Source organism: Gadus chalcogrammus, chromosome 22, assembly GCF_026213295.1.
Source record: "Gadus chalcogrammus isolate NIFS_2021 chromosome 22, NIFS_Gcha_1.0, whole genome shotgun sequence".
In the NCBI taxonomy this organism is placed as follows: Eukaryota; Metazoa; Chordata; class Actinopteri; order Gadiformes; family Gadidae; genus Gadus; species Gadus chalcogrammus.
The window spans coordinates 5,681,326-5,804,666 of NC_079433.1; the positions used below are offsets into that span (position 1 = coordinate 5,681,326).

A 123,341-nucleotide genomic window follows, 5' to 3' on the forward strand; every position below is an offset into this window, starting at 1 on the left:
GAGTGAGTGAGTGAGTGAGTGAGTGAGTGAGAGTGAGAGAGAGAGAGAGAGAGAGAGAGAGAGAGAGAGAGAGAGAGGGACAGAAAGAGAGAGAGACAGAGAGAGAGAGAGAGAGAGGGACAGAAAGAGAGAGAGAGAGAGAGAGAGAGAGAGAGGGACAGAAAGAGAGAGAGACAGAGAGAGAGAGAGGGACAGAAAGAGAGAGAGACAGAGAGAGAGAGAGAGAGAGAGAGAGAGAGTGTTTGAGTGAATGTGTTTTTTTTTTTTCTGCACTTGGGGACCATTTCAAATGTCATCTCCATTTTTTCATCTTCATTTTTTCTTCAAACTAATATCTTTTCCACTGATCAAAATGATTTACTGGAACAAGAAGAAATTACACACTGGGTTGAGTGTACGTTACGCTGTTATTTTTTCCAGTCTTTATTTTTGTTCACTAGGTCTTCAAGGATGCATTGCTAAAGTTCGAAATGATGGCTCAGGGCGGGAACGATAGACAGTGCCGGGTTAAGACTTTTTTATTTGGGATTGACCATTATGTTAACAAACATGTCCGGCAACTTTATGGGCACTTTGTCGTCCACAAAGTCAAGTCGTCTTGGCATTTGTATGGATGAGCATCTTCTGGTGTTATTTAGCCGATTTTGTATCTCTCTTTTAATAATTACATAAAATGTCATGCTGGGAATAAACCATGCGGTTCGTTTGGTAAATAATTCTCCTCTCGGTACACCACTTAGGGAGGCAGTGAGTGACGGCAGGGATATGATGAGTACACAGTGTTCTCTGACATGCTTTGTTTAGTATTAGTTCTAATATTAAGTGCTTTTAATTGGTCTCGCGTGGGGAATGTCTCACATGGTTGGTTCCAGATGGGCTTGCAATACAAACAAGGACATTAACAAAAACGCTTAAGAATAAAAGCATTTCTTTTTACAAAATTTGACTATTTAGTTTTTTCAACCGAAAATGTATTTTATGAGATCATTGATAATATTGACACTGAATTTAAACTTAAAATTTTTGACCTGAGGCAGACTTTGCTTTCGTCTTTGAAATGATACAAACCATGCATTTTATATAGTAAAATTACAGACCAATAAGACCTGGTTAATGATTGTAGCTGTATGCACGGTTTTAATCACGAGCGAATTGTCAACATCTGTTTTGACATGACATGCAATTACAGTTATTAATAGTTGCTCTGTTAATGTATGCTTGGCTGCACAAGTGAGCCATCTTTATTTACCACAGGCGATGATGGTCATCCATCTCCTCAATGTAGGCCTATAAATAAGCACGTTCATGTTGTGAATGCATAATAAAAAAAGATAAACACCAGCAGTCACGCAGATATGTAGACCTTTAATCAAAGATTTTGTAAATTATAGGAAAAAGCTACTTTAAATCATCACTTTACTTTAAAGATAATTCAAAATAAAAAAAGACAAACAATCCAATTATCAACAGAGATAATTGCTCTCTTTCTCCTTCACCTTTGTGGCTGCGTGTGTAATTACCGCGATAAGATGATTGCGGCGTACCCTGCCGCTGATCAGGCACGGTGCGCGACGCAGAGGCGCGGAGCTTATTGCTTGGCACGAGACCGCCGGTGCCGCCAGCCTGCTGGCCTCATCACGGTAATGATCAGAGGGGCATCAGGGGGGGACTACGTTGCGTGAGGCGGTAATGATGGATGAGTTAAGCGATATTGAGACATATGGTAGCGCTCTAGCGCACTGGGAGGAAGGGAATGACTGGCAGTGTGCAAAGAGAGCGGCTGCGTTTGAAGTGCGAGGGAAACAATGCGCGTGTGTTCCATGGAGTTCCTGCACGCAGCGCGCGACTAGACAGGGAGATAAGAAGGGAAGGGTTTCCATAGCGGACAGCAGGGGCCGAATGGAGGTTGGGGTGTGTGTGTGTGTGTGTGTGTGTGTGGGGGGGGGGGGGGGAGGAATCGGCCCCCACAGCAACTCGCCTGGCTGTGGCTAGCTGCCCATCTCTTCGCTAATGATCTGCCCCTTTGAGGTTTTGGATGAGGGTTACTTCAAGACTTTGGAATGTAAATTAACTCACAGCCGGGTTTTGTTAAGACAGTATATTGTCGATTATATAGCAAATAAAAAATATGTTCATTTATGGAGATTATTCTTTCAACCACAAAACAGCTTCAGAAAGTAGCAAAAATTGTCATGCACATTGAGGGCACCTCCCTTAACATGTGTAAACAGTTTGGTGTCAATATCTCAATCGATGACGTCACAGTATCAATTAAAGTTAATTGCTCTTACGCGAAATGCACCACTTCGCCAGCAGGCGGCAGAGAATCACACACGAACGGCATCTACTATTAAACCGGTATGTGTGTGTCTCTGTCTCTGTCTGTGTTTGTGTGTGTTTGTGTGTCTGTCTGTGTGTCTATCGGTAAGTCTGAGTGTGCGTGCAACATTGTTGAACAACAAAGACAGAAGCATAGTTGCGTCCAGGAGTAATTACTACACCCGTGATTCGCTTGAAAAGGGTGGCTGCTGGGATGGGCTGTGTCTGTGGGCTTTGAAGACCTTGTGGGACTGCTTGCAGTCCTAGTACCATTTATTCCTCCTTACTTTGACATGACATTCTAATGCACTGCTACTTTATAAATACTTGGGCTCTGTGTGGCGATCCCTTCCCAGGAAGCCATGGCTCCTACCAGACAGTGAAAGTATTTCCTTTGGCTTGTTCGTCCAGACTGTGTACAGAGAGGAGGCCAACTATTTGGCCTGTTTCCCCCAAAAACATTTGTAATTATTTTGTTATTCTCTCATTATGCCAGAGACTAGTGACTTCCGTGGGATGTGATTCCAGATGAATCGCATGAATTTGGTATTTTGGGATTTGATATAACTGTATTTTTGGTAAATATATAGTGTGGCGGTGAAAACCACAATCACAGATGATATGAATGTGTGACTGTCCACTTCCATGTTTCTTGGCTCAGAAAGGCTAGACTACTATTTGAATCCATATATTAATCTATATTGTATCTCATCTCATCTCGTCTTCATATCGCTTTGAAATGCCAGGAGAACACAACTCGACACAACCAGAAAATACCCTCATATAACCCTCACAGCATGTGACAATATCAACACTGTTATATTTCCCAGCATTCTGACACACACAGACCCATCAAGAAAGAGCGGGAAATTGTGAGAGAGACAAAAAGCAGAGGAGGACCCACTTTGAGAAAAGGGGTCGAAGTTCACATTGTCACATTTGTGACAAGAGAGGTTATTTTTCTTCTGTGGCGCCTCCCAGCGTGTTTGTATAATGGCTGCGGCAAGTGGGCATGTCTGAAGACAGTTACATAACAAGGAGCCTGGCTGTGATGGGAAATCCTGGCAAAGGACAAACATCCCAGTCACTATAGCCAGATGGGACGTGACCTCATGGAAATGTACTGAATAACGCCAGATAGACAGTGACAGTGACAGAGTTCTCTTTGGCCTCAGATCCAATCTTCAATGACATTGAGGACAAACGCCGTCATGCATAGAGAACTCATCATGGGATCTTTTTGTTGGCAACACTTGAGTCATCTTGGGATGAGTCGAGAGTAGTAGTAAGGTCGAATCCTAAATAAACTTCAATATTACATTATCCTAGGCTAATTAAACTGCTATTTACCAAAGTCTCGCATGAAAAAACGCTGTGGCAGTTTGAAACCCTACAATGCCATCCCATAATGACCATATTTCCATGATTAATTACCAATGACCAAAACACCATTACTACTTTTAACATATCTACGCTCATGTACCTCAGAAATGGAGGCCGTTGTTCCGGTGATGTCACGATGGACAAGCCCTATACCCTTACTTTATAACTTACGAAAGCATCATTAACATTTGAACAAACATACCCTCTTTTAAATCAGTCCAACACGATTGTGTCTTCTAAATGGCAGAAAACATAGTTTGTTGAATACAATGAACGGACAATCGTGTCATGTAATGGCTATAGTGAAACAGTTCACTCATCAACGCATGCACATCCCCAATGCCCGAATGACACACACCGGCTCATACGCACAAGCACACGCACACAGACACAGACACAGACACACACACAGAGACACACACACAGACACACACACACACACACACACACACACACACACACACACACACACACACACACACACACACACACAGGTACACGTGCAACATCCTCAGGTTGTATATTTGTGTTCTTTGCTTATTATCTGTCTGTGTGTGTTTGTGCTTGTGTGTACGTGTGTGTCTCAGGTAAAAATAACTAATATTTGAGGAAATCGAGCCATAATCATTGCCGTACAGTCATACTGTACACCTATAGTTGATGCTGCAACATTGTTCCGACAATACACCAATGCTACCTATTTTGGTAAATTACATTACAGTAATTGCACTAATAAGTCAAATGAAAAATACTTCACTCAATCAGGTGTCTGATTGAGCGGTTATTCCCCTGTGGTCTGTAAGGCCCCATGTTAGAGTCTACCATCGAAACACAAGATCTGTATGAAAGCGGCCTGCCCTAATGCAACATCGCCCATCCCAAAGCAATTTCCTTTCCACTCATTCCTCTCTTCATTGGAGAGGATAAGGGTTTGAAAGCCACTTAGAGGGAGCAAGAAAAGCCACCGGTCATCGCCTTCAAAACCCACAAGATTTGGGCTCCGCTGTGATTTTCTGGTCGGGGTGTTTAAAAACAGACAAACCCGAACAGAAATCTTTATCTCTAATGGAGCAAGTGGTGGGTGTTCAGAAGAGGTCAATTGGTTATTTTGTGATGGAGGCGAACCCGGGTGAACCCAGATGGTTAGCCATTAGTGGAATATTCAGGAGCGGCTCAGGTCAAAGCCAGAGTGGGGGAGGGATGTGGAGAAACTGGACTTGGGCGACATCATTGGTGAGATATATAAAGATAGTGTCTATCACTATGCTGTATGTGTGTGTGTGAGAGAGAGGGAAAGAGATAGTGTCTAACACTATGCTGTATGTGTGTGTGAGAGGGAGAAAGAGAGAGATGAAGAGGGAGGGAGAGATAAAAAATATTGAGTCAAACACTATTGTATGTGAGTGAGAGAGAGAGGGAGAGATAAAGACATAGAGTGCCTAACGCTATTCTGTGTGTGTGTGTGTGTGTGTGTGTGTGTGTGTGTGTGTGTGTGTGTGTGTGTGTGTGTGTGTGTGTGTGTGTGTGTGTGTGTGTGTGTGTGTGTGTGTGTGTGTGTGTGAAAGAGAGAGACAACAACTAATTACCAATAAGTCTAACTCACTTCTCACCTGTTCAAACTCAATTGGCAAAACACTTCAATCATGTGTCAGAGCATAAAAGAGGGCTCGTGAGCTCTACTGTGTTGTAGATATGGTCCTTTGGCCTGATTCGGATTGGAGATGGGATACATACTGATTTACATGTGGATCTGTTTCACCTCATTTATATTCTTATTTTTTGTTGGCCAACGAAAAGCTTTTTATGCAGTCAGTTTAGCTGAACATTTTACTGTACTACAGAAAGAAAAAAAATATTTGCTGTGTTACCTTTTTGTACTTGTACTTACACTGACTTCATCATTACATCCCCCGAAAGACAGTCAAAACATATTCTTGCCGTAGTGTTTGTCATTTTACTTATCAGTGCAATTACTGAAATGTGGAGTGCGGTAAATGACGAGACAAGAGACGGAGACGAGTCGAGTCTAACTCCACTCCACTTCAATTAAACAAGTGTTACTCCAGCATGAGTTCAAAACGTAACTGCCGTAAACCGGAACTGTTATCCCAAAACCCTTTCCTTAAAAGGTACAGTCCCTTGGTGAATGTCTCATCATTGTAGTTGTGGGTCACCACAGTACTGTCATTTACCAAAATAGGTAACGTTGGTGTATTGTCAGAACAATGTTGCAGCATCAACTATAGGTGTACAGTGTGACTCTGGGAAGCTTGGATTGTGAGTTTAGCCCATTGGAGCTCATTGGATAGACAAATATGAATAGTATCCTGTTCTGATACGATTGTGTCAATCAGTGGCGGACTCAGTGGCGGACTCAGGGGGGGGGCAGGACCGCCCCCCCTCGTGGCTCAATGGTTGAAAAAGCGAGCTAAAGTGCCCTTCAAGAGTGTCGAAAACGAAAGAACATGCCATATTGGCTGCCCTTTTCAAGTGCAAAACATGATTAGGTGCCCTCTAGGGTGCTCCTTCATACAATCAATTATGATGATGTGCCCTCTAGAACAAGAAAATTCAATGACGTGCCTTAATGATAATCCCCTTCTGCCCGTCTGGTGCCCTTTTAGTGCCCCCTTTAGTACCGTGATAGTGACCTTCTGCCCGTCTTGAGCCCTTCTAGTGCCCTGATAGTGCCATTCTGCCCGTCTGGTCCTTCTAGTGCCATTCCAGTGCCCTTCTAGTGCCCTTCTAGTGCCCTTCTAGTGCCCTGATAGTGCCCTTCTGCTCGTCTGGTCCTTATAGTGCCCTTCTAGTGCTCTTCTGCCCGTCTGGTGCCCTTCTAGTGCCCTTCTGCCCGTCTGGTGCCCCCATGGTTGAAAAAGTGTGCTAAAGTGCCCTCTATGGTGGTGAAAATGAGAGAAAGTGCCTTATTGGCTGCCCTTTACACGTGAACAAAAATGAATGAGTGCCCTGGGTTGCCCCTGATGATGATGATGTGCCCTCTGGAGCAAGAATATGGGAAACTGAAAAAAACATGTTGTGGTTAGCTATTGAGGTGCAGACGTTCCTCTCTTTGGTAGCTGACGAACGGGGAATGCGAGGCGTTGCTCTCATGTGGCGTCGCCACGACAAACAGGTACATCGAGTGGTACTTAAATCTCCACTGGATAACGAAGCAAAAAGCGGATTAAGAGTATGTCAGTACCCATAGTGGAAAAGCGCAATTAGATGCCAAGTTAGAAAAACTTAATATTTTCAGTTTGTATAATCCGTTTAAAATGTATATACATTTTTTGAGCGTTCAAGATCATTCAAGTGTAGGTCATTTCATGCAAGAGAGACGATAATGGTCAGCTATCACCTCAACATGAAGGAAAACTTCCTTAAATGTTTCCGTAGCTGGCTGTCAGCGGTCAAAGACTGTATGGTAGCGGCACATTGAATTTTCTCCAGTCTAATTCTTACTTAAATGTTAGTAAAGATGAAAGCAGTAAGGCATCCTCCTTTCTTTGGCTAAAATATGAAAGTGCACAATGATGTGAACAACTCATTTTGGTGTTTATAAAGTCTCTAGAATAAGGGGAAACAGTGTCTTTGAAGCAGATTTTTTTCTGGGGGAGGACCCCCAGACCCCCCCTTTAAATTATGAGCACAACTATTCTTTTAAGTCCTACATGGAGATGTAACAAGTGCCCCGAATGGGACCTTCAAGGCAGCGCTTGCTAAGGTTAGGGGATAGGACCTTCCAGTAGCGCTGCTTTTAAGGCTCCGTTGGGGGAACAAAACACCATCGCTGGTGGGGCCCCATGTTGTCCAGAATGTGCCCTTTTTATTTTTTCGCCCCTGCCCTTCAAACAGTCTGAATGCGCCACTGGTGTCAATGCAATATTTTGATGATATATTCACAGTATTGTATTACAATATGGCAACAGTATCTATACTATATGTACCTAGCTACCACCTAATTGCAACTTTAAAAAATAAAGCTATTTCTAAACAATTTTATACATTGGAATATTCAACATGGCCTCATAAAGCCAAAGCATGTGTAAATAGTATATTGATGGAAGTGTTTTGAATTGATCACACCAGTGTTTAATTGATGCTCTCTAAGAGATATTCATTTGATAGCTGTGTTCACTGTTTGTTGGAAAAAAACAGTTTTGAGTAGAATTGTTGTAGTTGTGACAAAATGATTAACTCTTATCAGGTTTGTGTTTAGAGTTTTGAGAAATTGAGCTATAGTTTCAGAAAACGTGTTTAAATGATTGAGAAAAACAATATTTTTGAATGTGACCAAAAAATATTGCACTTGTACACAGGTGCAGAACTGGTTCCCGAACAATGTAACAATGTGTCTCGATGCTAGTTAAGCCACGCCCACACCTTAGCCTCTGTCAAGTCATATATGCCCATAGGGTCTTCCTTGCAAGGTGTGTCTCGTCCCCCTATCAGATGCACTCTGCCACTCCGGTGTGATCCCCTGTGCCCCAAATCCCAAGACTGTGCATTATGTAATGCTTTTACATAGCATTAACTTGCTTTTATCTCTACAGCTCAAGATTACAAAAAAGCACCCGCTCCTCTGAATTATGTATACTAACAGAACGCTTTTTTCCCAAGCTGCAAAGCTGCCTGTTTTACCAAAGAATATTTTGATAGATACATTGTTGAAAAAAAGAGCAGCTTACATTGCAAACACAAACAACGGCCAGAATTGTAATGCACACAGCAGCACCTTGACGATGACAAAGCACGAGAGACAGGAGACGGCATTACGGGAACATGTCCTGACAAGCCCCGGGGAAGGCCCGCTACAAACTGCAGGCAGGAGGAGCGGGGCGGCGGGAGTCTTGACAGGACAAGAAGGGGCAGAATCTTGCAGGTTTCAACAAGCTCTTTTAAGTGAGCAATGGGAGTCGGCTTTTTCTTTTTTTTTCTCCTTATATTAAGTTTGCCTAGGCAGAATGATATGAAGATCTCCAAGCTACGGGTGCTCCGTGCATGTTATGCGTGTGTGGAGTGACTGACTGTCACGTGCATGCATGCAACCAATAAAGTGTGGATGGACAAGGATCATACCATAAAGCGAGCAGCAAGGGGCAGGGAAGCGCGTTGGGCTCATATGCAATAAAAACAATCAGCAATTTATTGATAATGTAGTTTTTACTTTTGAATCCTAATAGGAAGTATTCAATAATTTAAGTGATATGTAGGCCTACAAATACGGATCATAAGTTAAAACGGGCTGCATTCGGCTGAATTATAAAAGGTATAAATGGTCATTTGAAGAGCCGTTTGGAAGCCGAAAGAGCCGACGAGTGAGCTGATCCGAATGATCCGGCTCCCTAAAAAGAGCCAAAATCCCCATCACTAGCCTATATGGTACGCTCCACCCAGTGAGCCACCAGGACGCCCCGATGTGCAGTTTTTGACATCCTGAATGTCATCACATCACATTGACATGTGACACGTGTCACGTGATCACCTAGATGACCTGAACACTGGAGCAGGTGTTCAAGATACAGGGACAGGGGGCAGAATGAGGGACTCAAAGATGATGCGGACACACAGGGAGCCAGCGGAGTGAGATGTGGATGGGAGTGGGACCTGCTCACTGAGCAAATCAAGACTTTCATCCAGTGCCTTTTTTTGTCAGCAGCGACCGCTGACAACACAGCCAGTATAGTCACCAGCATCCAAGGAGGAAAGTTCCTCCCAGACAGAGGTGTGCTGGCCCCCCGGCATACTGGGACAGATTCCGGTGGTGCCGTTCAAGCATCCGTCAAGACGTGGCCGGTTCTGCTCTGCCTCCTTTACCGGCCCCCTTTGTGTGCCGAGCATTCGGGGTGTGCGCAGGAGATTGTGCTGCACGCGTCCGTGTTCCGGCACTGGGCTCACTGGACAGCCACAACCCAATCAGTTAGTGCGCAAACACATTAAAGTATAAGTAGCGCGCAGCAGTGAGAGGACGGAAGCCATGTACCCAAAGGGAAAGTGGGGCAGAAAAACTGGAGGAATCATGCAGTAGAGCCGGCACAGGCCCCAAACCATAACCATTTTTACTGACTGTCGCATATACTGAAGAGCAGTCCGTCCTCGGGTGATTTGATTTGGACCCCCCCCCCCGATGCCCTTGCCAGCCCTGTTCAACATAAGCCACTTATAATAATAATTTGCACTTTGTGGAACCAAAAGCCGTTTAGCATTAGTATTCGACTCTGAATATTAATTTTGATGATACCATTAGTAATATCCCGTCCCTGCTTAGATAATGGGAATATGTTGTGTATTAGAATGTCGAGTCTGACTTTTGTGTTTTTGTGTGAATATGAAACATGAGGCTGTTCTGCATCGAATCGTAAAATGTAGAGCATAAATGTGTCGTGCTGCTGTTTGACAAGGACTATAATGCATCACTACAAGAAAATCACCTTTCTGTTTCGGTTCCATCCACACACTTCCTGTTCCTTGGACCTCAACTGTTTGGGCTGTGAATCAGTGAGCCTTAAGTTGCAGTAGTTATCTAACCCCAAAGGTAAACACGAGTAAAAACACATTGCATATGCGAAGGACGCACGTTCCTTGTGATAGCTTGCGTTGACATATCTTGTGTTGACTTTTTTTTAACTGTGAGACTTGTTTCTGTAGGTCATGAAGAGCAGTATAAAGAAGCGTGCACCCTTTTGCTATGGCCTGTTCATCCTATGAATTGCCCAAATTACATAACTACTTGTCTTCGATCAAAGAGGCTTGAACATTATTCAGTTAAATTCATTTATGTGCCTTTATCTATGTTTCTTTAGTACAATAGCTGCCAAATAGCACTCCACTTGTCACCTTGGGTGTACTGTGTTCATTGTTTGTCTATGGCATGGCGGTTGAGAGTTGTTTATCAACGCCTGATCTCGTGCTGTACGGTCAAACGGTAAACAATGCAGGACCGAAGAACAGGTTGAACGGTTGGAATGTGACAACACCAACAGAACATGTTGGTCAATGGCCCGGAGACATGAAAATATCTCAGAAATCTCTCTCTCTCTGGACTCTAGGTCATTCATACAATACGTGTTGCTGAAGCACAACAATAAAATAATGTATTACAGTTTTTCTAAATCGTTTAAACACGTTTTCTGAAACTATAGCTCAATTTCTCAAAACTCTAAACACAAACCTGAGAAGAGTTAATCAGTTTGTCAAACTACACAAATTCTTCTCAAAACAGATTTCTTCCACCAAACTGTAAACACAGCAATCAAATGAATATCTCTTAGGGAGCATCAATTTAACACTGGTGTGTTCAATTCAAAATACAGGTATCAATACTGTTGCCATATTGTAATACAATACTGTGAATATATCATATAAATATTGCATTGATACAATCGTATCAGAAGACGGTACAATGCATATTTGTCTATCCAATGAGCTCCAATGGGCTAAACTAACAATCCCAGCTTCCCAGAGTCATACAGCTATAGTTGATGCTGCAACATTGTTCTGACAATACACAAATGTTACCTATTTTGGTAAATTACAGTACAGTAATTGCACTGATAAGTAAAATGAAAAACACTACAGCAAGAAAATGTTTAGACTGTCTTTCGGGGGATGTAATGATGAAATCAGTGCAAGTACAAGTACAAAAAGGTAACAAAGCAATTTATTTTGCTGTAGTACAGTAAAATGTTCAGCTCAACTGACTAAAAGCTTTTCGAAGGCCAACTAAAATTAAAATAAGAATATAAATGAGGTGAAACAGATCTACATGTAAATCAGTATGTATCGAACCTCCAATCCTGATCAGACCAAAGGACCATATCAACAAAACAGTGGAGCTCACCGAGTCCTCTTTTATGCTCTGACATATGATTGAAGTGTTTTGCCAGGTGAGAAGTGAGTTAGATTTATTGGTAATTAGTTGTTGCGTTTTGAAGGCCAGTGTGATGCAGGTGAACCAAGTGTGCTAAATGTTGAGATTTTTTGTTAGAGTTTAGCGAAAATGTGTTTTTGCTAAAAAACACATTTAAAGTTTTCAGAATTGTGTGCATATTTCATAGTTCAATTTTTCGTGTGTATACAATCGAGAAAAACAGTAGAGTAAAGTAGGTAAGTAAGTGGTGGGTACAAAGTGTATGATACGTTTTGTGCCCACAAGACACATTGTGATATCTAACTGGAATGGTGTACACACACACACACACACACACACACACACACACACACACACACACACACACACACACACACACACACACACACAATGCTGAACCAGGGGTTAAGGTTACTGTAGCAGGTTCAATGAGCGAATGGGAGGTTTGCTTGGAAGCACACTCAAGTCTTTTATTGGCTTCAATTACGATAGTCAAGAAATTATAAATCTGCTACCGTGGTCACAGGGAACGTTTACAGAGCCTTTCTCATAAGTAGTTCAGGGCTCCAGTCCTCTGTCTCTCGATCCCTTCCTACTACAAGATAAAGCAGGCACGTAAATTCACACTCCCTGATTGGTCAGATTGCGAGCAGGTGTGCGCAATAAGACCCAATCCACCCAGCCGCTCCGGTGTGCTCCCAACCTGCCCATACTCCCCCCTGCAGGCCAGACGCCGTATGTTCCCCCCACAGTTACCTCATCTGTCCAAACGTGTGAAACGTTTCCTCTTAACTAACGCTAAGAAAATAACAGGAAGATGGGCCCATACCAGAGCACCATCACAATAACGGGACATCCCTGGGCTGTGGTCGAATATACTGTCAACCAAGCAACAGGGAACCCATTAGGTAGGCAGATCAATACAGGTAATTGGCCTTCCATATCCACGCACACACACGCACACGGACACACACGGATCTGGAATCGCCTCAGGTAAGGTAATTGGCAAGTTTGCATTATTATTTTGCTTTCTGCTCCAGCGTCTGGGTCGCGAGTGCTATATAAATAAAGTTGCCTTGCCCTGCAATGGAAGGTCCGGGGTGAAGTCTGACAATATAAAGTCATGAAATGAACATGCAAGCAAAAGTTCGTTTTTTTCTGCTGACTTAAAAAAGGCGGCGTGACACTTAAGACGAAACTGAGAGCGAAGTATAGAATGTCGTAGAGTGATAGCGCGCAGTGTGGTTTATCTGTAAAGTCTGCCCTGAAGCCAGTGAGCGACGAAGGCTGTGGTTCGAAATCAATCATCCGTGTGTGTGTGTGTGTGTGTGTGTGTGTGTGTGTGTGTTTGGCTGCGTTCAAGTGCTTGTGTGAGCATGTGAGTTTTTAAGTGAGTGTGTCTAGTGTTCTGTATAGTGTGTTAGGGTCACTTTCTCAGCCTTCTATCTTCTTCCCTCACTCTCTGCTTCCATCATAGTCATTATGTCTCCGGTTAATTGCTAATCTTCCCCCTGGGAGCTGAGTAGGCATGTCGTTTAGAAACCGGAAACGGTTGTTCTTTAAGGCTTGGTGAACTATATCTACATATACATATATATATATAAAATGTAAAATGGACATATATATATATAAAGATTAGATACGACTTTATTAATCTCCTGTAGGAGAAATGTGTCAAATATTGTTATCTATACTGTATATATCTATATATGTATCTTTTTAAAATAATGCTTCATTTCATTAGTTCATTATTAACCCTAGTTCATCATTATTTACTACTATACATATATAAGTTTAGGAAGTCTGATGAAGACTTCATCAGTAGGAGATTAGCCCGAGAGAGTCCTAAAGGGATTCTGGTGAGATTTGGGGGCGAAAGGTCTCTTGGCTGAGATTCAAACGCGTGGGCCAACGCATCTGTCCTGCCCCTCATATTCATGCTCAAGTTCACCGAACCCGATGATAATGCTCTGGCATGAAGAACTTCGTACTACAGTACGACTTGGCGGGCAATACGAGGTCATGAAACACTATGCTGGCCTTTGGAACCAGACACACACACACACACACACACACACACACACACACACACACACACACACACACACACACACACACACACACACACACACACACACACACACACACACACACACACACACACACACACACACACACACACACACTCCAGCGGCCCAAAATCAATTCTGCACGGTAGTCTTTCGTTCACATTTGCTCACCCCTTGTGCTTTCATGCGATCTAATAAATTGTGCAAGATAATAAAGGTGATTTTAGTGTCTGATATAAAGTTGGGTATACACATATATATATATATATATACTGGGTTATCGTGATCAGCATTTGCCATTGTGATTTGTCCTGATGTATATTACTGTATATATATATATATATATATATATATATATATACAGTAATATACATCAGGCAAAATCACAATCGTGATCAGCATTTGCCATTGTGATTTTGCCTGATGTATATTACTGTATATATATTACTGTATATATATATATATATATATACAGTAATATACATCAGGACAAATCACAATGGCAAATGCTGATCACGATAACCCAGTGTGATACGGGTTTACATAACTATTTGGACAATCTTTGGAGGAAACAGCTTATCTCTGGCTCACATCCACGTACAGTCAATTCAAAATAGATTAGCAGGAATAACCACGTTGTCCATTATACCACTGAATTACGCAAGGGATTATGGGATGTGGAACCTCTAGCCCCCGTTTGGGCCGGGGCAGGAAACGAGGTAGGAGGCTAGTTCCGAAGTAAAAAAAAATCTCAGCAGCATTTTGTATGTGTGCCCCTAGTTTTGATGGGATTAGTTTAGCACTTTCTCGCTAATTGTTTGAGAAAAATGGAAATAGTCTCTATTTCGTCGAATATCCAAAGCCCTCTATTAACATGCCGCCCCGTTTTGGTGCTTGTCCGTTTTGCGTCAGCATTATCGAGTTCCGGCCGCAGACGAAATTCAAAAAATCTTTTTAAACTCCTTTTCAAAAGAGGTTTATTCATAAACAAAAAGCCTTTGAAGTACATCAGCCAAAGCAGGGCTAAATGACGCCAAGTGTGGATTACTTGAATTGTATTACTGCTGTTCAGCTGCCAAAAACAGCTTTGTGTTTGTATTGCAAATTTAATTCACAGTGTGAGAGAATCCTCTTGTTCTATTATTATACTGACAGCCCTTAACACCAGCCCAGGCTGCTAGCATCATCCAGTGATGAAAACTAGAAATACATTTTAGAAACTGACCTCTTGGCATTGTGGAAAACAAACACTGCAGAAACCTGAAGTTAATAACAAGGGTTTGGAAAACCACTACGTGGGGGTAGTGGTTTTCCAAACCCTTGTTAGTAACTTCAGGTTTCTGCAGTGTTTGTCACGTTGTTACAAATGACAATTAATTTAGATGTTTAAATAAGTGTCATTCTTAGTGTGGCCTCCAATTAGCAAACCGTTTGAGGGCTTAAGTTGCTAACGTTTAAAATTGAATTGATTGACCAGATAAGCAGGATAACCTCATTGACAGAGGAAGGGGAGAAAAAGATTATTTGACAACGGCAGCCTTTGCACTGCTATGTAGACAGAAGGATCTCACACGGAACCTTTACCCCCGCAGTCTCATGATCGATGCATGTTAGCTCACTTTCACTTTATCACCTCTTTCTTGCTCTAATCTCTCCCTCCCTCTATATCGCTCTACCTCCATCTCTTCCTCTAATTCTCTCTCTCTCACTCCAAGTCTTTCTCTCTCTCTCTCTCTCACTCCAAGTTTCTCTCTCCCTCAAAGTCTCTCTCTCTCTCTCCCTACAAGTCTCTCTATCTCTCACCAAGGCTCTCTCTCTCTCTCCAAGACTCTCTCTCCTTCCAAGTCTCTCTCTCTCTAAGTCTGTCTCTCTCTCTAAGTGTCTCTCTATGATCGAAGCATGCCTGCTAGGTCCCTTTCACTTCAGTCTCTCCCTCCCTCTATCGCTTTACCTCTGTCTCTCTGCCTCCCTCTAGGAAAGGAGAAATCGAGATGAGGTGTTGTCTCTTCTACACTAGAAGGGACAAGGGCTGAACGTTAACTACAACCTTGATCCTCCGAAACCCCAAAATCCCAGAATGAACGGTCAACTGAACGAGCTGCACTTTATATAACTGTTTAATTTTATAAATGTAATCTAAATCCATTCATCACAAAGCAACCTTTTCATTTTAAAACAAATATTTTTTTAGATAGCTAGAAATTAATGTATTGTATTGCCTCTGTATTAAATCACTCAAACTCTTACTATTTCAATAAGCAGCCTTATAAAGGGTCACGCCGCGTCCTGCTACGCGGTCCAATACCTCCATCTAGTGGCTACCTGACGCCAGTGGTTCTCTCCTGACACACCAGTCTACAATCACCAATCACCATTCCCTACTTCAGCCGGGGATCTCCTATCAGCCGGCGCCAGTTCGTCGTTACGTCTACCCAGTTAGTATCGGTCCTACCAGCATTCTTGAACATCTGTTTCGTAGCCTGTCCCCTTGGTAACCATCTCTCCTGTTCTCTAGTTCTCCCCCTGCCACCGAACCCCTGCCTGCCTGACTAGCCGCCTGTCATCGAGCCCTTGCCTGTCTGACTGCCTGCCTGTTCCGGATCCCTGCCTGCCTGATTACCCGCCTGCCTACCAATAAATCACGTTCCCTTTACCCCGTCTCTGCCTCCCTGTGTTCAGCACTTCGGTCCCCACGTCCTGTTCCATAACATAAAGAAGGCAGTACGGAACCATGTAATAGTATTGTATCAAAAATCAATTATAAAATATGCGAAAGAATGACTAACGCTTTGCCTTCTATAAAAAGGTAGATAATTCTAAAGAAAATAACAGGAGTGATGTTGCTAACAGTAATCATAACCGTGCTGCCATGAACCTAGTTTGCTGGCACCATGGGTCGGGGTACATGTATCCCGCTCACTCCTGCCTTAATGGCTGCCTGCTGATGCCATCCCTCTTCCTCTACCCACCGGTCTTCCTCTTGCTGCACCGCTGGCTCTTCCTTTCCTTTTTCCTGTGGCCGTCCCTCTTTTGTTTTCCTGTGATGGGTCTTGCCCGCCAAGAGCCAAGGGGACTCCGGGCATCATCGACAGCTGAAATTGATACCCCCAAATGACGAGCTATCATAAGCTGTCTTCTTGGAACATACAGTATTCACATGTCAACAGAAGCACTTACAAAAATCTTATGATACAGAAAGGACATGATCAGCAACAAAGAATATCGATGAAGCTATATTGAAAGAGTGGTCATGTGTTTCAGAAAACGTTAGTACTTTTACTTATTAATGTTAAGTGTGTAAATAATTTAGCAATACATTTGTATTTATACATTTTATTCATCAGAACTTTAATATATTTTGATGTTTTTTTCTGTTGTGACTATAAAACAATAAAATAGTTCATTTTTAAACTCTATTACCTTATAATTTTAGTGAGGACTCATAAATAACTACAAATAACCAATGTTAGGGGAATCTGTTCATGTTTTGTTACGCGTTTCTGCAGTCGGTTGCACCAGCAGAACGTAAACCCGATCATAAGTTTGGGTGTAAAGTCCGCCTTAACCCTACGCTCGACGTAGCTAGTGTCAAACTAAAAATTTTCTAAATTTTGGTTGCACCACCATAACTTAAGTTGTAACGTTACTAGTTGTGCATAAATTGTACCAGTGTCGCTTTTAATGACGTTTAGATAATTTCAAGCCAATCATTGACAGCTAACAATGTAAACAGGAAATACCGGCAAGTTTCCACCTTATCCGAGTGAAGACGCGTTAGCAAATGAGAGGGCAAACAAAACAGTTTCAGTCAAATTTGCTTGGACGGTATAGGCGTGAGGTTAAGCTATTTGATGGCGGATTTTATAAATAAATAAATTAAATATTCCGCCCGGCAAAACCGAAATCGCGCATATAATTCAACATCATCATAATAAAGAAATGGATCGATACGGTCACGGACAATCCGTTCCCGGCGCAAACCGCGTTGAAACTCCTCTTCCCATTGCTCAAAACGAATAGCCATCTTTACCCTGCCTAAGGCCACGTTCAGCGTTTTTTGTAATAGGGAAAAGTTGAGCCTACCGTTTTTTCACCAAAAAGAAAAGCTGGCAGCGTTTTTGGCCCTAAAAGCGCCAAGAGCGTTTTTTTTCTATCGCCTAGCAACGAATCCATTCTAGACCCGACGTTACTCGCCTACTACCTATCCAGGCTAGCTAGAGCTCATTAGACATGTTGTAGATCTCGACACACATGTTCTGTAATTAAAACTATTAATCGCTCCACCGGCACTTTCCCGAGTGATTTGTCTGCCATTGTTTCTTGTTTTGACAGTTGAGAGTTTCCTTTGTGACGAAGTGGCAATGTTCCGCTTGTGATTGGTCAGTTGCCCAAAAGACGCCTGACGTCGGCCGCTTTCTTCCTGAAAGTTGATTTTTTTTCAACGTATGGCAGAAAAAAACGCTGGGAGAGGCGTTTAAAAAAGCGGCCGTGACTTTTTCCAGAAACGCTCTGCTCCATAGGAATATAATGTAAAACAAGCGCTGGCAGATTTAAAAAAACGCTAGATGTGAACGCGGCCTTAGTGTTGAAATCTTTTTACGTTTTTTTCTTTTAACGGTTCTTTATCGTTAGTATGGAACTTACACCAGCTAGAGGGGAGGTGTAAAAGATAAGTTATAACTTAGTGTTACGTTGAAACCATCTGCTTGGTGGAACTGCTATTTTTTTTTAGTAGAGTGTAAAGTCGAACGTTTGGGTGATTCAACGTAGCCTAAGTGGGACCTTACGTTCTGCTGGTGCAACCAGCTGCTGGAATTTATTTTTAAACTATATATCGGCCTGTATATCGGAATATCCGATTTTTAAATCACCAAATATTAGTATCGTATCGGCCTTAAAAATCCTTTATTGGTCAGGCTCTACTGTATATATAATATGGTTCATTACATGGCTTTTTTATTTATGCAATTGCAACAAAGTGGTTTAAGACCTTGAATGGAATGACTTCCAATGCAGGAGATATAATTAGCAACAAGTCAACCTTTTGCACCAGCTGTGCGTCATTTCAAATGCTTACAACACAGTGATAACTGTTACAGAAGGCATACCATATTAAGTGATGTGACATTTTAATATGATTCTAGCCTTAAGTAGTGGTATTAACCCTAGTTAGTTAGATTTTTTGGACCACGGTTAACAGTGCTGGGCTAAAATGGCCCACCATGCTATTATCAATGTAACTTTATCTAATTCTTATTTCCCTAATCCATCTAAATTTAGCAGGTTAACGTAACTTTGACCGACGTAAATTGCCGCTATCTCGTTGCAAATTATTTAAATAACATTAAGTGATTAAACGTAATGTATAAAGCTTTCATACATTACCTCGTCCGTGAATCACTCCCCCCCCCCCCCCCCACCCCCATCTTGCGTGGACTTGGCGTGATCCAAGGAGCTGAACAATGTGGTTCCGTTAGTGAAAATCCCATTAATATTCTGCATCGAGGTTATGATTGAAAACATGCTCTTGTGGAAGCCACAAGTTAAAGTAAAGTTTTCAGAATAACTTTTTTGATTCGCGATGTCATTTAAAAGTAGTACACTACCCAGTACCCACAATCCTAAAGTGTAACACGAACTTGTTTAGTTGGTGGAGCTCGCTGATACCGTGGAAACGTTTACCGCCGGCGCTAAAGTCAAACCGTTGATTACTGCAACCTGAAATCGTTTACCGCAGATGTGATTTCCCTTTCTGACATGATGCGGTTTTTTAGAGGTGAGGACAAGAGAGTCCAAATCCGGGTTGTGGTGAGTTTTGCTGGCTGGCTAGTTAGTAGGTAGCTCACATGAGTTGTACTATATGGAATATCTACGCGTGTGGAATAATATAATACGCCCGAATGCATCTTTTATCACATTAGTGAATTATGGCACTAATTTGTCGCCATACCTCCTCGTTCCAACTAATCTACGCAATGTTCTACCCAGGGCCGGCGATCGGCATAGGTAACCTAGGCGCACGCCTAGGGCTGCAAATGTGTTGGGGGCGCCCTCTCGTGACGCCCTCAATTAATTAATTAAATTATATGAAACAAGCTAAATAAAACATGTTCACCAAACATGTTCCTAAATGGAACGGACAAGGGAGGGGAAGGGCGATTAACTGTTAGTGCGTATTGTAGTACGCAGTAGTACCCTTCCTTCCCCACCCTTGCCTTTTCCTCTAAATCAAATGTTTGATGGTCACGAATAATATAATTGGCTTGGTTCCAGGCATAAAACTCTTTATAGAATGATTTTCTGGAAAGTCAATGGAGAAAATGACTTGGAAATTTACTGACGGAACCAAAGCCGTTCAAAAAGGGAAGGGACAACACACATGATTAAAAGGGTTAAAAGTAATATTAATTAATATAAAACACATAAGAATGTACAGACATGAAATCTGCATAGTCAGTGGTGTGTATATGTGTATGGTTGAGTGGAACATGTGTTGTGCTGTGTTGTGCGGTGTGAACACAAGACCAAACATTGAGCCAAACCAAAAAGACCCAAAACCTTAAGTGACAAAACTAACAAATCAAACCTAAAGCCAATCAGCCAAGGCGCGAGAAAGAGAGGGACAGACTCTCAGCCTAGCTCTTCTTCTTGTCAGGGCAAACGTGAGACAGGATGAGATCCACCATGTTCTTGATGATGGGCGGGGGCGGGTGGATGTTGTGGGGGCTACGATGGGCTAAGGTCATCTCCCAGGCATCCACAAACACAACACCCAGGCCCTTGAACATGGTCCTGAGAACCTTGTCGATCTGCAGTGAGAACCAGTCGCTGCTGTGCTTGCTCGTCGTCTGGTCCATGGCCACAAAGTTAGCCGAGCGAATTATCACGAGGGTTCCGGGGCCCCGGTCCAGGAGCCGTACCAGCGCCTGGCGGATGTGCCGCATGCGCCGGATGTAGACCTCAATGGGGAAGGATGTGAAGTGGGCCCAGATGCTGAAGACCACCACGGTGTCGGGGCCTCCGGCCAGGCCGTCCAGCTCATTGGCGACGTAGCGTAGCTCGCTGGTGCTGACAGGGAAGATTCTGATGGGCGGACCGTGACAGCGGTAGTTCATCAGGATGTTGTGTTTAAAGTCCACCGCCATCAAGGGGCCAACTTTCTTTGAACGGTGCAGGTTGAAATCTGATTTGAAGGAATGACCGAAAGAATGTGCACATTGGAAATGAACAATGGGACATGAATAAGGGTCAGAGCTTCGTGCGAGCAGAGATAATGTGCCGGTGCTCACCTGGTATGAATGCGCTGAGGTACTCAAACCACTGCCTCATCGTGGAGTCTCCGTACATATGGATCACCTTGCCAGTAAGGCACTGCGTGATGGACGAGGAGTCGTTAAACTTGCGAACAGAAGTTCCACCGAGGGGCCTCCAAGTGCCTTGGTAGTAATAGCCAGAAGGGGTGTACTTGTCCGGCTCTGCTTTGATGGTGCTGTTTTCTAACTCTTGTCCATCTGGAATATGAATATGACACAAATGCCAAAGATGAAATACATACAACTGGCCACCACCACCACATAAGCAACCCCCTCCATAAACTGGAGCAATGACTGTGTACCTATCTTCTGAGGAAGCACGTTGATCCGATCAGGTCCTGACGCATGGATGACAATTTTGAGGTTGATACGGCTGCGAGGAATTAAACAAATAGGTATAAAACACATTTCCAAAGTTATAAATGAAATGAGCGAGAAAAGCATCGTGCAGCGCCAGACCTCTGAAATAGCAGCGCTTCTTGGTTGGTGTAGAGGGGCTTCTCGTAGCCACCCATGGCGTGGTTGATCCTGGTGTCACAGCTCAGCAGCTTAGGCTTCAAGCAGTACCAGGGCTCCCCTGTGTGGAGGTTGGTGTAGTTGCACAGTGGCTGCTGCGCGGAATCAGGCGGCAGGCACGGGATGCACGTGGTGGTCTCGGACAGATTGCCCGAGCGGAACAGACTCTTGAAGAAGACCCGGTTGGGCCGCTCCTCGCGGAGCCGCTGCAGCACGGCCACAGCCTCACTGGAGTGCACCATGGTGATCTGCACCTGGGCCGAGCCCCCCCACAGCAGGGGGAACAGCGCCGAGTAGGAGCCGTTGAGGTGATCCACTACCTTACCTGCCACCCCAGCCTGCAGCTCCGGGGAATGGAGCCGGGCCACCAGGAAGTCTCCGCCGTAGCGCTTGGGACTGCCCTGGAAGTCGTGCATCTGGACCAGGGCCTCCAGCTGGTCCCCAACACGCCACTCCTTCTGGCCCTTTGAGGGCAGGATGGTGAACAGGCTGTGCACAGGGTCGCTGGTCTGGTTGAGAGGCACAGGGGCGGGGCGGGCGGGGAGCTTGGGCCAGGCGATGGCTTTGAGGAGGTAGCGGTCCTCCAGGGCTTCGTCTTGTGTGGGCTTCAGGCCCAGGTGGCTGCAGAAGGTGTGGGTTTGGTATGAAGGGAGGGGCCGCTTCTGGGGGAAGGCTGCGTGGCTGCTGGTCTGGTCCTGCAAAAATATTGACGAGAAGAGAGGTTTGGTTTAATGTGAGGCTGACCGCGGCATTGAGTAGTAGTCTTGAAAACTTAGACAGACTTTATATAATCGCCAAATTTCATAGGTGCGGACACGCGACAAATCTGTGTATCTGCCGTGCGTAAGGGCCGGGATTATATCATTGTAGTTGGTGCCTGCTCGCAAAGTTTACACACGGCGGAAAAAATATATATGCTGATCATCCCCGTCATTCCTAATCTCTCCACTGTGGTAGCTTGTGATTGGTGAGATTGATGGCGGGTACTTCTGGCGGTGTGGGGGTGTGATATACCCCCCAAAACTCTATATGAGAGTTAGTGAGTTCCTTCAATAGTGCAATATAAATGTATAGACGTACTATCATTAAGGTATAATTCAAGTTTCTTCAGGAAAACTGAGCAGAAAGTAGTAACAAACAATATTATTAAGGATAATAAATACTAAAATTTCACCTATGCTCACTAGGGAATTTTACAATTTTTTATTAAACGAAATGTTCCTTTATCACAAACACACAATGACCGATGCAAGACTAACCTCCAGAGTGAGAATGTTGCGCAGCAGGAAGATGAGACCAGAGAGTGCGAGGATGAGGAAGATGAGGGCGCATTTGAACCGACAAAAGATGATCCCCTTCAGCCTGCCATGGTTAGCTACCTCTTCATTTTCCGTTGTAAACATCGTGGCAGGAATAGCATTGGGTTTTTTCAACACTTAAACTATAGAGAGGAGAGACAATTAAAAACATGTAAGTTTAACAGATTAGAATATGTGTTTGTGTCTTTCTGTCGGTCCGTCAGTCCGTGTGTGTGTGTGTGTGTGTGTGTGTGTGTGTGTGTGTGTGTGTGTGTGTGTGTGTGTGTGTGTGTGTGTGTGTGTGTGTGTGTGTGTGTGTGTGTGTGTGTGTGTGTGTGTGTGTGTGTGTGTGTGTGTGTGTGTGTGTGTGTGTGTGTGTGTTTGTGTGGGGAGGGGGGGGGGGTAAGATTCATCACACGTGATAGTCAATCGCGCCAACAACAACACAATTGCTACCAGTTCATTTGATGTCCTTGATTAATAATAATAATAATAATAATACATTTAATTTAGAGGCGCCTTTCAAAACACCCAAGGTCACCTTACAGAGCATATAGTCATCATACATTTTTTAAAAAACAAGACATTGTGGAAAAAATAAATAAATAAATAAATAAATAAACATAAGCAATAAGAAATAAATAAAACAAAAACAAGACAAAACAAAACAAAAGAACAAACAAAACAGTGATCAGTTAGACGTTGTGTGCGAGTTTGAACAGGTGAGTTTTGAGTTGTGACTTGAAGGTTGTAATGGTGTCTGACTGTTTTATGTGTGGGGGGAGGGAGTTCCAGAGCCTGGGTGCTGAACAGCTGAATGACCGGGCACCCATTGAAGTGAGTCGTGATGTGGGGATACATAGTAGTCCAGCAGAGGTTGAGCGGAGGGAGCGGGAGGGAGTGTATTCTTGGAGGAGGTCGCAGAGATAACTGGGGGCTAGGTTGTGGAGAGCTTAGATTAGTCTGCTATTAGGCAGTTTGGGAATAACAAAAAGTTATAAAGTAAAAGCTATCGATCCAAATACAGTGTAACTATTCTGTATGTCTAATGATGTATTTGTAGACTTCTTATACCCTCCCTCTTCCTGTAAGAAGATTGCTTAGACCTATGCTACATACATGCATCATTAACTGACTGAAGATTCTGAAAATAAAATTCACATTTGTCACTAGACAAAAAATATCACTAGTTCATACCTTTATGTACCTGCCATTTCTACAGTACCACTTCTACAACCAAACTACAACATGGGGGAAACTGATTGATCACCTTTTAACGAAGGCTTCTTTCATGAAATCTCCGACAGTGAACAGCTTGTCGAGCCTTACCATCTCTGAGCTGCCACAAAACTAGCAGCAATTAGTTGAATTTTTAGATTTTATCCACTTCTTGAAAGCATATTTGCTCTGATCAGATTTCCGCAGCAACTGCTCTTCTTTGTTCAAGTCCTGCTGGGTAGGCCTCTCAGCAAATGCTGTTTGTTTGTTCTGGAAATGTCCTTTGACCGTTGGCAGTAAAAGCAAACAGAATTAAACAACATTCTTTCGGGACTTATCTTTTGTTTGCTTCAGGGGCTTAGCCATCTTTTCAGAAGTGAGGGGGACAAATTGGTCTATTGAGTGATTTATCACGCCTCGTGCCCACTGCCTCCGTCCGTTGACTGATCCCCATTGACTTTGAATGGGGACAAAAAGTTTTTTTTTTTTTTTTTTAAGTTGAAAAATTTTTCGGCAGCGACGGATCCGTCATCCAATCAGATCGCGTATGCAAAAGTGTGCAATGTCTCGGCCTCTGACGACCCCGGAAAGCTCCCCCTTCCGTCAGCCAAGCCTTCCGACGTCCTTTGACTGACGGTGCAGTGGGCATGAGGCGTCAGCCTCTCGCATTCAGTTGCACCTCCATAGTGGCTACATAACCACAAACAGCACAGCACCAGGGGACCGACTTTAGTTCTTTAAAATGATGTAGGCTACTATCAAAATCTAAAGTTAAAATCTAAAGCTGCCAAACTCTGGTTGAGTTGACACAGAATGACCCTCGAGCATCTACAGGTTAAGTAACCAGATAATAAGTGCCAAATGACAACACTGAACACGAAAAGTTCTTTAAAACACCATTCCTGTTTCAAATTATCAGCACCAAAATGGAATGGAATTGACAGGGTAATAAGCCACATCATTTAATTTAATGGCAAGAAGTGACAAGTGAAAGTGACAACAATAAACATATCGACATGAAGATGTAGCTATTTTACATATGCCGTCGTCAATTATGACAACACAGATGTGCAAAATTAATCACTAAGACAAATGGTATGACCTATACCTGCTTCCTTTAAAACACAAATAGTGCAGTAGTCAAATAATATCAGCAAATAAATAATAAACAAAAAGTCTCTTTGAATATAAACTAAACTAATCTTAGAGTCACTCTTATCCTATAGACATTTCCTTAGCCAGTTATAATTTCTCCTGCAGTGATATAGATAATAAATGTTCAAAGCAAAACTTATAAATAATATTAAGAATAGTAGTGTTGACGTAGCTGTGGAAATTAATCGCAAAGTCACTTTTATCCTATAGATAATTTCTCCTCACCTGCTGTGAATACCCTCCCTGTTCATTCCTGCTGCTGCTGGACTCTGGTCCACTGTCTCCTCCCTGACCCTGCTCTTTCTATTGTATGAAGAATAAAAAATATGTGCAAAACAACCGTGAGCACAAGTTCTGTGCAGAAATGCGAGAGTGAATTAAACAACATTCTTTCGGGACTTATCTTTTGTTTGCTTCAGGGGCTTAGCCATCTTTTCAGAAGTGAGGGGGACAAATTGGTCTATTGAGTGATTTATCACACCTCGTGCCCACTGCCTCCGTCCGTTGACTGATCCCCATTGACTTTGAATGGGGCCAAAAGTTGAAAAATGTTCAACTTTTTCGGCAGCGACGGATCCGTCATCCAATCAGATTGCGTATGCAAAAGTGTGCAATGTCTCGGGCTCTGACGACCCCGGAAAGCTCCCCCATCCGTCAGCCAAGCCTTCCGACGTCCTTTGACTGACGGTGCAGTGGGCATGAGGCGTCAGCCTCTCGCATTCAGTTGCACCTCCATAGTGGCTACATAACCACAAACAGCACAGCACCAGGGGACCGACTTTAGTTCTTTAAAATGATGTAGGCTACTATCAAAATCTAAAGTTAAAATCTAAAGCTGCCAAACTCTGGTTGAGTTGACACAGAATGACCCTCGAGCATCTACAGGTTAAGTAACCAGATAATAAGTGCCAAATGACAACACTGAACACGAAAAGTTCTTTAAAACACCATTCCTGTTTCAAATTATCAGCACCAAAATGGAATGGAATTGACAGGGTAATAAGCCACATCATTTAATTTAATGGCAAGAAGTGACAAGTGAAAGTGACAACAATAAACATATCGACATGAAGATGTAGCTATTTTACATATGCCGTCGTCAATTATGACAACACAGATGTGCAAAATTAATCACTAAGACAAATGGTATGACCTATACCTGCTTCCTTTAAAACACAAATAGTGCAGTAGTCAAATAATATCAGCAAATAAATAATAACCAAAAAGTCTCTTTGAATATAAACTAAACTAATCTTAGAGTCACTCTTATCCTATAGACATTTCCTGAGCCAGTTATAATTTCTCCTGCAATGATATAGATAATAAATGTTCAAAGCAAAACTTATAAATAATATTAAGAATAGTAGTGGTGACGTAGCTGTGGAAATGAATCGCAAAGTCACTTTTATCCTATAGATAATTTCTCCTCACCTGCTGTGAATACCCTCCCTGTTCATTCCTGCTGCTGCTGGACTCTGGTCCACTGTCTCCTCCCTGACCCTGCTCTTTTTGTATGAAGATTAAAAAATATGTGCAAAACAACCGTGAGCACAAGTTCTGTGCAGAAATGCGAGGAGTGGGTTTATTCCTAGGTGGTAGAGTAGCCAAGTAGGAGTATTGTTACTTTAGAATAATATAAGTAAAAAAGTATTTTGCAAAACAACTCTTAAGAGTACAATTTATCCAAAAAGTTACTCAAGTAAATGTAACAGAGTAATTGTCACTAGTTACTATCACCTCTGCACCTAGCAAGCGATTTAACATAGGTAACCGTTAACAATGGTTAACTACCTTAACTTGATATATTGACATCTATCAGTTGGTCATGATTTAGTTTAGGGCTGCAACAACGAATCGATAAAATCGATAAAAATCGATTACCAAATGCGTTGGCAAGGAATTTGGTTGTTGATTCGTTGTGTCACGTGATTAATAAGTTACTCATAGGCGCAGCACTGTTTACAGCCAGCCGCCGACAGGTTGGTTCATGGTTCATGCACGCCCACAGCGAGCTTTAGTGTGAGCGATAGTACTGCAGTTTTTAAATCCATGTTGAAATCGGCAGGATATAGAGCAAGTTAGCTTAAAAAAAACGAACCAATGGTCACAAACAGTGTCAAATGTGATGTGTTCAGGTCGGCTCAGTAATATGATTGATGCATTCAAATGTAACAGAAAAAAATAAACAATATTTGAGATTTTGGTGAAAACTATATTACTGTGAAAACTACTGTTTTCACAGTAATATAAAATAGATGGTAAAGATAGAATTATGACCTGTTTAATGTCCTATCTTGAACTATCATCTTAGTCTCGAAAATGGTATCAATAGGTTTGACCGGTTAACCATGGACATCCCTTATATACATATAAAAGTATATCATACATTGTATGTTTTTTTTTTTGTTATCCCAGTTATGTTTTTTTCATTTTTTCATTATTTATTATTACTTTTAATAGTTCCGGGACGTTGGAGCAATAACCTGTTTTTTTCACACATTCACAGTCTGCACTGTGAATTTGAAGCAATGTTCAGTTTTTGAATAAAGATGCGGCAATTTCAAATGTTTCTTTTTTTCACCGATTATTCGATTATTCGAAAAAATAATCGACAGATTAATCGATTATTAAAATAATCGTTAGTTGCAGCTAGTGTTGCTTTCGTCAACGAAAATTATGACTAAATATCGTCATCAACGACCCTTTATCACGTGAGGAAAACTAGACGAGACGCAACGTAAATGCTGGTCATGTGACAATAACTATAATTAAATACATAATGCAATATTGTTGACGAATTAAAACGAGACTCAATGTGTTTTACAAAATAATACTCTGCGAAAATGTCTCTTCATTTTCGTTCACCAAAACTAGTCGAGAAAAATTGTTTATTTTATTTATTTCTGGGGCTGTATCAGGTTACGTTACTTCCGGGAATCCCCGCTCATCGCGGCATTATTTAGATTCACAAGACGCAGCTGTGGTGGTAGCGTTAATGAAAACGTAAGGCCCTGTCCACACTAATCCGGGTAAATATAAAAACGTACAACTTGTAACTGAAGATACATAGTACATTGCACAGAGAAATCATAATTTCCATTTCCCCTGCCATTTTCTTTTAGATGAGCGCAAGCTTGTGGCAGCGTCATGGCAGTGTCATGGCAACCGAACGCCATCGTATCTGAAAGCCTCCGTCTACCCTGACCACACTACAACGCGAACCCAGCGTTTTCATATTTATCCACCTCAGCGATCGTTTTTGAAAAGTATCGTTCTCAGTGTCGGAATTCGCCGTTCTAATGTGGACGGAACATGTTTGGTTGGTAAAATAAATACGTTGTAAATTCATATCAGAGTGTCTTCCATGTCTGGAATGGATGTATTCTTGAGTCTATTGTCCTTTTTCCATCAGATTTTCAAGCGAATTAACTCTTAAAGCGAATTAATTTGTAGCGACATAAGAAGCGCCTAAACGGTTTTCCATCGACAGAATGATTATAGCGAATTAAAATTGTGTCACAATGCCCCGTGTTGAAGCGCATTTTTCTGACCCGCTAGATGATTTTCCATCAACAATGCGCATGCGCGACATTCTATATCGCTTCAGCCGTTTTCCATTACTTTTATGTCGCTAGAACTTTCCCAAAACCACCTCTGCAGAGCGAATTAACTTAGTGCGACAAAATCGGCGTTAGAGCGATATAACCCTTTTTCCATCACATATGTCGCACTAACTTTTGATGCGCATCATTTTAAAGCGCATTATCTTTTTAATGGGAAAAGGACTTATAAGGTAACACTAATATAATAATAAGATTATCTTGTTTGAATTGTGAAATGGGTTTGGCAAAAATAAAATGTTGGTTTTGTCAATACTACTAGGTAGCCTACTTATACTATATTGACTGAGTTAAATAGAATTGCATTACAAAAAAGTGACTAATACAATCTGCTTTGACTAAAACTAGACTTAAATAGTCAAGGATATTTCTGACTAAAATAAGACAAAAATGCTCAGACTTTTAGTCGACTGTAACTTGACTAGACTGAAAAGAGTATGAACGTATACTCTTTTCTTGAGACAAAGACTAGACTAAAAATAAAATTAAAACAGGCCGCCAAAAACAACATTAGTTGCAGCCCTAATTTAGTTAAACAACATGCAACAGCATTACTATTTAGGGAACGAACAAACGAGAATTCGGACACTACGCTTAACATTTCTAAACGTCATTTGCGTCAGTAAATGCGCCGGGTATTTGTGTGACGCAGACAGATGCGCCCACATCATGTAAACAAACCGGGCACTCACGACGAAAGCTGGAGGTTGTATTGAAGTTGAATGTTACATTTCCTTGTTTAATTAATTTTGAATGTTAAATATTCAATGTTAAATCCCAAATAAATTGTTGACATTTCTAAACGAAAGCCGGAGACTCCATCATTAAATGTATTCGTTTTCGCGGTTATTCAGATTCTTCTTCTCATCCGGAAAAACACGACCGCATTGCATTGTGGTATACGGGAGTAACATGTAGGGTACATCGTGTGTACACTCAAATTTTGGGTTAGGGTTAGTTTCAAGCAACAACTTGAAACTGTTTAATGTTGCAATTGTTAAATTTTTCACTTGGAGAAAATATATTTTTAAAGAAACTTTAAAGAATTATTTTTTTTTACATTTCAGAATCTTGTATTTATATTTTTGAGCAGAATTCTAGCTTTATATTGTCTAATGTTCCTATTGAAAATGAACCGAACCGTGACCTCAAAACCGAGGTACGTACCGAACCGAGATTTTTCTGTACCGTTACACCCCTACTGTCTAGTGCAGGGGTGCCCAACCAGTCGATCGCGGTCTACCAGTAGATCGGCGATAGATCCCAAGTCGATCGCGAGGGGAGAAAAAAAAAAATTGCGCGGGACATATACGTGCGGTAGCGCATGCGCTGCCAACAGTAGTTGAAAGCTGTCAACAGTAGTTACGCAGTCCTAAACGTTGGCATGGCTGAGGGGAAACGAGTTAAAGGGGACACATTATACCACCAGGTTTGCCTGTGATTAGCCATTACAAGCCGTTTTGAAAATGTGCAGCTTCTGACATCACAGGTGGGCGTGTCCACCTAGATGTGTGCTGGATGGATCAGTCTAGCAGCCTACCCAGTGGACTGTAGCAAACGTTGCTTATCTATCCGTCATACATCTAGGTGGACACGCCCACCTGTGATGTCAGAAGCTGCACATTTTCAAAACGGCTTGTAATGGCTAATCACACTCACACCTGGTAGTATAATATGTCATGTCCCCTTTAAGACCTACCATTTTCACCCTGAGTGGGAGGAAGATAATATTGATTATTGTTGAGAAGACGCCGTGTGCAGACGGAATGAAACCCCCACAAGTCCGTAGGTCCATGATACAAACCACCACCACCACCCCCCCCCCCCCCCCCCCCCCCTCCACGATACAAACCACCACCCCCCCCCCCCCCCCCCCCCCCCCGCTTTAAGGTAGATTTGACTGGTAGATCTCGGGAGGTTGGCTACTTGAAAAGTAGATCTTGGGTCGAAAAAGGTTGGGCACCCCTGGTCTAGTGATACTGGTCAGTGGCGCAAAAAGTGGGTATGCACTATATGCGGCGCATAGGGGCGCCGCACCAGAGGGGGCGCCAAAGCGATGGAATATCGCGATGATCAATAACAGAGGGACGTCACTGATAAGGCGCCCCCCCGCTCCTTCGCCTCCCTCGTCCCCTCGTCCCCACACGGCGGCGCCGTGTGGGGAAGAAAAATAAAGGAACTTGTTTGTGGTTATTTTGTTTTACTTCAATCTCTATGCAAGTCTTAGTTTTATGTCAATAGAACCAGTAAAAACGGAGTTATAAAGTTGATACTTTATATATCCACATCAAGTTGATACTTTATAACTCCGTTAATAATCCAAAAGTTAATAAATTAATAATCCAAAAAAATAAATAAAGATTATTATCGTATCTGAATCGAGACTGAATCGTTCTACACAGTATTGCGATGCATCAAAGAATCGATTATTTTTCCCACCCCTATTGGTTACTGTACTGCAACAGTTCTAACAGAGTCTATTGTTTTGCATGTAAGCTTTTTGGTGAAGCTAGAGTTGCTGACACGCGCCTTGTGGTTGGGTATGATAACTGGCAGTGTCTTTCAAAGATACTGAAGCACCATGAAACCGTGGTTACCACATAAATGCTTATCTGATGTGGAAAGAATTGGCATCCCGCTTATGCCTATAGGTAAAACTATTGATAGCGAATTGCAGAGAGCCATGTTGACTAGAGTGATCGACTGCATACTCTTCCTTGCAGAAAGAAACCTGCCACTGAGGGGGACAAAATGCACAGTTAGGACATCCTAGAAATGGAAATGTTCTGGGTATCCTTGATCTCTTATAGCACGGTATGATGTTACACTGGCAGAGCATCTTCGAAAGGCTACCTCTAAAAAAAAAAAACACAGGATATCTGTCCTGGTGCACTCAAAATTAATTTTTTGATTCGATATCAGAGTGTGTTTAAGGTCAAATTTGTGCCCAGATCAAAGGGGGGGGGGGCGCCTGCTATGTGTCTGCATACCCCCCAGAAAGTAGGCAGTTGCGCCACTGATACTGGTGATCATGCCGTGTCAGGTGTGTGTGTAAAATCTTGACCAAAAAGCAGAATAAAGTTCCAAAGATTTATTTTAAGCAGAGCAAGGCATCAGTTCAATCAATAACAAAATCAACGCTTCAGAGGCGGAAATGCAAAAAAATGCAAAAAGGACACAAGGCTGCTGTTGACAAAAACAGAGGAAAAAAACGAACAGAGAAGAGCCAGTTCAACGTCAGAAGATTAGTCCCGGGGCAGACAAACCAGTCCAAACAGCAGGTCAATCCAAAAACAGACAGGCAGGCAGGCTGTAAAGGGGGGAGAGAACTGACAGGGCGAGATAAGAACAAACGTAAGACATAAGATGAGTAGTTACCACACAACGAGGAAACGGTGAGCAGGAAGAAAGGCGGGAAACAGACAAAGGCAGGTGAGAGGCAGGTCAGATGCATAACAAAAAAATAAACGTATGTTGGACCATAACATAAAATAACCAGCAGGGGGCCAGAGAGTCAATGATCCCAAAACAGAGGTGCTGGCAGCTACTGTGTCTGTTGTAGCGGCTCGTAGTGGCTGTAATTCTGTGTACTTTGCACTTTCATAAATAAGACATGCTGCGTTTTCAGTTTTATAACTGATTGTCTTATTTTGTTTACAAGTTACGGATGGAGTCTGGAGATGATGTCGGGTACCCATTGTTTACTGTTTACATCTTCGACTATCCAGAGCCCTGTTTCAGGTAGCTGGTTTTGAGGCAACCCCGAGTTTGTTCGCTCTGAGTTAGTGGAAACTCTGGGTTTTCCGTTTCAGGTAGCAGGTTCAGCGCAACCGAGAGTTAGTTGCTGCGGCAACATACGCCGTGGACCTAACCTGCTCGGGAGGTGGTTAGACCTACTCTGAGTTTGTTGTCAATAAGGCTGAAGGCAGCTCTCCGACAGAAGGAAGTGTTAGAAATGGCATGTCCTTTTCTACGAGAGCCTGTGGGCGTAGAGGCTGCGATCCTCAGAAGGAATCTCCGTGAGGAACGATTATTAAGACCCCGGTTGGATATACTTTATTTTCCTGATAATTTTCTTCACGAGCGCTATCGTTTTTCAGCGCAATCTATCATTTATTTAGACCACCTTCTCAGCCCCCATGTTAACTGTCAAACGCACCGGGGGCATGCTTTAAGTTTATTTTTTATTTTTTTATCGCAATTAACGCAAGTGCAGAATGATCCGCCCCGTGCATCCCACCCGCTCTGTACTACAGTCACTTCAACGTTGTGGCTTTCCCATGATCAGAGTAGCTGACTAACCACGGACCTATAACTGCTGCAAGTCAAGAAACTCATTTTAAGAATGCAAGGCAGAAAAGACCCTGGTACTGCTTTTAACCAGATGCTGTTCTTCTCTACATGCACATGCTCAGCATAATCGTCTGCATTGTTCACTGAAGTAAAACCCTTTGAGTAGACTGTTCAACAAAATAACTTGTCCCACCACAGCCCGTGTTCTAATAAAGACAATCTACTTATTATGAGGATTTTTTTATTTCCTGAAAGCACAAAAAAAAGGTCATTTATATTGGGTATGTTTTTAGAGCAGGGAACAGTAGCCTATCCCAGTTTGCACCTCACCCACCTATAACTTATGTTCCAAAATTTGGATCTCCAAAGCATCCTTTTGCATCTTTTGAATTGTTACAATTGCATGGAGGTTGGTGAGGGCATCTGGTTCAAGTAGGGCGATGACGCCATCAGTAACTGGAAGAAGATGATTAGACAGTGCAATTATTACTTGAGCCAGAATATTGCCCCATCTAATTTGCAACGCGCTGGGTTGCGTGTACATATTTAATTATTCTGAATAACCAACCTCTTATACTGTAAAGGCACTTCTATCCTGGGGGGTGGGGGGGTCAGAGGAGCTCCCCCCAGGGATGCCCTCAGCCACAGGACGCATACTCTGTTGGCTGAGGGCCATCTCCTCAGCCTCTGTGACCCTCCAGTCTGCCGGTCCTCTGCATTTTTTCGATTTGCTAACATGGAGGAAAATGTTTCCCTAATATTCAGTAAGCGCTATTTTGAAGACACATATATATTTATAATGCATTTTGCCTAGGTGTAGCCTTCTAATATATATAAATCCTATTAAATATTGGCAGTGTTGGGGTGGCTGGGAAATGTACTACTTACATTTACTGCTTAAATATAGTATACAAATATATAATACATGTTGAACATAGCTGTTAAATTAGGTAGAGCAGGCAAAACAGCACAATTGATTTGATTTCAATTAAACATTAGTTTACCTGTTTAAACTATATTTTTGTACTTCATTTGCTGCCAAGTCCTCGTGGGGCAACTCGGGGTTGCGTAAATTGACACACACACACACACACACACACACACACACACACACACACACACACACACACACACACACACACACACACACACACACACACACACACACACACACACACACACACACACACAATTTACATATTGAATAAGTGGAAGATATTAAACTTTCCTCTTATTTTATTTTACTAATTTATTTGACTCACGCATTGACTTGTTCAGCTATTTCCTGCCAAGCTCTCTCTCGCGCTCTCGCTGCCGCGGCGGTATTGCTTTTTTTTGTTAAAATGGGTAACTGCTCGGCATACACGTTCATTAGAATTTCCAATTCCGTGGGGGAAAAGTAAGTGGATCTACGCTTTTGGTCCATGTTTGATCATGTTATCAGAGATCCATTGATGATGGCTCTTCATAGTCAACAGGCACGCCCTCAACCCAGAGTGAACATACTCAGAGTTGATTAACCCAACGCTGATCACCTGTTCTGAAACCGAAAACCCAGAGTTGCTTTTCAACCCTGAACTCTGAGTCAACCAACTCAGAGCGCAGGATTAAACTCAGAGTATGTTAAACCAGCTACCTGAAACAGGCCTCAGTTCAGGCTGTTGCAGCTAGCTCAGGGGAGAGACTTTATGACACTAGGGGGTAAAATCTGAGACATGCACAATAAAAAAAAATTGCCTTTTGTTTTTTCTTTTCCCTTTATCGTACCGAACTTGTACAGAACCGTGATGTCCGAACCGAGGTATGAGCTGAACCGTGACTTCAGTGTACCGTTAGACCCCTATCATCACCCACATCGTCACACTATACAACTCAAGGGACTCGAGGGCTGTATCTCGAGTGTGTGTATCTTTGTGCGTGGTGTGTTGCACAATAAATGCATATTCTGCAAAAAAAAAAAAAGTATAAGAGCACATATGTCATACTTTTGTTTCTCAAATGTTTTTTCTTGCATTTAATCCTCCCAGTGACAGGAGAAACGCGTAGGTAGGTAGATACCAAAGCTAATGCATGAACTATAGGTTATTTTATACTTTGCTTGGATTCCGTTTGGGCCTCATGATGGCTGAGTGAGGTCAGGTTCGTGTTTCATTGAGTAGGCGAGTGAGTGAGTTCAGATTGTTGAATGAATTTGTTAACATTAATTTAGACTGCAATACGTTATCTCAATAGTTATGCTGTCATCGCCTTTCCAATAGAAGAAGAGGCGAGGAGAATAGACATGTTTCTGCCATAATCAGGGCAAAGTTGACCAAGAATCTTCTACTTGATGCTGGGGAATATACGCCGTTTTTAAAATAGTTCAGGTTAAATCATTTGAATTCGACCATGAATTTAGTCATCCCTGTAACGTTTGCTTCTCTTTTATTTGTACTATACATTTTTCCTTCATGTACAATATTTAGCGAGACCAACATCATATTATAGCATCTGGCCACAAGATTGCGCCATTGGCTCATATTAACCATACTCCCTATCGGAGCGCAACCACTTTTTAGATCCTGAAATAAGATCAGCTAGAAAGTTTAACTCCTGAAATACTCCTTAGATTATAGATTATTCATAAATCTGCTTAAAACCTTCCACAAGTGGATCTCTGTGACGAAGAGGTCTTTGCAAACTGTTGGAGCTACCCATGTATGAAAGACATGAGACCAGAACCAGAAACAAATGATAAGCGCCGCCAACAGAATGAGGAATGCAGAGTCTTTTTATGGTAGTAATCCAGTAGACTAAGCTCTTTATACACAGCAGCTGACTCAATAACAACCAAAAGTTCTCAGTATTAAGTAGCTGCCAAAGTTCCGTTACTTTCCATTTCGTACTTACCAGTGGTGAAGTAGGGATTGATGAGCGAGGGAAATACGCCATCATCACACATACTGACAAACACACACACACACACACACACACACACACACACACACACACACACACACACACACACACACACACACACACACACACACACACACACACGTCACACATAGCCTACGTAAGACTGGAAGACACGCCCGATTCAGGAGCTTCTGCTTACTTTAATACAAAAACTAACATCAGCAACATTCGTCAAGTCAACGCTTAAGGCCTAATTTATCCACACACTAATCATGCCAATTCATAGCCATAGCAAAAAGCCAGGATCCGCGAAGTAAGTCACACCAAACGCAAGCAGTCCAGCAGACCAGTACACTGCCCTACAAAGGCAAAGTGCAGTAACTACGTCAACATTGAAACTGAGAAAAATGCCTTCAAAGTTTTCATACTGGCCGGCCAAACCTGTTGCAGGTACAATAGTGGTGATACTTACAATGAATACCTTTATAGGAAGGAAAATTGTATAGAAAATAGATACTTCTTCTCAAGAGGAGTCTATTGCTAGCATAACGGAGGGGACCAGTCAATAGCGACATAAGGCTTGAAAGGCTTATTAAAGGCTTGAAAGAAGCTGTGCATTAGAAGCTTTGGAAGTTAAAATTAAGAAAGAAAAACAAACAAAACAAAAAAAACAACTGTGATGGAGAAGCTGTGAGATTACCCTTGACCCCACCCACTTGCAGCAGAGAGAGAGTGAGAGAGAGAGAGACCTGGGAACAGACAATTTAACATTGTCTGTCGTGCACACACATGATTCCATTGCTCCACCTGTTAACACACCTGGATTCACATGAAGAATGCAGTGTTTTGATACAAGGCATGCATCTGGTAGTCATCGGTCGGGATGAAGATTCAGCTGGAGTGCTCCTCAGATGGCAGTTATGTTATCCATGAGTCTCTCTTGGCACCCCTTCCTCAGAGACACTCTCGGGAAACAGAACCATAGCAGCAGTATTAGTTTTTAGAGTGGTTGCCGTGGTGATGTACTGGGCTTAGATCCCAGCAAGTGGGTGGTTTGGTTCTACATGAAAACACAACATGCTACTACTACTACTACTACACTGCCCCCCATTGGATTTAGCTACCTCAACACGGAGTCCCCTTGATATCCCTCAATGATGTCTTAACTATGAGGCCAGATGATTATTCCCATTTGAACTCACGGACATTGCTGTGAGGCGGTAGAAAGGCGGGCGCCTTGATCCTGTGATGCAGGTAGTAAACTGTTTGATGTGATGAAGAGAAGCGCCCCCAAGGCTTGAGTTGCCTGGCAACCACTTCCCACATTCAGTGTGAGGTTAGCCTTCATGTCATTTCAGTTTGAAACGAGGAAGTCTAAGTTCTCTATCTAGACATGGACAAGGCACTGGACAGAGAGGGAGGAACGGAAAGAGAGAACTCTAAAACCAAGTGGAGAAGAGGTGTGTGATGTTTGAGGTAATAGTTAAGGAATAAGCAAAGGGTAAATACAACTTGTTCATCCATCTCTAGAATTTTCTTGTGAATTACAGTTGTATAGTCCTTAATCAGAGTTACACACTCAACGGGCTTCACAGGCCACATTGTCTGGCACTAAACCAAACAATATAGCCTCCCAAAGGGCAAGGATAAATACCCCTTAAGTATTGAGGAAGAAACCCAGAGAAGGAAGGAGGAAGGATGGCTCTTCTAGGAGTGGGTGCCATAAAGTACATAGGCCTACATAGTGATACTAGCATCAACAACTATTGTACTCGCTTTTCAACAACTACTCTGTTTTACAAGGTGATAGACTGAACTGGTACCATTCCAACTATTAGACAGTTTGGTTTGCATTGAAGACCAACTATAATATATAGCGAATATAATAGCCACTATTATGACACAACCTGCCAACCACTGCCTGTGATTACATTTCAAAAAGAGGACGCCGCCATCTGAATAGCCAAAGAGCTGTGCTACGTCTGTGTTGCTCTTTTACTATGTCCCAAAGTTAGCCATTTTGTTTCCCACAGAGACCACTTGGGTTCCCTCAAATTGCGGGTATGGAATGTCTGAGGCGTAGTAATTATGATTATCGTGTTCATCGCTTCCGACACCACACACACACACACACACACACACACACACACACACACACACACACACACACACACACACACACACACACACACACACACACACATACACATACACATACACACACACACACATACACACACACATACACACACACACACACACACACACACACACACACACACACACACACACACACAGTGGAGCTGCTGCGCAATTATCCAGCACGGTTATGAAGGACTGAAGGGAACACACACCCAACCATTTAGTACAGGAGTCAGTAGCTTGAAGATGTCAAGGTTTGCCGTCTGGGGAGGAGTAGGCGGACATGGCACCTGGCTGGGGCTGATTCAGGGAGGCGATGATTGTGGTGATGAAGATTAGGATGATTATGGAGATTAGGATAGTGATGCCGATGATGATGAAGATGATGGTGGTGATGGGGATGATGATGATGATGGTGATGATGTCATTGCTAATGTTTGTTTGTTGTGTTACTGTTTTATTATTGTTGACATCAAAAATATCAGTGGCAGCTACAAGGAATACGACTCAAATCATTTCCTTTTGTTAACTAGGCCGCTCCTGATAGAATCCATCTTGCCAGGCTTTAAGTTATGCGTTTGAGCCCAAACCACCAGTGTTTCGGACCAATCAGTGTCCTGTGAGGAACAACATGATTTGAATGATACCTGAAAGACAGAGGGTTAATCAAATCACCTGCCAAGTATTTTTTGAAAGTGCCTTCCCCTATCCAAACAGTTCCTGAGGATACTTACCAGATGGTTCTGTCATAAGCATCCGGTTAGTTTCTTAGCAAAACCTCATTTCAAATGTATTCAGAGTAAATATGGGAAGAGTTTAAATCAATGCCTGCCACAGGGGGTCAATTCAACCCAACAAAGCAAACACGTAGTGGAGTAATATAAAAGAGGAATACAGTGGTAATGCATTGAGATGACTTGCCCTGAAATATGCAGTTAAAGAAAAGTCAGTGTCATGATTCTGTTTGATTCAGTGAGTAAAATCGGTGGGATACAATCACACCTACTCTGCATGGGTCACTGATTGTTAGTTTCCACGGCAACCGCGTCACTGTTAGTTTTAATAACGTTGCACCTGTTTCTACTATTGGAGCAGTCTATAGGATTTAGTTATCGAGCACTCATCTTCAAATAAGACGCATTATGTTGAAAGTGGTTCCCAACCTTTTTTGTCCGTGACCCCATTTCTAGTTTGTGAAATGTTTGTGATTCCAACATTAACCCATTGTGAAACCGCTTCAACAAAAATAGTCTTTACCCAATCAATATCACCCCACTCTTCTACACACTTGGTGATTGGTAGTAGTTTGTTCGTGGCTATTTATCTTTAGGCAGTGACTTTGTATATATAGGACGTCTTCGTCTATGCGTATTTTTAAAAGATAAATGGTTGCTATAGTGGATCATCAAACAGGGACGTGCACAGGAATTTTGAGGGGCAGTTGCTCTGACCTGAAAAAAGGGCACCCCCCCCCCCCCCCCCAAAAAAAACGTGTAGGCTATATGAAGTACTGAGAATAACAGGGTCTTTATTAATATATAATTACAAATAAGTAAAACACTGAAATAACTACTACTAACGATAATGCAGAAAAACATGACTTGAAGAAGAAGAACATAACATGAACACAAACATAATTAAACAACATCCTATCAAGTCACTGATAAGTTTCTCCAAATTGACATTTTAAAAATGCAAAGCTTCAAAAGAGAAGCCTTCAGAACCTCTTCTTTGTCGATTGGTATGTCCTTCTCTATGGACAGCAGGAGGAGGTCAGACAGCCGCTCTTGACCACACTGATTTCGGATTTTTTTCGGAGCACATCACTACCCTGTAGTAATGTGCTCCTCTTAGCTGCCTCCTTTAGTTGTCTCTCTCTCTCTCCTGAATCCTCCTCTTTTCACTGGGCATTTCGGCTTCACTTAACAATAACAAACAATAGGCTACCCAAAATAGTGATAAGATTTAGGCATGAACCATTTTGAATGAAAGAATTCATGTGATGTATTACTTCCATCATTTATTCTTCTTGTTAAAAGGAAATGTTAGAAACTAACTATCAGCAGACATGTAGTTTAGTTTGCCTAAGAATGTGTAGACTATGTGATAACGGGCTGCTTGTCTGCAAGCTAGCTAGCTGTCTGATTATTTAGGCTAAACGTTACGTGGCAAACTGAGCCTGGATTTATGAAGATTGTAATTAATTTCATAAAACGTGATGATGATTGTTTGTTTGTTATACATCTCAAATTCACCTTTTCCGAGAACATCAAGGCAGTCGTCTCACAGGTGCCGGTGTTCCGGTCGCGTGCAGCGCTGCTCACACGACGCGCCCGCGCGGCAACTCGCCGCCTCCATTAATTTCAATGGGGGAAGGGCGGCAGAGGGGCGGCGGCAAAAGCGATTGTTGCCGCGCGGCAGAGTTTGCCCTCCCCCAACTGACTTTCACTCTCAGTGCCCGAACGGAATTGAATGAGGCAACGGATACTTTATGAAATGTTTCGAGTGGCGATTTTTATAGGCCTACATGAAATTCTGCATCCATTAAATGATTAAAAAAAAAAAAACTTTTTTTTTTTTTCCTCGGAAGGGCAACCTGAGTCGAGGAGGGCATATGGGCAGTTGCCCAAGCAACCTGAGCAACCCCCCTGTGCACGTCCCTGTCATCAAATATCCATAGCTTATGTCAGCCGTCTCCTAGGTCCCAATATGCATATCAGGGGACCCCAAGTTTGAACCCGACCCAAAGTTGGGGAACCAATGGTGCACCACCAATGGGACGGCCACTCCCAGCCGGAAGGTACTTGGTTTGAGCGCTTATGTCAGGAAGATGTTCATCGAGCAAAGTTGTAATGACCTGTATCTTGATTCCATCTAAGTTTCCTCAAGGCTAAACAGTGAACAGTAATAGAAATGCAGGCTGTCCCTGCTCTCAACAACCTCGTTCAGATGATGAGCTACGACTTGTGCTCTATAAAAACATGTCACTCTCCGGACTAATACGGGATTTTATTATCAGAAAATGTCAACGTGGAATAATAATGATTGAAGAGTCAAAATTTGTTTTTAAGGGAGGGGGAGAGAAACAGAAAGGAGGGAAAAGACATGGAGGGGCAGAATGGTTTAGTGCAGTTTCACTTTAGCTAAGTGCAAACCCCGCTCTCTGACTTTCACTCTCGCAGACGTCAATAATCCATATTCAATCCAGTAGTATTCTAAGGGGGCAATTGGATTCCTTCACTTATTTCTCCTTTAATTTTGTTTCACATTTGACATTAAGCTTTGGCCCCCCATTAGTCTCCTGAAGGCCGCTGAACAGAGAGTGTGCTTTGCTTTATATTTGTTGGCCAAACGGACCCCAACTAAGTAAATAGAATCATATTGTGCAACCAATTGTTTTGCATCTGTCCCGACACATTAATTGTAGTAAGTGTTGCATCCGGCAAGTAAGAGCCTGTTGGTATATACAGTATATATACAAATAAATATATATATATATATAAACCCTCTAAACCCGAGTCTGTCAACAACTGAATCTGTTAGTGTGATCATACAAAGACTTAATTTCTCACAATCAAGCCCTTTTTCTGCGCCACTATAGTTACACTAAATGTATGACCTCATCAATACTTATTTTCCTTGGCCTCAATGGACCAATTACACACTCAGAGTGCAGGCACCCAGGGTCACAAACCTATGCCCTCACGTGGCACAATTAATGTTCCCAAATGTTCTTGAACTCTTTCCTCTGTCTCCTGCTAGCAAATTAGCAATTATGAATTGGCGGGAGGGGGTGTCTCTAGGGAAATTAACTCTGCTCCTCCCTGATAACTGTCAGACCCAGCAGAGGTGATTCATATCCTTGTGTGCACATTGGAGTAGTAGTAGTACACCTCTGCTGTATCAACCACAATGATCCGCTATCCATTTACACATTCCCATCAGGGAGAATGCAATCACCGCCAGTGTGATTGCACACCAAAAGCGCCACTCAACACGATGCGCTGAAACGAAAGCAATGCCGTGAATCGCACAATACATCCAAATGTGTTTTGCATGTGAAGCTAGCCGGACTAGCGGTAGCATGCGTCATGTTTCAAGGAACCTGCCGGGGGTCCCATGGCTAATTAGCCATTCATGTCCTGTCTGGCTATGGGAGGATGCTGGTGATGAGGAGCAACGGCTGGCTAGCATTAGCATGAGAGGCTGCTCCCAGGAGCTATCGATAGTCAATGGCCAACGTTGGACAGGTCCGAAGGTAGATAAAGAGAGGGAGGGGGGCTGGATTTGGAAGCGAGACACTGTGTCACCTTCTCTACTGTGTTTGAGGAGATTACGGTACAAAGCAGTGAACACCTGGCTATACGCAACGCTAGCATGGTCCTTTTGTCCAGTCACATGAATGGTGATACCATAATCACGATACTCCTATTTTATTAGCTTTTCCTATTTTGCAACCATGGTTGTTCTATTTCATTCCTACTGACCGGTCATTCGGAATTCATAGAACCGTAGTTACATACGTAACCATAGTTTTTTATGACCGAAAGACCATACTCAAAAACTTAAAAAGAATACTTGAATTTGCCTCGATTTCTGCGGTGAAGAATTCCCCAAACATGGATGTCTTCTGTCTATCCACAATTTGGAGGGTCACACCAACGGGAAAGTGCAACAGTTGGAAATGGGTTTTCAGCACAATTAATACTCATTTTCTTTCTGGCGTGAGGTTCCCACCTGTGGGTTCACCCTTAAACCCAGCGGTTGTCCTGTAGAGCCCTACAACACCTCTCAGAGTGGTCTTCAGCCTTAGCTCATCCAGGTACAAGTCCCCACTGTGTGGTCATACCGGCTACAGCTGATTGCTAATGCTATTGATGCTCTGTTATTATGTTCCTTAGCCATGCATCACGCTAAGTGCTGTATGTCATCAGAGACAAGGGTGGACACTGAGTGTGTGTGTGTGTGTGTGTGTGTGTGTGTGTGTGTGTGTGTGTGTGTGTGTGTGTGTGTGTGTGTGTGTGTGTGTGTGTGTGGGGGGGGGGGGGGGGGGTAGGTGTGTGTTTGAGAGTGTGTGCGCGTTTCATCATCATAAGAGAAGGAGTGCTGGTTTGGTGAAGGCCGTGTGTGTGTGTATTTTTGAGAGTGTGTGTCCGTGTGTGTGTGTTCATTTGCACATGCATCTGCGCACAAAGACGTGGAACCTACACTGAAGTAGCTGATAAATGTGGTACGTAATAAATAAACCAATAATAAATAAAATAAATAGACAAACACAATTTGCAGACTCGAATGCCGCAGATGTCAGCCCGTGATAAATGTGAGAACACATTTGATCACAGACTTTCATCACATTACAGGATGACAGGAACATTTTATTCTCCTCTTCCTCTGCCTCCTCTTTCTTTTATCCTCCGCCTTTTGGTCCCCCGGACACGTGCTCCCTCAATCACCATCATTCATCTCACACCAGTCCTTTTCACCCCGCCCCCCCCCCCCCTTCTCTCTCTCTCTCTCCCGCTCATCCTGTCATAACCCCGCCACCACACACGCAGACGCACACACCCCGGCTCGATCAGCTGCTGCCAGTCGCTCGAGCTCCTCTCCCCCCCCCCCAGTCCCCCGCTTCCCTCGCGCTCTCATCCTGCACCCCGTCTCTCTCTCTCGCGCGGCAACAACAAGCGGGAAAACCACTTCATTCCTCGCAGCATCAAAGGCTAACCCCGCATCGCTAAAGCTAGCGCTCCTACGTGTTTGAATCGGCGACGGCGTGCGTGCGTGGCTCCCCCCCCCCCCCGTGTTGCGGTTGTTGTCGTCGTTGGGTGCCTGCATGAGTGAAAGAGGTGTGAGCATGTGTGCCGACTTGAAAGGAAGAGTGAGGATGCGTGGTGGGCAGATGTAGTGAGTGTGTTGTCGTGAGAGTCGTGTTGTACTTGTAGCGTTTCTCTTTGGACAACGGCCGGACCGGCTCGATTAGCCTGCTGCTGGGATGTCTTCTTCTGGGGGTTCAACGGACGGGAGCCAGAGAAACTCTCGTGAGTCCACATTTTTGTATCTAGCATTTTTATTTTAGATGTTATTGTTCATTTTTTTGTTGCTGGATAGATGAAACTAATCCATATAAACCCTGGCCATATAGGATCGATATGGTTAATTATTTTTATTTGGGCATGTGTCGGTGTTGTTGTGTCACGGTTTATTTGAGATTCTATGATGATGTTGATAGCTTCGTCATGTGACACAATGCTGTAAAAACAATAGGCCTGCATCATGTATCAGGTATTAGACATGGGTTTGGAAAATGGGCCTGACTAGGTGGAAATATCGTGCATGAGTTTGTTTAAACTTATGGTTATCTAGTTTGAATCTAACCGTAAAATACATCCTGTTTGAAACTCGGTCGTGTTTGTGTGGGTATGTGTGTGTGTGTATGGGGTTGATGGTGGCGGTGGGAGAGGGGGGGGGGGGGGGGGGGGGGGTGGAGGCACACAGTGTGAGTTGGAGTACACAACAACAAGGTTATGTGGTGAGTTATTGTGTGTGGGTGCAAGCGAGGAAGGATGTTTTTGCAAGTTTTACACAAAGGTATGTCGTGCCCTCATACTTTTTGGTTTTACAGAATAGGTATTTATTGTGCAACACACACACACACACACACACACACAGACCATGCACATGTGTGCGCACACACGCACACCATGCACGTGTGTACGCATGTACACACACACACACCCACACACACACACCCACCCACACACACACACACACACACACACGCACACACACACTCGAGATACAACTGTCCAGCCCCTGGAGATGTATAGTGTGACGACGTGGGTGATGGACTGTCATGACTCACTATGACGCTGGCAGCTCAGTGGAGACGCAGGGCCGTGCACGTACACACGCAGGGCCGTGCACGTACACACGCAGGGCCGTGCACGTACACACGCAAGCATAACACACCAACAAATACCCGTTTCATTTTTCTTTCAACTTTATATTGCTCTGTGTGTGTGTGTGTGTGTGTGTGTGTGTGTGTGTGTGTGTGTGTGTGTGTGTGTGTGTGTGTGTATTTTATTGCTTTCATTATTACCGCACACCATCCTCTCTCCTACCTCCATTCATACTCTCTTCTCTCCCTCCCTCCCCTATTTCCCTATTTATTTATTTTTTGCCAATCCCTCCATTTTTTATCATATGAGAGTAATGGTACTTTCCCTACTTTCACACCACACACGCACGCACAAACGCACACACACACACACACACACACACACACACACACACACACACACACACACACACACACACACACACACACACACACACACACACACACACACACACACACACACACACACACACAAACACAGGGGGTGCTAGGTGCAGCATTATTTGTTAGTGTTACAACACATTAGCGTCTTGGTAAACGCAGCGCCACAACGAGGCCCCGGCGGCTACAATCGCTGATCCTCCCACCGTGACGTTACGTAACCAGTGCCACGACCAGAACAGCCCGCAAAGGCCCGGCAAGGGGCCAATGTTTGTCTGGCAACAGCGACAGCTGTAAACAAACAGTGAGTGGATTAAAGCACATGAATGCAGAATGAATGGCGGAAGGAATACAAATGGGGTGTCGCAGAAGCGTATTCACCATCCCATTATTATGTGTTTTCAAATAACCGTTGTCTTTTTGAAAGACATTTCCTAAATAAATGGAAGCTATTATCGAATGCAAAGGGTCCAAAATCTCTCTCTCTCTCCCTCCCCCTCTCCCTCTCTCTCTCTCTCTCTCTCTCTCTCGCTCTAGCTCTGGATGTGTCCTCTATGAACTGAGGGGAAACAGTAGGCACCTGACAGAGAGACGGGTGCACTTTCATGTCTTTACTCCACAACCTCTACTCTACAAACCTACACCTCTCTCTGTCACCCTCTCTCCTTTCTTCCACTCCTCCCCTAATCACTGCTCTCCTTTCCTCCCTTGTCCTCACCTCCCTCCTCTAGACCCTCTATCTTTATTCTCTTCTCTCTCCTCTCCGTTGAATCCTCTTCTCTCATCTCCTCCACATCTCTCTCCATCCCTTCACTCCTCTCTCCCCTACGTCGTCTCTCTTCTCCTCTCCTCCCTCTCCACTACTCTCCTCCCCTCTCTGTCCCTCCCTTCTCTGACTTGCCATGAAACTTTAATTGCATGTAAATCAACCCACAGCATATGCGATTAGCCCTTTGTGCTGCTTTAATGACTTTCCTCTGGCCTGCATGAGTACGCTCCGCTCAGCGGGCGCGCCGCGCCCGTACCGCCACCGTCAGACAAACGCTAATCATCCCACATTGAAGCTCATGAATATCGCGTGGCTGCATGGCGGAGAAATTAAATACCAACTTTGACTCTGCCTCCAGCTTCCGTCCGATTTGTGTGATTTGAAAAACGGCGTCTTTGCGACGGTTTAGCGCCTTGCTGTATTCGTACTTTGATTTTCGTTTTAAATTTCCAGAGAAAATGACTTTTTGTAAGATCCTGTACATTGTGGTTAAATGGGTATGTGTACATTTCTTTAGCCTTGTTGTAGCTGTATGTCTATTCTGTTTGAGTTCATTGAGAGTGAATTAACAAACAGTCAAAATCTCTGTCGGTTTAGAAACACTTGAATCTGACGACCAAAGAAAGCAACTTCCCGCATCCCAAGGTAATAACATCGGGATTGTTATCGGAATGAACTGATCGCGATGTTCCACAACAAAGCCAAAGCGTCTCTCTATTTGCCAAGCGCTGTGTTTAGTCCAGAAACCCTCTGTCATTGCTCCCCGGGAGCCTCCTGTACGCTGTGTGTCTTGTGGAAGCCGCACTCGTCTCTGTGGGCCTCTGTGCCCAACCTCACCGTCTCCCCCACCGAGAAACAAGTGCGTTAATTAGTCAAATCAAAGGCTTGTAAACGCTATCTCCCCTGCATGTAAACAGTAGGGTGCTTACAGAGGAGGGCCCCCAAAGCAAGACAGGGTTGCCTCCCCTTTGAAGCCATTCTTGGGATTAATTGCCTCCAATGGGGGCTTTTAATCAACAGATAAAAGGCCGGGGTCAAGACAAGGTCACGGCTTGATCTCTATAGGAACCAGCAGGGTTTTTTATTACTATTAAAGGCTGTGTGGCGGATGTGGTCTTCCTTACGGGCTTCGACATAAAAAAAGCAATCGGATGTGGACCTCCAGGGAATAGATGTGGGTTTTGTTCTGCTGAAGATATGTAGCATCCGGGGTTATAGGCGTATCATTTCTATGGGAGCGCACAAGAGAAGTCATTTTTGCACACAAAAAAATGCGTATGGCCATGCACACCGCTTAGTAACACACGGCATTGTAACAATAAGTATCGACGATAGCAGAAGAGCGGTTGATTTCGAACTCTGTGTTTCTCTTGAATCGCTCTCGGGGTCTCGACACGTGTGTTTGGCCGGGCTCCGTCCGTCTTAAGACAGGCTCATTATCGGCCCGGGTTTTAAGGTGTGCGATACCTGGTTCCCCTCTGCATCGTCCCTGTTTTCATTACATCCCATAATGCACCAGGTGTCAGGTCACAGATGGCTGCAAGCTACATGGGCCCAGCCACACACTATGAATCATGGTCACGACCAGGGAAGAGGAGGAGGCGAAGAAGAGGAGGAGGAAGGAGGAGGGGCGGGTGTTGAGTAAGGAAGGATCTAGAAAGAAAGGAAAGAGTTATTCTGTGCAAGGCATAGCGAGATCCACAGCGATGCTTGCTGAGTAGTGATGGAGGCAGAGAGGGGAGGGAGTCTGCGCCATGATCAAGAGAGAGAGAGCGAGAGGGACAGAGATGGAGAGACACGGAGCGTGAGGAGGAAAGAAAAACATTTGGAAATGGATGATGAAGGGAAAGAAATAACGACTGGGGGAAAGGCATGCGCGAGGGAGAAAGGGGGGGAGGGGGGGAGGGCGGTAGGGGGGAGACTAGACATTGAATCAGAGTTGGAGAGAGAGACAGAGGGAGAGACGGTGTGAGCGAGGGAGAGTTCCAATAAGCCGATAGCCCTCAAGCGAGAGAGAGAGCCATAGAGATAGACTCAGAAACCAGATGCTGTAATCTAGATCTCAGGGGGTTATGGGGACAGCAGTATTAGAGTCTGGGGATGGTAGCGGGCCTGAATGACATCTAATAAAATCTTAAGTTATCTGTTGCTATTCCTCTTAACCATTTAAAAAAAATAAACACCTCAGAATTGACAGTTGTGCTTTCACTAACAAACCTTTCAGTGTTTTTATGCGTCATCTGTCTTGCTTTGTCTTACCTGTAGTTTTGATATTTCGTTTTTTGTCTTTCGTCAAATTTTGTGCAATGTCTACGTGCTCGGTTTCTAAGTTTCGTCATGTTTTTTTGTGCAATATCTATAAGTCTGTATGTCAGGGCTCCCTTGAAAAAGAGGCTTACGGTCTCAATGGGACTCACCTGGTTGAATAAAGGTTAAATATATATTTTTTTAATAATCTATGGGAACAGAGTAACCGAGCAGGGGCAGAGATTCACCTGATTCCAACCAAATTAACCTCACTGCGAGTATGGATGGTTCTATTAACTTGAGCACGTGACAAACCTTTGTGAAACTGAAACATGTGAAACAGTCGTTTCCCTGTTTGCTGAGCAACAAGCATATGTCTGTGCCATATTTTAAGTAAAACTTCCCTGGATCTGTCAACAAACTGATTATTCATCAATGAGAAAAAGGGACAATTAAGAGGCACGTCCTACTGGGTTGAGGCCTTTTCATATACAACCAGTATGGCTGCCGCTGATGTGTCAGACGTTTCGCTGTCAGACGTTTCCAGAGGCATTTTGGTCGGCCCTCGGACATTGTAAATGGACAGAGGTTCTAGACTAATACGCATTTGTGAGATGGTTTGTTGATTTCAGGCTTTGAATACACAGGTTTCTGAGGGCATTTCTTTGCATTTCTTAGCATTTTAAATTGTGAGTTTATAACAGCACAAAATGTTAAAGTTACATATGTAGTCAAGTTGGCTAACCCACTTTAACAGTTCCCTCGCACAATAAGCCTACTCCTGTCTCTCAATGAACCAATGTATTGCATCATTGTGCAGTCTAATCACTTTCCTCTCTAATCTGAGGTAGGCATTTAAGAGGCTCTGTCTTCCTGTAATCCAGAATAAATTCAAAGAAACATCATTCAGGAGCGTACTTTAAATCAATACAGTATTGTGGTTCAGTGGCTTCAACCTTGGCAGTATTTCGTGGCATGCTGTCATTGATTTCCCCACACGAAGATAAACCCCAGCTTCACTGAACTACATTCTACCATCTCCACTGCGGGGAGATGGTAGTTGTTGCTGAATGCAGCGCCAGCCGATTAAACAATTAACGCTACGAGTTCTGCGTTCTGGGATCACTTGTGCAGAATGCTGTTTTGATTCTCTTCCAGAGCGGGCTGCATGCGACCCTCTGTACTGCAACATGGTTCCAATCATTCGCTGTAGCTCCAACGATAGTAGAGGCTGGTTGTGTGTAAAACAGTCTGACGTGTGCATATACACAGAGGGGCGAAAGGAGGCAGATGAGGATAACCAACAGTGAGTGTTGTCTGGATAGTACACACGGCCCCATGGCAGTTGGTTTGTTTCAGGGGGGTTTGCTTCGGGTCGAGTAGAGACGTAGGAGTGGGATTTATGTTGACGGATGACGCACTCAAATGCACCTACTCACGTAAACAAAATGGCACGCGTGCACACGTACGCACACTCGAGCATGCGAACGAATGCTCCAGACTCGGATGGGACTCGCTCGCACACGAGTAAAACAACACAACGTAGAAATATAGAACACAGACACGGATGCATAATGCAAGACAGACACGAGCTGCATGTCTGTATCGGTTATATAAGTGCCTGATCACTGTTTGTAAGCAACATTATCAAGGGGGAATGAAAACTACAGATTTTTTGGGGAAAAACATAATGAAGAATTTATCAGGCTGGTCTGGGCTCATAGGTTTTTAGATTGTCTTCTGCTCCTTGTATCCTCTCTTCCTCTCTCTCCAACCCTTTCAGTACCCCTCCCTCAGTGGATGGGGAAGATAAGAAGGAATAGAGACAAGCAATGGCAGAGTGAAAACTGTGCCAGGGAGTTGTTCTAATTAGGTTTGCGGCCCTTCACACAGTGTTTACACAATCTGTGTGCGTGTGTGTGTGTGTGTGTGTGTGTGTGTGTGTGTGTGTGTGTGTGTGTGTGTGTGTGTGTGTGATGGAGGCGAATACAAGATAAGCTATGACGGATAACTTGTTTGTGTGTGTATACATATGCATGATTGTATGCATGCAGGCAAATGTTACAATGTGTGTTTAAGTGACAGGTTTATTTGTTTGGAATGTGTGTGTGTGTAAGCCAGGGGGTTATTCTGTGTAATCTTTGGAGTGTGTGCGTGTGTGCGTGTTTAATTAAGGGAGTATTACGTGTAATGTTTGGAATGTGTGTGGGTAGGTGTGTGTTTAATTAAGGGATGCGTTGTGCGCAACGTCGGAATGTGCGTGTGACGTGTGTATAAGCCATTGGTTATTTCTGTGTAATGTCTTGAGTGTGTGTGTGTGTGTTAGTGATGGGTCATATTCTAATACACTACTACTCTGTCACTGTCACTGTCCACACTTTTCCTGTCTCTTCCTGTTTCCTGTCTCCGTTCCAAATCACTGTCCACTCCCTCCCCAACACACTGGTGGCTGCCTCTTATAAACATTTACACTGCAGTAGCCCAGTACACCGCCCAGCCCCCTCATAGCTCGCTATAAGTGCGTATAGGCTAACCATTGCTCTCTGTGTTGTTTATCTTTCCCCTCTTTGTTCCGTCAACCATATTTGTGTCAGGATACGGTAAATAATTGCATTACATTTCATTCTCCCTAATTTAAAGGCTTCTTGAAGGGTTCAGATGTAATTGGCCAAGGGCAATGGAAGGAGTATTAAGTTGATACAGCATTAGGTTTTATTGTAATAATATTTATTTATAACGCAATTTACACCAACTCAATGACCTCAAAGTGCTATAATGCACATTAAAAGATAAAAACATAATACTAACTAGATTAAAAAGAAAAATAATAGAGAAAAAGTAATCATTTAAAATAGCAGTTAAGCCAAAGGCTTTTCTAAAAAGATGGGTTTTAGTACCTTTTTAGAAGAATCCACGTGGTCAGGGAGAGCATTCCACAGACTGGGTGCAGCTGAGCAGAAGGCGCCATCGCCCATAATTCAGAGCCTTGTTCTCGGAAGCTGGAGGAGGCTTTGACCTGTCCAGAGCGGAGATGGCGTGAGGAGGAAGGGGGGGTGATGAGTTCTTTGAGGTGTAGGGGGGCAGTGCAATGGAGGCACTAGTGGGACAGGAGGGAGATCTTGAATTAGATCCTGTCTTTGTGGCCATGTGGGGCACTGCTCAGCGGCTGGGCCACCACAATAGTTCAATCTGCGAAAACAATCTCGTGAAACTGTGACCCCTTCAGGAAGCCTGCTTGAAAACAGGAAATGTGCTCAATGTTTCTATTCACAGTGTTTCCCCCAGAAACAATAGGGCCCCGCCTTGACTACCAATGTTAATAAAAAAAAAAGAAAAAAAAAAGAATATATATATATATATTTTTTTTATGCAGCATCAATGCTAAGCAACCACCGCTGGTATGAAGTGTCCCAGCTAACGCTTACCATTGCTATATATAAAGCCTTAATGCTAACCATTGCTATAATGACGCAATGCTAACCAGTGTGCGACGGTGGCAACAGCGCTGATAGTGTTTGCAGAATGTGTTTTTTGTCTCGTTGTTGTCTATGTGCCATATTCAACCGCCCGTTTTAAAGTCAGTTCCGGGGGGAGAAGGAACCCAGGGAGAAAGAAGCTCCCTGGGGAGAAAGAGGAGCACCAAGACAAAGAGACCCAGATGGTGACTTGTGCTACACGCCCCCCCCCCCCCCAGCCCCCGACCCCCCACGGACCACACAGCTCCCGTGTGATTCACCCATTTTTTAAATGGAGATGGTGCTCTTAACGAACCAGAGATGCATATTTCCTGGAACCGTTTTCCTGTCTGTGCCTTTGTCTCCACCAAGTACTGTTAACACCCACAGGGATGGGGGCGGGGGGGCGGGGGGGCGGGGGGTTGATAAAGAACCAGAGATACCTGCCTGTGTCCCCTCCACGTTCTGTTACACTCTCAGGGCGGTGGGGGGGGGGGGGGGGAGGTCAGGTCAGGGCCGGTCTGTGGGCTGGCGCCTGGCTGAATCATGGGGAGAGGCATGAGATGGGGAGAATAGAGGGAACCCAGAGAGAGGGGGAAATTACAGCTGAGTGGTGCGTGGAGGTAAGGTGTGGTGTCATGCAGAGTTTAGGCCTGCGAAGACAGGCATGTCTCGCTGAGCGCTCCGGGTGCGGCAGTCAGTGTCCTTTGGGGACACTGACTTGGTGTTAGTTTGGTGTTAGTCTTGGTGTTAGTTTGTGCGACTGTCAGTGCCTCTGTGGTGGTTTGTGTTTCTCTCGCTCTAACCATTTCCTCTCCTCTCACGATCTCACCTACTCTCGGTTTCCATCTCTCTCTCTCTCCCTCCCTCCCTCCCTCCTAATGATCAGGTAGCTGATTCTATATAGAACAGAGGTGTCAAACTCTCGGCCCGGGGGCCAATTGAGGCCCGCAGGATGATATTTTGTGGCCCCCTACTTGACATTAAAGTTTAGTGTTAGTGCGGCCCCCACATTGTTGTCAAACGCACATTTTTGCTGAGTGGCTTGCCACACTTTTTTATCACTTGTGATAGGGTGACCAGATGTCCCGGTTTTGACGGGACAGTCCCAATTTTGAGTTGCGTGTCCCGAAAAAAGCCAAAGGATGCTAAAATGTCCCGGTTTCCACCAACCACTATGAAATGTCCCCTGTTGTCAGCGATTACATAGCCAACGTGATCTTATTATAGACCGATCATTAACTTAGATTGGGTCAGTTGTGCTCTTTTTTTCCATGCAATATTTGATGCAGCCCAGCCTGACCCAGGCTCTACCTTCGGCGGCACCCAGGTAAGGTACGTTTGAGACCCCTGGTATAGAATCAGCTAACTGATCATTGTTGAAATGCGGTTGGGCTTAAATCGTCCGTCCGAGTGTGCACATGAGGACCGGCCAGGACGTGGACGACCTTGTCATGGGCATGGCCTCAGATCGCAGAGAGGACCGACAATGTGGTCGTGGAAGACCTGAGAGGTTCATGATCATAACCCTTCTTGTTCACCAATAGCTGTTCATTATGACACCTGAGGAGTAGAACAACGGTCCCGTCTCTAATCCGATCTCCGCCCTGCCAGACTACATGTATTAATCATATTTAATCTACATGTCACTGTATATTTGCACATTTAACACTTACATTTAAGGCTTTTGTTATTCCATTGTCACTCTTTAGTATATTACCATTGGGTTTTAGCATGTGATCTTTCCATCTATCTATTTATCTATCTATCTACCTAGCTAGCTATAGGCGTTCAAAAATCCATACATTTCTTGTTAAAAAAGCACGGACAAACTGCGGTAAACTTCAGTCTACCACTGGGTAAAAGCCACCACGTGTTTACCCGGCCAACCTCTAACATGGGACAGCACTAACACCCGTGTCTCGTCTCTATCTCACAACTCTAAATAACTCTAAAGGAATGGACACGAAAAATTAATCAGCAGCAGACTGCAGATTTGAACCAGATTTCCAGACACTTGTTCAGTCTATTTGTGTGTGTGTGACATCATCCAGACCATGAATGAAGCCTCACAGAAGGGGGCAGGTCTCGGGGTGTCCATCCTACATCCACTTCAATATGGTAAACGGCAGAGTAAGCTTGAATGATTGACCCATGGCAGCATGTCAGACTGGTCTGTTATGCACTGGCTGAGAGGACTCAAACAGGCACCAATACATGTATGCAACCATATGCTGCCATAGAATATTTATGCCCAGGAAGAAGCAGCACAGTCGTGGTTGTAGAAGAGAGGAATCCGGATAGTTTACTTTGCAGTATTGCAAGGGTACTTAAATAATTAGAATAAAAATTCAAAAACGAGCTAACTATCATTTTCTTTTCACCCTGAGAAAGTTTCAATTCTGAAAGCTTCTAGACTTCTGTTTTGTGAACAGCCCCGCTCGCGCTGCTGCGGTAGGACGGCTGCGGTAGGACGGCGGGCAAAACTTGTTGCTGCGCGCATTTTCATACTTTCTGTGTAGTCGCTGGGATGGTATGTTTTCAGATGTTGAAATAAATTAGTTGTGTTTCCCAATCGTGCTGGCAACGACCGTTTACAGACGGTCTTATCCTGTGCTTCATCAGTTTTGAGATAGCCAAACCACTTCCAAATAATGGACGTCTTGTACGGACAAACAGCAAAAAATAAACAAAGGCATTGTCTCGGATTCGGGCACTGCAGACGTCCACAGGGAGGAAGGAAGGAATAACTCTGCTGTGCCTGGCGTAGGTTCTCAGTCAGGCGTATTTTATCTCCCTGGAAATTAAAAATGTTGTTATTCTTCCCAACATATTCAATGACTCCATTCCCGATTGGCAAATGAGGCCGGGTGGGAAACGTACATTTTCATTTGCTAAAGAATCTGTTTTGTTATTTGGGAATGTAGTTGATTACCAAATCATTCGCCAATTCCTTAATCTTATTTGTATTACGATTGGTCTTTGCAGAGAGCAGTGTTGTAAGTTAAGAAGTTTATATATTCTGGCCTCAGCTATGCATCCAGTCTACATTTTGTAGTTGTTTACCTACAGTAGGTGTGTTCTGTAGGCTCTGTTTCAATGACCTTTCTTAGCTGTGTGTGTGTGTGTGTGTGTGTGTGTGTGTGTGTGTGTGTGTGTGTGTGTGTGTGTGTGTGTGTGTGTGTGTGTGTGTGTGTGTGTGTAGGACAATGTGTATGTATGCTAGTCAATGTGTATGTGTGTTCACTTCAGCAACGTGTGTGTGTGTGTGTGTGTGTGTGTGTGTGTGTGTGTGTGTGTGTGTGTGTGTGTGTGTGTGTGTGTGTGTGTGTGTGTGTGTGTGTGTGTGTGTGTGTGTGTGTGTGTGTGTGTGTGTTAAATCTGTTGTATGTCAGCATGATTACATGTCTGCACCACGACCCGGTATTAAAGGCCAGAGGGAAATATGCAGCATCAGCGAACATCAAGCAGCAAGCAGGAAAACCTACACTTAAAGAGCAATTGCCTCTAACGCTAGTAGGATCCAACACCTCTGGCATACGCTGCCCTCCATATATTTAAAGTCAAAGCTCTTTCACTTGACATGTTTTGATATTTAAGATAACATTAAGTCATGATGAAATACACCAGCACCTTCTTCTGTGTGTATGTCTGGCTTGCTGTCTGTGTGAACGAGTGTGCATTAAGGAAATAATAATAACTGATCTCAGAGATCTTGTCCAGTAAAAACTAAAAGAATAGTACTGGCTCATGTAATTCGACTGTGGGTGTGTGCGTGCGTGCGTGCGGCCGTGTGTGTGCTTGAACGAGTGTGCATTTATGTAAATTACAAATTCTGGGTCAAGGACCCAATGAAAACAAAACAAATAGTCCTGTCTCAAGTAAAGTGCGTGTCTGTGTGTGTGCGCGCGCGTGTTTTGTGATCCCATTGAGACTAATGGAGCCTTTGCTGACCATAGGTGGTATCATAGTAGCTTAATCTGTAACCCATTGGTCGGTTTGGAAAGGGTAATGCATTGTAAAATATACAACTGGCTTTTATCAGCTCGGCAAAGGCTAATTATTTTTAACATGTCCATGGTCCATGTCAGGCCAAACAAAGGTATATTTTAATATCCGACCAATGGTCATTTCTAGGGCTGCCCCCCAATAGTCGACCAAACGTTAGTCGATGAGAAGAGTCTCTTTTTGAGTACATACCACATTTCTCAGCGGCTGGAACTCAAACCATAATATAAGGGAGATGGGGCTTCCTGTTTTGCAGGCTTTCATATACGCCCAGTGTTTCCGTTAGGATGGAGTTGAAGCCGTGGAGGTGTAATTTTTTTTTCTCTGCTCGCAAATCTTTTTGTGTGCTCGCAAAGCGCACCCTGCCGGGAGGTTTCTATGTGTCTGCCGGCAACAGAAGGGTGTACATATAGTACATTTGTGCACAGTAATGAGCAGGGAAAATATGGAGAGATTGAACATATTACAAGTATAATCTTTAAAACCATTATTTACATTTATTTAACAAAAAATATATTATAGCAACAACCACCCTATACAGTAAAATCACATAACACAAATATTACAACAATCGAAAAGGTCTGTGCCTCAAACCAATGCATCTTCCCACTCCCTCCCCTCTCCCCATCACAAAGGTTGTAGTAGGACCATAAAGAGGCCATGCATATTGAACAAGTTTTGGGGCTCTAGAGTCAATAAGGGCGATGCTATTGAAATTGTTGCTAAATAAAAAATCCTCAAAAATAAGAAGAGATATATTTTTCAAACCTAGAGGTTGTAGTAGGACCATAAAGAGGCCATGCTTCTATGGAACGAGTTTTGGGGCTCTAGAAATAATAATGGCGACGCTATTGAAATTTTACCATCATGGTCGTTTTCAGTTTTGCACTTTGCAGACGGTCCCTATGCTCGGGCTGAAAGCCGACAGCTCATAGAAGCCAATGCAATTCACCGTTCGCTAAAGACGGCTCGTTTGGATGAACAATTTTTTGTAGCTACTATCCAATACACATTCCGTGTATTGGATGCGTTTTATTAAAACACATCCAATACCACGTAATGCCCAGCTGACGCAATTTTGCAACCAGAAACAGTGGTTACCGCCGATATATTACTTTATTTATTTTTTTAAATTTATTAGACCCTGTCTAGACATAACGAACATCCCTGACCATAGTTAATTGCGTTTGTAGTCTACATTCAGACGTGAACTCATTATTGAATGCGGGTGTCTTCATTCATAAAAAAAATGTCTGCAATAATACAAATTAATACTAAAGAGGTCAGAGACTCCGTGCCAGGGGTGGACTGGTACAAAAATTCAGCCCCGGCATTTTCTGTCCAGACCAGCCCACTACATTATAAGCACTAGGGGTGGGACGAGACAAACAGGAAGAACCCTGTATGTACTTGATTAAAACAATTTAATCAAGTACATACATCCAAATAATAGTACAGCACTGTAAATAGCAGTTGTTGCTTTTTTTTTTCAAGTTTGTGTCTCTTGTGCTGCTGACAACCCGAACAGGAAATTAACAGACCTCCTGTGGTCGCTGCATCTCCACCCCCAATATCTACAAAACCCCTAGATAAATATCACACTTGATCCAACCCTAAATTCTCTCTTGCAGTTTTTAGTCTGTGACTGTGAAAATATTTTGGTGTAAGCCCAGCATTAGTTAAAACCAGACTTGGACAATAATCACAAAATGTCCTGACAAATAATCTAAATAGAAACATATTACAGACAGTAGCAGCATTAGAGCTGAAACCCTTTTTTTTTAACGGTGACTCAGTCATTATGAAACCACAAATAGAGAATTGAAATAGAGAACGTATGCGTGCACACTGCACAGGTATGTATACATGTGCACATACAATATGAGAATGCATATCTATTCAAGACAAAACAAGTTGCATAATAAACTCACAAAATCAAGACGAATCTCTCTCTCTCTCTCTCTCTCTCTCTCTCTCTCTCTCTCTCTCTCTCTCTCTCTCTCTCTCTCTCTCTCTCTCTCTCTCTCTCTCTCTCTCTCTCTCTCTCTCTCTCTCTCTCTCTCTCTCTCTCTCTCTCTCTCTCTCTCTCTCTCTCTCTCTCTCTCTCTCTCTCTCTCTCTCGTCCCTCCAGAAAAATGCGGCGTTTTTTTGTGATTGTTGCAGCCAAAAATCATTGATTATGCGGCACGTTTTCTTAAAAAATGCGATGAAATATGCACCATATTTATGCAATTATATGCAATTAAATTACGGGAACTTGCAAAAATTGCGTGGACCTTCCTGCGTCTCCCCCTCCTGCATAGTCCGTTTCAGCACCATGTCAGTGGACAGTTACAATCCTACGAAAGTCGTGAGTGCAGTGAGCGCGCGTTCATGTTAAGAGGAGTTTCGGGAAACTAATGATCGTGCGAGCGAAGATCCATCGTTATCGGGAAACGAGTCCCTGGACTACAAACCTACCGGTAGCCAGTATTTCCTACGGACATGGGAAAGCTCCCCATGTGGAAGCCCATTTCCTGATCATAGGAAAGTCGGGATTAGAGGAATGCTGAGTCGGGTTAAATGTTGGATTTTATGCAGGCTGACACGAAGGCTAATTTCAACATTATAATGAGAGGATTTTGGTCATTTGGACTCAAGTCATTAAAGCCCAAAAACAGCTTGTCGCTCTAATGAATTTGACTTCTAGCTGAAACCCCATTCCCCAACTAATCCACCCCCTCCCACACTCCCCCCAGTTCTCTTCATCATCCTCATCCTCCTTCTCTAGACAACCATGTCCCTCTAAGCATATTAGCGTCAAAGGCTATTTTTAGAGCTAGCTTTTTCTTTAGCCAGAGTGGAATAATCCCTTGGTGATGATGTCTTCAAGAGCATGAGTCAAAACTCTCTTTCAAGGTTTCCACCTTGAAGTGTGCACACACACACACACACACACACACGCACACACACACGCACACTCGCACACACATATGCTGCACACACACGCAGGCACACACATGCACTGTGCATGCATCATTTAAATTAAGAACCATAAAGGTCCATTTATCAAAGCCAATCTGTCACATGCACAAGAAGCAATACATTACTGTGTGCATTTCACAGGTAGGAACATCGTGATGATTTATATCTAAATCGACCTATAATCAGCAGCACATACTTCTACAGAAGATGAATCACATCTATAGGTCATGTACTGCCGAGTGAACACTGTTTATTATTCCGACATGTTTATCATGTTGATGGAGGATGCGGAGTGGTCTTTCAGTAGTCCATTGTGACCAGTCCATTCGCAATACAAATAAATGCTACACTTCAGAATGGATTACGACACAAATAATCGATAGCCGCAGACTTTATCGTGGCGATGGTAAAGTCACCTGTAACAACTTACTCAACTAGATATTCGCTCTTTACCAACGTAGATTGTAATGTTGAACTTTGCAGGGCGGAGAATATCTGGTATTGTATCTTGCTATGCACCATATTTTCTTACAGTCACTCAGCGACTCCGCTCTGTGCTGCCCCTTTCCAGTGTGTTGAAAGGGCTGGTGAACGGTGGTCTGGGCTGTATGTGCGGAGGGGGGAGGAAGCCAAGAAAAGAATTGAAACCAAGTGAGCCAGCTGTCATCACAGCTACACCGTACGAACTGTAGTCCTGCCGGGCTTCATCTATGCAGAACTATTTATAATTTAGACGACCTCACGAAGAGTTATATATATATATATATATATATATATATATATATATATTAGAGGTGAGACTAAATATCGATACAGATATATCGTCGCCCATCTTCGTGCTATACGATAATCGATGCACTGGCGCAAAATATCGATATATTTTTGTATTTTAAAAAATACGACTTTTTTTCATAAGAATTGCTTTTGCATTTTTATGCTTTATTCCTGTGGAGTGGAGTGAAATGTTCATAAGAGTCCACAGAAATCGAATACTTCCTTGTAAACGAGCATTACAAGCCAATGAGGCGCTAACTATCAAAACGGGGCATGTATACTTTGATTGACAGCTACACCAGCAGACAGCAAGTGTCGGGGACGGGCCTTCGATATCCTAATAGCCGATGAAGAGACCTTTCTAACGATATCCATCATGTCAAACAACTGAGAACACAAATGCGCAAGGGGTGTGCGTAAAGTAGCAGGCTCGTCGCTAGAGTGCGAGTGCGGAGCAGGTGGTTGACTGGCATGTGTGTGGTTTTATGAACAATTCGAATGATGGCTAAACGCCCGGAGAAGAAAGGAGGGGGAGGGAGGGAGGGAATCATGTAAATAGTTTTTTTTGTTTATTTGTACATAGTTATTGTAATTTTACTTATTTTTGTTTATTTGTACATAGTTATTTATAGTATTTTTACTATTTCAGTTTTGGTGTTTTATACCATTGCAGTTTGCACTCTTTAAGTAAAACTAATTTCCAAAACACGAAAAAAAAACGAGCTTTTTTTGTCTCATTACATATCAGAATATCTGGTATGCTATCTAAATGGTTTACAAGAAAGCCCAGAGGGTAACCGTTCATTTGAGACCAAGATTATGCTTCTACATGTTTGGGTTCATGTGTAGTAAACCTTTCGTTTAGTATGCATTTTGGGTCCAAAAGGACCCTGACCAAAACGAATGGACATATCATTACATAAAAGGAGCTTAAGAATTCATCTTTTATGCTTTGTTAATCTGCTTTTACACACAGCATCACAAGACCTAGGGCTAGGGCTCAGTGTTTCCAAGGGGTATGGAGTTACCCAGGGTACTACAATCAGCTTGGTTTTAGAGGTGTGTGTAACCGTCTGGAAGGAAAAACAATATTGTAGCCTTCCCAGCACTGTGTCAGTACATGATTCAGTTATTTGTATACTGTCATACAATTCTACAGGTTCTCAGCTTTCCAAAGAGACCAAGCATGTGATAGTAAAATCATTCATCCCCATAGCTATACACACACAGAACACTCATTCCTCAACGAACTCACACAAATAACACACACACACACACACACACACACACACACACACACACACACACACACACACACACACACACACACACACACACACACACACACACACACACACACACACACACACACCTCCAAGCCTTCAGTCAAAAGACAATTTTCTAGTATGGCAACATACTAGACAATAAAGCTTTTTGAATCTTGAATCTTGAATCTTAGGTCATACTATGAAGGAGCAGTGCTCTCTAGAGTAGGCGCAGTGCAAAACCTAAAAAATGCAGAATGCCGAAGACTAAGCACTTTACCATTTCAGTCACTTTCTATTCATTGTTGGGCAATGGGCAATGGGCATATATCATGATGTATCTTTATAGGATTGTCTAATGGATGGATTATTGCAGAATCTCTGTATCGCAATATTATCCGTATCGCAGGCCATTTATCACGTATCATATCGTGAGGTACCCCGTGATTCCCACCCCTGATATAAATATTTATATATATATATATTCCAAGCGAAATGTTTTAATAAGCGTCCGCAGGTATTAACAGCAGCTCTCAAGCAAATCTGTTTAAATCCTGGACCAATGCATTAACCGAACCCGGAGAGGACATCAAAATATAGCCTTTGTGATTCTAATCACGAACCACTTAGAGTCCCTGTCCTCCGTGGCTGGAGCCTCAGAGTGGTCTGTACACCGGGAGCCGACCCACACTCAGGAGGGTGGTGTCGAGGGCGGCGGATGCTAACTGACGGATGGAGAGGTGGGCGCGGCCAGCACAGAGAGTCAGCTTTCAAGGTGGTCTGGAGCCGAGAGCACACACGCAGTCGTCCACGTATGCACGCACATGCACACGCAAATACAGTTTCACATACACAGACACGCACACACACACATGAATACAATATGCACACACAAACAACACACTCTTCAGCAGTTCTGCAGACCATGGAAGGAGAAACCAGGAAAAAAAAGATCAAAAACTAATGTCTTTGTTTCACAGAGCTAATTGGCTGACTTTGACAGTTTGACTAACAGGAAGTTTCATTTCGCGGATACACAATGCCAGTACTCTAGTCCTCCCTAGGGATATATGCACTATGAAGTCACTTCAGTAGTCGTTTTCATTCAAAGACACTTGAAATTAATGTTGTCATAAATGCCCTTCATAAGCAGGGAGGGGTCATGGCATATTGCTCAGGGATGCCTTCAGCCCGGAGGAATCAAACCCAAAGGTAGTAGGAGTAGTAGTAGTAGTTGTTGTTTTTGGCTAATCTGAATCTCTTCTCAAGCCCACCGCTTCTTCTTCCCCGTCTCTCTGACTACCACAGACACACACACTAAAACACACACACACACACACACACACACCAACGCAAGCACCTCGATGTACACTCATGCACACACACGGGCAAAGAGAAGGACACATACGCAAACAATCTGTTTGCTATTGATCCGAGAAAAGGTCAGTGTGAAAGTGATTGGAAACGTGTCAGACATGTGAATGTCATGCTTTAGGAGTCTACTCCATAAATCAAGTAGGACGGCTATAGGTCGTTGCCATGGAACTTCAAACCATTTCCCTAAAAGAACGTCCCCAGAAAATGAAGTTACATTGGTGCCGAAAGGTGGCATGCGTCAAGGCCAATGGCTTCACTTGATCATTCACAATCATGTATTTTCATACATGGATCAATAATAGAGAAAATGCAATCCTGTGTTTACAAGTATTTACAGTAATGTCTTTGCAAGTATTTGCAGTCATTTAAAAGTACGTAGAGTCATGCCAGGATGCTGGACCCCTGCAATGAATAAATGTTCAAAACGCACGTCAATAAATGTATAACTCAGGTTATCAAGAGGTACAAAACACTCCGGATGCCATTCCAAATTCAGTTTCTACCTTTCCTTCAGTCCCAGTGGGTAAAGAGCCCGGCAGCACCTCGGAGTGGGCAAACATCTAGGTCTCCTGTAGTTATCTGGTGAGTTACATCTCCTCTCCTATCTTTAGGGGGCAGCATTAGCACAATGCTCAACAGATAGAGGTCTTTGTAAGCGCGATACATTGACCACTATAAATAATTACGGAGCAGCTCCCAAGCAGCCCCTCAAACAGGAGGCAGACCCGAGCCTGGGCAGTGGTCGTTCAGTTATTGTGGTTGTTGTTATGAAACGCGAGACACATCGGTAATGATGTTTCCCTCTCAACACATGAGTACTATTTGAATTATTAACGTAACGTTGATTAGCAAACCATGTCATGTTTTCTGAAGGCTGTTGATTCAGAAGACGGTCAAGAGAGAAATAAAAGGCGCAGGCGGCGCCGTCTTTATTAAATCATCAAGATCGCAACTTCTCTCTCTCTCTTAGTTCCTGTTCTCATGATTATCGACACCAACCGTTATTTTACAGAGAAAGTGAAATAATAACAAACTTTTACTTACCACCACGCCCTGAGGCAACAGCCTCCTGTGGGAGAGGCCCGGGATGATAACCGAATTGGAATAAAAACTGACGGGTCGGACAAAGAAAACCCCCCAAAAAGTCAGCGGAACCATATGAGGCCACACATCACTTGAGCTAGCCAGTCGAAGACGGCACACAGACAATGTGGCATCAAACGGTGAGACAACAAACCCTATTAAAGAATCAGGGATGACATGACTGTGTCTCCTTCCTCCTTCTGTTCTGATCTGCCTCGTCCTCTCTCCCTCTCTCCCCCTCTCTTCCTTAAAAGCATAAGTAACACAGCTAAAACTGATACTGATGGTAACCAGATAACAAGGGCGGGTGCTCATTCACCAATAGTATTACAGTCAGGTTTAAACATCTGCTCTCTGTCGCTGTCTCTCTCTCTCTCTCCCATTCCGCCCTCATGTCACGCTTCCTCGCTCACTCTCTCGCTTCCCTTTTCTTTCCCGTCAATCGATCCCCTATTTTATCTTTAGGGGAAATATATACATGGGATTCATACTTTATATCTTTAATTCAGGGTAACTGCGTAGCTGAAGCTCTAGCTTGGAATGATACTACTAGCCATATCACCTATAATAATAATAATAATGATTACTCTGAGAATTATGATTTAGAGTATGATTATTATAATTATCATAATAATGGTGATCTATGTAAGATGTATTGAAAAAATGGGGGGAACGTTTTTTGACAAATATTTATACGTTTTATATTCAATATAAAAAAATATTTGCATACATTCATTGTTATTATATATTATATTATAGTTATTTGTATTATTATTATTAATAATAATAATAATAATAATATAATAAATAACAGAAATGAAACTCAAAACAAATGTATTCCGATTTTTTCATCTCTTTTCTTCATCATTTCCCAGCATGGCAATCATTTGAGCAAACTGTATTTCTCTTCCTGTATTGTTCCTATGGGGCCCGGACACCCCAGGAGCTGTCCAATCATTAAGCCACTAAATCAAGGCAGGAGCTGCGATTGGCCGGCAGGCCCCTGAGTGCATGGCGTGAACAGCATTTATTATTTCCCAGGAAAAGCCCCCTCCGGAAACTTCCGCTGTAGCTCATTTACACACATGTAAATACACACACACACACACACACACACACACACACACACACACACACACACACACACACACACACACACACACACACACACACACACACACACACACACACACACACACACACACACACGTACAAACTGTTTAGCTGGGAGAAGAAAGAAAGCTGTTGTGTATGACTCCTCCCTCTGTCGCTCATACACGCGTTTTCAAGTACATAGGACACTACCCACAACACGTAACTGATCAACATGCACACGCATTCACGCATCTGCTTATGTTGAGTACGACGCACGGTGCCGGCAACCACGTCTCGTCATGAGACATAGCGATCACAAACGACAAAACCTTTCAGTTACTTGCATGTAAACACCCTTGCAATCGGATGTTTGGTACCAGCCGATATGCTCCATAACCCATTCTCTGCCGTTAACCCATACATTTTGCATGACACAAACAGACACTGACAGCCACACCCACTTCCTGGGTCCCCAAACATTTTGAACCCCGGGCAACACAAGCACCTGGAAATGCAACACTTCATTGCCTGATTGGGATGCAGGAATATGACTGTTTGTAAGGCGGGGGGGAGACGTTATTTCAACATTGAAACTGTTAAGATGTGTAATGAAGTGTATGGTCGAATATGGTAGTTGGTAGCTACCAATTTAGTTAATTGGTTGGCTTTATTTAAGCTCGGTATTTTCTGCTTTCGAGGAGGGTTGGGGGAGGCAGAGTGAGATGGCTTGCTGTGAGGCTAGTACATGTACTTTGATTCTCTTGTAATTTGAACTTTGCTAGTGAGCATCCCTCTGGTTGATTTTTGGTTTGTTTATGATACTATTTTGTTTGGCTTTGCCATTTCACTTTTTCAAGCACGGTAAATAAATCAGTTTTTCCACGTAAACCTATGCTGCTGGCTGAATTCTTGTGGCCTACTCAAGGACTTCATTGCGTCCTAACCGCTAAATCCCGAAGTGGAGGTGAGTCGGGAGGCTCATTTTCACAGGGCTCCTTAACCATCAATACCTTATTAAGCACTTGCTTGTGTAAAATATTAGCTGGTTCTGTGTACCTTCTCTGGCCATGACCCCTAGTGTGGTCATAGGTCAATAAGAGCCAGCAACACTTAGGGCGCTATCTTAACGGTCTGAAACGCAAGTGAGAAGCGCAAACGGGAGTAGCTTTGTGGGCGGGTCTCTGCCGCTGTTGCTATTATACCGGCAGATAAATGACTCTTGCGCCCGGCGCAAATCTAAAAAGGGTTGCCCCAAAGTAGCCTAACCGTATCGTGCAATAAACCACTCAGAGTGCCCTCTCCCATCCCCTTTAAGAACCATGAGCGCATTTTGAACCTGACGAGTTGATAGTTTGACAGCGCGTTTGCAGTCTCCGATGAGACAGATGCATGTCAACTTATATGCTCCCATTTATTTAAGTTCTCAACAGCATTACCCTACAACTTCGCCACATCAACAGGAAAACGCGGCACACGCAAAGTACTTCCATGGCATCAGCCGTTCAAAGCCAGTCTGCATCAATCGTATGACAACTGGATGGCAGGGGATGCGGACAAGGAATACACCGCAGGGGGGAACATGAGAGCCCCAGTTCGCCGCATACTAGTAGCCTGGGTGCTTTAAGCGTGGAACAAGCTGGATACGGAGCGGGTGAAAAACCCCTTAAAAGTGTGTGCGTGTGTGTTTGTGTGTCACCCTGTTCGAGCCTGCGTGAGAGACATTAGCTGTTGCGTCTTTCTGACCAATCGCAGTTCAAGGCCGACCTGGGCTGTATCACTTCTGGAGGGGGCGCTCAGTTACTCCCCCTCTAGACAAAATCGAATTGGTTGCGACGTTGACAGATTGTATGTGTTGCGTTGAGTGAGTGAGAGGTTGCGGTTGCACAGTTCAGGCTGCCGGATGGCGAGGCAAGGAACTTTTATAAACGCAATATTGTTATCCCGCAGTATTCAGCCCGGTGGCCCCGAAACGTTAACGGCCCACATTTTCTCCCGACTCTCCCGATTAGCACTAGCCAGGCTCGGCCCGCCTAAGTACTTCCGCTCAATTTGAATTTCCCTTCATAAATGAAATTAAGTACGAGAGTCTGGTAGGAGCAGGCTAGATTAGCACCGTGTGTGTGTGTGTGTGTGTGTGTGTGTGTGTGTGTGTGTGTGTGTGTGTGTGTGTGTGTGTGTGTGTGTGTGTGTGTGTGTGTGTGTGTGTGTGTGTGTGTGTGTGTGTGTGTGTGTTGGCATGCGTGCAGGCGTTATTCAATTTCCTGGTAAACATGTACGGTAATTCATTCATACTGGTTTCAGTGATAGATTTGATATTATTTCCCATCTTTGCTGAGCAGGAGTTTTGTTCGAATTTTCAATGATTGAAACAACGGTACCACTGTCATGCACCTACCCGATGTCAAGTGGACCGGGTTGAATTCACTGCGGGTCTCTCTTCTTATATCCATCTTATCAGATTTTTTCAAACCTCCGGCTCCATGGTTAAACATGAGGTACGATAGGTTGTTCTCAAGATGGAATAGATTGCACTTTTATTTTGAAAATAAATGTGGTTGTGTGTTTGAATACGTGATGTGAACATTGAGGGGCCAAGGGCCCAACATGGAGGCTAAAAGTCAGCTTTTACTCCAAAAATAAGATTGAAGAAAGACAGCTCAGCATGTGTCTGAGAAGCGATTAAAGCAGTATTAGGACAGGACCGAGCTGGGCTTCTGACCCGAGCCTGCTCAGTGAAGCCATGGAATCGAGCCAGTCTTAATTTCTCAGTTTCTAATCTGACCTCGAGCATTAAGGGCGAATAATTAATCAGCAGCACCCTTGCTAGGTTCTACTGCAGATGTGGACCCACAAGTGGTGAGCATCTATCTCGGCGTAGATACACGGATGGGAAATATATAAGACATAATAAAAAGAGAATTGGAGAGAAAATTAAGAAAGAGGTGATAAAGTAATCTCTTCATTGAATCCTCCTAGGACATCTTCTTCTCAACACCCGATTGGAGGAACAAACCACGCCACAAACAGTGAACTAACACGCAGTTGTATTTATTAGAAAAGTATAATATGAAAATACGCCAAGGCTTATGAATAGCTTATCTTGTGTGCGCACACACGATATAAGATAATACATACAAAGGGACATACAAATGAGCCAATGACGTTCCAGCCTCAACTATACTCGGACATCAGCCGGGACGACTCAGTTGAAAACAACAGGGAGGAGGTGTAATATATCAATTAAATGGTGGATTTATGTTTGTGTAAAAAAAACCGATGTGCTTGGGTAACACGGACAGTCGGTATCCCGAGAGCTGCAGAATGTGGTAGGCCTATATTTCATCCCTTTTCCCAAGCCACAACGGGACAAGAAACCGTTTGTAATGTGGATCAGACTGTGCCAGGCCAGAATACCAACTGAATTTAAGCTTGTTACCTTCTGTATGTATTTTAAAGTTTTGAATACCCCTCCATAACGTAATGTCGTCCCTTACGATTGATCCTGGAAGAAATTAAATCCTTTTTTTCGCCCATAATTTCTCCAAAACCTGCTTTGATAGTCACCTGGGGCCTCATTACAGAAAAATCCTAACTTCTCATCCTAACTTAAGTTAGGGACTCAAAGATAGGAAAAATCCTAATTTCCTATTACAGAAGCAGTCCCTAACCTGTTGGCCGTTTCCTATCTTATTTTTGGCATCCTATTTTATCTTAATTTAGGTAATCCTAACTGTTCTTTCAATACGATTTTTCGATCGGCAATCGTCAGGTTATGTCTGTTTCTGCACGCGGAGTGTGCGTGAGATTGATAGAATGAGTTACTTTCAACGTCAACAGAGACTGTTGAGGATCTTTGTTAATGACGGCAGTAGCACTAGTACTACGGTCATGGCGGGTATTGGTACAGAGAACAAGAAGAGGTAGTAATAAAGTAGTACAATTAAATGTCTTTGTAGGCGATAAAAATAAATTAAAATACAAATGTAACAAATCATTATGCGGTCTCGTAGCCTTTTAGGCATCAGATTTCTGTTGTGATGTTCCTCGTCTTCATTGTCATACAGACATACTAGCAGTGCTGCTACCATTTTCTTCTGTTATTGACAATCATTTTGAACTTAGGACAGGGTGTATGGCCACCCAATTTAGGGATCCTAACTTAAGATATTCCTAACTTAGGATAGTTCTGTAATGGCTAAATTCCTATCTTAAGGTAGGATAGGATTTCTTCCTAAGTTAAATTAGGAAACCTCCTTCTGTAATATCAAAAACCCTAAATGCCTTCCTATCTCAAGATAGGATAGGGTTTCAGAGTTAGAAATTTCTGTAATGAGGCCCCTGGTCGCCGTAGGTCGACCGGGCTGCTCTGATTGGCCAGCCAGGGGTGGCGTGTGTAGTGTGTATTATGGAAGGCAAAAATGGAAAGGTGTACATTGACAGTTCCCACGCTGACTTCTTTCTTTTCACACCGAGATGCACAGAAAGGCTCATATTACCGTCGCGCAGGGACGTTGGAAGTAGGGGTGAAGATAGAGAGAAGAACACAAAAGCTCTTTGCTTTTGTGTTTTCTTCCTATAGGAAAATGGGAAAATAGAAGAAAGAAGGCACATCTTGTGATTGTATCGTTTTTCTGTTTCAGTGAATAGATTTGCCTGGAGGGGTGGCGTATGTAGTGTGTATTATGGAAGGCAGAAATGGAAAGGTGTACAGTGACTGTTCCCACGCTGACTTCTTTCTTTTCACACCGAGACGCACAGAAAGGCTCATTTTACCGTAGCGCAGGGACGTTGGAAGTAGGGGTGCCGGGGGGTGCGGCCGCACCCCCGCAACCCTACTTCCAACGTCTCCGCACCCCCACACTTTGCCCTGTGCTCCCGCGATTGCTCTCTAAACAGTCTCAAAGCCTATGTCCTCTCTTTCCCATCTCCTGCTGCCTCATATCAACTTGACACAACACTAATTTATTATATAGGCAGACCCGCCGCATTTCTTCACCGTGCCCAGGACAAGATTACCTTTATATTGCCCCGTCTCTCCATGCGCACTTCGGTAGAGTCAGAGTGCTGGGGGTCGGGGGCCGGCGCGCACTAATGAGCATTACCAAGAGGTTATCATTAGAAATCCAATCAAAACTTAACTGTATGATTTACAAAAATAAAATAAATGTTGTATTGGAAAACAGTTTTTGTGTGACGTTGTTTTAACTAAAGCCAAGGGACATAATAACTGGTTAATGCGCGCACATTGTTTTTGTTTGTGCCGCTCTCTCTCTCCTTCCCTGGGCTCAAGCTCTTTTTTCAAGTGATCCCAATGAACTTTTATTTGTTTCGTTTGATTTCTTACTATTTCTTGTAACTCGTTTGATAGTTACATGCACACACGCACGCACGCACACACACACACGCACGCACGCACGCACGCACGCACGCACGCACGCGCACGCACGCACGCACGCACGCATCCAGACAAAGCATCATGGAAAGCATGTCTCCGTCCGTTTGGTAAGACTAGTAGCCTATATTATTATTAAAAAGCCTACAAGAAAATGATCCAGTGAAATTGTGCTTTTTTCCCTCTACACTCTGACATAAATTGATTGATAGGTTGAACAGAACAGGACATAGAAGCCACGCATAAAAAACACGATCGACAAAACGATGGGTCACTGTGAGCTGCTTTGTGTGTGCGATCAATTGGGGGGCGTGGCTTTATCATCAGCAAACCTAGGCTTCCTGGACAATCGGGGGAACGCGCAGCACATGGCTGATTTGAATAATGTTATGAATGACAGTAGAGAAGCACATGGCTAATTTGAATAATGTTATGAATGACAGTAGAGAAGCACATGGCAAAATAAACCACAGCTGAGACTTGCAGGAGCAGATTCGAGCAGTTGTAAAATGGATTTGTGCTCGCTCATTAAAATGCTGAATAACATAGCGTTCACAGATGTGCAACTTCTGATGCATTAGTTCAAATTTTATGAATTTTTTTACGAATGCACACCTTTTGGGCATGTTCTCAGATTATGAAACACGGGTGTGCGAATGTGTTTTGCACCAACTGCGCTGCAATAATTGTAGCAAAAGGATTTTTATGCACCTGTAACACAGATTTGCGTACTCGTAGACCCTATTTTGTGTTTACAATGGTGTTACGTTGCTTATCTAAAGTAAACAGACACACCACTCAGCCTGCTGTTGCAACCATCTTGTGGTAGTTTATTCAACTCTAGCGCCACCAGTGGCTTACACATGATCTGCATTTATACATATCATGACATCCTCTTTATTTTCCTTTTTTATTTTTATTTTTTATTTTATTTTTTTTTAGGCTAAACAACTGCTCAAACATGAAAAAAATAAAAATAATAATAATAATCCTAGTACTCCTCGATGAATCTTCTTGGCTTTGAGACAATTCGTCCACTTGCTGTTGTAACAGGTAGACTTGAAAGCTTTGTAGGACTAGAAATACTTCTTGATGTTTTCTTTTGAATGTCCATTTCATGCTTTTTCTCTGTACTGTCATGCACATCCTGTTGAGTCACATCTTGTTTGTTGGTGTCCTTTAGTGTGTTACTCAGTTCCTTGGACTGCATCAGATACTTTCTGTTTCTTCTGTATACTTGTCCCCCAGGTGTCTGGACTACATATGATCTTGGCTGGTCAGAAAGTCCCGTTACCTGGGCTGGATTCCATAATCCTTCCTGCCAGATTCTGACATTGTCGCCAACCTCAAGTTTCTGGAGTGCTCTGGCTCCTTGATCGAAATATTCTTTCTGTTTCTGTTGTCTTGTTTCAAACACCTGTTGTACTGTACTTGTGACCATTTGAGGTTTCAACATCTGGGATGTCGTCGGAAGTCTTGTTCTCAAACGTCGACCCATCAACAGCTGGACTGGTGACACTCCGACATCCTCCAGAGGTGTACTCCTCAGACTCAGCAACGACAGATATGGATCTTTTCCATCAGCTTTTGATTTTTTAAGCATGAGTTTGATAGTCTGTATTCCTCTTTCTGCCATTCCATTAGACTGCGCATGGTAGGGGCTTGAAGTTTGGTGACTGAACTCCCACTCTTTTGCAAAGGCTTGGAACTCACGAGAGCTGAACTGTGGTCCGTTATCTGAGATCACTATTTCAGGAATGCCATGTCTGGCGAACTGTGACTTCAGATGTGTGATGATTGTTGCACTTCTTGTGTCTGACTTCAACCACTCCACCTCTATGAACTTAGAATAGTAATCCACCAGTAGTAAATACTCCTGCTGGCTAAAGGTGAATAGGTCAACACCTATCTTCTGCCAGGGTCTTTCTGGAACACTGTGTGGTTGTAGTGGCTCTTTAGTTTGACATTTCTGATATGTCCTGCACACGTCACACCTGTTCACCATCTCTGCGATTTTTTCCGACATTCCAGGCCAAAAAAGGACTTCTCTTGCTCTCCGCCTGCAGCTTTCAATGCCCAAGTGACTTTCATGGATGCGCTTTAACATTTCTCCTCTCATTGCTGCCGGAACGATGAGTCTTTCTCCCTTGTACAGAACTCCATTCACAACTGAGATCTCTTCTCTGAAGTTCCAATACGCTCGTATTTCTTGGGCAGCTTGGCTCCTGGTTTCTGGCCATCCATTAAGAACAGTTTCAACGAGTTTAGTCAGTGTCACATCATTTGTTGTTTCCTTTCTGAATTCCTCCAATTTCTCTTTTGACACGGGTAAATTGGAGATCACCATGTGCACCTGCGCTTCAATGTCTTTATCTGGAGAGCTGGTCACTGGTAAGTAAGCTCTGGATAATGCATCTGCAATGTACATCTCCTTTCCTGGCTTGTACTGTACATTCACCTGGTATTTCTGCAGTCTCATTAAAAGTCTCTGTATTCTAGCTGGAGCACTGCTCAGTGGTTTTTTCATTATCACTTCAAGTGGTTTGTGATCCGACTGCACATCCACTTCTCTTCCGTAAATGTACTGATGAAAACGCTCTGCTCCGAACACAATTGCTAACATCTCCTTTTCTATTTGCGCGTAGCGCTGCTCAGTCTCTGTCAGTGCGCGCGATGCATAAGCTACTGGCTTGAGCTCTTGAAGTAAAACGGCTCCAAGTCCACTTTTTGATGCATCCACTGACAGCGTTACGGGGAGCTTGACATCATAGTATCTGAGCACAGGAGCTTCAGTGAGCATCGTTTTCATTGTGCTGAATGCCTGCTGCTGTTCAGCTTTCCACTGCCATTCAACATCGTCTCTGGTCAATCCCCGCAATGGCTCAGTATGCTTGGACATGTTTGGAATGAACTTTGCGAGATATGTGACTACGCCCAGAAATCGTTCCACATCTTTCTTGCATTCTGGAGTTGGCATTTTCAGAATAGCCTCAATCTTGGTCTGATCAGGTTTCAAACCGTCTTTTGTGAAGATATGACCCAGGTATTTGATTTCCTCTAGGCCCACCTTGCATTTTCCTTTATTCAGCTTGAAATTCTTGGCTCTTGCTATCTCCAGCACTTGTCTCAATCTGCAGTCATGCAGCTCTTTTGTCTCACCCCAAACCAAGAGGTCATCTATGTATGTTTCAACACCTTCAATTCCTTCAAACAGCTGTCTCACTGTCCTGTGGAACACCTCAGGAGCCGAATTAATTCCAAATGGAAGTCTGAGGAATCTATAACGACCAAAGGGAGTGTTGAATGTACAGAGGCGAGTGCTGGCTTCGTCTAGTTTGAGTTGCCAAAACCCTGAGCTTGCGTCCAGCACTGTGAAGTATTTGGCTTCTGAGAGTCTGCAGGTTATTTCCTCAACTGTTGGTAGCTGGTAGTGTTCCCTCATTACTGCTGTGTTAAGATCACGTGGATCTAAGCAAATTCTTAGTTTTCCATTAGGCTTTTCAACGATAACAATAGGGTTGACCCACTGAGTTGGCTCTTCGATTTTTACAATCACTTTCATTTTTTCCATTCTGTTCAATTCTGTTTTTAGTTTTTCTCTCAAAGTGACAGGAATTTTCCTAGGTGGGTGCACTTTTGGTGTCACGCCTTCATCAATTTGAATAGTGTGTTCTCCCTCTAGGCAGCCTAGTCCCTCAAACACATCAGCATACTCCTTGAAGATATCCATTTTGTCACTTTTATTTAGTGCCATAACTCTCTTGATGAGCCCCATTTCTTCACATGCCTGAATCCCAAGTATTGGTTTGGCATCTGATTTTACAACAATGAATTCCAGATTAAATGCTTTCTTTTTGTATTTCACGCTCCATTTGCACTTTCCCTTCACTGGTATTTTGTCTCCAGTGTACGTTGAAAGTTTCACATTTGTTGGTCGTAGTATGTTCTTTTTCCCTATTCTTTGCAAGAGACTGAAAGGAATTACATTGGCCTGTGCACCAGTATCAAGTTTGAATTTGACTTGTTTGTGATCCAATTTTAATTCAACAGTCCATTCATCTGTCTGTCTCTGTGTCTTTGCATTCACAACACCAAGGAACAGACTTGCTTGTTGATCTGTGTCGTCATCATCTACTGAGTACACTGTCTTCATCGACCTACACACCTTGGCAAAGTGGTTCATTTTCTCACAGTTCTTACATTGTTTGCCAAAAGCCGGGCATTTTCGTGATACATGCTCAGTTCCACATCTTGTGCAATAAAACGTGCAACCCTCGTCTTGCATGCTTACTTGGGTTTTATTTCGGTATTCTTTATCGCGTGTCTGCTTGTGCCTCACTGCATCTATGTCCTTGCTTTCACTTGCAAAGGATTGCGCATTGTGATCCTCTTCATGCATTTGTTTTATTTGTACTTTTGTTGTTTCTGCCGCGAGGCACAGCTGTGCTGCCTTTTCAAGAGAAATGTCAACTTCACGTAACAATCGCTCTCTCAACGTATCAGACGTGATTCCACAGACAACTCGATCTCTGATAAGGGACTCTCTTAACTGTGCGAATTCACATGACTTTGCCTTTAGTTTTAACTCCGTAAGGTATTGGTTAAATGACATGTCCCCTTGCACACACGTGAAAAATTTGTACCTTTCATAGGTTATATTCTTTCTGGGGTTGCAGTATTCTTCAAATTTTTCCAGAATTATCGCCAGTTTAAGCCTATCATCCTCCTCGTCAAATGTGAAGGTATTGTACACTTCCACCGCCTCTTCGCCGGCTATATGAAGAAATAGTGAGGACTGTACCTTAGCTGACTTGCTCGCGCCCCCAGCAGCTGTTAAATAAAGCTCAAAACTCTGCCGAAATCTCCTCCAGTTTTCTGACAGGTTACCGTGCAGTAGATCAAGTCCAGCGGGCGGCTTAAGTCCTTCCATGTTTGCAATACCTTGCAAATCCTCGTTAGTGTTTTTCCTTTTACTTCTGACACCATGTTACGTTGCTTATCTAAAGTAAACAGACACACCACTCAGCCTGCTGTTGCAACCATCTTGTGGTAGTTTATTCAACTCTAGCGCCACCAGTGGCTTACACATGATCTGCATTTATACATATCATGACAAATGGTATAAAAAATATTTACGACTACAAATGTACTGTTACACATTTGTGACTTTAGAGTACACATGCAAAATAAATATATACGACTTCAAATTGACTGTGACTTTAGTGTACGCATACAAATTCTGCAGTTACAGGTGCTAAAGACTTTTGCTACAATAATACCTTCATAAAAGAAGGCACATCTTGTGATTGTATAGTTTTTCTGTTTCAGTGAATAGATTTAGCCATTAGTTTATTGTTGTGCTTCCTTTCCAGTTTGGTGAAATAGTTTGGTTGGCTACAGTGAATCCTATGAGAATTATAGTTAGGAGCTGTTCTGGTAAAGTAACCTCTCTCTGATGTGTTCCCTGTTCCCTGGTTTTAAAAACCAAAACCCACCTCATGTGTATTTGAACCAATGACCGTGCATGCTATGCTGAACACGCCATGAAAATTAGATAAAACAACAATCGCAATGCAGCGGCAGTTGCAATAGAAGCAGATGTGATGCTACCTAGTTAGCATCAAGAGATGGAAGGGCTCTCTAAAGAATGAGCGATTTTAAGATCGGGCTTTGAATTTAACCCTGAATTGTTTACACATCACTAAAACGTCTAAATGGTTACTATATAACGTCAGCAAAAATTTCCCTTGGGATGACTAAAGTCATGTCTTCTCTTACCTTCGAACCAAACCCATTACGTGCTGTACATTTGAATGAGGGGATGTCCTGCTACATTCCACGTGATGTAGAGACGATACACCAAAGAAGGCACATCTTGTAGAAAGGCCAAGTTCGACTCCAAGGCCTCTGGGCTATAACAGGCCTCCGCTCAGTCCGTTCTGAGAGGGAACAAGCAGCCTGAGACTAGGAAAGGTTTCATAACTGGGGCTTATGTAGTGGGGGCTGATCCTTGTGTGTGTATTCTTGTGTGAATTTAAGAGGTTTCTGTGTGTGTGTTTGTGTGAGTGAATTTGAAAGGCTTGTGCGTGTATGTTATCTACCGTTGACTGGTTATTGTATCCCTGACATAATGGGGGCTTGTGTGTGTATGTGTGTGTTCATTTGAGAGGCTGTGTGCATGCGTGTGTGTGTGTGTGTGTTCATTTGAGAGGATTTGTGCATGTGTGTGTTGGGGGTTATACAATGAACCATGCATCATTCCAGTTCAGTAAGGATTCACGATGGCCTTAGGGTGGGATGTACACATATTCTTACACACACACACACACACACACACACACACACACACACACACACACACACACACACACACACACACACACACACACACACACACACACACACACACACAGGACAGGACAGGATCTCAACTGAACCGCCCTCTGCCACGATCTACTTTCGTAACCACGACGGCGACGACAAGAACATTAGACGGCAGCAGATCTAATGTCTGTCTCTTGTTCCCCCGTGTGTTCCTGTGCCCCAGTGGAGCTGGACGGGGGGGCGCAGGGCCAGCGGGGGCCCCCTGCGGAGCCGCCCGGCGTGGGGGGCCAGGTGAAGCTGAAGAGGTACAACCTGGAGGACAACTTCCACCACGACATGGAGCAGTACCTCTCCACGGGGTACCTGCAGATCGCCGAGAGGAGAGGTGAGGGGGGGGCGAGGGGGGGGAAGGGGTGGGGGAGGGGGTGGGTGTGGTGGAGGGAGGGGGAGGTGGCATTGGGCAGTGGGGATGTGGGTGTGGTGGAGGGAGGGGGGAGGGGGTATGGGGGAGGGAGAGGGCAGCCTACGGGCGGGTGGGGGAGGTGTGTTGGGGGGAGGGAGAGGTGAGGCGGCAGGTGTGTGGTTATGTAAGGCTTGGGGGGCAGGGGGGGGAGGGGCTTGGAAAGGGCGAGGGAACCCTAACAGCACCTCAATCGGACGACCCCCATGAGCCCTCTTCCTCCTCCTCCTCCTCCTCCTCCTAGACCAGAACCTTCCAGAGCGTTCCCTCTCGCCGTCGATGGGTTCCTGTCACGCTTTTAAAAAAACGTGCACGCAGCGACCATTACTTTGAAGAGCCCTAATCTCCCAGCTGGGGTAATGGGAGGAGCGTGCACAGAGCAGTGTGGGGGTGTGCACGGCGCATTAGCGGCGCTGCCAACGGCACGCCCCCGGGGGGGCGGAGTGGGGGGGGGGGGGGGGGCGGGCGGAGTGGGGGGGGGAGAGGGTTCTCCAGCATCTCTTCATCCCTCCTGGAGAGAGAGACAGAGACAGAGACAGAGACAGAGACAGAGAGAGAGAGAGAGAGAGAGAGAGAGAGAGAGACAGAGACAGAGACAGAGACAGAGAGAGAGAGAGAGAGAGAGAGAGAGAGAGAGAGAGAGACCTAAAGATAAAATAGGGGATCGATTGACGGGACAGAAAAGGGAAGCGAGAGAGAGAGTGAGTGAGGAAGCGTGACATGAAGGCAGAATGGGAGAGAGGACGAGTGTTGGAGAGTTATGGGTGCGGTTTTAATGAATCTTCTTCGAGGACAAATAAAATAGGATAAACCGTAGGACTGAACGTGTAAAAAAAGACTTCCATCATTTTTATCTGCAACATTTGTCTCCCGGCTTGTTTATGCATTCAAAGTCAGACTAATAACCTAAGTCATCTAAGCCATGCTAATAATGTGTGATGTCGTGATATATTGTGTCGATAAAGCTTCGGAGTAGCTTCTGGTTGCTATTCAGGGGAGGAAGGGACTGAGTACAAGGCTGCTGGGAGGATGTGTTGAATGAGAAAAAGGAACAAAAACCCGATGATGACCGTGAGAGAGTCCCAGAGAGATGAACTCTGTTGATACCAAGCAAACAATAAGAGACAACTTTTGAAGAGCAATAATACTGTCATAAAACTGTACAGCCTTCTGCCGACCCTCACACACACACACACACACACACACACACACACACACACACACACACACACACACACACACAGTCAATCAAGATAGCAAATAATGGTCCTTCCTTCTTTCCTCTCCATCTCTCTCTCTCTCTCTTACTCTCTCTCTCCCCCTCTCTCTCTCCCTCTCTCCTTATGGTTCTTCTCTCCCTCTCTCTCCTTATGGTTCTTCTCTCTCTCTCCTTATGGTTCTTCTCTCTCTCTCTCTGCCTCTCTCTCCCTCTCCCTCTCTCTCTCCTTATGGTTCCTCTCTCTCTCTCTCTCCTTATGGTTCCTCTCTCTCTCTCTCTCCTTATGGTTCTCTCTCTCTCTCTCTCTCCTTATGGTTCTCTCTCTCTCTCTCTCCTTATGGTTCTCTCTCTCTCTCTCTCTCCTTATGGTTCTCTCTCTCTCTCTCTCTCTCTCTCTCTCTCTCTCTCTCTCTCTCTCTCTCTCTCTCTCTCTCTCTCTCCTTATGGTTCTCTCTCTCTCTCCCGTGCTGCCCTACTCTACTATGTCCTCCTCGTTTCCCTGAGGTAAAGTAGCCAATGGCATCGCCTGTCCCTGCCACCTGCCCACCAATCACCTCGCTCCTTGCTGCCCACAATCCCTCTCCCCCCAGCACATCACTTGACCGGCTGCATGTGATGCATGCGCCACGTTGTCATAGTAACCTTGGGTGTGTGAGCCTGGCCCGTCCACAGTGCTCAGTCCAGCACTGTGTGTCTCTAGTCTGACCATGGCACCATAACACCACACTCTGAACAGATGTTTCCAATGCCACCCCAATAGACCTCTGAAGAATAAGTCCCGCCTCTGAGGCTCCAGGTTCCATCGGTCAAATGTCTATGGGAAACAACATGGGATTTATGAATGATCGTACATAACAAACTCTGTAGGTGGCGAAGAAGTAAAAGCTGCTCACGTTTTGAAGCACACACTCTTTCAATCTAGATTCCACTTGGGTTTTGGATTGTCGGTGCCGTTAAAGTTGCATTTATAATCGTCGACTACTTTAATGGCACAGACAATCCAAAACCCAAGTGGAAGCTTAGCTAGATGGAAAAAGTGTGTAGCTCAAAACGTGAGCAGCTTTTACTTCTTCGCCAACTTCCGAGTTTGTTATGTACGATTATTCGGAAAAAAATGTTTTTGCCACTTTTCATTTGACCAATGGAACCAGGAACCTCGGAGGCGGGACTTATTCTTCAGAGGTCTTTACTCAAACGCTGGGTTGAACACGCATCTGGAGAGGTCCCTCCTCAGACTCTACTGGTATCCCGTGTCATGCTGCAGGTCGTGTGTCCGGTGTTTGGGATCGGACCTCTTCAATCCTGCAGCACCCACACATCTCAGACCACGCTATGAAAAGGGGGTGATGTGATGCCACCAGCTGGGAGTAGGATGGGCCATTACAAGCCGTTGGAACATCTGCCTTTTGTCCTGGGTTTTGGGTGACATCACAAGTGGGAGTGTCCACCTAGATTTATGACGGATAGATGAGCAACGTTTGCTTCACTCCACTGGGTAGGCTGGTAGAATGATCTATCCAGCGGACATCTAGGTGGACACGCCCACGTGTGATGTCACCACACACAGGGAAAAGGCAGATTTTCAAACGGCTTGTAATGGCTCATAACACTCAGCCCTTTAACCGTGTGCTCTGGGTGGGTTGCCGATGAGCCCCACCTGCAGTGTAAAACAGGCATGACCCCACCCGCTGCATCCCCCATGTGACGTAGATGTTGAGCCACTTCATAACCACCCCGGTCATGTGATTCAGCCTCATAGTGTGCTGCGCCGTCTTGGTCTCCACAAGCACTCCCGAAAAAAGAGGAATAAAGCGCTTAAGCCATCTAAAAAAACACCATCAAACCTCCATTAAGCTTTCACATCCCACCTGACGAATGATTGCAGAGTCTTGCATCCCTGTTGCACCCTGGGAGTGGTAGTCCCGAGGAGGTCAAACCAACATGTCTCCTGTCCGTGTGCAGCGCCGATAGGCAGCATGTCGTCCATGGAGGTGAACGTGGACATGCTGGAGCAGATGGACCTCATGGACATGTCTGACCATGAGGCCATGGACGTGTTCCTGCACACCGGCGGGGACGACAACAGCGCCGCCTCCCCTGTCACAGGTAGGGATACAGGGGTTATAACTCCTCCCCCGTCACAGGTAGGGATACAGAGGTTATAACTCCTCCCCCGTCACAGGTAGAGATAAAGAGGTTATAACTCCTCCCCCGTCACAGGTAGGGATACAGAGGTTATAACTCCTCCCCTAGGACTGGTTAACACTGTTTGGGAAGACTGTATAGCTTTCTGCCGACACACACACACACACAGGTTAATACTCATCCCCTAGGACTAGTTTACACTGGGTGGACTGGAAAGACACAGTTGTTGGGTAGACTTATTTTTCCATTGATCTTTCCAAAGGTTTCCATTGATTATTCACTACTCATGTTCCTTACCAGCTGATCCTAGACCAGGCGGGGGTTTCCATGGCACTGTGGGCATCAGATTAGGGAAGGCAGGATCACACTCAGTCAAATAACACCTCCCCCTAACACGGTCCCTCATGTACTATTCAGTGTCATGGTGCGGATATAGGATGACACGTAACATGAAAACACATGTGAGACACTAACACCTCCACCAACACCTGGTCCTTTGGACTGAAATGATGATCATTTAACTGCCACTTGAAAATAGTACTTAGCATTGTGTAGCATCTCATCCTAGCTATCTTTGTTGTATTCAGGGGATGGGTTAATAATATAGCAATTGTAAGTGCTTGGCACCTGTTTCTATGAATATCCTTACTGTACCGAAAGGGATTTATTGTTTTTTCCCTTTCTTCTGACACATGTACAAGGATATGCAAGAATATAATGCAAACATAATGCTTTGGATAAAAGCGTCTAACTCAAACCTAACCTGTACCTGTCTGGCTGTCTCCCGCCTGTCTGTCTGTCCGTCCGTCCCTAGGCCCAGACATGGAGCCCTACACCACAGAGATCAGCCTGAAGGTGCCAACCCAGGCGGAGCTACGTCACAAGCTCTCCTCCCTCTCCCCCACCTGCACCGACAGCCAGGACACCGATGGAGGAGAGGAGGAGGACGACGGAGAGGTGGAGGAGCAGGGGGAAGGTGGAGGACACAGCGGGAGGAGCAGTGGCAGTAGTAGTAGTAGTAGGAGGAGGCCCAAGGAGGCGGGGGGGCAGGGGAGAGCCAGTCAGAAGCCGGTGGGGGCTCCTCTTGGGAAGAACTGAAGAGGAAGGTGGAGCTCAAGACTCTTTTGGGTGGAGTAGAGAGAGTGAGACACACACACACACACACACATTGACGGACGTGACTTTTCTTTGCATATTGGACTGTTTTTTAAGCTATTTCTCCACTTGGGGTTGTTCTCATGATTTCATGTTAATTCAGGGGCCAATAACCCAACTTGATTTTAATTATATTGATTATTTAGCGGTTTAATCCAAAGAGACTGAATATTTAGGAGCTGGCAGGATGTTGAGCGTCTTGCTCTTAAGGGTGCTTACAGGTTAGACTACGGACATTGGAAATCGAAGCCGGTACCTTCTGACAGGGAGTCAATGACGTCTCTGTATCGTAACATAAAAATGACACACTTGCATTGAACCGACGCATCAAAATAGTTTTGCGAGAAGCAGAAAAAGATGGATCCGTTTACAATATCCAATGGTGTTTTATCCTGATGTTTACAACCAAATAAAGGAACTGGAAAATACATAAATATTTGAGAATATCGTGGTATGAACTTGTTTGAGACATGTTTATTTATTTGGGGTTGAAGTCTTTAGATGATACATGCTCTTTCAAGCTTTAACTGAAGAAAGCACCTGTTATGAGTTCAACTAGCGATCATAATAAACAGTCTAATAAAAGCTGAATAGATAAATAAAAAGCATACAAATTATTAACGTATTCTTGTATTGATAATAACACATTATATGATTACAATTAAGAAATAAACTACAATTGCTTCGGCGACCTACATTTATAACAATCCCATACAAACACCATCTCCCAGGATTCTTTGCTTCCCAGATCAGAACAGTGGGGAGGACCTCTGCCGATAACCCCCAGGACTTGATCCAGTCCACAGCAATGGAACCGCCCGGAACCATAATTAATTTACACGCCTGGGGTGTTGGCCATTACCGTCTCAAACTTCTCTTTTGCGGAGAAATGTTGATTTGTGCGTGTGACTGCAGCATCCTCCATTCTCCGCCATATCTCTGGACTTCTTTACGCTGAATCGCTTTCTTGATGGTAATAAACTCTTCATCCCCCCCGGGACGGATTGCGGGAAAATACAGCGCTGGGCAGGGGAATTGAACCGGTGTCCCCGTCTCTGTGCGCTCATCGGTCCGATTTATATTGTGCGACACGGAAGTGATATTTACAGCATAGTAAATTGTCTTTTTTATCCCCTATTGGAGAACCGTAATGCTTTAACGGTGTGTGTTTGGGTTGAGCATTTATATTTAATGACCTTTGTGATGGCACAAACTAATGCAATTTCAGAGTCGACGGAGCGGCTAAATGCCACTTTGAGCTCAGATGCCCGGTGGAGAACGAGGCATGGTGGATTAAATAAAGTAATTATGAAAATAATTAGGATGGCGACTTTGGTTCCAACGTTAACATTCCAGACATTTCAATAAATCATTCTTTGCAGTCATATGAATACACTGTTGGCGATATGTTGATGAGCTGTTTTAAAAACATTCAGTCCAAGTCAGGAGGCTACTAATTCTACTATTTTTGATATGGTTGGTGAGCTTTTCTTTTTGCCCCGTTTGTGATATCGTGTGATTGTCCAATTGAAATGTGGTTAAACCCATAACTTGTTATTGATTCATGTTCATGTAACAATAATTCACCCGCCCATACAGACTCTCCCTTTAAATGGCGTTTGTCTTAATAAACTCCTGTGAGCCATGTACGGTAGTTAATGTGCTTGCGCATATACTGGGGGTTATACGGGAGGTTAGCCTTAGAGATGTGAGCGAGACACACGGCAGTTAATAAACCTGAGTTGAGCATCCGAACAAGTATCTATCGCATTACTTAACATGGTGTCAGAAGCGAAAACTAAGTCATGCCTAAGTTCCCCCCTCCGACAAACTTTTCCTTCGATAGGCCAGGAGAGTGGCCGGAGTGGAAGCAGCGTTTTGTGAGATTCAGAATCGCAACCAAGCTGGACAAGGAAGATGGTGCTGTGCAGGTTAGCAGTCTGATATACGCTATGGGAAGCGAGTCGGAGAACATCTTCCGTTCGTTTAACTTCGAAGATAATGCACATAGAGATGATTATGAGAGGGTGCTTGGAAAGTTCGATGATTACTTTGTGCCAAGAAGGAATGTAATACATGAACGTGCATGTTTCCATCTGCGCGTGCAAAGACCAGGAGAAAAAGCTGAAACTTTTATCAGGGCTTTGTATGAACTGGCAGAACATTGCGAATTCGGCGGGAACAGAGCTGAGAATATCCGCGACCGAATCGTAGTTGGAATACTCGACAAAGATGTCTCACGGAAATTGCAGCTGACAAAGGACTTAACACTAGCGCTGACTATAGAGACAGTCAGGCAGTCGGAAGAAGTTGCTTCTCAAGTCAGCATGCAAGGAGAGACAACGGGGGTGATACAAGAAGTCACTCACGAGCGCAGCAAATACCCCAATCACTACGGTAAGCCAAAAGGGGGAAATAAAGGGCAATGTGGACTGTGTGGGAAAGCGTGGCACAGTAAAGATGAAAATTGCCCGGCCGATGTTAACGTCATCTTCGAGGAGACCTACCACTAACTCATGCCCAAAAGAGCACTGCAGCCTGCAGAGATGCCACTGGACAGCCCAGGGGGCGAGCTGCAGTGCATAGGACAGTTCCAGAGCACTGTGACCTACAAAGGAAAGACTCACCCACTCACAGCATATGTCATCCGCGGACGTACGGTCAACAACCAACTCAGCAGGCCGCTGTCTGTGAAAATGGATCTAGTGAGGAGAGTGAATGAAACGGTGTGCAACAGAGGACATCCACAGGCATATGGCACGCATGGGACTTTAAAGACTGAACCAGTGAGAATACTGCTGAAAGACAATACTCAGCCATATGCTGTATACACAGCACGACGCGTGCCTCTCCCTATGCTGCAAAAGGTAAAGGAGGAGCTCAAGAGGATGGAGGGAAATGGCATCATCGAGAGGGTGACACAGCCCACGGACTGGTGTGCACCCATGGTGCCAGTCTTGAAGAGCCCAGGTAAAGCCCGCATATGTGTTGATCTCAAGAGGCTGAATGAGGCAGTGAAAAGAGAACAGTATATCCTGCCTACTACTGATGAGATTACAGCAAAGCTGATTGGGGCCACTGTCTTCTCTTCGCTCGATGCCGCCAGTGGGTTCTTCCAGATACCGCTGCACCCAGACAGCTGTAAGCTCACTACCTTTATTACACCATTTGGCAGATTAAACTTCAAGCGGCTACCTTTTGGAATCACGAGCGCACCAGAAATCTTTCAGAGGAAGACGATGGAGACCCTGCAGGGGCTGGAGGGTGTTTAGGTCTTCATGGACGACATTCTGGTCTATGGGACCACACAAGAGCAGCACGACGGTCGCCTGGAGAAGGTAATGCAGCGCATTGTGACAGCTGGTCTGAAGCTCAACCGTGAGAAGTGCTCCATCAGGCAGAGTCAGCTGCGGTTCCTTGGACATCTCATTGACCGGTCCGGGATCTGGCCTGACCCAGACAAAATGAAAGCTATAAGGCAGCTGTCACCACCAGCAGACGTGCAAGAATTGAGAAGGATACTGGGAATGGTAAATTATCTTGGAAGATACATTCCCAGACTCTCTACCATAGGACAGCCGCTGTACAAGCTCTTGAGGGACAAGAATTCATGGACATGGAGCCACGCACAACAAACTGCTTTTGAACACATCAAGGAGCTGTTGTCAACTGCACCAGTACTTGTTTTCTATGACTTGAAGAAACCCACGGCTGTCAGCAGATGCAAGTAGTTATGGATTGGGGGTGTGCTCCATCAGCTCCACGGGGAGCAGTGGAAACCTGTGGCATATTGCTCCAGACGGCTCAATGAGGCAGAAACACGCTACGCCCAGATAGAGAAGGAATGCCTGGCCGGTGTGTGGGCATGCGAGAAGTTTGACAGATACCACAATGGACTGGAGCAGTTCAAGCTCATCACTGATCACAAACCGCTAGTGCCTCTCATTAACAGCCACAGTCTAGACAATGTACCTTTAAGATGTCAGCGTCTTCTCATGAGGCTCATGAGATTCAATCCAGTGGCAGAATATGCGCCAGGGAAAACTCTGGTCATCGCGGACACCCTGTCACGCAGTCCACTGGCCAGCACGTGTGCAGAGACAGACATACACTCTGACGTGGCATGCTACGTGGATAGGGTAGTAGAGGGGATCCCTGCATCATCAAGCAAGATGGATGAAATCAGAACGGCGACAGCAACCGATGCCAAACTGCTGTCGGTTGTGAAACTCATAAAGAAAGGATGGCCTGAACACTTAAGCAATGTGCCCATGGACGCGAGAGAGTACGTCCAAGTGAAGTCAGAGCTATCAGAACACAATGGCCTGGTCCTCAGAGGAAGCAGGATTGTCGTGCCAAAGTCAATGAGAGGTGAGATCCTTCAGAAGATTCACGAAGGGCACCAGGGCCTAGTCAAATGTAGGGAGAGAGCGTGCTCATCTGTGTGGTGGCCCAGACTCTCTACGGAGACAAGCATGCTTGTGACGTCATGTCAGGTGTGCTGTGAACTGTAAAGAACACATCAAAAGGAACCTCTCATCTCCACACCGCTTCCAGAGCGACCCTGGAAGAGAATTGCAATGGACCTTTGTGAGCACAACCACCACAACTACCTGGTAATCTCAGATTATTACTCCAGGTTCCTAGAGATACTGCACTTACCCTCGACAACGAGTGCACAGGTAATTCAAAGAATGAAAGCGGTCTTCGCCAGGTTTGGCATTCCACATGAGGTGGTGAGTGATAATGGACCCCAGTTTTCAAGTGCAGAGTTCAAGGAGTGCGCGAGGCAGCTCGACTTCAAGCACTGCACATCCAGCCCTCACCATCCACAGGGCAATGGGCACGCAGAGAGAGCTGTACAGACGGCAAAGAAAATTCTCAAGCAAGAAGATCCTGAGATGTTATTGACATAACACTTTAAAAGGGGGGAGATGTCATATACGGTAGTTAATGTGCTTGCGCATATACTGGGGGTTATACGGGAGGTTAGCCTTAGAGATGTGAGCGAGACACACGGCAGTTAATAAACCTGAGTTGAGCATCCGAACAAGTATCTATCGCATTACTTTACAAGCCCCCTCCTCTCTTTAAATCATTAAAAAGACACGCAGGTTGGAAATGACAGTGAATTGTCAGCAAGTTTTTATTAAACCTTTAGGTATAAACTGCAAAAAGTAAAAAACTGTCAATACAACCAACATGGGACTCTCTTTCCGTGTGGGAAAGGCGGAGACACGGTACTAATAAATTAAGTGGCCCATGGACCCCAGAGTAAAGTACTTTATACTGTAGAAAATGCAGAACAACTCAAAAAAACATAACTGCACCAGAGTGTCCGGGGCAAAGGAGACCGGTTTGAATAAAATATATCGTAAGGCCATAAAAACTCGACAACCACTTATTTTATTTAGTTTAAATGTTGAAAACGCCCGACTTGGCGTTTCATTAAATAGTCCTAAAACAGTTCATTCTTCTGGGAGGAAGGACAACCAACAAACTGGATAGTAGGATTTATTCTTGACAGTCACCACTGGCAAGCTCAGTGCAACATGAGTAGCTACTAGATTCTCCTTGAATTTTCAGTAATGAAAATGTAAAAACCCATTTTTTTGTGATGATATCATTTTTTTTTCCCTTTTCTTTAAAAAAGTAAAGCTAAACAAACAGAACTAGGTTTGGGGGGGGGGGGGGGGGGGCGAGTGTGTGTGTGGGGGAGGGGTGGGGGGGGTGGGGTTGCTACTCCTCGTCTCCTTTCCTACTGATATAAGCAGCACTTAATTTTGTTTTTATACACGCTTTAAAATGGAGCAACCCAGTCACAACTCACATGGATGAAGAAAGGATAATGTAAGGCTTTTTCTTCATCGGCACCTCCTCCTCCTCCTCTTCCTTAACCAGAAAGTATTCTCTCTCTCCCCCTCTCCCCCCCTCTCCCCCTGCCTTCCTTCCTTCTTCCTTCACCCAAGAAAAAAGGCTCAAGTATTTTTTTAAAGAAATATACAGGATTATGTACACAAAAAGGGAGATTTTCGTTGTCGTTGCCGTTTTAAGTCTCAATACATTTGCAAATTGGGGCGGGCAAGCGGGGAGGTGGGGGAATCCAATGAAAAGTCTCAGCGGTAAAGAGGAAAGAAACAAAAACAATGTGGGACTCTGTATTTCACATTTTACACTCTTTGACTAGTGGCTCTACTCAGAATAGCACATTAGATAAAAAAAAACAAGAGGAAACAAAAAGATCTCAAAAAAAAGAAAAGAAAAAACACCCAAAAATAATTATAATATAATATAATAATTCATATGTTTACCGGTACAGCTGAAACGAGACGACTGGAAGAATGGAATGTTAACACGATTGCACATCATTTAGGAGCGGGAAAAGCCCTCCCTCTCTCTCTCTCGCTTTCCCGCCCTTTGGGACGGGACAGGGGGGACCGGGGAGGTAGGGGGGAAGGGACTCGACCAACTGCTGACTCCAACCCCCCCGCCGCCGCCGCTGCCCCCCCCTCCTGTCCGGATCTTTCATCTTTTTGTATTGTTATACAGTAATTCTAACCAAAAGCACCAAATAACATGGACCTCCTCGCAGTGTATCAGGCACAGTTCCCCCTCGCGAGTGCAGGAGGTATGGCTCCCTGCTGAGGGGAAGGGCAAAGCCTCCGTCCTCACGTACACCCAAGAGGAAGCAATGTCGGCGACAAAGTAGAAAATACACAGAAGACTTCTCGCGAGGGGGAAAAAAAAATCAGCTAGTAAAAAGCTAAAACCCACAACAGAACATAATCAAAAGAACAATAAACAAAGTCAATGAAAATAAAACGTTATCCGCCTTTTTCAAGTTTTCACCTCGTCTCGCCGGACCCCTCCCATCGGCAACAACCACAAGGGGGCCGTTTCGAGGCCGAGAAACAAACAACAAAATAAAATGGACTCCACTCGTCCTGAGAAGCGAGGACAGAGCCAAACTTTGGGTCACTACTTGATGTCACTTAAACGTTACATTAAAAACTGGGTCGGGGGGGATTTTAGTTAAAACCAACGTCCCTATCGTCTGTCCTTGCGTTCACAGTTAAGTGATTCGTGATGAGGAGCCTGTGTTGTGAGGGAAAAGGAAGTGAAAGTGGGGAGGGGAGGCAGCTGGGTACCACGGTTACCCTCTTCATGTTTGGGTGTGTCGGTTGGTGTTTAGGGTAGGGGGGGGGGAGGAGTTTATTTTCCGGCTCATCAAGTCCACTTGTGAACTTCACACTTAATGCTAGGGAGCGAAAACAAAAAAATGGACGACTCGAAGAAAGTTAGAAGAGAAACAAGTCAAACAAAAATAAATTCTTCTTTCACGCTAGTGCAAAAAACACTGACATCTCGCTGTTTCCGTTTTTTTTCCTTTTCTTAGAAGCAAGCTTGTCATACTAAGGGGGGAGGGTGAATATCACGGGGTCATCTTTGCGTCTAAAGCTCACAATCATATTTTGAATATGGGTGGGCAGTCTTGGGGGGGGGGGGGGGGCATGGGAACAGAGTGTAGGTAAAAAAAAAAAAAACACGACGGAAGGCAAGAGGGGGGGCTTATGCAGGGCGTGGGCGAGGGGCGATGAATGGGGGGGGGGGGTTCAGGGGTCACTCAGGACACCGCCGCCGCCGCCTTGGGCATGTGGGCAGAGCTGAGGCGAGAGAGGGACACCTCCACCGTGGCACGCTTGCGAGGCCCCCGCTTGGCCGGAGAGGCTTTGACCCCCTGGCTGGGGCTGTGGCGGAGGTCTCCCCCCACCACCACCAGCCCGCCTCCTCCTCCTCCACCCCCGCCTGCTCCACCGACCCCCACGCCTCCGCTGCTCTTCCCCAGGGCCTTGCCGCACACCTGGTTCACCAAGCTGTTGATTTGCTCCTGTGGTGGGCGAGAGAGAGAGAGACAGAGAGAGAGGGAGAGAGGGAGAGAGACAGAGAGACAGAGAGACAGAGAGAGAGACAGAGACAGAGAGACAGAGAGAGAGACAGACAGAGAGAGAGAGAGAGAGAAAGAGAGAGAGAGAGAGACAGACAGAGAGAGAGAGAGAGAGAGACACAAAGACAGAGAGAGAGGGATAAAGAGAGAGAGACAGACAGAGACAGAGAGAGGGAGAGAGAGAGAGAGAAAAAGAGGAAGATAAAGAGAGGGAGAGAGAGGGAGAGAAAGAGAGAAAAAGAGGAAGAGAGAAAGACAGAGAGAGAGAAAAAGTGGAAGAGTAAGTGAAAAAGAAAGGAAGTGAAAGGATGAAGGAAGTCAGAGAGCCGCAAACGAATCTAAGATATTGTTTCAATCAAATTTAAAAAAAAGAGGAATTCGGGGTCTTCCCGGAATTTGTTGAGCAAACTATGGGGTCAGAACAGTCTCATTGATAATGAATGCACAGAGTAGGATTCACAAATGTATTTTGTGATTAATATATAAATTACTCTCTTCTCACAAATACATTTCAATGCACACACAAATGGATATCGGTATGTATAAATGTAAAATTTGTCCATAAACAAAAATAAGTTTCACAAACACATTTTTGATCCCACACAAATGCATCTTGTTTTAAATAAATGTAATATAAATCCATAAACATATGAATTAAAAAAATATTTATAGACGTCCAGCGGTTTATTTTACATTTATACATACCGATATCCATTTGTGTGTGCATTGAAATGTATTTATGAGAAGAGAGTAATTTATATGCAAATCACAAAATACATTTGTGAATCCTTCTCTGTGCATTCATTATTAGCGAGACCCCATTACAAACTCCTTAAATTGCACATGATTAAACAAACCCATGGCTCCCTCTGCAGGATCGAGGGGGTATTGTTTCATTGTACACACACACACACACCTCGTCGTATCGGTACATCATCTTGAGGCCTCTGCAGGACTTGTGCTTGTCCACGTAGCGCAGGGCACACTCCAGACAGAAGACCACGTTGTCCGTCTCCTGGACCACCTGACGGACACAGAGCTCACATTAGTCAGTCATCCAGCACACCTTCTGATCCCAGGGGACCTTCTGATCCCAGGGGAGGTCATGCGATCACAGCCGGGAGGCTGAGGGCTTCTTGCCCAGGAGGGCCTGGAGGTAGGGCAATGTAGATATTAGGGATCGTAACCCAGACCATAACTCCACCCGGTCCCGTGTACGCGTGCGGACATCACCAACAGTGGAGCTGAAACGACCGGGGCGGTGAGGCCCTCCTGTCGGGGAAACACCCCCACCTTCAGTCCTTAATGGAAAGTTCCAGGTACTCGAATCAGAGGATCAACCTTACACCCATTGAGGTGAATCAGTCTGGGATGTGCGGCTAACAGATTCACTGGGGGATTTTGAAACGGCCCGTAATTAATAGGGGTGGGAATTTCTTGCCACCTCAGGATTCGATTCCGATTATGAGGTCAACGATTCGATTCTGAAGCGATTATCGATGCATCTCGATGCAACAATTTTTTTATGTACATTTCCATGCGTGATTTTCAAAAATATATATATACATCTGGTTTTGCTACTCAGTTTGCTAATCACTTCCTACTTTTGTGATGATCATTAAAGACATCAACAGATAAATTAACTTATCTAATATTTCATAAGAGAGAAAGCTTTTGTCACAAATATGACTTTCTATGAACAATGCAATAATCGATGCAGCTTGCCTTATAACACAATATGGAAAGCATGCAAAAAATAGGTTTCAGTTTTATTTTCTTTCTAATCTTTCTTTTCGATGTCATTAAAGGAAAAGCTGCTCTTGAATTAGGAGTTATTGTGTCTGGCTTTGAGTTTGCGCGCATGCTATGCGTAGGCTGAATCGCAAATTGCAATCGTGTCAAGACAAATCAGATTGGCCAATACACACTGAAGATAAATTCAATAGTTTTAAAATTACAAAAATTATCCCTCTCTGGCGAACAGAATGTTGCAGCAGGCAAAAAAAAAGAAAAATATATATATTTTTAAATTCAGATTATTAATTTATCTGCATCGAGACAATCGTTCTAGCGAGAATCGCGATGCATCGAAGAATCGATTATTTTTCCCACCCCTAGTAATTAAGGGGCCCTTTAAATCCTCTCAGCTGTCAGACCCCATCCTTGTGGGAGATAGGACCGGGCTGGCCTTCGACCAAACGGCCCCCAGCCCTCTGGCCCCCCAGTCACCGGCCCCCCTAGCCCTCTGGAGCCCCAGCCGTTGGCCCCCCAGCCCCGGGCGGGGGTCTCACCATGGACAGGTAGCAGAGGTGCAGGCAGGTCTGACAGCGTCTCTCGGAGGACTCCAGCGGTAGCCACTTCCCGCGCGGCTTCTTGCGGCTCTCGGTGGGCCCCAGGCTGCCGTCGTGGGTGCCGTAGCGCGCCGACGACAGCAGGCCCGCCTGGAACAGCTCCTCCCGCTGGCGCATCTCCATGTTCCTATTGGACGAGGGGAGGGCGCGGCCGTTAGCGAGCTGGACGCCCATTGGTTGAGGCTACTGATTTAGCTTTAGAAAGAAAAAAGTGTGTTTGTGTGTTCTTGAGTGTGATGTAGAGGGTCTGTGGGCGAGTGTAGTTCTAGAGTACAACGTAATGTGTTTGTTTGAGTTCTTGACTAAAACAGTCTGTGGGCGAGTGTAGTTCTAGAATACAACGTAATGTGTTTGTTTGACTTCTTGTCTAAAAGTGTGTGGGCGAGTTTGTTCTTGACTACAACATAACCTGTGTGTTAAGAACACATGAGCCTGTGTTCTTAACAAAATCACGTTTTTTCTTAACTACGATAAATAATGTGTGTTCTTTACTACAATTTGTACGTTAATGGTGTGAGTGGGTTGCTGAGTGTGTGTGTGTGTGTGTGTGTGTGTGTGTGTGTGTGTGTGTGTGTGTGTGTGTGTGTGTGTGTGTGTGTGTGTGTGTGTGTGTGTGTGTGTGTGTGTGTGTGTGTGTGTGTGTGTGTGTGTGTGTGTGTGTAGCTGAGAGTGTGTGTGTGTGCGTGCGTTTGTGTGCATGCGTGCGTGCCTGAGGTCTTTGAGTAGGGCAGCGATGGTGTTGAGCAGGAGGCCGTTGTCCCTCTTGGACTCTGCCGAGGCGATCTGGTACAGCAGCTTCTCCATGGAGAAGGGCTTAGCGATGCGACGGCATTTCAGGTCCTGCCCGGGGAGAGAAGCCATGAGGAACCACTACAGAGCGGTGCACAGGAGGACGGGTTGACCGCTGGCTACCAGCAGGAGACAACGCCACTTGGGCTCCTGTCTCAAGCCGTACAACGAGAAAGTCTGCCACCATATATTTGGGATAGATTGCAAAAAGTATTTTCTGACTGTCCAGAGGTTTAGCTTCTGGTTGATAATGAGGTATCACAGTTATAAGTTATTGTAAAATGGAAGTGGGCTCCAGTAGTAGTAGTATTTAATGGTCAGGAGCGATTAAATGCTTATTAATCCAAATTATTAATGTTTTTTTTAATAATCTATTCACACAAGTCTTCAACCTCGCGGCCCACTAGGGGGCAGCAATGACACGACGCAAAACCCAAAACAAACCTGGGATAAAACAACTTTACACAGAATCAGAAAGCAAAGCGCACAATATAAACGATGACTAGCAACATTCCGTTGGCAGTTGGAGGACTACAAATCAAACACTCCCCGAGCCGGGCATCACATCACCCCCCCCCCCCCCCCCCCCCCCCCCCTGTTGTGTGGCATTCTGGGTGGCGTAGTTCTGGCGGCGTTACCTTGGCGGCCTGGTAGCCCAGGTCCATCCAGTGCGGCGTGGCGAAGTGCACCGTCTCCGACACGTTGTAGCCGCAGCACACCTTGGACACAAAGGCCCCGGGGAAGCAGACCACGAACTCCCCGCAGCGCTGCACCGTGCGATACACCTTGATGCCCTCACGACACAGAACCTCCGGGGAGATCTGAGGGGAGACGCGGAGGAGGGAGTGGACACGCGTGAGCACACAGGAGGGCCTGATGATGCACATGACTCGCAAACATGGCGGTCATTGGCCACCCTTCCTAAAGGGTTTTATTTCAATATTTGTAGTTTCTCCGATTAGCAATATCATGAATAGCGTTCGTTATTTTCCCTGCTAATAAAATATCTTCCTGTTTGTGCCGCCCCACTGAGATGGTACGGTTGTCTGGGCAACCTCTGTTGAGCCTGGACCACCCACCATGATGTTCTTCTCGAGCATGTCCAGCCCGGGCGTGCCGTTGGCCTGGAGCAGCGTGTGGACCACCTTGTCCAGGTTGGCCTTGTCCTCCGCAGGGACAGAATACCTGAGGGGTGAGAGGGACAGCGTCAGCGGCCCGTGGCCCCGGGAAGGCTTCCCCCCCCGTGCGCCTCAAAAAAAATGGTAATCGTGCGCCGAGGCGACTCAGCAGCAAGGGCTGTGATTGGTCCGCTCACTAAACCCCGAAGCAGAACCAAAACAGTTTCACGACTGGGCCGAAGCGTCTGCGTAGTCATTTGGGTCGGCGTGGAAACATAAGTGACCAAGCTGACCTAATATAAAACATATTTATACGAGAGGAAGAAAGTGGCAGGGCCGGTTTGGTGCTGTTCTCTCTGGTCGGTACTCACCAAATGCAGTCAGCACCAGTGTGTAGGTAATCTATGTATGGAAGGCGGTTTTGGTCTCGAGACCAGCATGAGGTAGTAAAGACCATGCCAATGTTCAGCCAGGGAATGGTCACCCCTAGAGGAGTCAAGAGGGGAGGAGAGGAGGAGGGAGGGGAGAGGAAAGGAGGTAGAGGAGGTGGGAGAGGGGAGGAGGTGGGAGAGGAGAGGAGGGAGAGGAGGTGGGAGAGGGGAGGAGAGGAGAGGAGGTGGGAGAGGGGAGGAAAGGAGGTGGAGGAGAGGACAGGAAGGGAGAGGAGAGGAGGTGGGAGAGGAGAGGAGAGGTGAAGAGGGGGGAGAGGAGAGGAGGGAGAGGAGATACAATGAGGAGATGATAGAGGAGAGGAAAGGAGGAGGTAGAGGAGAGGAGAAGAAAGGGTGGGGGAACAGATGGCAGGGAAGAGGTGACAGGAGAGCAGAACGAGAGGAGTGGGGGGAGGAGCCAGGGGGAGACAGAAGAGGTGAGGGGGGAGGAGAGAGGGGGACATTATTTATTGTGTGAGCACATCCTAACATATCTCCCTCTCAGGTGCGGGACAATAAAAAAGACGGATGGAGCTGTGGGCCCCACAGCCCCCCCCCCCCCCCCTCTGCGTGGGGGAGGCTGTGGGGGAGACAGGCAGCGTGGGTCAGCGTTCTTACCGGGTACAGCACCCAGATGCCTCAGAATGGATCCAGAGTTGTTAGGAAGGACGGTGAGGTTCCATCCGTGTCTGAGGAAAACACAAAATGCGCATTAATTCAACACATTCTCCCCGTACTTTCACTTGATGGCTTTTCGTGAGGGATGTTTTTTATCCTGTTATTTTAGGATTTTGTACCGGTAGACAGTCTCGGTATGTACCGTCTTATTTATTTCGGCCTTGAGTTATTCTATTGTAAAGCACTTTGTAAGCAGTTTTCGAAAGGTCTTATAAGTCATATTTATATCCTCAAAGTTTAGCAGTGCAGAGAACGTCCTCGCTTGTAATCTTTTCGGAGGAATATTTAGAACTTGTAGTATTCATATACTGTACATCGACAGAGAAGCGTTGGGCGTCTTTACTTTGAAAATGGCTCTGATTTCCCCGTTGGGAATCCACTCCCGTGAGTACTGGTGTCCACCTTCCCATGATGCACTGCGACGTGGCAGTCCCTCTGCTCCACGATCCTCCAGTACTCTTGCTGCGCGGGGCCAGAGAAGAACCGGGTCAATATATATACACAGCAAACCCAATACAATACACGATACTCTGTTCACACCACTATGATACTGCGAGAACACCTTGTTAAATGTGTACGAGCTGTGGCCATACTTATTGGTTAATGATTACTATGCTGTTAGTTCTCACAAAGTCTACAGGTTCCTGGTAACAAGTTGGATCTTAGACACTGGTGCCACCAGTAGCTTAAGACTAATGAAGTGGTATTATGAGACAGATGCTACCAGAAGCATAAGACAGACGAAGTGGTATTATGAGACTGGTGCTTCCAGTAGCGTAAGATGGATGAAGTGGTATTATGAGACTGGTGCTTCCAGTAGCGTAAGACGGATGAAGTGGCATTGAACATAAATGGTTTAAAGGGCTGGGTAAGCAGGGCTGCCTCGTCCTCGGACTCACCTCCACCTCGGCCTCCCCGGGGTCCTTGTTAAAGCACATGGTCATGGTGTTCCGAGCTATCCTGAAGAAGTTGGTCAGAGACATAGATTTCCCCTGCAAGGAAAAAATAAAAAAAAATAAAAAAACACAGAAAAAAAACAGATGGAACCATTAGACCTGAGGAAAAAGAACAGAGTGTGCTCTGGTTCCCCCAGATGAAGGGAGGGATGGGGGGTACGCAAATCAATACGGACGGGGTCTTCAAGGTAAAAGCCCTGCACTGTTGTTATTTTAAATCCATCTTTTTTTTTCAGTTTTGACAGTTGTCTCGGTAACGATCTGAATCGGCCGTGGCGTGGGGGCGGCGGGGACAAGGGGGAGACGCACGACGGCGCTTTGACTCGCTAAACCTGGGATTCTCCTCGCTTTGATCGGATTCCAGCCGCCGCTTTACAGTACGCTAGCGTACCCGTTGCCCCAGCCCGGACCCGGGACTCTGGGTCTCCCCCCGGCACGGAGGAAGGGAAGAACAATGTCTCGGGGACGAGGGGCGAGGGAGAGAGGACCTCACGATAAAACACAGGAACAACCGCGCTGGCCTTTGGGTGAACCGCTCACACACATGGCGGGCGTGCACGTGGTGTGGGCGTGCACGTGTTGCATGTGTCTAACAGGGTTGGGGGGGTGTTTTGAGCAGATTCGTCTCCATCTCCCTTCACCTCTCTGCACGCTCCGTACGTCTGACAAAGCCCCCCACCCCCACCCCTTCCCTAAATCCCCTCTCACCAGAGGGCCGCCTTTGAAGGGAGGCCCATAAATCGACCGGCCCCCGAGGTCCGGGACCTTGAGGGCGGCCCTGAAAGATGGCAGTCGTCGTCGTGACTACGGGGGCTGCGTCGGGAGCAGGGAGACTATTGTTGTGCGCTAATGTAGAACTCCTTCCCCCGTCTTAATGGTTTCAGCGCGTCGTTATCTTCAGGTGTTGATCTGCTTTTTATGGAGATATCGGGTTCCCCTCAAAGCGTTCCCGGGTTCCCCTCAAAGGGTTCCCGGGTTCCTCTCAAAGCGTTCCCGGGTTCCCAGTTGAGATAGGGATCTCTTCATAAAATCCCCCCCAAAAAAATATCACAACGGAAATAGAATATAAGTATATATATATATATATAACATTTTGGAAGATATTTGATAAGAATACGCAATGGTTGTTTATGCCGGAGCATTGCCCGCGGCTAGCGCTGAGAAGCTAATCCGTCGCGGGGGCCAGCCGTCACTGGAGCCGGGCTTATCTCCTCCCAGGCACGCTGTTCTCTGGGGGGGGGGGGGGGGGACAGAGACACACATCCCTCCCTCGGGGGGGAGGCGTCTGGGTGAAACAAACACACGGCAATCTGAGCCGGCGATACGGCGAGAGGGAGGGGGGGGGGGGGGGGGGGGCACCGGAGCCGGGCAGGGCCGGGGTCGAACGGACTCGCCCGTGTCCGTCAGCGTGTTGTGACGGGCGCGTCACCGTGGTAACCTGCGGCGCTCCGTCTGAAGAGTCTGAACTCCCTGAACCGCCGCCGCAGAGACACACATCCATAGGTCAGGAGTGGGACTCCTGACCTATGGATACACATATTTATGTATATATATGTGTATGCGTGTGGGTGTGTGTGTGTGCGTAATGTGCCAGTGAGTGTGTTTATGTGTATGTGCATGTATACGCGTAAGTATGCATGTATGCATGTATGCATGTATGCGCGCGCGTGCGTGCGTGCGTGCGTGCGTGCGTGCGTGCGTGCGTGCGTGCGTGCGTGTAAATCCCTGAAGGTTCGGGTGCAGGTGTGTTCCTGCGTGCAGCCCGCTCTCTGCTGGACGTGAACACGAGGGTTTGACCTCTCAGGGAGTTCACCCCGTCTATTACTGGGGTGGGGGGGCGGGAGAAGGTGTGTGGGGGGGGGGATTACTGGTGAAATAGCAGAATAGGAAATGGGCAGATGTTGGAGCAGGGGGGGGTTCGAGGGGAAGAAAGGGGGCGGGGGTCGACCGGGGGTAAAAAACAAGGACATCTGACATGCAGGGAGATGGCAGCCAGCCAGGACCCTGAGCGGGATGAAGGGGGGGTGAGGGGGGGGGAGGACCGGGGCCCGGGGCCCGGGGCCCGGGGCTCCGTTCCTCCCGTTCCTCGCTGACCTATATTACGGCGCCGCTAGATTCAACACAGCTGGCCGGCAGCGCGGATCACGCCCGCCCGCGTACGGAACACTGCACACTGCACACGCCCATGGAACCCCTCCGCACACTGCCCCCCCCCCCTCCCTCACGTGCACGGAACGCTGCTCACGTGCACACGCTCACGTGCATATCCTCGCGGAAACCTCGTTCCCGAAACGGTGCACACATGCACGCACCTGGCGGGACCCCTTCCCCACCCCAACGCCCCTCAACGTTCTGCAATCTCTACACAAGGACCAGCAAAACAGACGCATTATGCTTTATATTAAAAACCACAAACTAAACACAGAGGCCGCCTTTAAAGTCACCGACGGCTCGCTGTAGGGGGATTCGATCCTAATCCGGGGACTAAAAACTTTGAGTAATGAATTTGTTTTATCCGCCGGAGACACACAGTGGCCCTGTGGGGGGGGGGGGGTTGGGGCAGGAAGCAGTGCTCTCGGTTGGGTGAGGATCCTGATCTTATCTCCTGAGGTAGAAAACTCTTTAACACCAAACACACACGCCCCGCGATGGTAGAGACACTCTGCGAGGTGACGATTTGTACGTCTGTGTTTGAACACCTCTGTTAGCGATAACAAACCAGAGAGAGTCTCCCCCGTCTCCAGCCCTGGGAGAGTTCACGAACCCGAGATAAGATTGAGCCAGCGGGCTCTGGAGGAGAAAGTGGGTTTTATAGTTGTGGAGGTGTTGATAAATGTATTGTTGAACCGGTGATTTGAGGCCAGAGGATCCGCAAGCGGACTACTAAATGCTCGAATACCTTTGCTCGAGTTCTTGTACCCTCTAGAGAGAAATGTGAATCCCATTGTCCCAAAAATAATAGTGCTCACGTAGGAAACCGACGGCTGCAAAGAAAAGATCCACGACTATAAATACACAACGGACTACACACCCCTCCACCCGAACACGTTCAGAGCACAGACCCACACACCACACAACTGACCTTGTAAATACACTTGTGCTGGTCGCTGAGAACACCTGCATCCTCTTCCTCCTCCTCCTCCTCTTCATCCTCCTCCTCCCCACACAGGGCCTCCTCCTCCTCTTCCTCCTCCCGCCCGCTCTGCTGTTCCTGAGTGAAGAGCCGGCGCCGTCCCGCCTTCACCTGCGCCTCCAGCTCCTGCAGTCGACGACAGGCCGCCGCCGCCGCCCCGCCGCCGCCGCGCCGGTGCCCCCGCCCCGGCCGCGCCCGCCACCAGCCCGCACAGCCAGCCCGTTCTTGGGCTCGTAGCGCGGCAGCAGCACCAGGCCCCCGCCGGGCCCCGCCAGCAGGGGGTCGGCGTGGGCCTCCAGGGGGCCCCGGCGCGCCTCCAGCTTGCGCTTCTCGCGCAGCACCTGCGCGTGCAGCCGCAGGCGCTCGGGCGCGCCCAGCGAGTCGTAGGAGAGCAGGTACTGCAGGTAGGCCTCCTGCAGCTTGGCCAGCCGGTCCTGGGCCGAGCGCGGGATGCGCAGCAGGTCGGCCAGCTTGTTCCACTTCTTCAGGTCCATCACCTGCTGCATGCCGCCCATGTCGTTGATCAGCTGGAAGAAGCGGGCCAGGTCCACCTCGCAGCCGCCTGCAGAGAGGGGGGGGGGGGGGAGAGATTAGTCTGATTGTGAGTTCACTAACTGCTTGTTTAACTATCTGATGTTTTTTGTTTGTTATTCTCCTCACTTTTAATCCTTTTTATTCTGGCATGATACATTACGTCTCTGTACTCTTAAGTTTGTATCCTTGTCCATGCGTGTCAATGTCGAATCATCTGTCTAACTATATGTTGTGTTGCTCTGATGCTTTCGTTTGTTCTATCCAACATCAACCTGCCGGGGACTACAGATGAAAAATAGTTTTTTAACTAAATCTGATGCATGTTTGTCCAATGTGATGGCCATGTTGATGAATGCACACGGTCCCTTTTAAACAAATAAATATATAAAAATAAAAGAGGAGGAGGAAGAGGAGGAAGAGGAGTGGTAAAAGAGGAGGAGAGTAGGAGGCAGGGGTCAGGGGTCAGGGGGAGACACAGAGCAGGAGGAGAGAGGGAACGCGGGGGAGGGCGGAGCGAGGCCGCGGTCCATGGAACACACCTCCATAATTGGGCCCTATTTCCGGCGCTGTGATTATGAGGCTGCCTGTGACGCGCCGCTGGCTTAATTACATCACGAGCTGCCTCTGGCTGGGGGGGTCCGCCGGCAGGGGGGGCCTGTCAGCGCCACGTCACAGGCAGCAGTGGAATCACAGCCGCAAACTAGGGCGGAGTTATTAGGTTGTTTATTAAAAAAAAACTATCAAGCAATGTGTGGTTACTGTCCCTCCTTTATGAATAAGCCGGTATTTCCCTCCCGGACGCACGTTGAGGATTTTGGAATCAAACTAGTATGAATCTGGCACACACACACACACACACACACACACACACACACACACACACACACACACACACACACACACACACACACACACACACACACACACACACACACACACACACACACACACACACACACACACACACACCTCTTAAAACCCAGTCAGATCATTTCCCCCCGCTGTGAGGGACGGGGGCCAAACTGGGGGAGATATTGTCTGCTCGGCCCCTGGGGGCCCTTATCTCACACATATTGGAATCTACCGTCACCAGGCACGGGCGCAGCAGGTGAAACGCCAATGGTACCGCGACCACGGACACACACACCTGTGCTGATTCACATCTCGGGCTGCCCGGTGCGGTCTTTAGAGGAATAAATAAATAACCCCTACACTGCGGCGGCTCCCTCTGCGAGGGGCCTCGGGGGACAATAGAGGTTATTGGGAGCCGCGCGCGGAGAGGAAATGGAGGAAATAAGAACAGGATGCGGACGCTGGAAGCCAACTGGTCTGTGCTGCCGTTTCACCCCCCGGGCCCCGTGAGACTGGCCTGATATAGATCAATAATATCATACCCCAACAGATAGAGCAACAACTGATAATCAATGATATAATACCCCATCATTTATTAGATTAGACTATACTGATATAGATCAATAATATCAGACCCCATTGTATGTTCGATTAGATCATGTCCCCAATGTTCCCATCCGAGATTAACAAAGCACTTCGTATCCATCCTACATTATAATAAAAATAGTATAACAATGTTTGGATGAAAATTTGTTCTTTGTTCCCCGTCTCTTTTCTGAAGCATTGTGCTACCGTAGTGGCAGACAAGACCGAACCGCGACTGTAAGGCGATACTCCTCCACCACGGCCAGACAGGAGAACGAAACACCCCATTCTGTACACCAATAAAGCGCAAAGCCTGTCTGGGATCCCAGGCTCCGGTTTTTACAATGCGATCCCCAGATATCAGACTTCACGTCGTTTGTCAAACCTGTCAGCCCCTGCCTCACCGTCTGGCTGCCTTTACCCTTGAAGAGGGGCGGGGGGCGGGGGGGGGGGCTCCGAAGACAAATGACCACCGCTGTTGGCCCGTGCTGCACTGGGTCTCCGCCTGGCACGGCTGTAACTGTTTTTTAAGTCTCTCTGCGAGTTTTGGCTCGGAGCAGCGAGCTTTGACCGCCACATCTTTATCAGCCCTTATGATGTGAACGGCGCTGGTTTAGTGGAGGGAAGTCTGGCGCCCATCCTGGGTTAATGAACCTGATCAGAGGGGGGGGGGCTCTACTAAATGCAAAGCCTGATTGCCGTTCCAGACGGTTCAGCTGAGGGGTGTTCTGCCGAAGCCTAATGTGGGATACATCTTGTGCTAGGTCTAGGTGCTTACTAGGTCCTGTAGGTACGATGTGAGCTAGTTTCCTGATCGCCCTCAATGTGCATCGTACAAATCAATATGCGCCACATGTTGACCTCATCAGGTGGGCAAGGTTGCGTGTGCGTATGTATCTGTGTGTGTGTCTCAGTGTGTGTCTGTATGTGTGTGCGTGTTTCTGTGCCTGTATGTCTATGTGTGTGTCTGTGTGTGCGCGAGCGTGCGTGTGCGTGCATGTGTACGTGCGTGCATAGTACGCACGCACACACACGCACGCACGCACGTTTGGATAGGTCTGTGTGTGTACCTGTGTGTCAGTGTGCGCGTGTCTCTTAGTTTGCGTGCGTGTCTCTTAGTTTGTACCCTTGTGTCTGCGTGTGTGTCTCTCTCTCTCTGTGTGTGTGTGTACCTATGTGTCAGTGTGTGTGTGCGTGTCTCTCTGTGTGCGTACCTGTGTCTCTGTGTGTGTACCTATGTGTCAGTGTGTGTGTGTGCGCTCTTCCTCACCGATGACGGGGGTCTCGTCCATGCGGATGCCCTGGGCCTTGAGGTGCTTGCGGATGCAGGCCAGGCGCTGCACGTTGGGCCCCCAGCGCCGGCCCAGCTTGTGGACGCGCTGCACCTGCGTCACGAAGCGCATCTCCTCGCTCAGCTTGCACTCGGGGCGCCAGTCGGGGGGGGGCACCACGCGGCACAGCCCCGCGCCCTCCGCCCGCTCCCCGCACCGCCGCCAGGTACACCAGGGGGTCCTGGAACTCCTGCGAGCCCGGCCGCAGGACGGGCGCCGCGCTCAGCGACGGCCAGCCCTCGGGGCGGCTCCGCCGGCGCTCCCGGTCCGGCTCGCCCTCCTGCTGCCGGGAGAGCTCCTTCTCCCGCTCCCACTCGCGCTCGCGGTCCCCCGGGCCGGGGGGGCCGGCGTGCAGGCCCGTCCGGGAGGAGGAGGGGGAGGAGGTGGAGAGGGAGGGGGAGGCGGCCGCCGCCGGGTGCTGGGGGTCTGAGGTAGTGCCGGCGCGCCCCGGGTTGTGGCCCGGGGCGGGGGAGGAGGAAGAGGAGGAGGACGAGGACGACGAGGAAGAGGAGGAGGACGAGGAGGAGGAGGAGGAGGAGGAGGCGCTGCGAGCGTGAGACCTGCTCTGCTGCTGCTGCTGTGCTTGTCGGATCAACATCAGCTTGCCCGCCGATGCCCGCTTGGGCCGCGTGTTGATTGGCTCCGTGCTGGCTGCTGGTGAGGAGGGGGGCGGGCTCTGTCGGGGAGGGGGCGTGGAGGGCAGGGCGACCGGGGCGGAGGGCGCCGTGGCGGCGGTGGGCTCGGGGGCGTGTCCGTTGGTCACCGGCGCCAACGGGGCGGCGGCCTTCTCCTGCAGGCCCGCCTTCCGGCCCGTGCTGCTGTTGCTACGCGTCTCCAGGGGAGGGGCCTGGAGCTTGACCTTCTTGGCCTCGGCGATGGCGGCGGTGGTGGTGGCGGTCGTCGTGGCGACCGCGCCGGACCTCTTGGCCTCGCCGCCGCCGCCCGACGACTCCAGCCGCCTCTTGGAGTGGCGCAGGCCCTCGCGCCCCTCCCGGCCCTCCCGGCCCTGGCTGTCGGCCTGCGCCTGAGCCTGGGCCTGGTAGTTGTGGCGCTGCCCGTTGAGGCGGCCGTTAAGGCGGGTGCCCGCGGCCACCTTGTGCAGCAGCCCCCCGTTGGACATTAGCACCTGTTTGCGGGTTTTTGCATTGCTGTGGTGGGCCGGCGCCGTGGACGCCGCCGCTGCCGCTGGTGCGGCTCTCCCTGAGTGGGCCGGCGGGGGGCCGGCTGCTGGCTGGCTGTGCTGATTGTGGCTGTGATTGTGGGCAGCGGCCCCGCTGCCGTTGCTGTGTTTGCTGCTGCTGAGCTGTTTGGTTTTCTTGCCCAGGTCCCGCTGCTTGGCTTTGGTGTAGGTGACGTGGCCCTTGGACACGGTGGCCGTGTACTTCTTCACAGTTCGGGCGGGCAGCCGGAAGTCCCGCCCCTTCTTGGCGCCCGCCGTGGAGCCCCGCGTCAGCCCGTTCACTCTGGAGGCCTGGAGGAGGGGGGGGAGGAAATGACATCAGAGAGGGAGCGGGGGGGGGAGGAGCGCGGTCAGGGTGGGGCGCGAGGGCGGCGAGATATTTATATATTGTTTTTTAATTGTTTATATTTATTTCAGGCATATCAGTAAAAAATTAACATTTTGTAAGCATATCAAACAAAATGAAAAGCACAAGAAATCAGAAAAGCACAAAAAATCTGAAAAATCTAATTATTTCGAACTTAGAAAATAGAAAAGCATATAACATCTACTCCATTGATGAGCCTGAAAAGGAGCAGGAGAAAGGGAGTGGAAGTCACTAAGCGGGATGGAGCTGCGTGCGCTGATAGAAGCCAGACGCTCTGACGGAGAAGCGATCTGACGGGAGGTCAGATCGCGGTTCCGCTACGCGGAGGTCAGGGGTGAAACCACCACATGTCAGATGAAAAGAACCCAATGTAAAGGAACATCGTGATGGAACGGCGGACTACAGAGATGTGTCGTCTCCCGCTCTACTCCATCAGCCGGGCCAGACATCACTCAGCGCTGACTGTAGTAAACTATTAAACCATCGATATGGATATGCAACGTGACACGCGTATGGATTCAGAATACCAGTCCAAAGAGTTAAGATGGAAGCGTGCGTGTAGCGTGCATACACATCGTGTAAATGTTTCGAACATTTAAGCAGCGCATCTCTAATAACCTTCCACTCAGACAAATCTGGGCGACACATTAACTCAATGTGTATTTAACGACAATAAAACGAGCACAGCACCATTCAAAGACGATAAACTATGGGTAATTAATGTTCAGCACCATAAAGGACGCCTCACTTACAACAAACTCACGGATCAACAATCTAGATTACAACGTCTCTGTGCGATGAAAGTCTTTGTGAGGCTGAGATACCAGTCCACCACTATTAAACCCGTAAAGGTTTAGATGTACTTCGGGACGTCTCGCGGACATAAACCACAGAGAGACGATACTGTTGGGGGATAAACCTTCCATGTTGACATGAGTTACGGTGACAGGCCGCGGCCAGAGAGATGGACAGACGTAGAGATACAGGGGGGGAAGCATCGGCTGCCTCTCTGAGCAGATGGCTAGACGGTATGTGGCGGCTTAAGATGACCGGTGAAATCCCATCCACACATGACAATAATATTTCAGGGCATTAAAAGGATAACTCTATAGTCCAGTGTTTGCTATGGTTGTCCCTGGGCCCTCCAATAAATCCGTGCCTGTGCATTAAGGTGTTCGTAACTGTGCATGCATGACGGGAGCAGCATTCGATAAGAAACCCGAGCACGCCATGGTGTCGGTGTGTGTGTGTGTTCGACAGAACTTGGGTGCCTATGCGTGAGGATGAGGGCATGCATGCTTGGGACGTCTCAGACTCTGCGGCCCACAACTGAAATGGTGTCTTGTTCCAGGGCCACTCAGAGGCTGTCTCTCTCTCTCTCTCTCTCTCTCTCTCTCTCTCTCTCTCTCTCTCTCTCTCTCTCTCTCTCTCTCTCTCTCTCTCTCTCTCTCTCTCTCTCTCTCTCTCTCTCTCTCCTTCTCCTCCCCTTCTCCCTCTCCTCCTCCCCCCTCTCTCTCTCTCTCTCTCTCTCTCTCTCTCTCTCTCCGTCTCTCGCTCTCTCTCTCTCCGTCTTTCTCTCTCTTTCTCTCTCTCTCTCTCTCCGTCTTTCTCTCTCTCCATCTACATCTCTCTCTCTCCACGTCTCCCCCTCTCTCACTCTGTGTCTCTCTCTCTCTACAAATGGGTATTTGGACCCTGTACACTCAATGGATTGAGTTGGGGCAACGGGGGGTTGGTCAATCTGGATGACGAGACATAATGAAAGGCTTAACACACACACACACACACGCACGCACACACACACTCAGTCTACTAGCTGAGTGCTGGCTCCTAGAACCAATATTCTAGAAGGTACTTCCATGTACATTTTGAAGGGCCATCTCTGAAGGGAACCACAGGAGAGGAGGCTGTGAACCTGAGCGGGGGGGCAGCCCTGAGCAGAGAGAGACCAGATCGACACACACACACACACACACACACACACACAGAGTGAGACGGCTCTGTCTAGCGGGCTGAGCAGCTGGACATAAAGCACAACAGCGGGCAAAGATGGAGGGCGGGATGGAGTGTGTGTGTGTGTGTGTGTGTGTGTGTGTGTGTGTGTGTGTGTGTGTGTGTGTGTGTGTGTGTGTGTGTGTGTGTGTGTGTGTGTGTGTGTGTGTGTGTGTGTGTGTGTGTGTGTGTCTGGGAGGAGGAGGGGGGGGGGGGGGAGTGATCCATCACGGCCACGGCGCCGTAGGAGGGAGGTGACAGACGGCCTACTGACAGCACCGGCTTTGAAGAGGCTTTAGTGTCACGACAAGTGTTTATGTGCGTCCGCCTCTGTGTGTGTGTGTGTGTGTGTTGCATTGTGTTTGTCTCAGGTGGTGGTGGGGGGGCGGCTTCGGACACAAAGAGCAGGGCCATTAAAAGATAAGAGGTGGGGTGTGTGTGTGTGTGTGTGTGTGTGTGTGTGTGTGTGTGTGTGTGTGTGTGTGTGTGTGTGTGTGTGTGTGTGTGTGTGTGTGTGTGTGTGTGTGTGTGTGAGGTAACCCTGCCTCCATCACTCGTCTCCTCCCCCCCCCCCCCCCCCCCCTGCTCCTACTCCACCCCCCCACGGTGGACAATGAGGAAGGGGGGAGACGCGGCAGATTAATCGGCCCTAGGTGTTGGGTTGGGGGGGGGGGGCGGAGAAATCGGGGGGCATATGAAGAGACTGCACCGGACCAGGGATCAAAAGGCGGGAAACGCTGCGAAAGATCGACGTGTCCGAATGACGCGTTGTGTCCGTTGATGCATTGTGAAGTTATCCATAACACACATGGGACCGCAGGCCTGCGACAGCTACACACGTACCCAGTGCCTCCGTCTGTCTGTCTGTGTGTCTGTCGATGCCTCCCTGGTGCTCGGAAACATCGTCTCAAACAGGAGATCAGCCAATGGCGTTTGACTGATGTTTCGGCAGCCAATAGCAAAACATGTCACGATAACAGATGATGTTCTCTCTGTGACCGGTCGCCGTTTGCCGACAAAGCACCTGATCGATGAGACGCGCTGCCCTGGCCCCGCGCTGCCACAAGGGGGCTCCACCACCAAGGTCTCCTGTGGGGTGTGCAAAGGACTGTTGTACAGCTGCCTGCCCTCCTCATTCCCTTTCTCTCTCTCCGTGTCTGTCACTCTCCCTCACTGTCTATCACTCCCCCTCTCCCTTTCTCTGGTTCTGTATATTTCTCTCCCTCCGTCTCCCTCCCTCTCTCATTGTTTGTACGCAGACGCACAGAACCCCAACAGCAGTAAAAGGAAATCAACAAAAGACAAAATGACAATGAACAGAACAAGAAACAAGATTAAGTCAAAATAAACAGACACACACCCACACCCACACACACACACACTCACACACACACACAGTTGGCACACTAGGAGGATTTTGGTTGCACGTGAGTAGAGCAAGAGAGGAAGAGAGGGAGTGAGGGAGGGAGGGAGGGAGGGGGAGGGCCTAGATGACATCACGTGTTGCTATAGCCCAGCTGGGGCCAGGCAGGAAGATTTTAACAGACAACATCTGCAGACGAGAGCACAAACGATAGGGAGACACAGACGGAGCGAGAGAGAGAGAGAGAAGGAGAGCGAGCGAGAGAGAGAGAGAAGGAGAGAGGAGATAGGGAGGAAGGGATGAGGGGGAGGCAGAGGAAGACAGCTGGCAGGCAGGAAGTTCCACCCTTTGTACTATTTTAGTGAATTAAGGAATAATGGCAGCCAAGGTGTGACAAGCAGCCAGTCTGAGGCATGCTGCGATGCACAGAACGCAGCCGAACGGAGGATAATGCAGAGGTTATGGACGCTGGGATCTGGGTATTACAAATTGTACTAATTATATAAAGTAAACATATTGTTTGTTGACACAAGTCGTAAGAGTTTGGAATATTGCAATGCTTTGTTTATCAAATAAACAAAGCTTCTGCTGGCTTATTCAGGACACACACACACACACACACACACACACACACACACACACACACACACACACACACACACACACACACACACACACACACACACACACACACACACACACACACACACACACACACACACACAGCTAAGACAATGTGAGGAAATGTCGCTGTGGCACTTTAAGTGACTGTCGCCCACCCATTAGCTGCACTGTGAGTTGAGCGGTGACGGAAAAAAAAGGAACAATGAAACAATACTTTCATTAAAATGATATTATAAATAGCGTCGAATAATATAAATTAGAATACATTAGGCAGAATTGAGCTATTAAGCGGCAGGCTTTCAGCTTTTGGTTAGCCATAGACGGCTTGCAGGTGATTCAGTCGAATTTATTTGGTAATAAATTGGAGCAAAAACCTATTCTGCTTCCAGTTTACATGCAGTTTTATGTTGTTAAAAGCCTGCGTTTAATTGAAGTGAATGGAACAATAATGAATAGAGCCACGCTAATGGCTGGCTAGCTAAACCTTTACGCACACCGCAAGGTTGCTTAACGACTAGATCATTATTTAACCAGGCGGGCGTGTGTGTGTGTGAGAGAGTGTGTGTCTGTTTGTGAGTGTGTGTGTGTCAGTTCACACTAATCCATATCCACTTATTATTTCAAATGACAGGAGCCACATTGTTTGAGGTGTGGAGATGGAGAGAGAGACAAGAGACACAGAGAAGGAGAAAGAGAACGAGAACGAGAGAGAGACAGAGAGACATGAGACAGGAGGCAAAGGAGGAGAGGCAGACAAAGACAAGCAGGCGAGTTTTGAGCATGCAGAACGGGGGTGGGTAAACAGAAAGAAGACAGTACAAGTACAAGAGGATGTGCGAGCGAGGGAGTAGTTTGTCTTGGCAGGCCGGCTGGTGGAGACGCAATGTTGCCTAAATTTAGATAGCACAGCACACTTCAAACGCCTGCAGCCCGGTGTAGCATCAGCTAGCTGTTAGCACCTCAACATCCCCTACGACAGAGGGCCCGGTTGGCCGAGCAGAGAGAGAAATGAGGTGAGCGGGAGACAGAAAAGATAAGGAGAGCGAGTGAGAGAAATTCCCTCTCTCACACTCTCTCAAAGAGTGTGAGAGAGTGTATATATCTTGAGTAACCGACTTTTGATTAGCTAATGGGATTGTCGAACACTAGTTTTCAAAGTTGAGCCAACTTCACCACTCCCTCGAACACACACACACACACACACACACACACACACACACACACACACACACACACACACACACACACACACACACACACACACACACACACACACACACACACACACACACACACACACTCCTTGAGAGGCTCAGAGCAGCATAGAGAGTAATAATAATAAATAATAATTCATTTTATTTGTTGAGCACTCTTCATTCTAAGCAGAATCTCAGAGTGATAAAGGACAAAAGGACAGTTTAAGAAAATGTATACATTTTTTAAAAAGTAGGAAATGCCTTTATGAATAAAAAGGTTTTAAGGCCAGTCTTAAAACAGTCTAGTGTCTGTGTTGCCCTCAAGTTCCTCTCAGAGTTCCTAGCCAGCATTTCTAAATATAGCTGCAGCAGTCATATCGAGCCCAAACACACTCATTGCTCTCACACCGAGACCATAGACAGGGGAGGAGGGAGGGGAGAGAGGGGGGAGGAGGGGAGCCCGGGGGAGAGAGGGGGGAGGAGGAAGACAAGAGAGGAGGAGATAAGGAAACGACGACGGAAAGAGTATAAAGGAGAAGATAAGAGGGAACCCCACAAAAGTGGATGAACAACAGTATAAAGTAAGCAGGACTGAGTTTGGCTTCCTATCTCCCCCTCATCTAGGTTTAACCAACGTTCATCTGGTTTACGTTCACCGCAAGGGGGCTGACGGATGCTGAATTAAAACAAAAACAACAACATCAGGCGCTAATTGTTTTTTGTCAAGAATGTATTCTCCAGCGACGGGTATTACACCAGAGCCTTCATGTGAAGAAATAACCTGTTTACTGCGAATAATACGTTCACACACACATCATTACTTTCTACTAAATGCGTGAACTCACACATGCATCGGTGGGTGTGCGGTGTGTGTTCATCCAAACCTGTTAATTCATTATTTGTAATTATATGCATGACCTATTGAGGGTTCATCATAACACTATTAATACTATAATACTACAAAAAATAGATTAATAATGGGGTCATTCATGTCTTTGGAAACTACAAGTCCCATCTCTCCCTGTGGTTCAGGTGAACTACAAGTCCCATCTCTTTCTGTAGGGCAGGTGAACTACAAGCCCCATCTCTCCCCTGGTGCAGGAAACCTACTACAAGCCCCATCCCCCCTGCTCCACAAAGTGAGTAAGTGTCTGTTTCCACACAGACACACACACAGTGGCACACGCCTGAATAGGAGTGCAGAAGCTTTGTTTATCTGATACCGATAGCATTGCATCAAAGACTCGGACCACTTGTGTCACCAAACGGCACGTTAACGAGGGGTTGTGTATTCATTCTTCTGAACAATTCTTGTTGATTTGCTGTTGTTCAATAAAGTTTTCAGTCAACCCACCCCTTCCCGGCGGGGGGCCACGTACCTGCTTGCGGAGCTCCTCGGCGGCCCGCCCCCGGGCCGACAGCCCGTTGGCACTCCGGGCGCTGGCCAGGGCCTGCTGCTCCCGGGCGTGCTGCTCCCGGGTCTGCTCCCGCGCCTCGGCCCGCTCGCTGCGCTCCCTCAGCAGGGGGGGCGGCGGCGGAGGGGGGGGCGGGCGTATCGGCTCGCGGCGGACGGACCCGGCCTTGGGCCCCCGCGGGCTCTCCCTGGTGCCCGCCTTCCCGTGCCCGTTGAACACTGAGGGGGAGAAGGGGGAGGGGTTAGGGTGTGGACGAGGGGTTAGGGTGTGGAGGAGGGGTTAGGGTGTGGGGGAGGGGTTAGGGTGTGGGGGAGGGGTTAGGGGAGGGCTTAGGGTGTGGAGGAGGGGTTATGGGGTGGAGGAGGGGTTAGGGGAGGGGTTAGGGTGTGGAGGAGGGGTTAGGGGAGGGGTTAGGGTGTGGGGGAGGGGTTAGGGGAGGGGTTAGGGTGTGGGGGAGGAGTTAGGGGGTGAAGGAGGAGCAGAGAGGAGGGATGTGGCTTCAGTGTCAGTCGAGTGTTGATTGTGTTTCTGCCGCTGTATGTGGTTCTACAGACGGGCTTCCCGACCTTACAGACCGGGCTGGCTGAGAGTGCATACAGGGGGCAATAGACCGCTTGGTAACCAATGCTAGCACAGCATTGTAAGCAATGTATAAACTGCATTGTAAACAATGTATAAACTGTATTGTGTTGCCTTTTCCCTTGTAAAGCTGGTTATGGAACGATAAACTATAAACAACTTAACGTCACTGAATCCAAATCGTATAATTTGAGAACATATATAAGTGACAGATGTCTTCTCTCTCGCTTCGGAGAAATTTAAGATGGGTATCTTTAGTCATCTAAGGAATGACAAACGTGGTATAGTTGTTGCTTAGTGAACCTGCCCATGTAACATTTTGATAATAAAAAACATTACCGTGAATCCCCCCAAACCGATTGTTATACATCCCATCCCCTCCATATTTGTCTCGGTGTATTTATAGATTTTCCATTAACTTTGGGTTAATAAGAGATGAACCTCAAACCTCCTCTAGCTTATAGAGATGAATCTATAAATGCACTTTAATGGTCCTAACGGGAGGGCTGGTATGTGGCAGGATTCAGCAGGGGACATCAGTGACATGGGAAGCCTCCGTCTGCACCCATTACAGAAACCAAATAGTTCCACTAATGGGGAAACGACACCGGATCCTTCCGTTCTTTCAGAACATAAATGGGCATTGGATAGCCGCTGTCCAAACTATGGTACGGCCCGACACAGGATATTATAGCCTACATGGATCCGACAGAAAAGCCTGCTGTATCTACTCAAATAAAACCTACGTGCATACAAATCATCAGATTATGTCTCAAAGCCGCCCCTTTAAAGACTGGGATCAATAACAGTCTCCTGCGCTTATTAAAAGATAGTGAACCCCGGGGTACATCAAACACTTTCTATCCCTGGCTTTGGCGATTAGCGGAGTTAAAGGCACAACAAATCCACTCCGTCTTGAATGTTGTCTATCGGTATGCTTTCCCCCCCCCCCCCCCATCTGCTACGACGTGTCCCACAAACCTGCCTATAGCGTAGCAGCTACTCTGCTCCACTCCCAGACGGAAAGATACCGGGTTTGATCCCCCAGCGTCCACACGGTCTACCTGCCACCGCCCTCGAGCAAGGGGGGAAATCTCAACCTGTTCCTTCGTGGCATGTTCATCAAATTCACACAATTGTTGCCCAGGCGAAATTACAGAATAGTAGAAAGCATTAATTGTGCCAGGTGTGAGTGTGATTAGCCGCTACAAGCCACTTTAAATAATCTGCCTCATCCTATGTTTTAGTGACATCACGAGTGGGCGTGTCCACCGAGATGTGTGCTGGACAGCTCAGTCTACCAGCTTACCCAGTGGACTGTAGCAAACGTTGCTCATCTATCCCTCATACATCTAGGTGGACGACTCACTACAACACAGAACGAGGCACATATTTAAAAAAGCAGCTTGTAATGCTTAATCACAATCACACCTGGCGCAATAGAATGGGACCTTTAAGGCTTAGAGCGACGAGGCTTTCAACACAGAGCCCAAGGGGGCAGCCAGAGCCGGCGCGTCCTCATAAACCACCTCCAACCACCCCCCCCCCCCCCCCCCCCCCCACCACCTAGTGAGTGATCCCAGCCCACCCGGGGGGGTAATGAATTACAGCCCTGCAAACAAAGGCGAAGGCCCCGTGGATGGGGTCCATCCACCTCTTCCAGGCTGCTGTTGGCCCACCCGGGCCCCTATGGGAGGACAGGGGTCCCACAGTGCGGGCCCCTGTAGCGCCGCTCACACAGACCCCTGGCACGGACACAAGTGGCGAGTTGGAGCGGGAACAAGCCACACACACACACACACACACACACACACACACACACACACACACACACACACACACACACACACACACACACACACACACACACACACACACACACACACACACACACACACACACACACACACACACACACACGCACGCCCTGAGAGAGAGTGAGGGAGGGAGGGGGAGAGGGCGAGCGAGGGGGAGACGGCTGCCTGGCCTAGGCGGACTCCACCCGTCACTCAAGTATGCATGATTTACTGTGAGTGTGTGTATGGGAAAGAGAGTACGTGTGTGTGTGTGTGTTAGTGTTAGGGGTGTTGTGGGAAAGGGAGTGTTTGTGTGTGTACGTGTGAGTGTTAGTGTGTGAGTATGGGAAAGAGTATGTGTTAGTATGTGTGTGTGAGTGTTAGTGTTTGAGGGTGTGTATGGGAAAGGGAGTTTGTGTGTGTGTACGTGTGAGTGTTAGTGCGTGAGTGTGTATGGGAAAGAGTGTGTGTTAGTGTGTTTGTTTGTGTGAGTGCACGTGGGAATATGTATGCTCATGTTTTCTTGGGAATGAGTGTGTTTGTGTGGGAAGATGTTTCGGCGGGAATAGGTGTACAGCTGTGTGCAAGAGTGCGTGTGCGTGCGTGCGATCAAGAGTGCGCGACTGCGACAGTGCATGCGAGTGTACGACTGCGTGTGTGCGCGCGCGCGCGCGCGCGCCTCTTTACGACCTCTTTACCTCGCCACGTTTCAATGGCTGCGATTGAGCCCGCCTGGCGATGGAAAAGAAGCCGTGCGTGCGGCGGCGGCGGCGGCGGCGGCGGGCTCCTCGGGGCCAGACGGGCCGACGAGAGACGCGCTGGAGCCCTGGGCCGGGCCAATTAACACGCCGCGGTCAATGGCCCCCTCTCTCTCTCTCTCTCTCTCTCTCTCTCTCTCTCTCTCTCTCTCTCTCTCTCGCTCTCCCCAGCGCTGACAGGGCTGGGCGCTGGCGCTGGAGCCACAGCGTCAATAGGCCGCGCTGTGTGGGGACCCAGACCGCAGCGGTCAAGTGGATCGTGCGCGCACATAAGCTAATGCCCCCGCATTAGGAAACACACTATAAAAAGCTGAGCGAGGGGCGTCTGCGAGAAAGCACTGTGTGTGTTGGTGTGTGTGTGTTAGTGTGTGTGCGTCTTATACATCCACGTAGGTTTGGCAGTGTGTCTTTGTTCTATACGCACGGACGCTTAGATGTACACGTGTGTGCGTGTGTGTGTGTGTGGCTTCTGACTTGTACGGCCACGTAGGTTTGGGTGTGTGTCTCTGTTCCATATGTGTGTGTGTTTGTGTTCGTGTGTGTGTGTGTGTACTCATGACCACAAGCGCGTGGCCAAGGTTCTCTCGGCCCTCAGGCTGAATGAAAAATGGGAGAGCGATCCTGCTGCTAGGCGAGGGGGGGGGGGGGGGGGAGGACCCTGAGAGCCCAATAAAAGAGGTTTAATTTAGCTGTGTCAACATGGAACATGGCAGAGCTCCAGAGGGAGAGAGACCTCCAAGGAGAGAGAGATATAGAGAGAGAGAGACCTCAAAAGAGAGCGAGAGAAAGGGAGAGAGAGAGCGAGCGAGAGAAAGGGAGAGAGAGAGAGAGACATAAGAGGCCCTCCTCCATCGCCACTTCTCTCTCCATCAACACATCATCCCTTCTGAACGGTTCCCCCTGCCCGAACCTCCTCTTTTCACTCCATTCTGCAGTCCTTTCTCCTCGTCCTCCAGCTCCTCCCGCCAGGCCTGTCCTTGAGTGTCCGGTAGCCAGCCACTACAGAATGTCCCGATGACCAACACAACCCTATAGGCCCACCCACAAGGGACACTACTGTGCACTCTACGCTGTGTGTCTGTTTGTGTGCGTGCTCATGGGTGTGTGCTCATGTGTGTTTGTGTGTGCTCGCTCATGTGTGTGTGTGTGTGTGTGTGCTCGCTCATGTGTGTGCTCGCTCATGTGTGTGTGTGTGTGTGTGTGTGTGTGTGTGTGTGTGTGTGTGTGTGTGTGTGTGTGTGTGTGTGTGTGTGTGTGTGTGTGTGTGTGTGTGTGTGTGTGTGTGTGTGTGTGTGTGCATCTGTTTGCCGGTGTATCCTAGCAGCGCGGTATCGGTTTTGCGCTGAAGAGCTCCCCTGTTCCAATACCCATTTATCCATTCACTGAACTCACTGTCACGAGAGGAGCCCTGCTCTCAGGAACACGCGCCGATAAGAGACGCGCACACGAACCCGGCGTGACCGCGCGCACGTCCGTGCGTGCGCGCGCGCCGCTGCCTGCGTCGGGCCTGATGCGCGGCGCTGGCACACAATGCGCCCGTGGTAGGTTTCTCCACGGGTGTCGGGTGTCAAAGAGTTCCCCGGGAGTTCAGCGTGGGGTGAGCCTGCCCTCCACCTCTCCCTCCGGTTCTCCCCCTCTCTCCCATTATCTCTCCCCCCTGTTCTCCCCCTCTCTCCCATTATCTCTCCCTCCCTCCCCCGGTCCCTCTCTTAACATGGGAGCTGAGCATGAAGTTCACGCCTCCACTTTTCTACGGCTGAACACCCACCCGGGGGGGGGGGGGGGGGGGGAGGGGGGGGGGGGGGGGGAGGGGGGGGGGGGGGTGATGTCAGCGAGGTCGGGGGAGCAAGGGGCGGTGAGGCGCGGGGGGGGGTGAGGCGCGGGGGAGGGTGATGTATGGGTGTAATGGAGACTGCGGGAAGGAGCGCCGGAAGATTGGAGGAATAAAGGAGGGAGTGTTAAAGTGGTTGTGTGCGCGTGTGCGCGCGCCTGACCGTGCACACTAGTATATCTTGTTTACTTTACCAACTTTGAAAGTGGACTGGCGGTGCTGCGTATGAAGTTCTACATCCATTATTAATCCCTCACATCGACAGGGGTTACACGCCCCAGAGGCAGGGATCTGTATGCAGACGCCGTGCACGGGGCATCCATGCATTAAATGCCAGCCCACGGCCGCGTGTGCGTGTGTGTGTGTGTGTGTGTGTGTGTGTGTGGGCCAGCTGTTGCAGTGCGTGCGTAAACACCTTGTTAAGGCTTCAGAAAAGACTTGTTAATTGGGGTGGAAGAGTACTGGGATGAGATGCACAGCCCCCCTCCTCCCTCCTCCCTCCTCCCCGTCCCTCCCTCCTCCTCCTCCTTCGAGAGAGAGCAGCTGAGAGAATACAGAGCAGCATCCAGCAGCTGTCTCATCTTCAGACGCCATAATTGTCCTTAGAATCCCTCAAATATTCCAGTTGACATTGCGCTCGTGTGTGCGTGTTAATGTGTGTGTATGGTGCTTGTGTTGTGTGTTGGTGTTTCTCTGCAGAACAGGAAGCGGCGGGGTCGTGAACAGGAAGTGGGGGTGGCGCGGGGGGGGGGGGGGGGGGGGGGGGGTCCTTACCGTGTCCGTTGAGGGGCTGTCTGCCCGGGGTCTTGCCCTTGCGCGGGGTGGACTGGCAGGAGGAGGAGGAGGTGTAGGAGGCGTAGGGGCCGTTGCCGTGGTAATGGCTCCTCCTGACGGGCTCCTCCCGCGTCTCCCCGCAGTTGTCCTCCAGGTCCTCCTCGTCCTGAGAGCTGCCGAAGTAGGCCATGTGGCTGGGGAGGGCCGGAGAGCCTGGGGGGAGGGGGGGGGTACAGAGAACTCAGTCAGCACGTTCACGTACTCCACCAGCTAAACATGGAGGGGTTTATAATAGACCACTATAGACTGCATGTACAGGACACTGTCCTCCACAACATAAACATGGAGGAGTTGATTAATAGAGCACTATAGTCTGTATGCACAGCACTGTCCTCCAAGGGCAAGGACTTTGGATAATAGACAAGTGTAGACTGTATGTACAGGACTCTGTACTCAAAGACCATAACATGGAAGAATCTTATAACAGACCAATACACTCAGCATGTACAGGATTCTGTCGTCCACGACCGTGACAAAAAGGAGTTGAAAAGAGTTGAAACAATGTCCCTGATTTTTTCCAACCAAAAACAAAACAATGCTCGATCTTAAACTTGGAACTGTCTCAAAAGAGATAAAACGTACCCAACCTTCTTTGATTAATAATTGAGAAGGCAACTTTTGCTATGCAGAACCTGTTTCCTAGGCCAAGGAAATATGGCTGGTTGCAAGAACATCACAATAACATTACACATGCTGCAGTACATCCTGGAGTTCATTCTAAGCCATTCGATCACAAACACTTGACACACTATGTGAAAGATGGATTCTAGATGAACACGTGTTCGGTCACTAAACGCGGTCCGTGATGGACAGCGAAACACTTTGCAATTATTCATGCACCTTTGCATGCATGAATACACACAAACAGGCGCGCACGCGCACACACACCACACACACACACACGCAGGCACCCGCAAACGCACGAAACCACTCTCACGAAAGGTCGTTAAGTGTTATTAAAGCTCATAATGTTGAGCTGATAAATCACCGTGCAGGCCGTGGGCTCCTGGCTGTGCCTGAATGAACAACACGGTGCTGTTTGGATTGAAACCCGAGTCTCTGCCGTGCGCGTCCAGCTGTAAATCATGAGGGAAATGCACCGCGAGACCAAACACCACAGAAGAAGAAAAAGAAGAAGAAGAAGCAGAAGAAGAAAGAACAACAACCGCAAGGGTGAACCCAAGGTGCAAGACCGGTGGTCGGCGGTTCGACCGTAGGTCTGAAAACGTATCGGTCTCTGACTCTTTGAATCTCATTTTCCCCCTCATCTCCCTCACACATTTTTTATTCTCTCCACCATCACTTCCTTCCTAGTTTATTCAGTATTTCGTACACAGAGCCCACCGGCCTCTCAAAATAAATGACCACAGTGGAAATGCGACGCAACCTGCATTATTTACAAGCACGGCTCGCTCAGCGGCATGCTGTAGAGGAATCCTTAAGTCCTAGCGTAGCTTCGATGCACACTTGAATTCCCTACTACCTCTCTCTCTCTCTCTCTCTCTCTCTCTCTCCCTCTCACCCTCTCCCTCTCCCTCTCTACCCCTCTCTCCCCCTCTCTCTCTCTCCCTCTCTGTGTGTCTCTTTCTCCTCCCTTATCTCTCTCTCTCCTTCACACACCCCGTGTCCTGCGTGTGCATCGAGTCACAGTCTTGATGCTTTGACCTCCCGTTGCCGAGCCCCTTGTCCAGCGGGAGGTCAGACCTGTTTGACCTCCAGCGCAGCAGAAAGAGGCTAAAGCTAGCCCAAGACGCCCATCCATATCGACTGGACCGCACGGCGCACAGCACTTAGCCTTGCCCCCGATGTCCCACGTAATCTTTTTCATTCCACTTTCGAAAACGGCAGTAATCGGCGTGCGGGGAGGACGACGTGCGAGTGGCTCGGCGGGAGGTTTTGAACCGGCGACGTGGCGGGCGGTTCGCCAGGTGGGAGGCGGAGCCACCGAGTGTTCAGCTCGCATCGTGAGGCTTCGTGGAGGGGACTAAGGAGACGTCCACCAAGGTTCACACTCATTGTTCACCCGAGACACGCATGCTGTTTCCACTGTTCGTGTGCAAACGCCACTCACACGTTTTGCTCATCTCAGACGACTACACGTTCCCGCTGAATATCACCTCTTTGTGTCTACTGGCCCAGCGCTCAACACCGCCCCGGCATTGTTATTCAATCAGAGCTTTTTTACGAGCGAGGAAACAGGCAGTTTATGATGTCCCAGGGTGCTTTATTACTAAATCGATGCCGTTGCAAATGCGACTCACGCAACGGTTCATTATATTTTCATTGGGACAATGTTTATTATTAGAGGCAACACAGCCGGGGAGGGGGGGACGCCAGGACGATTCACCCGTTGTGACTGATCGCGTCAATACAATTATTACCGGCATTAATCTGCCTGGAGCCACGGCGCGCACACACACAAACAAAGACACACACACACGCACGCACCAAGACACACACACACACACACACACACACACACACACACACACACACACACACACACACACACACACACACAGGGAGGGAGGTAGGCGTAATCGCAGACCTCCGATCTCAATGGTGCAACACCCCTTCAGACGAGCTGGGGAGCATCTGTTCACCGAGGTGGAGAAGGAACGACGCAGGGAGCCAGATGAGACGGATAGAGAACCAGGCTGAGACAGGGCATCTCCTCGTCTGTCGGCAGACCTTTAGAGCCCTGTGCTGCCGCTTGCTGCTGACTCATGGGCCCGGGGGGGGGGGGGGGGGAGTGAAGTGCAGGGGCCCTCACAGAAGCGTTGATGAGTTTCAACAAAGAGGATGGGGGAGGCTGGGGGGGGGCGGCCCGGCCAGGATTACTGTACAACCGCCTGTCAATTAGATGGCAGATACTTGAGCTTTGTGACTCACAAGCGAGCACACACACAAACACACACAAACACACACACACCAGAATTGTGAAACACTTGCTTGGTCAGAGTTAAGTGTGAGTATGTGTGAGGTGTGCATGTGCGCGTGTGCGTGTATGTGCTTGTGTGAGGGCTGATACCTCAGTGACACAGTAGCCAAGCTTGGCTGCTCTAACGGAGATGACATTACACAAGCGCACGCGCGCGCGCGCGCGCACGCACGCACGCGCGCACGCACGCACACACACACACACACACGCACACGCACACACACACACACACACACACACGGCTCAGAAGCACCACTCTGGCCCTCTCATTGTCAAGTGCACCGCTGGCGCGTTCCTCCACCAGCACCACCAGCAGAATTACATCTAAGACCCTCTCGGTGGGGGACGCGGGATTAGGGTTTCGCTTTGCTACAGTGCGGCGGGACCACCGTAAAAAAAACCCACGGGTGTGTGGAGACACCGGGGAGGCCTGGATCCTTGGCTCGGACGAGCTCCGTGCTTTCCAGCGGTCGGTCGCCGGCTGAGGCTCCAAGCCCATATCTGGCTCGCTGGGCGCTGCACTCCCGGCTGCACAGCCCTTGTTATGACAGGTCTGCGGAGGGGGAGTTGAGTGGAAGGGTGGGGGTCGACGCCAGCGCCGCAAACATGACGAAGGGTTTAGCCAGCGGCTAGACTCGGCCGCTTCCCACATCTGTTTGGATGGATGTATGGACGCAGAGGGTCGCAGGCACACATTCATGATCCGAGACACACACTCACACACACACACACACACACACACACGTCTGAGAGACACACAAATGGCCGAACACACACACCCTCATCTATCTCGGGTGACACAGTAAATGCTAGTCCCTCTGAACAAACAAACAGGGAGGGAGCGATGCCACATTGGCCCACTCCGCTGCAGTTCACCAGCTTCATTAGCTAAATGGAGCTCATTTACTGGCCAGTCCCGGGGTCATAGGGTCAATGGATACCAGGCCCTGGGGGTCACCCGGGGTCACAGAGGCGCAGGGAAAGTTTGGTTTGGTTGTCCGCCTCGACCGTTTTGAAAATAAAAAGGGAGTTGCAAGTTGTGCAAGGGCCAGAGAAAATACCAGAGTAACTCTGACCAGGGGAAAGTGTGGAGCCAGGTGATGCCAGATACAAAGGGAGGAAATATGGTAGGTAGAGAGAGAGAGAGAGAGAGAGACAGAGACAGAGAGAGACACACAGACAGACAGAGACAAAGAGAGAGACACACACAGACAGAGACAAAGACAGAGAGAGAGAGAGAGAAAGAGTGGCAACGAGAGAGACAAAGCGAAAAAGAGAGACTTGCAGTGAAGCCTGCAATTCAGAGAGAATGACCAATACACACATACACAAACACTGCATTCTAACATGAGCCCCAAAGCCTTTTCGGTTCCCCAATCTCACACACACATGGGGGGGCCCCCGCCATCTCAGAACTCCAGCAGCGTTCAAAACCCCCGAAGTGCCCCCTCCACCCCCCACCCAATTACAGCGGCCTTGTTCTGACCGCAGACCAATCAGAGCGAGGTCTGAAAGCGTCTATTAGGAATGTCATTTTTAACAGGACTCTGGGGGTAATTACAACCCCCGTCCCCTCTGCTGATCCCCTTAAGTGGAACAGAAACAATGAGGACAATTTACAGTCCCGCAGTCAATCAGCGGAGCGGCGCCACGGCGACAAGCGACCACGGGGACCCCAACCCGAGGAGAGAGAGACAAATGAAATCGGAATCAATTAAAGAGAGGGAGGAAAAAAACAAAACCCGTTTTTTTTTTTTTTTAGAGACAGCTTTTTCGAACGACACGAGTTGTGCGGTGTGTGAATGAAAAGGAGAAAAAAAACGAAGAAACGTCCGTTTCTCTGGCTGAGCTCAGAGTGGAGGCACCTTGACGAGTCGCCTTAAGAGAGCGCTCGCTCTATTAAGAGTGTCTCGCTCTCTGCATAACTTGACCTACTGACCCGCGACTGCATGGGCGAGCTGAGAGCCCTCGTGGAGATGTACTCTACATAAACAGCGTCTCATCCGGGACAGGGCTTGCCCTGTTTAGTCGTCGTTTTGTCTGCTTGGATGCCTTGCATGTGTTTACTGTGAGTGCCAAGCCCTGATGACTTAAAACAACTCCATTACCCTTGCTAAGAGGGTCACTCTTTCGTCATGTTTAAATAGCGTGATACGAGCTACATCTCGCAGTGAATTGTGCATTTGGGTCAGGGTGTCATCACACAGCGATCAAGTCATTACCTGGGTTCAACCAGGCCCGAACACCCCTCCACCACCACCGCTGCTGCTGCTGTGCCCAGTGCTGCCCCCTGCCTGTCCCCCTGGGCGTGACACCCGGAGGGTCTCCCAGAGGCAGACTGGCTGGCTGCCGCCCAGATGGCTCAGGGGATATAAACAGTTCAGCCGTGGGCCCGGACCACACATAAACATCAATCTGAGAACCAGCGCCAAACACTCACACACACACACACACACACACACACACAAGCTGTCTGTGAGGCTCGCTATTTATGCAAGTCTTGATAAGTAAGTGAGTGTTTCTGTGTGTGCGTGTTTGTCTATCGCAGTGTGTGTATGCGTCTATCAGAGTGTGTGTGTATCTATCAGAGTGTGTTTCTATCAGTGTGTGTGTCTATCGTAGTGTGTTTGTGTGCGTGTCTATCAGAGTGTGTTTGTTTGCATGTCTATCAGTGTTTTTTTTGTGTGTGTTTCCAGGTAACTCTGAATAAATACTTGTGTGATTAAGCGTCTGCGTGCTATCTGAACATCAAAGCGTGTGTGCGTATTTGTGCTCTCTAAATACCTGAGTGTGCACGTGATCGTGCTATCTCAATACCTTAGCGTGCATGTTTGCGTGCGTGTGTGTGCTATCTGAATACCTGAGCATGCACGTGTGTGTGCTTGCTATCCAAATACCTGAGCCAGAGCCCAGCCGGAGTGCCCAGCCGGAGTGCGTCCTCACCCTCCCAGACGCTAGCCGGTGTGGGAGGTGTGGCCCCACACCGTCCATCCTGCTGTTCTCCCTGACAGACGGACGGACACGGCCCCACACCGTCCGTCCTGCTGTTCTCCGTCTCCCTGACAGACGGACACGCTGCTCTGCCTCCCGTGTCGTTACTCCCCCGTTGCATCACATTAATAAATCCACCCCCCCCCCCCCCATCATCATAACAAATTAAAAATAATCCCCCCCCCCCCCCCCTCAGTCTTCCCATTACGCTTCCCGGCAACAACGGCCTGGCAAGCAAAACATCTCCCAGAAGAATTCACGTCAGTGCACATGTGACTGACGAGATGAAATACACACTTGCATGTGTGCAATGGTGTGTACACACACACACACACCTTTAACTGAGTGTGTGTGTGTGTGTGTGTGTGTGTGCTCTACACCGTGAGCTACGGAGGCGGGCGGGACGACGTGTGATTTCACAAGTCGCGTCGAGCCTCTTCCTCTGGCTCTCTAGCGGTTTCCGTGTTGCGCTTCGCCCTCCTTTGTGGCTCCTCTGGTGGTGAGAGAGGCCTTTATGTGGCTGTCAGAGTGACTGACAAATGGTAGGGCAGTGGGGGGGGGGGGGGGGGGCTTGCCCGATAAGATAAGCAAATATCATTTCAAGGTGTGAGAGGTGAGTGAGTGGGTGGGACGGAGGGAGCGCCGTGCGAGAGGCGGTGAGCAGGTGTAGATATATACGCGTGTGTGTGTGTGTGTGTGTGTGTGTGTGTGTGTGTGTGTGTGTGTGTGTGTGTGTGTGTGGGTTTCTTTTAGGTCTTCAGACTGAACTCACGACGTCCACAATAAAGGCAAGGGAGGAAGGAATGACGGGAGGGAGGAAAGGAGGGAGGAATGAAGGGAGGGAGGGAGGGAGGAACCGTCACAGTGCGGAGGGGCATCTCGTGTAGAGGATTGGGGGGGAGGGGGTCTGTCTCGCGTGTTGACAAAGGGGGTCCGAACAGGTTACGCGTAAACTAGAATCAACAGGGAAACGCATATACAGAATGTAAAGGTGGGGATGGAACACACACATACCCCCCCCCCCCTCACCCACGATACATTGCCTGACAGGAAATGAATTCTCTCCCGTACACACACACACATCATCCACCCACCAAACCGTCCACCCTCGGGGTCCGCGCTGACATTCTCCCCGCTCCCTCTCCCGGTGAGGGCGCTCTGGATGTGGGTCACATGCGAGGCCACGGGGATAAACACACTGCAAAGGCAGTCTGCGCCGCAAAATGTCATCGGCACAGCGTGCATGCAGACAGCAGCCGCACCCACACACACACACACACACACACTTGCCAGCTAGGGCTATAAATACAGTGGTCAAGCAGGGAGTAGCTGGGGTGGAAACGGAGCCCCGTGGAAAACCCATTGGTGGTGAGCTCGCCAAATTAGCGCTATAATTAGCATTAGCTTTAGCATTAGCCGCCGCGTTATGGGCAGAGCCTCTCTCCGGGTCCGGAGCGGTCGACGACTTGATCACGTCGGTTACAGAAGCCGAAACGGCAAAGGAATTAGCTTCATTAGCTGTGATGTGCTACGCCACACTGGGTGGAAGCCACGAGCGTGAAATCAATACGATCGGGGAGCTCGCTAGCGCACGGCCTCAGTGAACGCCGGCATTCCAGGCGGCGGGCGGCAGCCATCCAATCTCCTGCAGCCGAGGACACGGCGGACG

General features: G+C 46.6%; 3 protein-coding genes across 9 annotated transcripts; 1 reads left to right on the forward strand and 2 right to left on the reverse strand.

The window, feature by feature from the left end:
- Nucleotides 1-19,896: 19,896 nt before the first annotated feature.
- Nucleotides 19,897-63,551, reverse strand: LOC130375460 (NXPE family member 3-like). Of its 7 annotated transcripts, XM_056582390.1 has the most exons (8): nucleotides 26,573-30,145; nucleotides 25,367-25,882; nucleotides 24,039-24,676; nucleotides 22,730-22,911; nucleotides 21,414-22,165; nucleotides 21,257-21,327; nucleotides 20,931-21,152; nucleotides 19,897-20,824 (listed from the first exon to the last, which is right to left on the reverse strand). In XM_056582390.1, exons 4-8 carry the CDS (start codon nucleotides 22,871-22,873, stop codon nucleotides 20,277-20,279), a joined length of 1,737 nt encoding a protein of 578 aa, XP_056438365.1. In that variant the 5' UTR covers nucleotides 22,874-22,911; nucleotides 24,039-24,676; nucleotides 25,367-25,882; nucleotides 26,573-30,145; the 3' UTR covers nucleotides 19,897-20,276. The 7 variants fall into 7 exon arrangements, with proteins under 7 accessions (XP_056438365.1, XP_056438367.1, XP_056438363.1 ...); XM_056582392.1 differs by lacking the exons at nucleotides 24,039-24,676; nucleotides 25,367-25,882; nucleotides 26,573-30,145 and adding exons at nucleotides 51,284-51,402; nucleotides 63,274-63,551; XM_056582388.1 differs by having other exon boundaries at nucleotides 25,367-30,145.
- On the forward strand, nucleotides 43,716-81,882 carry LOC130376218 (dysbindin-like). Its single transcript, XM_056583439.1, has 5 exons — nucleotides 43,716-44,129; nucleotides 76,347-76,508; nucleotides 79,765-79,908; nucleotides 80,762-80,965; nucleotides 81,851-81,882. The coding sequence occupies exons 1-5, from the start codon at nucleotides 44,084-44,086 to the stop codon at nucleotides 81,880-81,882; spliced, it is 588 nt and encodes a 195-aa protein (XP_056439414.1). The 5' UTR covers nucleotides 43,716-44,083.
- A 6,844-nt stretch (nucleotides 81,883-88,726) lies between these two features.
- On the reverse strand, nucleotides 88,727-121,672 carry LOC130376219 (protein Jumonji-like). The gene is given in 18 exon segments (XM_056583440.1): nucleotides 88,727-88,990; nucleotides 89,964-90,071; nucleotides 91,339-91,525; nucleotides 92,108-92,238; nucleotides 92,826-93,008; nucleotides 93,267-93,372; nucleotides 93,677-93,791; nucleotides 94,355-94,425; nucleotides 94,758-94,876; nucleotides 95,314-95,406; nucleotides 98,453-98,629; nucleotides 98,674-99,065; nucleotides 101,745-101,955; nucleotides 101,957-103,276; nucleotides 109,907-110,160; nucleotides 115,681-115,893; nucleotides 120,904-121,027; nucleotides 121,625-121,672. Coding segments are annotated over 18 exon segments (4,116 nt in total).
- Between the last annotated feature and the right edge of the window lie 1,669 nt (nucleotides 121,673-123,341).

Coding starts and splice junctions, on each gene's coding strand:
- LOC130376218 (XM_056583439.1), top strand. CDS start 44,084: ATGTCTTCTTCTGGGGGTTCAACGGACGGGAGCCAGAGAAACTCTC. Junction 44,130..76,346: donor CGGGAGCCAGAGAAACTCTC/GTGAGTCCACAT, acceptor CCTGTGCCCCAG/TGGAGCTGGACGGGGGGGCG. Junction 80,966..81,850: donor CAGTGGCAGTAGTAGTAGTA/GTAGGAGGAGGC, acceptor TTTGCTTCCCAG/ATCAGAACAGTGGGGAGGAC.
- LOC130375460 (XM_056582392.1), bottom strand. CDS start 22,873: ATGTTTACAACGGAAAATGAAGAGGTAGCTAACCATGGCAGGCTGAAG. Junction 22,166..22,729: donor GCAACATTCTCACTCTGGAG/GTTAGTCTTGCA, acceptor ATATTTTTGCAG/GACCAGACCAGCAGCCACGC. Junction 20,825..20,930: donor CCTCAGCGCATTCATACCAG/GTGAGCACCGGC, acceptor CCTTCAAATCAG/ATTTCAACCTGCACCGTTCA.